Source organism: Gymnoscopelus microlampas, assembly GCF_963454915.1.
Source record: "Gymnoscopelus microlampas genome assembly, chromosome: 14".
Taxonomy (NCBI): Eukaryota; Metazoa; Chordata; class Actinopteri; order Myctophiformes; family Myctophidae; genus Gymnoscopelus; species Gymnoscopelus microlampas.
The window spans coordinates 7157993-7302171 of record NC_139951.1 but is presented as its reverse complement, the minus strand read 5'-3'; the positions used below and the strand labels follow the sequence as shown (position 1 = coordinate 7302171).

The window sequence follows — 144179 nt, the reverse complement described above, 5'->3', positions numbered from 1 at the left end:
CTCTCTCTCTCTCTCTCTCTCGATCTCGACTTTCCTCTGGTGTGATGAGAGGCACACCTTTGGTTCCAGAAGTGTCCCCTTTGCAGTAGATGAAGGCAATAATGACTGGAAAAGGTCAATGAATCTTGAAATTCCCAATACTCTAAAACAAGACAAGGGGAGGATTCGGCATTCAAACGTAGATAAGTCAAGGCCAGACTAGACAAGACTGAGTCATGGAAATGAGGAGATGGTCATTTATTGTCCATCCCAAATACCATGTGAAACTCAATCCTCTCTGTCATTGGCTGAAACACAAGAAGGTATGTTTAGAAAGAGGGGGGAAGAGAGACATCTGAGTCCACAACAAACTAACTTATTAACTCAATCTATAGTTAATTCCCTTATAAGGATTTATTCAATATATTTGGTATTCTCCCACTGTAGTGTCACACATTTGGTTTCTGTTTAGAAAGAATTGGAAATATAATGAATAGTCAAAATGATAATAAAAATGTACCTTCATGCATAAGTGAGTATGATAGACAAGTATACTTAATCACACTTGAATGTTACAAATATATCAGCAAGCTTACACAGTAGGACACGTAATAACCACTTGTTTATTATGGATAATAACTATGAACGTTTGAAATAAACTCTGCCTCCAATCTTTGAGGAGTGCTTGAGGATCGATGACCTCAAGGTCATAGGTCGCAGGCCATTTGGTTGGAAGCGGAGCTCTACCTGTCACAGCTAACTGTCACCACCTGCCAATCATGGCTAATTTACAGTTTAAATCTGTCCCAAGTGTTTCTATGTCAGCAACATTGTCACTCCTGGACAGTGGGTCTAGGAAACTCTCTCTGTATGTATGTGTGTGTGTGTGTGTGTGTGTGTGTGTGTGTGTGTGTGTGTGTGTGTGTGTGTGTGTGTGTGTGTGTGTGTGTGTGTGTGTGTGTGTGTGTGTGTGTGTGTCTGTGTGTGTGTGTGTCTGTGTCTCTGTGTGTGTGTGTGTGTGTGTGTGTGTGTGTGTGTGTGTGTGTGTGTGTGTGTGTGTGTGTGTGTGTGTGTGTGTCTGTGTCTCTCTGTGTGTGTGTGTGTGTGTGTGTGTGTGTGTGTGTGTGTGTGTGTGTGTGTGTGTGTGTGTGTGTGTGTGTGTGTGCACATCAGTATATCTGTGCGTGCACGCGTGTGTGTGTGTGTGTGGTTCACATGTGTGTAAAAGGAGCTGTTAGGGGCATTTGAGCTCTTGGGTCAACCTTCTCCTTGAAGTGCTCCTCCATATTATGCTTGTGGAGTTTTGTTCATATGCATCAGCAAAAATAGAGGCCCAGTTTGGATCAGAGAATGGTTTAATCATAGTGGAATATTCAATTGATAAACCCCACCAAAGTTATTACATAATTCATTATAGACATGGGCTTCGTAGGAAGTGTTACCAGATTTTCTGGAACATCTACAACATGAAGTAAATTCATTTAATTAACTAAATTAATTTTAAAATCTTTACACACAATCACACATACACAAAAGCTTTCGTCTTGATCACAAAAGCTTTTCGTCTTGATAAAAAAATCGACCTCCTGGTGGCATTATAATAGGGCAATGTTGAAAGGGTGGCATTTGTGGCCTCAAGTGCAAATGTGCGTGCAAAGTTTCACCATAATCAGACGCTGCGTTCATGATTTGCAACATTTTGTTCAAAACGGGCCACTCAAACACTAGCCATGCTTTGTATGGAGAATATAGGTTGCTGCCTTCAGGAAGGAGATACGGTGTTCCTACATACAATAAGGTCAAACTGAAGAGGTCCTTTGTCCATCAGACGACACTGAGGCTTAATCAGGATTTATAGGCCAAGGGTAGGCTGAGAGGTGGACATTGCTCTTGTCTTTGTATGTCTTTATGTATGTATTTTGTATTGTGTTTTGTTTTTCTTGTGTCATGTCAAATGTGTGAACTGTTTATTGTTGCATACATGGCTGCTGGGTCGCAAGACAAATGTCAGTGTGAACTGACAATAAAGTATTATCGTATCGTATCGTATCGTATCGTATCGTATCCTGCAAACTTTAGATGTCAATCTTAGCCAATCAGGATGGAATATGAAAAATCTAACAGAGCCGTCTTGATCACATGACTATGAAGTCATGTGACTTTATAGTCACATGACCATAATTGTCTCCGCCAGGCCGAAAGACAATTACACAATATAAAAAAATACATATAACCCACTTTACATCATATTATTCAAAGCATTACTTGTGTCTCATCTGAGTAAAAATGATGATACATTTGTGTCCAACAGTGAGTTTTCTATTGCCCACGGTGGTCTAAATGACTGTAAAAGACTCGTTGAGGTGAGTAAAATCTCAGATGAACTCAGGTTGTGTGCGGCCGACAGTTTTTTGCAGCCAGTATTGTATGGCATGTATCAGCAGGTGTATAGAGCACATAAACGCAAGATGTGTGCGACACACGGAAAGATGCGCAAGACCATGAATCCACACATTTGCGTTGACAAAGCATTGGAAGATTCCGCCCCATAGGTAAAATAAAAGTGCGGTGTGACCGGTGTGACCGTGCCCTTACAAGTAAAAGTTTGGTAATGGCACGGTCACACCGCACTTTTATTTTACGTATGGGGGTGGATTTTGCCAATGCTTTTCAATGGGAATGGAGTGGTTTCTTGACATTCGCAGATTTCTGAAAAAAAACCTCTCTGTTCCCATTGAAAAGCATTGGCAGAATCCACCCTCATAGGTAGAATTAAACTTCAATTTGACCGTGCCCTAACAGAGTGTAGGAATACCACAATGTATTCCTACATTGTGGTATTGATACCTTTACTTATGTAAAAGATGTGAATGCTTCACAAGTAAAATGACTTCCTCGAATGTATCTGGCAATACTGTGACCCAGCACCCCAGCACCCCAGCACCCTGCTTGTTATTCTATTTTTATACCATAGCTACTGACATGGACTGATCGATGGACAAACACCACATAACCAAGAAGCACTATCAAGTTTCCTGGGAATATATTGGCTACAAGGATGCTATTGGAATGGCCTCTAAAGTCCTTCAAGGGCCATTCCTACTTTTACTTTCTGCATAGCTTGCAATTAACAGTTATATACTGTAGCACCAGTTAATTAATACAGGTCAGTCTCATATACTCTGAAGGATTTTAAATTCTTGGCTGAGGCAGGGTCTTAGATCATCCAGCAATATACAAAAGACAAACAACTTTTATTTCTTATCAAGGAAGTTTATTAACTAAAATGCACACGCCATAGGCAATATGAATGATCCAATACAGCCATACAATGTTATTTCTGCTGTGGTCCCTGATTAGAACTTTATGTGTTAAATATGGTATAATAATTGTTGTGAGCTCTTAGACATAAAGAGATAGAGAGAGGGAAGGTAGGAGATGGCTAGGCAGCCTAAAACACTAGTTTAAAGAGCCCTGTCAATAAGTTGATGAAAACAGGCCTAATACACAATACAATCCTATTGCCGTTGCACATCAGATGATGGGAACAGACCTTTAGTTGACAGGGGTCACTTCTCAAGTAGCGTCTTTGTCACCTGCCGAGTAGAACAACTTTTCTTTGACACTCCTTAAGTGCCAAGCAAGTCTTCACTGTTAACAACAGTCGTCTCGTGTAGGTGCTAGTGTCCTCAGTGAGATATTGCTGATTTAGGGAAGTTCCTCTCACCCCAAATTAGCACCCAAATACAATGGTGATACTTTCTCTCTCTCTCTCTCTCTGTCTCTCTAGACTTTCCTCTGGTGTGATGAGAGGCACAACTTTGATTCCAGAAGTGTCCCCTTTGCAGTAGATGAATGTAACAATGAATGACTGGAAAAGGACAATGAATCTTGAAATTCCCAGTATTCACCCCACCAAAGTTATTACATATAGACATTGGCTTCATAGGAAATGTTACTAGATTGTTCTGGAACATCTACAGCATGAAGTAAATTAATGGACAATTAATTTAATTAACTAAGTTAATTTTAACGTAATTCATGGCAATTATTTACACATTGCACACACAATCACACATTTACACAAAAGCTTTCAAAGAGAAGCGGAAACTGTGCTAATGACTAGGACTGATATGGCCCTTTAAGAAGCCAAATGTTGCCTTCAACTGTGTGAAACATAGGACCACAACGGAAACAATTCCCCAGGACTTTTTTGTGTTATCCTTTTAGCCTTAATGTCTGAGTATATCTTGTGCTGTTTACATTTCTGACTAATAAAGTATTGAATCAATCAATCAATCAGTTGTTTTGTTTGAGACTCAGTGTAAATGGTCTTGCATCAACTGCTGACATTCCACCTTGGTTCTCATTCGTCACTGAACTGTCAATCAGGCTAAATTGATTAATTAATTTCGCTGTGGGAAGGATGGGCGTCTACAAGTGACCGCAGCCTCTGGTCTGAGAGGCACGAGGAGAGACACTTTCTTAGGTAAAATTTGACTATTTGGCCAATGTTTTTTTTTTTTTTTTAAGGTATAGTTTGATTTTTACTTTTGATGCAGTAATGGTCTTTAATTGTCTTTTTTGTTATTTCTTTTTGCATTTTAGAGGTATTAAAAAGGTCTTAAAAAACCTTAAATTGCAGATACCCTGTATACACTACTGTTAGGCTGTTTGTTTTTCTCACTCAACTGTTGAGTGAGAAAACAATGTTGCACATTAAGCTGGAGCTGTTAACAACTCTGACCCTGACTACAAACACATCAAAACCCCCCAAAAGTAACTAAAGCTTAAGTTTTCCTCATGAGTGCAGTGGAAGTATGAAGCATACAAGAGGCAAATATTGTACTTGTACTCCACTACAATTATTTGACAGAATTAGTTTGTTACTTTGTAGATTTAGATTATTTGTTACAAAACATATATTAACCACTTCATCCCTATATATATTCAGGCTATTTCAAAATAGCCGATCTACAAGCTTGTAGATTTGCTATTTTCAAAGATTTTTTAAACATTTGGAAACTTGTGAAATGGGACATTCTGTGTATGCGTAATTTTACTTTTGGTATTTTTGAAGCCAATACTTTTGTACTTTTACTCCAGTAAATTTTGATTAGGGCACGGTCAGAACAAAATATGGTTGCCCGCTGTTAAACTCAGGTTGTGCGCGGCCGACAGTTTCTTGCAGCCAGTATTGTATGGCATGTATCAGCAGGCGTATAGAGCGCATAAACGCAAGATGTGCGCGACACAGATGCCCAAGACCATGATTCCACGCATTTGCATTGACAAAGCATTGGCAGATTCCGCCCCATAGCTAAAATAAAAGTGCCTAGTGACCGTGCCATTACCAGACTTTTACTTGTAAGGGCACGGTCACACCGAACTTTAATTCTACCTATGGGGTGGATTCTGCCAATGCTTTTCAATGGGAATGGAGTGATTTCTTGACATTTGCGGATTTCTGCAAAAAAAACTCTCCGTTCCCATTGAAAAGCATTGGCAGAATCCACCCTCAGGGCACGGTCACACCGCACTTTTATTTTACCTCTGGGGCGGAATCTGCCATTGCTTTGTCAATGCAAATGTGTGGATTCTTGGTCTTGCGGATTTTTTCCAAGAATCCACGCATTTGCATTGACAAAGCATTGGCAGATTCCGCCCCAGAGGTAAAATAAAAGTGCAGTGGGGCCGTGCCCTCATACGTAGGTAGAGACCATAGGTGTGACCGTGCCCTAACAGAGTATTCCTACATTGTGGTATTGATACTTTTACTTAAGTAAAAGATGTGAATACTTCACAAGCAAAATTACAACTTTCTCAAATGTATCTGGCAAGACATGCTGTGATGACCCAGCACCCCAGCACCCTGCTTGTTATGCTATTTTTATACCATAGCCACTGACATGGACTGATGGACATACACCACATAGCCAAGACGCACTATCAAGTTTCCTGGGAATATTTTGGCTACAAGGATGCTATAGGAATGGCCTCTAAAGTCCTTTAAGGGACATTCCTACTTTTACCTTCTGCATAGCTTGCAATTAACAGCCAATATAAGCATGCGGAGACGGTTGACACGGAACCCATTGCAGAGGAGTTCAGAGTTCCATTAGGTGGTAAGTGAGACTTCATGGTCATATACATGTCTTAGAGATGTTAGTTATTCGTAGTCATAAATGTTTTAGAGGTGTTAGCTATTCCTAGTCATATAAATCTATTAGACATGTTTTTTTAACCCGTACATGGGACACATGGCTACACACATGACCCGAGGTTACACACAATGAGTGGGCAGCATAATTGATGTTATATTGTACAGATTTAAATGATTGATCGTGTGTTCTTTTATTTATAATGATATGGTTTGGGACAGATTGGAATGTCCTTATTCATTTCTATTTAGACATTTCAATTATGTTATGATTATATAAATACTAATTCGCAATGCTTTTACTTTTACATCTACTAGACTAGAGTTATTATTATCGTTATTATTATTATTACCCTTATTATTATTATTATTATTATTACCCTTATTATTATTATTATTATTATTATTATTATTATTATTATTATTATTAATTTATGTTTTACTTGAGTACAGTTTGGCTAGTCTACCCACCTCTGACTGTAACATTAATTCATACAATGGAATCAAAGTGTATTAGAAAGAAGAAGAAAATCTAGCAATGCTTTGGTACTTCATAAAAAAAACAAGAAACATGGCTGTAATGACAAAAAAGGACTTGGTGAAATTAGGAATAAGCTAATAACAAACACACAAACGAAAAGAAGTGAAGAGGCAAGCAGCATTTAATTTCATTGCATGTAATAATATTATTATTACAAATAATATATATATTGTTTTCAAATGTGGAACTAATAAGAACTTATGCAGTGATGTGTGGCAAGAATGAACATTAGGATTCATATAATCTAATTTAATTCATGAATATGAATTGTATTGAATCATTCAACTCGGGTTAATGTCCTAAAACATGTGTTTCTTTCACACTTAGGGGTTGCACAGAAGGTTCCACTGCTACTGGTAGAGGGGAAAAGTAAGTGTTTTTCTATTAAACCTACACTAAGCTATAACCATAAGAATAGTCCCGCAAGTATCTGCTCAGATCTCAAGTCAGCCAGAGGCATCAACACCATCTATTTGTCTGTCAACAGAAAGCCGCCACCATGAGTACGGACGCAGAGATGGAGCAGTATGGCCCGGCCGCCATTTACCTCCGTAAGCCAGAGAAGGAGAGAATGGCAGCTCAAAGTGCGCCATTTGATGCCAAATCTGCAGCATTTGTGACTGATGTTAAGGAGCTGTACGTCAAGTGTAAAATCCTAAAGAAGGACGGTGGCAAAGTCACCGTGGAAACACTCATTACGAAGGAGGTACGTAGGTAGAGGTGGATCTGAAATAAAATAGTGACACAGTACAACTGTAATTGCAAGACATTCTAAAGTTGTGTTTTTATTTTTAGGAAAAAACTGTGCCTGAGGCTGATGTCACCCCTATGAACCCTCCCAAGTATGACAAAATTGAGGATATGGCCATGATGACCCACCTCACTGAAGCCACTGTCCTGTATAACCTCAAAGAGCGTTATGCAGCATGGATGATCTATGTAAGGTTTTCTACATGCTGAGAACAGTACAGTGTTGCACCTGTCGATAGCATAGAAAGAAAAATACAGAGCATACGTTATATCATCAAGTGAAATCCATAGAATGACAGATTCTAACAAACTCATGGTTCTGAAGTTAACTTGCTCATTAGTTGATGCCACTTGCAACTCGTGACCGTAATCCCAGCTCTAGTGATCCATTGTCCCAGATATGTGGTATGGTCAGTGCTATGTTGTATGATGTTAATGTTCTCTCTCTTCTCCCCTTCAGACCTACTCTGGCTTGTTTTGTGCAACTGTGAACCCCTACAAGTGGCTCCCAGTGTACGACCAGGAGGTTGTAAATGCCTACAGAGGCAAGAAGCGTATTGAGGCTCCACCCCACATCTTCTCTGTCTCTGACAACGCTTATCAGTTCATGCTGATGGGTACGTACTAGTCAGGACAATGTAAAACAAAAAATATATATATCACTATAATGGTTTTGTGCTGTATCCATGACTAAAAGTTTGCTTTACATTCTACAGATAAAGAGAACCAGTCTGTCCTGATCACGTAAGTTTCCCATCTAATAGGCATTAAAAATGCAACATTGTACACAAATTCACTAACTGCGTTTCTCTGAATGTATGCATTTATAACCAGTGGAGAATCCGGTGCTGGAAAGACTGTGAACACCAAGCGTGTCATCCAGTACTTTGCAACAGCTAGTTCTGGTGGAGAAAAAGCGGCGGCCGGTAAAATCAAGGTATGTGTACAGGTTTTTAACAAAAAAATAATAATAATGAACATAAAGCATTTATATGCAATATAGCAATTCAATTTAAAAGAATGCTGAACAAATTTGTTATTGGGCCATGTCTAAAACATTCTAGGGGTCACTGGAGGATCAGATTATTGCAGCCAATCCCTTGCTGGAGTCCTATGGTAATGCCAAGACTGTGAGGAATGACAACTCCTCTCGCTTTGTAAGTATAAATAATGACATGTTATTAGAAAGCCTGCAATAATTCCACAGTGTAGATGCAACTAATTGTGCTATATCAAACAGGGTAAATTCATCAGAATCCATTTCGGCACAACGGGTAAACTGGCCAGTGCTGATATTGAGACATGTAAGTATGAAGTTCACAGATGATAAATGATATACTGTATGCGTTCATTTGAGGATTACATTTTGAGTTATGTACAACCCATATAGATTATTATTGTTATTATAATAATAATTATTATAATTGTAATTGTAATTATAATTATTATCATTATTATTATTATTACCCGTATTATTACTATGAGTTATGTACAACCCATATAGATCTGCTGGAGAAGTCTAGAGTGACCTATCAGCTTCCTGCAGAGAGAGGTTACCACATCTTTTTCCAGATGATGACCAACCACAAACCTGAGATTATTGGTAAGTGGAATTACTGATGATGCAGTGAGAACATAAATTAATGAATAAAAACACATGTTCACCCTTTTTTAATCCCTTTTAAGAAATGTGTCTCATCACCTCCAACCCCTACGACTTCCCGTTGATCAGCATGGGACAGATCACTGTGGCCAGCATTAACGACAAGGAGGAGCTGGACGCGACTGATGTCAGTGAAAATATTTGTTTCTTTCTAATACTCACTATAGTGTGAACTGCAGTCAGTTGCTCTGCAAAATGTATTTTATAAAGCAGTGGTTCTCAAAGTTTTCAGGCTGTGACCCCTCAAACTAATCCTATTTGAACTGGGTACCCCCTCCACCCTGACAAGCACTTGGAATTGTAGCAGTTGAGGCATTACATTTAGTTTGACTCAGTTCCACAGATAACTATTGGGAAAATAGCCGATCTACATGTTTTATTTTATTTTTTACCTCTTTCTTTGGTAATATTCGACAATTTGGCTAATGTTTGACAGTTTGAATAGTAAAGTTTGTTGATTACTTTTGACACAGTAATGATCTTATTTGTTTTATTTCAAATTACTTATTGTATAGGTCTTAAAATTCACTTTAGAAATGTGCAGATACCATGGATATACACTTATACTGTATGTTGGTTTGTTAACTGTTGAGTTGTACATAGTTCTAAATGATGTTTGTTAATCTAAGGCTTAATCTCAATCTTTTTAATACATCTCTGCTTATTGACATCAGGATGCTATTGACGTCCTGGGCTTCAACGGTGAGGAAAAACAGATGATCTACAAGTTCACCGGTGCAGTGATGCATCATGGTGTCATGAAGTTCAAACAGAAGCAGCGTGAAGAACAGGCAGAACCTGACGGCACGGAGGGTGAGCTGATCTTTATTACTATTATTGTTACACGTAGTAAACTAAGCTAAATATATTTTCAATATATTTGCATTATTTTTTTTAAACATATATTTTACCGTGGGGCGGTTGAGCAGTCGGTAGTGCTGTCGCCTCACAGCGAGAAGGTCCTGGTTTCGATTCCCACTGTGGGCGCTGGGGGCGTGTTCTCTCCTCCACGTCATCAGTGCCCATACCCTAGGTGGGGTTGGCGAAAGGGTCTTTCTGCGTGCAGTTTGCATGTTCTCCCTTTTTCTCCTATGGTAAATAAACGTGTTCCTTCCACGCACTACATCCTTCCGGGGAAACTCCACCCTCTCAGGTGATAAGAAGCGGCCTGCTCACTCCTCATGCATTGAAGGAAGCATGAGTTCAGTTCGGGGCTCTCCCCAAGCTGTCAGAGGGAGAGTAGCGCCCATGATTACAGTTTAGGCAATTGGCACTGGGTGAAAAAATGGGTCACAAAAATCGTGGGATAAAAAACAATATATATAATATATATATATATGTATGTATATAACTTGTGTTTACCTTGCTTAGTGTAAATCACTCTCTGGATTAAGAGCGTCTGCTAAATGCCTACATTGTAAATTGTATGAACATTTCAGAGGCTGACAAGATTGGCTACCTGTTGGGTATAAACTCAGCAGAAATGCTTAAGGCATATTGCTACCCCAGAGTGAAAGTCGGAAACGAGTATGTCACTAAGGGACAAACTGTGCCACAGGTGAGTAAATGACATTATTGTCTCCGCCAGGCCGAAAGGCATGGCGAGAGAGTATGTTTTGCCCCCTGTCCGTCCGTCCCTGTGTCATTCTGTCTTGTCTGTGTACAGACTGTACAAACTGTGCACACACAGTCCCTGATGCCAGAGCAGAACCTCTGCCCCAAATTTTTCACATGGGCCTTTTATAGCGTCACCAGGAGTATTTGTGCAAAATACATTTTTGGACAGTACTCCTACAGATTTTCGCCCAAAATCACGCAACTCGGTATACAGTATCTCTATAGTCATTAAAATAAACGGGTCTTATGGTCGTGATTCACCAGGACCCTGGATGGCTTGATTCTAGGCTTAAAATAATTGATATAAATATGCATTGACTATTTTGGAGTGGAACCAGAAAATGGCCACCACTGCTATGCCCTATTGTTATACCTGTAAAAAAAAAACACAGGTAATCTGTCCGTAAACACCCGGGACAGACTCTTCTACCTTCTGGCTTCCAAACTGTGGAACGAACTCCCCATTGCAGTTAGAACTACAGACTCACATCTGAAGACTTACCTCTTCAGACTTCACCTTAGCCCGTATCACTTGCCCTAGCCTTGACGACCTTGCAGGCTTATGCAAAGGCTAAAATGTAATTTATATAGAATGTAGACAGATGGCGGGTTCATTTGTAGACCTGGCATCCTATAGTGTGTATAGTTTCAATGTAGCCTACAGATTATTGTTTTTTTTTGTTTAGACTGATGATGGTTCTTGGTTTACCTTTGATCCTAGATTGCTATACATTTGATGTATTACCTCGTGTTTTCCTTGCTTGCTGTAAATCGCTCTGGATTAAGAGCATCTGCTAAATACCTGAATTCTTAATAGTAAATTGTGTAATTCACACCTATGTCCTTAGGTAATGAACTCAGTCGGTGCCTTGGCCAAGTCCCTCTATGAGAAGGAGTTCTTCTGGATGGTCATTAGGATCAATGAGATGCTGGACACCAAGCAGCAGAGAAACTTCTACATTGGTGTGCTGGACATCGCTGGTTTTGAAATCTTTGATGTAAGCATGGACTTTTTTTTAAAAGTGGGAGACTAATTATTTCTGTCACAATTACAAGATATTGGGCTAATGATATTTCCACACATAGTTCAACACCCTGGAGCAGCTGTGCATCAACTTCACCAATGAGAAACTGCAACAGTTTTTCAACCACACCATGTTTGTTCTGGAACAAGAAGAGTACAAAAAAGAAGGCATCCCCTGGGATCTCATTGACTTCGGCATGGACCTGGCTATCTGCATTGAGCTCATTGAGAAGGTATGTACATGGACTTGGCTGTCTGCATTGAGCTCATTGGTAAGGTATACTATTATTATTATATTATATTATTATATATTATCATGGACTTCGCTGTCTGCATTGAGCTCATTCAGAAGGTATACTATACTATTATATTATTATATTATATATTATCATGGACTTAGCTATCTGCATATAGCTAATTGAGAAGGTATACAATTATTTTGTGCTTTAATGGACATGACGTTAATATTGTTTTTGTCATTTTCTCTCTTTCTCTCCTTTATAAAGCCCTTGGGTATCTTCTCCATCCTTGAAGAGCAGTGCATGTTCCCAAAGTCTTCGGACAAATCTTTCGCTGAAAAGTTGCTTGACCAGCATCTTGGGAAGAACAAGGCCTTTGAGAAGCCCAAGCCTGCCAAAGGCAAGGGTGAGGCCCACTTTTCCCTGGTCCACTACGCTGGAACTGTGGACTACAGCATCACAGGCTGGCTTGAGAAGAACAAGGACCCCCTGAACGACTCTGTCATTGGGCTGTTCCAGAAGTCTTCAGTTAAACTGCTGGCTGTGTTCTATCCCCCACCTGAGCCTGAAGGTATGTTTACTAATCTCTGTGACACCAAACAATGACTCGACAAGGACTGACTGGGGAACAAGACTAAAATACTCATGAGGACTGATTACACATGAGATACAGCTTGGGGAGACATGGACATAGAACCATGAAAACCAGAACAAATACATAACACATAGAAATACAAGACCTACACAAGACAGGTAAAGTCTGTGACTGTGACAGAACCCCCCCCCAGCCCTTTCCCTGCCTGCCCACATGTACCTGCACTCTCAAGCTCTTGTCCCCTCTATACATTCCTCTCGTCTCCCTTTCATCATGGACATTGTAGGATGTTTTTTAATGTGTTCTTGTCCAGGACTTTAAGGTTGAAAATTGGCTGTATAAATAAACTTTGATTTGATTTAATGTTTCTAATAAATATAAACAGATAACACAAAGAAGGGAGGCAAGAAGAAGGGTGGTTCCATGCAGACTGTGTCTAGTGCTTTCAGGGTAAGAATATTTATTCATTATTATCAACATTATATTCCTGTAAGAATTAAGCATTATTATTAGCAACATTATATCCATGTAAGAAATAGGCACGTCTTTTCATGTTGGAATTAAACAATTTCTGTATCACAAGTTGTGATCTTGTCTTGTTGTGATCAGCCAGCTTTGAATAGCTGAAGTATAACATACTGTAGGGCTAAAGTAGTTAATGTATGTTTTATGTTGTTGTTTATGAATCTGTAAAGTAACTAGTATCTAAAGGAGAACTTTTTACTAATAATAAGCCTACTTGGCTCTTTTATTTCTCAATAGGCAAACTTGGGGATGCTGATGACCAACTTGAGGAGCACTCATCCTCACTTTGTGCGTTGCCTGATTCCCAACGAGTCCAAGACTCCAGGTAAACACAGCAAATACAAATGTAAACAATGATTGTGAGGTGGTCATTTAATGCAACTTTGGCCAGTGTGTAACTATCTTGTCCTAATAACATCTTTACAGGCTTGATGGAGAATTTCCTGGTCATCCATCAGCTAAGGTGTAACGGTGTGCTGGAGGGCATCAGAATCTGTAGAAAGGGCTTCCCAAGCAGAATCCCATATGCTGACTTCAAGCAGAGGTAATCATTTCTTTTTCCAGCAGCTTTTAGTTCCAAACCCATTCACGGGAGGCACTCAAAATGACCATGAACTTCTGCAAAACAGGTACAAAGTACTGAATGCCAGCGCATGTCCCGATGGCGCATTCATGGACAACAAGAAAGCCTCTGAGAAGCTGCTTGGGTCCATTGATGTTCCCACTGATGAGTACAAGTTTGGACACACCAAGGTAAAACACACTGTGATGTGACCTGGTTTAACATTATCAAGAGAGGACTAAAAGTTGAATTTACAGTTCTTTTAGTTACAGTGTTTGTAACATTGTGTTCAGGTGTTCTTCAAAGCTGGTCTGCTGGGTACGCTGGAGGAGATGCGAGATGAAAAGCTGTTTGCTCTGGTCACCATGACTCAGGCTCTTGCACGAGCTTACCTCATGAGGAAGAATTTTGTTAAGATGATGGCTGTCAGGTACTTTGAAAACATAATTTATTCAATATTTAGTATCATGTGTAATTACTGTTCAATACCATTTTGTTACAGTGTCAAATCACTACAATAAAAGCGTATACTTCTTCCATCACTGTCCACAATCATGACACACTTTTTCCACAGAGAGGCCGCTTTCACTATCCAGTTCAACCTCCGCTCGTTTGTCGCTGTGAAACACTGGCCATGGATGAAGGTCTACTACAAGATCAAGCCTCTTCTGCAGAGCGCTGAGACTGAGAAGGAACTGGCCAACATGAAGGAGAACTACGAGAAGATGACGACTGACCTGTCTACTGCCCTGGCCAAGAAGAAGGAACTAGAGGAGAAGCTGGTGGCTCTGATACAGGAGAGAAATAACCTTGTCCTGGCAGCATCATCAGTAAGTAGGCTACACTGGACATTTTACAATTCCCTCCCTCAGATCACAAACCTGTGCTTTCTCAAACTATGATCCCTAAGAGTCTGTACCCCCCAACAGGCAACTGACTTTAAAAAGTACATCTTGACCAGAACAAAATGCTGACATGCTTGTGTGTTTTTTCTTTTTCATTGACCAAAAGGGAGATGAAGCATTGAATGATGCTGAGGAGAGATGTGAGGGTCTTATTAAAAGTAAGATCCAGTTGGAGGCAAAGCTCAAAGAGACGACTGAGAGACTGGAGGACGAGGAGGAGATCAACGCAGAACTGACCGCCAAGAAGAGGAAGCTGGAGGATGAATGCTCTGAGCTCAAGAAGGACATTGATGACCTGGAGCTCACCTTGGCCAAAGTGGAGAAGGAGAAGCACGCCACTGAAAACAAGGTATAGATTTTACACTCTCTGAGGTTTTATTAAGTTAGTAGTCGTTGCTGTCGGGAAGAAACCTCCTACTTTCGTTAAATTTGGATGTGAATCCTGACAAGTAACTGTTTTGGACACGTGAGGTTTCCACCCGACAGAGAACAAGTGCAATAATGATCTATTCCATGACAACACATTCTGTTCTGCTTGTATCAGGTGAAGAACCTGACCGAGGAGATGGCCTCTCAGGATGAAGGACGTATTAACACTGTCCTTGTTGGGTTCATTTAGGTGAAGAACCTGACCGAGGAGATGGCCTCTCAGGATGAGGGACTTGCTAAGCTGACCAAGGAGAAAAAGGCCCTCCAAGAGGCACATCAGCAGACCCTGGATGACCTGCAGGCAGAGGAAGACAAAGTCAACACTCTGACCAAGGCCAAGACCAAGCTGGAGCAACAAGTTGACGATGTGAGTTTTACCAAAGCAATTAGATGTTTGGAATATATTATGTTTATTGTTTCACTGAATGATGATGTACAAATCATTTATCATTGTGCAGCTGGAGGGTTCTCTGGAGCAAGAAAAGAAGCTCCGTATGGACCTGGAGAGAACCAAGAGAAAGCTGGAGGGTGATCTGAAACTGGCCCAGGAATCCATAATGGACCTGGAAAATGACAAGCAGCAGTCTGACGAAAAGCTAAAGAAGTAATGGTGACCAACAATATGAAATGTCATGGAGAGAAACCACTTGCAGAATGACACTAAAATATGATATGCTGTGTTCCACAGGAAGGACTTTGAAGTAACCCAGCTTCTGAGTAAGATTGAGGATGAACAATCTATGGGGGCTCAGCTACAGAAGAAGATCAAAGAACTCCAGGTATTTTTATTTTCTGTAAAATCACTAGTAATAAGTAAGTGAATTATTAATTTAAGATGTTAATCTAACATCATTAATTTGAAAGGCTCGTATTGAAGAACTGGAAGAAGAGATCGAGGCGGAGCGTGCCGCTCGTGCCAAGGTGGAGAAGCAGAGAGCTGATCTCTCCAGGGAACTTGAGGAGATCAGTGAGAGGCTTGAGGAGGCTGGAGGAGCCACCGCTGCTCAGATTGAGATGAATAAGAAGCGTGAGGCTGAATTCCAGAAGCTGCGTCGTGACCTTGAAGAGTCCACCCTGCAGCATGAAGCCACTGCCTCTGCTCTCCGTAAGAAACAGGCTGACAGTGTGGCTGAACTGGGTGAACAGATCGACAACCTCCAGAGAGTCAAGCAGAAACTGGAGAAGGAGAAGAGTGAATACAAGATGGAGATCGATGACCTGTCCAGCAACATGGAGGCTGTTGCTAAGGCAAAGGTATGATGGAATGCCTTTGCATAATATAATTATTGAGATAAGACTTTTTAATTTTCATTTTGCCTTTATTTATTCAGAAAGGTCAATTGAGGGCAAGCTCTCTTTTCCAATTATGCCCTGATACAGTAAACATAGCAAAACATTAAACAAAATAAATAACAAGATAACAGACATCCTCATAGCTAATGATGGCCAACCCAGTGATGAGTAAGGACACCATCTCCAGTTATAAACAGGAGGGCTGAATGATGTATCGAGTGGCTTTACTGTTCAAATCAAAGCAATGAACCAATCAGAAAGAAGGATGATTGAATAAGTCCAATGTTCATTTACAGGGAAATCTTGAGAAGATGTGCCGCACCCTTGAGGACCAACTTAGTGAAATTAAGGCCAAGAGTGATGAGAACGTTCGCCAGATCAATGATGTTGGAGCTCAGAGAGCAAGACTGTTGACAGAGAACGGTAAATGTTCATCTTAAAGTCTACTTTATCGACATGGTTGGTCGATACTTTTGGCAAATTGACCATAATTAGAAATAATGCTTTGATCAACAGTTATCCTTGGACTTTGATGTTTTTTTCCCCCCTTATGTTTGAAACGAATATTACAATTTCTAATTAGGTGAGTTTGGTCGTCAACTGGAGGAGAAAGAAGCTCTGGTCTCACAGCTTACCAGAGGCAAGCAGGCCTTCACTCAGCAGATTGAGGAGTTGAAGAGACTCAATGAAGAGGAGGTTAAGGTGAGGAACAGATTTCCTCTCCTTTTTTAGGCCTAGTGTTATATTTTTTGTAAATTCATTCAGCTGACATTATTTTGTCCATTTTCTATTGACAGGCAAAGAATGCCCTTGCTCATGCTGTGCAATCAGCTCGCCATGACTGTGACCTTCTGAGGGAGCAGTTTGAGGAGGAACAGGAAGCCAAGGCAGAGCTTCAGCGTGGAATGTCCAAGGCCAACGCTGAGGTGTGTCAGTGGAGGAGCAAGTATGAGACTGATGCTGTCCAACGCACTGAGGAGCTGGAGGAAGCTAAGTAAGTCATTAGTGTTTTAAACCAGTGTTTCTCTTTTTTTTTGGTCTCAAGGACCCCCTAATTGATACATACGTATATTTGGCCGCGGACCACCCTCTGCAAAGTTTTTGTTCCAGGGTCCCAGGGACCCCCAGAAGAGAGGATTTTCCATGAAAAAAGCAGATGTACAAGTTCGCAATGTGGCACAAAGTGTCACGCTGTGAGCTTGTGGATCTGCTATTTTTAAATAACCAACATATAAATGGATAAAGTGGTTAAATGATTTTGGTGCTACATTAACTACTTTTGCTGGGGACCCCCTGGATTCCCCCCAAGGACTCCTGCTGGGGGTCCCCTGAACCCGCTTTGAAAACCAATGTTTTACACTCACAGGCACCACTCACTATGCAAAATATTGACCTCATTAATTTGATTCCATTCAACACTGATCAACAGGAAGAAGCTAGCCCAGCGTCTTCAGGAGGCTGAAGAGCAGATCGAGGCTGTGAATTCCAAGTGCGCCTCTCTGGAGAAAACCAAACAGAGACTCCAGGGTGAAGTGGAAGACCTCATGATTGATGTGGAGAGGGCCAATGGTCTGGCTGCCAACCTTGACAAGAAACAGAGGAACTTCGATAAGGTGCTGTTACACGCATTATTTTGAAACAAAATTAATTATTGCGAATGACACATTTCATTGCAAATGTTGTGAGGGTCCTTAAAGTGGGGTAAATGACACATTTCATTATAAATGCTGTGCAGGTCCTTCAAGTGGGCTAAATGACAAAGTTTCTTTTTAAATATGTTAATATTATTAAAAACAGTGACATCTGTGGTGTTAAGGGTCGAAATTGACCCGTATACCAAACTTTATCTTACTCCTAATAGCAAATGCTAATTGAGGACAAGTTTCTCTCACTCTCAAACATGTAAACATTGAATATTGACAATTTGGGGGGAAATGAGCCAGACTTCTCTGCCACTTTTTTTTTTTTTTTGAGACCATCAGAATTAAGTAAAATGGTGGTAATTAATTGTGTTGCGTTAAAATAGCTGTTTCTGAGGATATCATGAAGCCTTGTTCCAATAAAGAAATGTAAAGGGTACTTTTTACCTCTTTAAACTTGAAAACACAATGGAAGAGTTAAAGTGGGGTAAATGACACATTTCATTACAATGCTGTGCAGGTCTTGGCAGAATGGAAGCAGAAGCATGAAGAGGGTCAGGCAGAACTGGAAGGAGCTCAGAAAGAGGCTCGTTCTCTCAGCACTGAGTTGTTTAAGATGAAGAACTCCTACGAGGAGTCTCTGGACCAACTGGAGACCATGAAGCGTGAGAATAAGAACCTGCAACGTGAGTCTTTCTCTACATCATTCTTTTAATAACAGTGAGGGAAAAAAAAAACATTGTTAAATGTTCAAGATCAGTTGTGGATCAGACTACAACTTTATTCAAATGCAAATACAAAATAGATGTTTGCTTGGAAAGTTCCTCATTCATTATTTTCAATAAACTGCAGAGGAGATCTCAGACCTGACTGAACAGATTGGTGAAACTGGAAAGAGCATCCATGAGCTGGAGAAATCCAAGAAACAGACGGAGACAGAGAAGGCTGAGATCCAGACAGCTCTGGAGGAAGCTGAGGTAAAACATTTATCAATTGTTTATATCTTAGATTTATTTCAATAAGTTTTATATTCAAACAGTGTAGCTGTATATAATGTTACATTTTGATCCTTACATTTTAGGGTACTCTGGAGCACGAGGAGTCCAAGATTCTTCGTGTCCAGCTGGAGCTCAACCAGATCAAGGGTGAGGTTGACAGGAAGCTGGCAGAGAAGGATGAAGAGATGGAACAGATCAAGAGGAACAGCCAGAGGGTGATTGACTCCATGCAGGGCACTCTGGACTCTGAGGTCAGGAGCAGAAATGATGCCCTGAGAATCAAGAAGAAGATGGAGGGAGACCTGAACGAGATGGAGGTTCAGCTGAGCCATGCCAACCGCCAGGCTGCTGAGGCCCAGAAGCAGCTGAGGAATGTCCAGGGACAGTTTAAGGTGCATTAGTTAGACACATATTCAAACAATGGAACTGTAGTGAACAAGTCACATTCTGATGTTTCTCTTAACGTGATCACCTCAAATGTGATTTATTTTAGGATGCCCAACTGCACCTTGACGATGCTGTCAGAGGTGCAGAAGATGTGAAGGAGCAAGGTGCCATGGTGGAGCGTAGGAATGGCCTCATGGTTGCTGAGATCGAGGAGTTGAGAGTGGCTCTGGAACAGACAGAGAGAGGCCGCAAAGTGGCTGAGCAAGAACTAGTAGATGCTAGTGAGCGCGCTGGACTGTTGCACTCTCAGGTACACAAGTCAAAAAAAAACTTTCAATATTCAGAATGCAGAATTTCTTTTTTTACATAATGCTTACTTACATTGTTCAACTGAATCTTTATTTTAGAACACAAGCCTTTTGAACACCAAGAAGAAGCTTGAGGCTGACTTGATCCAGGTCCAAGGTGAAGTGGACGACAGTGTTCAAGAAGCAAGGAATGCTGAAGAGAAGGCCAAGAAAGCCATCACTGATGTAAGTTAGGATGACCTACCCTTATCTAATAGATATCCTCATGTCATGCTTCATATTTACATACAATACAATACAAACATGACTTTCCAGGCTGCCATGATGGCCGAGGAGCTGAAGAAGGAGCAGGACACTAGTTCTCACCTGGAGAGGATGAAGAAAAACCTGGAAGTCACAGTCAAGGACCTGCAGCACCGTCTAGATGAGGCTGAGAACCTGGCTATGAAGGGAGGCAAGAAGCAGCTCCAGAAACTGGAGGGCAGGGTAAGATGTAGTTTACTTCAACACAGCTTATAGTCATAGATGATGACATCAGAAGAAATAACCTCATAATGTACCATTCAATTGTGAAGGTGCGTGAACTGGAGGGAGAGGTTGAAGGCGCACAGAGAGGCGGAGCAGACGCTATTAAAGGTGTCCGCAAGTACGAGAGGAGAGTGAAGGAGCTGACATACCAGGTACTGTATACCATGTTCACTTTAATGACCATCATGCCTCTGACAAAATGAATAGATTGCATGAGCTTACAACTATGAATGTTCTCTGACTTTAGACTGAAGAGGATAAGAAGAATCTTGGCAGGCTTCAGGATCTGGTGGACAAGCTGCAGATGAAAGTGAAGGGCTACAAGAGACAAGCTGAGGAAGCGGTAAGACAAACATACATGGTGATGAATTTTCAGTTGTGGCTGCCATGGGCATATTACGTTTGCCATAGTGTAACTAAGACATAATAGGAATCAGTTATGTGAAAGATAATGCTGGTATTATGTGAAGATGACCTACCACAGATCATGTTTCAGTGTCCATCTCACTGCTTTCCACAAGCAGCACATGAAATCTCTACATAGCTGTGCTTCTGCAGTATGGTATGGCATCCGCACCGCAGGGAAGCTGTTACCGTAATACGGGTGCTGTAAAGAAAGGCAAGCTGTTCCACAACAATGCACACGCTGCAGACGCAGGCTGTGTTTCAGGCAAAATGGTAAAATGTCCAAAGTGGACTACAGAAAGCAATAGATTGTTTCCTCCAAGCTGCGATGTTTCGCTCGGGAGTGCTAAACAAGAACAAGAACACAGCCATGATCGCGCCGTTCCAATGAGAACCTGTCCATGCCCATCCATGTGGTGCGAGGCACTCATGAACAGCGAGTGTTGTATTAGCAACAACCACACTTTACAATTTCCTGAAATTGTCTTGTTTGGAGTATAGCCTAAGTGCAAGATGTTTTTTTTCTAATATTGAGGCTTTGAACCATCTCTATCATATTGTAGGAGGAAGCAGCCAACACTCACCTGTCCAAGTGTAGAAAGGTTCAGAATGAGCTGGAGGAGGCTGAAGAGCGTGCTGACATTGCTGAATCCCAGGTTAACAAGATGAGAGCTAAAGGTCGTGACGCCAAGGTAAATACATGTGCAATATGAAGGCTTTTGATTGATGATGATTATCTTTAACTAAGATTTAACTAAAGATTAGTGTTGCATATTTAATAGTATACTTCTATTCTTACAGGGAAAAGATGCTGCTGAATAAGTTCTCCAATTCAAGTCACAATGAAAAGTCATAAAATATGACCCATTGTATTCACGCTAGATGGGAGGCCCACACCATGAAAAGTCATAAAATATGACCCATTGGATTCAATAAAGGTGGCAACAAAATCATTTTGTTTCATTGTCTTGTCAATCACTTTTTATTGTCAGGTTTGTCAAATTATTCTGGTTCCAACTCACATGTCCGCTATATACTATTTTGTAAACCCATTCCAAAGATACATAAATGTGTATTAATTGTCTCCACCAGGCCGCAAGGCATGGCGAGAGAGTATGTTTTGCACCTTGTCCGTCCGTCCGCTATAACAGGCCGATTTGTGTTTTCACCTATAACTGCACCGATCTGTGTACAACTTTGTATGCGCACTCCCTAGAGGCCAGGGAAAAACCTTTGCCCTGCATTTTTCACATCAGCCTTTTGTAGCGCCACCAGGAGGCCAACTTATATAAAACACATTTTTGGATATTACTCCTTCAGATTTTATCCAAATGTCACGCAAATTGGTACACATCCTCTCTATAGTCATGTGATCAACACGGATCTGTTAGATTTTTCTTATTCCATCCTCATTGGCTAATATTGACATTGACAGTTTGCAGGAGTGGCCCGTTTAGAACAAAATGTTTCAAATCATGAACGCAGCGTCCGATTCCGGGGAAACTTTTTACGCACATTCGCACTACGTTGAGGAACAAATGCCACCTTTTTAACATTGGCCTGTTATAGCGCCACCAGCAGGTCTAATTTAGCAAAACATTTTTTTTAACAAAATGCCTCAAATCATGAATGCAGTGTCCGATTGCTGTGCAAGGCCTAAGAAGAAATGGCACCCTTTTCACATTGGCCTATTGTAGCGCAACCAGGAGGCCACAATAACCTACATGACCTGGCACTTTTTCTAGTTTTAGATGTTTTCAATGCAAATCACAGGATGTTTTTCAAGTGCCAAGACCTCGTCAGCAGGCTCATAAAATGCTGCTCAGGATCCATCATGTTGAGAACTGAACATTCCGAATTTAATTTAAAAGGGTTAGAGCGTCCAAGAGATGTAGATGGGGGGAAAGCATAAGAAACTAGCAAAGCTTTGTCAACTACAGTATAAGACCAAACTGACCGATTAATTGATTTGACTATGAAGGGCCAGCACTAGAACATGTTTACGCACACACACACACACACACACACACACACACACACACACACACACACACACACACACACACACACACACACTCCATGTGAAGTTGTGAACGAAAATGTCACACATCACACATATTTAACCAATACAAACTTATAAACACACAACCAGACATGCACACTGACAAATTGTTTAAGTCAGGCCTTCCAAAACTGTTACAGCTGGTAACTCCATATTGGGGTTTTTGATTGATTGATTGAATACGTTATTTAGAAAGACATGGTAAAAGTACATGGAAGTACAATTCACAATACATGGTCCTCTAAACTGGATCGCTCATAAAAGCACTTGGCTTATTTAAAATGAGATCCCTGTGCACTCAAATCATGATGACATTTAAGAAGACATACAAATATACTAGGGATGTCCGATATTATCGGCCTCCCGATATTATCGGCCGATATTAGCATAAAAATTGATATCGGGAAAATATCGGTATCGGTTTTTGAAAAAAAAAAAATATATATATATTTTTTTTGCTTTATAAATAAGTTACAGGAGTTCTTACTGTATATGGTGTGTGTGATATGAAATTTGAGCTTACCCTAATCACAATAATCCCCGCATATATCGGTATCGGTTGATATCGGTATCGGTAATTAAGAGTTGGACAATATCGGTATATCGGTTATCGGTAAAAAAGCCAATATTGGACAACCCTAAAATATACATTACTATGCAGAACATCATACAATCAGCTTACAGGTTACTGGTATGAAAAACAAGAAATAGGTACAATAGACAGTTTTAGGAGGAGGGGAGGTCAGAAAGTTCTTCTGACCACAGTGTTAAAAATGGAAGCAATGCATTTGTGTTCACGTTGTGTCGATAAAACATCAATTTACTGAGACAATGTTCCATTTCTCATTGATACAGATTTTCAGCTTTTCTGAGTACTTTCTATGGTTCCAAGCCGGAACACAATTGACTGATTGATCATTACAATAAACATGCTCTGAAAATGCTTTCAAGCTTTTCAAGTGGGCCCTGATCCAGAAAAGGTTGAGAATCACTGCTTGGATCCTCAATCAATGAATAGTTGTCATCTTAAAATAGCAGTCACATGAAACCTTTAACTTTTTTTACAGGGATGCATTTTCATAGCATGTGGTTAATAATCCAAGTTGGGATAGCTTTTATATCTGGGCTGAGAGACACAACAGTAGCCTATCGCAACAAACCATAGTGAAATCTATCGGTATGGAATAAAGCTTTTACAGCAACATGTAGTGCCAAGAGCCAAGGTTATTATCACAGTCATATATTTGCCATGTAGAATATAACTTATACAAGCTGAACATGTGAAGCTTGTTGCAGGTTGGTGATTAGTAATAATTAATAGATACCATGCTTAGTAATGCAATTCCTGTAGGAATATGCAACGTCTTTAACTCAATCCATTCAAAATCAGTTTCAGACAATTTACTAGACTTTATTTAAGCAGATATAGTAGCAGCATTAGTATTAGTAATATAGACAAACAATGACATAATAATGTACAATATCTGCATTATTTGTGTAAAGTGGCACACTCATTACCGACCAGCAGGTGGTAGCAAACTGTTTTAACAGCTTTTTTTTACCACCGTTGCGACCCAATTGGTAAGCAAACTTCCTCAGCATTCAGGTCTGTACGGCTCTGACCACATCCAAGCTCACTATGACAATCTAGGGGCAAAGAAAGACTCCTCATTCAAACCGGTAAATGTTGAAGAGGTGCAAAAAAAGCTCTTCGCCCTCCAGCCAAACAAGGCCACAGGCCTTGACAATATCCCCACCAGATTCCTCAGAGACGCAGCTGTCTCTATTGCCCCCATAGTAGCCCACAATACAAACCTATCCATCAGCCAGTGTCACGTCCATCAAGAATTCAAATTGGCAAGAGTAATCCCTCTGCATAAAAAAGGAAGCAAACTAGAACCTGGAAACTACAGACCTGTTTCCATCCTTTGCTCCATCTCAAAGGTTGTAGAGCGATTAATTGAAGAACAAATCAACAATTACCTTAGCGAGCGTAAATTGTTGTCGGCCTTGTCGGGCTTCAGAACCTCCCACTCCACTGACACATGCCTACTGTATCTGACCGACTACATCAAACGTGAGGTAGATTCGGGCAAGTAGGCCTACTGCGGCATGGTCATGATGGACCTCCAAAAGGCGTTCGACACTGTAAAACATTCTATTACACCACACTTCAGTCCCATTTACACACCTGTCTCCAACTGCCTCATCAGCCCAACAGTTCGCTTCTCATTACTCACATGTGGCAACTTCCCCAATCAAGCCCACTGCCTATAAGGCTGGACTCTTTCTACTCATTCATTGCCAGATTGTAACCAATGTTATATGTGTATTTTCCAGATCACCCTTGGTTATTGGTCAGTGCTTATACCTAGTGTTCCTTGGCTTTAATACTTAGATTGGATTTTGACCGACTTTGTTTATTCTACCTGCCTTTTTGGTTGGGTTTGCCTTATTTGGAGTACTTGTATGCTTTTGACCTCTGCCTGCCTCATGTCAATGTAAGCCTCAACCTTTTTGTTTGGTTGCAATTAAATACTTGGAACTAACTCTGCCTGTGTTACATGCATTTGGGTTCACCTGTTCTTTAAAACACACGTGACAAAATCAGTGCTATTGAACACCCTTTACATCAGTGTGTTGATTAAAACAATATTGAACCAATGGAAAGTATTAAAAAGCGCTTCTGACAACCAGCTAACTCCGTTAGATCCTCAAACATTCTGCTAAACCAGCTAACTCCACCAAAGGGGGTGGAGTTAGTTGTTTTTGCTGACTCCAGGCTCCACCCCCTTTTGATCTCCAACCTCATTGTGAGCTTGGAGGTCCATTCAGCTGTTCTTATCAATGATGAACAAAACCTCCTAACTCCACTTTTTGTTTTGTTATTGTCACTTCCTGAAAAATGAAAATGTTGGAGTAAGCCGGTTTCTGCCGGACAGCAGAGATATCATTCTTCTGCCTAACACATACGTCATGTCCTATGAGCGAATAGGGGAAGGGGATCAACTTCACGTGATTCCCTTGTTAGACCCGCCAAAAGCTCGGATGTGTGTCTCAAAGAATATGATTATTGGCAGAATCGCAGAAAGTTTAGAATATTTGGAATTTAGAATATCTTTTTCACAAGATTGGTGGTTGTTGCAATTACCTGCACTACAATACTTCAACATATGTTGCGCTATGATGAAATAAACCCATAAAATGTAACAATGTGTTCGTTTCACAATGCAATTCCAATGGTGAAAGCTGTATTTTTTCCCCCGGTGAAGGAATGGCGGATTTGGCCACATCCCGATATACCCATATGTGTCTCAAAGAATACAGTATACTGTATCTTTTTGATGGCGGATTTGGCCACATCCCGAAATATCCATATGTGTCTCAAAGAATACAGTATACTGTATCTTTTTGATTATGTGAACTGTTCTATCCTGTGTTTTTCTCTTTGCTCTTCCTCTATTTCTATCCTCACTCCTTAAAACTACAAAATTATGGCGCATAAACGAAAAATAAATAAATATATATCATTTTACCCACTTCTTTACACCTGTAAACCTGTGATGAGACAATACAATTGAGGTTATCAATATATTATCAACTCAGGTTATCAACCTGTAAGCTTGTAAAGTGACCTGAAGAGGCTGATCTTCTATCAGAGCGGGGTCGGAGGGGTGAGGCTGAGGCGAGGAGAAGGTCCCAGTGAGGAACATCTCTGTGGAGAAGGATTCCACAGATGGCACCGACATGGCAGCTAGCTGCACACTCTGTGCAACACAGAGAGACACCGGCATCTGGTTTTATTGGGTAGAATATTATATCAGTAGTGGACAAAGTAAATACTGATATACTGTGAAAGTTATGTGCTTGCAAAAAAAAATCCCCAAAAATCACTTAAGTATAGTACTCAAGTGCATTAAAATGTACTAATTACTTTCCACCACTGGACACAACCTAACCCAGACCTCTGAGGTCTGGGGTCGCCTGGGACAGGTCTGCTTACTGTCAGTGTCTCCAGAATGTTTGCCGCTGCCCTTTATTGAAAAATGTTCTCTCCTGCATTCTCATTAAGAGTGCCTGCCATGGCAATGACAAAACACTTATTGTATTCCGCCATACTTAATAATTGTCTCCGCCAGGCCGAAAGGCATGGCGAGAGAGTATGTTTTCCACCCCGTCCGTCCGTCCGTGTGTCCGTGTGTCCGTGTGTCCATCTGTCTGCGAGCGGCTAATCTCCGGCACCGTTGGCCCGGTCGCTCCGAAACTGTGCACACACACTCCCTGGGTGCCAATTCAGAACCTCTGCCCCAAATTCTTTGCATGGGCCTGTTATAGCGCCACCAGGAGGCCGATTTGTGCAAAACCCATTTTTGGATATTACTCTTACAGATTTTATCCAAACATCACGCAAATTGGTACACATTATCTCTATAGTCATGTGATCAAGACGGATCTGTCTGATATGTCATATTCCATCCTGATTGGCTAAGGTTGGCTTCCAAAGTTTGCAGGATTGGTCCGTTTTGAGCAAAATGTCTCAAATCATGAACGCAGCGTTCGCTTTCTGTGAAAATTTGCACGCACATTCCCAATAGGCCGAGGAAGAAATGCCACCCTTTTCACCTTACCCTGTTATAGCGCCACCAGCAGGTTTAATAAAACAATAAATAACAGAATGCCTCAAATCTTGAACGCACGCACATTCCCACTAGGCCGAGGAAGAAATGCCACCCTTTTCACATTGGCCTATTATACTGTAGCGCCACCAGGAGGCCACAATAACCTACCTGACCTGGCGGAGACCTGTGCTCCGAGGAGCACTTTTTCTAGTTATAATATGTGTTTGGCACCGGCACGGTTGACACAACCCCCACAATATATACATCAAAACATGCGGCTCGGCCGGGTCAAGTGTGCAATTGAATTTCTTGCCATTACACGTTACCACGCCGACATAATACGCAAGAAATTACGCCACAAAAAGCCATTGACTTTCAATTGTCCCAACAGAAAAGTGCGGTCTTTGAGGTCTTCCCAGGGGGCCCTATAGATGATTGCTGACTCTGAGAGTTGATGTTCTTGTGGGTGGGGGGCTTCATCTGTCCCAGTGGTTCTCAAAGTGCGGTCAGGGGACACCCACGGGTCCTTGATGGATTTCCAGGGGGTCCATCATTGGTTTTCAAAGTGGGGTTCACACACATGCACGCACGCACGCACGCACGCACACACACACACACACACACACACACACACACACACACACACACACACACACACACACACACACACACACACACACACACACACACACACACACACACACACACACACACACACACACACACACACACGGAAATTACCGATCTGCAAGCTCATGTCGAGTTCTCTGTGAAACCTTGTGAGCTTGGAGATCGGCTATTCCATCACTCCACTCATTGGCCAGACGTCCCACTGGTTATCAAAGAAGGGTCTTTGATAAGATAACAAAGGTTTGGCCTTTGCCCCCATAATGTCATCCAAGAAACAGGTGGCGCATTCCTCAGCTGTTGGAGGAGAGAGGACTATTTATATAGCACAGTATATTGTTTGAGTTCATATTAAATGTTTACTTCTCAGAAATCCTCGACACCCCGGGCCAGTGTAATAACTGGATGGGGGGTGCTCTACAAATACCGAACCTATGAACCTACATTATATGAGTAAAGCAGATGTGGGGAGGACTAATTCACTGGACCTTTTCAGGGGCCCAGCTAGTTCTGTGCTCAGCCCTTTTTGATTGATTGAACACTTTATTAACAACATGATTAAAAGTACAGGTTGGAGGTTATGCCTGACTATAGTCTATTCATTAAAGCCTCTAGATGTGTTTAGGAAATTTTAGTATCTGCTTGATTTGATAGGCAAGCTGTGACAATCTTGGACTGTATCAGCTGTGTGAGAGAGGCTGTGTGTAATACATTACATAGTCTGTTAATGAATCATTTCATGCTGAAATGAAATGTGATGAGTACAAGGAATGACAATAACATTGTGTGAGCCACTTGTTTATTGGATGACATTGGGGGGCAAAGGCCAAACCTTAATCCCAGCCAGACATGTCAGACATACCTACATACAAAGTAATAAGTATATATAAGTAGGCTATTAGCAGCAAATCATTTATTTGACAAGACATACTGTCACCAAGTTAATAAACGTGTCGCCAAGTGAAGAAACCTGTCACCCTCCCAGTTATACAGACTATATGTAATATATGTGCATCAACAGTGATAACATTTTATAGCCACTGACAAATTGATACAGTACCACAAAGCAAAAGTTCACCTCAAAAGGGCCTACCAAGTATGGGGTTAATGTTGGAAGGAATGTAGGATTGTTTTAAATAGTTGTCAAGTAATGGGGGGGGGGGTCTGTTTATTCAGTGACCCCAGCTAAGGCAGGGGAGACCTCCTTCTGTGTCCTTGCCCCTTGATGACCTTTTCCCTTCACTACATCAGTCATTACAGGCCCCTCTCCTGGATTGTTTCTCCAGCATAAATTGATTCTATAATTGTCAGGCTCCTCTCTGCATTGGTGTGCATTAGCATGATGCAACAAGAACTGATAAAGCCTCTGTGCATAACTTTAGTCACAGTTTCCTGAAGGTAGCATACCCATTTCCTGTTTGGTTCATTTTACTGAACCAGTGCTATACTGAATTAATCATTATAGCACAGATATAGTAGTTATAGAGGGTGTAGGTCAAGCCTCTAATGATACATTACATATTTGCAATATGGCCCAACTTGATACAAAAAAAAATCCTCATCACATTCAAATGATGGAAGTTACTGTGTTCATCGTGACACACAAATGTTTCATTGTAGGTTTAAAAGTAAAACATGTACATTTGGCCCGTATTCCTGTTTTTCTCACTTTTAATTTGAAGATAAAAAAACAATTATACGTTAGTACCCGGACCAGCTAGCTGCCACCCGGACCATTCCTCCTGAGTCCTGTGTCCTTCTCTCTCCCTTCTAGCAAACACCATTAGCGTGTATTGGAAAGGCTAAAAAGACTGTGAGATCCATGTGCTTTGAAGTGGGATAGTTTCAAAAGTATAAAAGTGATCAAAAAGTTAAGCAGAGCAATCAAACTTTATTTTTTATCAAATCAAACTTTATTTATAAAGCACATTTAAAACAACAGAAGCTGTAACTTTATATATTATATAATCAAGGAAGTTTATTAACTAAAATGCACTCGCCATAGGCAATATGAATGATCCAATACAGCCATACAAGATGTTAGTTTCTGCTGTGGTCCCTGATTAGAACTGTATGTGTTAAATATGGTATAATAATTGTTGTGAGCTCCTAGATAGAAAGAGATAGAGAGAGGGAAGGTAGGTGAGGGCTGAAAAGAAATAGAGACATCCTAAAACACTAGTTTAAAGAGCCCTGTCAATAAGTTGATGAAAACAGGCCTAAGATACAATACAATCCTATTGCCGTTGCACATCAGATGATGGAAACAGACCTTTAATTGACATGGGTCACTTCTCAAGTAGTGTCTTTGTCACCTGCCGAGAAGAACAACTTTTCTTCGACACTCCTTAAGTGCCAAGCAAGTCTTCAATGTTAACAACAGTCGTCTTTTTGCTGATATCATTTGAGTCTATATTCTTCACCAAAGAGAGACTGTAGGCGCTAGTGTCCTCAGTGAGATTTTGTTCATTTAGAGCAAGTTCCTCTCGCCCCAAATTAGCACCCAAATACAATGGTGATACTTTTTCTCTCTCGACTTTCCTCTGGTGTGATGAGAGGCACAACTTTGATTCTTTGCACTAGATGAACGCAGTATTGAATGACTGGAAAAGATCAATTACAACAAATACAACAAATATACACCTAGCTGACACTAAAACAAGACATGGGGAGGATTTGGCATACAAACATAGTTAAGACAAGACCAGACCAGACAAGACTGAGTCTTGGGCATGAGGAGATGGTCATTTATTGTCCATCCCAAATACCATGTGAAACTCAATCCTCTCCCTGTCTTTGGCTGAAACACAGAAAGGTAGGCTATGTTTAGAAAGACAGGGGGGGAAGAGAGAAATCTGAACCCACAACAAACTAACTTATTAACTCAATTTATAGTTAATTCATTACAAGGATTTTTATTCATTGTATTCAATATGCTCCCACTGCCTATGAGCACTCATCCTGGGCATACAACCTACCGGAAAAAGCAGATCTACAAACCCACCACATGTGGCCCTCAACTAATGATATAACAACGTTGGTTAAGTCGTAGTGACTTAACCATTAATTACAATGAATCCATGATTAACTTGTGATTAATTAATGTAGATAATCATTAATTAAGCGTAAATTATGTGTTTGAATGTGACAAAAACAAAACAATCTCCATCAATTCTATAGCTTCATGGGGTGAGTGTCAGAAGGCATTGTTTTGGGTGAACTACCCCTTGGCGGTAGGCCTCACACTTTTCACCTTTTTAGGGGCCCAGCTAGTTGTGTGCTCAGCTCTGACTACAGTCTATTCCAGTGGATCTCAAACTTTTCAGGCCGCGACACCCTCCCAAAATAATCATTTTGAACTGGGATCCCCCCACCCTGACAAACACTTTGGAATTGTGGCATTACATTTAGTTTGACTCGGTTCCACAGATATTGTGAAAATGGCCTATCTACACAATTTTTGCCTCTTTCTAACGTAACATTTGACTATTTGGCCAATGTTTTCTTTTGTTTGCATTTTAGAGGTATTAAAAAGGTCTTAAAAGACCTTAAATTGCATATAACCTGTATACACTTATATTAGATTGTAGGTTATGTTTTTCTCACTCAACTGTTGAGTGAGAAAACAATGTTGCACATTAAGCTGGAGCCGTTAACAACTCTATAAAATCTGAACTGTGACTCAAAAAAACATCAAAACCCAGAAAAAGTCCATAAAGCTTAAGTTTCCTCCTGAAATGGAGTGCAGTGGAAGTATGAAGCATACAATGGAAATACCAGTGGTGTAAAGTAACTAATTACATTTATAAGACTGTACTTAAGCACAATTGTGAGCTACTTTTACTTTACTTTTAGTGGAGTATTTCCAATTTTCAATACTTTATACTTCTACTGCACTACATCTCAGAGGCAAATATTGTACTTGTACTCCACTACAATTATTTGACAGATTTAGTTTGTTACTTTGTAGATTTAGATTATTCGTTACAAAACATACATCAATCACTTCATCCCTATATTTCGGCAATTTTTCAAAGGATTGCAAAGGAAACATTTGGAAACTGCTGAAATGGGACATTCTGCGTATGAGTAATTTTACTTTTGGTACTTTTGAAGCCAATACTTTTGTACTTTTACTCCAGTAAATTTTGATTACCGGACTTTTACTTGTAAGGGCACGGTCACAACAAAGTTTAATTCTACCTATGAGGGTGGATTCTGCCAATGCTTTTCAATGGGAATGGAGTGGTTTCTTGACATTCGCAAGAATGGCAAGAAACCTTCCAAAAACCTTGCCAAACATTTGCTGTGGGGTGACCTTGCCAATAGTGCTTCTTGGCTAGGTGGTGTCAGTGGTATAAAAATAGCATAACAATTACCCCACCAACAGTGGGGTAATTGTTATGCTATTTTTATACCACTGACACCACCTAGCCAAGAAGCACTATCAAGTTTCATTGGCTACAAGGAGGCTATAGGAATGGCCTCTGAAGTCCTTTAAAGGCCATTCCTTCTTTAACTTTCTGCTTAGCTTGCAATTAACAGCCAATATAAGCATGCTGAGACGGTTAACACAGAACCCATTGCAGAGGAGTTCAGAGTTCCATTAAGTGGTGAGTGAGACTTCATCTGTCCTTCATGGTCATATAAATGTATCGTTATGATGATGTTAGCTATTGGTAGTCATAAATGTTTTAGAGGTGTTAGCTAGTCATATAAATCTATTATGTTTTTTTTAACCTGACTCCGTACATAGTGACACACTCATGACCCGGGGTTACACACAATGAGTGGGCAGCATAACTGAAGTTATATTGTAAAGATTGAAATGATTTATTGTGTGTTCTTTTATTTATAATGATATGGTTTGGGCCAGATTGGAAGATCCTTTTGTTCATTCATTTCTATCAAGACATTTCAATTATGTTATGATTATATAAATTATAATTTGCATTTCATGTACTTTTACATCTGCTAGAGTTATTATTATTATTATTATTATTATTATTATTACCATTATTTGTATTATTATTATTACCCTTATTATTATTATTATTATTATTAATGTCCTAAAAATAATGTGTTTCTTTCATAGGGGTTGCACACAAGGTTTCACTGCTACTGGTAGAGGGGAAAAGTGAGTGTTCATATTTTTTCTATTAAACCTCGACTGAACTATAACCATAAGAATAGTCCTACAAGTATCTGCTTGGATCTCAAGTCACCAAAGGCATCAACACCATCTATTTGTCTGTCTACAGAAAGCCGCCACCATGAGTACGGACGCAGAGATGGAGCAGTATGGCAAGGCCGCCATTTACCTCCGTAAGCCAGAGAAGGAGAGAATGGCAGCTCAAAGTGCGCCATTTGATGCCAAATCTGCAGCATTTGTGACTGATGTTAAGGAGCTGTACGTCAAGTGTAAAATCCTAAAGAAGGAAGGTGGCAAAGTCACAGTGGAAACGCTCGAGACGAAGGAGGTACGTAGGTAGAGGTGGATCTGAAATAAAATAGTGACACAGTACAACTGTAATTGCAAGACATTCTAAAGTTGTTGTTTTTTTTAGGAAAGAGTTGCAAAGGAGGCTGATGTCACCCCTATGAACCCTCCCAAGTATGACAAAATTGAGGATATGGCCATGATGACCCACCTCACTGAAGCCACTGTCCTGTATAACCTCAAAGAGCGTTATGCAGCATGGATGATCTATGTAAGGTTTTCTACATGCTGAGAACAGTACAGTGTTGCACCTGTCGATAGCATAGAAAGAAAAATACAGAGCACACGTTATATCATCAAGTGAAATCCATAGAATGACAGATTCTAACAAACTCATGGTTCTGAAGTTAACTTGCTCATTAGTTGATGCCACTTGCAACTCGTGACTGTAATCCCAGCTCTAGTGATCCATTGTCCCAGATATGTGGTATGGTCAGTGCTATGTTGTATGATGTTAATGTTCTCTCTCTTCTCCCCTTCAGACCTACTCTGGCTTGTTTTGTGCAACTGTGAACCCCTACAAGTGGCTCCCAGTGTACGACCAGGAGGTTGTAAATGCCTACAGAGGCAAGAAGCGTATTGAGGCTCCACCCCACATCTTCTCTGTCTCTGACAACGCTTATCAGTTCATGCTGATGGGTACGTACTAGTCAGGACAATGTAAAAAAAAAATATATATATATATATATATATATATATATATATATATATATATATATATATATATATATAACTATAATGGTTTTGTCCTCTATCCATGACTAAAAGTTTGCTTTACATTTTACAGATAAAGAGAACCAGTCTGTCCTGATCACGTAAGTTTCCCATCTACTAGGCATTAAAAAAGCAACATTGTACACAATAACACAAATTCAGTAACTATATTTCTCTGAATGTATGCATTTATAACCAGTGGAGAATCCGGTGCTGGAAAGACTGTGAACACCAAGCGTGTCATCCAGTACTTTGCAACAGCTAGTTCTGGTGGAGAAAAAGCAGCAGCCGGTAAAATCAAGGTATGTGTACTGGTTTTTAAACAAAAAATGATTTTGAACATAAAGCATTTATATGCAATATAATGCAATCAAAAATAATTCTGACCAAATTTTAAATTGGGCGACATTCTAGGGGTCACTGGAGGATCAGATTATTGCAGCCAATCCCTTGCTGGAGTCTTATGGTAATGCCAAGACTGTGAGGAATGACAACTCCTCTCGCTTTGTAAGTATAAATAATGACATTTTATGAGAAAGCCTGCAATAATTCCACAGTGTAGATGAAACTAATTGTGCTATAACAAACAGGGTAAATTCATCAGAATCCATTTCGGCACAACGGGTAAACTGGCTAGTGCTGATATTGAGACATGTAAGTATGAAGTTCACAGATGATAAATTATATATGCGTTAATTTGAGGATTACATTTTGAGTTATGTACAACCCATATAGATTATTATTTTTGTCATAATTACAATTGTAATTATAATAATACTAATTATTATTAAAATTATTATAATCATTATTATTATTATTATTATTATTATTATTATTATTAATATGTGTTATGTACAACCCATATAGATCTGCTGGAGAAGTCTAGAGTGACCTATCAGCTTCCTGCAGAGAGAGGTTACCACATCTTTTTCCAGATGATGACCAACCACAAACCTGAGATTATTGGTAAGTGGAATTACTGATGATGCAGTGAGAACATAAATTAATGAATAAAAACACATGTTAACCCTTTTTTAATCCCCTTTAAGAAATGTGTCTGATCACCTCCAACCCCTACGACTTCCCGTTGATCAGCATGGGACAGATCACTGTGGCCAGCATTGATGACAAAGCGGAGCTGGACGCTACTGATGTCAGTGAACATATTTGTTTCTTTCTAATACTCACTATAGCGTGAACTGCAGTCAGTTGCTCTGCAAAATGTATTTTATAAAGCAGTGGTTCTCAAAGTTTTCAGGCTGTGACCCCCCAAACTAATCCTATTTGAACTGGGCAATTTGTATGGTATAGTTTGTTTATTACTTTTGACACAGTAATGGTCTTATTCTGTTTTATTTCAATGTATTTATTTTATAGGTCTTAAAAGTCCTTAAATTGTCACTTTAGAAATGTGCAGATACCATGTATACACTTACTGTCATTTAGTTTGTTAACTGTTGAGTTGTACACAGTTCTAAATGATGTTTGTTAAACTATGTTTAATCTCAATCTTTTGAATGCATCTCTGCTTATCAGGAGGCTATTGACATCCTGGGCTTCAACGGTGAAGAAAAACAGATGATCTACAAGTTCACCGGTGCAGTGATGCATCATGGTGTCATGAGGTTCAAACAGAAGCAGCGTGAAGAACAGGCAGAACCTGATGGCACAGAGGGTGAGCTGATCTTTATTATTAGTATTATTATTATTTTATTATCATGGAGGGTGAGCTGCATCTTCAACTAAGGAATTAAAGTAATGCATACTTTGTCACAAGTATTGTATTTACTTATATTCTAAATTAACTAAGCTAAATATATTTTCAATATATTTCCATTACTATTTTATTTTTATATTTTATAATTTTCTTTTTTTTTTATTTTAAATTTTTATCCCACGATTTTGTAACCCTTATTTTTCACCCGGTGCCAATTTTCTAAGTGATCCTGGGCACTACACTCCCCTCACCAGCCTAGGGAGGCCAGGGCCGAGCTCATGCCTCCTTCAATGCATGAGAGCCAACTGACCTTCTTGTCACCTGACAGGAGGGAGTTTCCCTGGTTGGACGTAGCGCGTGGAAGGAACACGTTATTCCAACCAGTTCCCTTCCCCTCCATCAGGCGCCCCGGCTGTCATGGGGGAGGAGTTTAGTGACCAGGATTACTACATGTTTTTGTGAGGGTATCAACTACCCTGAGAGACACGGGGAGAACATGCAAACTCCACACAGAGTGGGCCCATATTTTTATAATATTTTATAATTTTCTGTTAACGGTGGCACAGTGGCGCTGGCGCAGTTGGTAGCGCTGTTGCCTCACAGCTAGAAGGTCCTGGGTTTGATTCCCGCCGTGGGCGCTGGGGGCGTGTTCTCTCCTCAGCGTTATCAGTGCCCATACCCTAGGTGGGGTTGGCGAAAGGGCCTTTCTGTGTGGAGTTTGCATGTTCTCCCCGTGTCCCCTAGGGTAGGTACTGTATTTACCCTACCAAAAAAATGCAGTAATGCAAGCTGGCAGAGGGAGAGAAGAGCCCAGGATTACAGCTTACTGGGTTACAAAAATTGTGGAGAAAAATATATATATATTATACTGTTTAGACAAAATATTATTTGGTTTACCTATGATCCTAGATTACTATCTCTATGCATTTGACATATTAACTTGTGTTTACCTTGCTTACTGTAAGTCGCTCTCTGCATTAAGCTAAATGCCTAAATTGTAAATTGCAAATTGTATGAACATTTCAGAGGCTGACAAGATTGGCTACCTGTTGGGTATAAACTCAGCAGAGATGCTTAAGGCGTATTGCTACCCCAGAGTGAAAGTCGGAAATGAGTATGTCACTAAGGGACAAACTGTGCCACAGGTGAGTAAATTACATTATTTCCATGTTCTGATTTCATACACAGCTTATATTCTCAACACAGCATACCATAAGAACTCTAATATATTTTTGTTGTCTTAAATCAGCTTCTGTAGATAAAATGATCCTCCAACATTATTCAAATTAATTTCTATTTATTTATTTAATATATGAAGAGCATACAAATTATACCATTCTGCAGAAACATGTGCAGCTCCATGCACCTCTGACATTATTTTAACAGTATTGTTATACCTCAACAAAAAAAACACAGACAAACGCGCACATGCACGCACGCACGCACGCACGCACACACACGCACACACGCACACACACACACACACACACACAGATATTGTGTATCCAACCATACAACCCCACTCAGATCAGCTAACACAGGGAAGCTGTCAGATCAGAATCTTCCCTAAAACACCCAGGACAGACTATCTCCCTTCTGGTTTCCAAACTGTGGAAGGAACTCCCCATTGCAGTTAGAACTGCAGACTCACTCCCAATCTCCTGCCGTAATCTCACCTCTGAAGACTCACCTCTTCAGACTTCACCTTAGCCCGTATCACTTGACCTAGCCTTGACGACCTTGCAGGTTTATGCAATGGCTAAAATGTCATTTAGATAGCAGGTAGACAGAAGCCAGGTTCATTTGTAGACCTGGCATCCTATAGTGTGTATAGTTTCAATGTAGCCTACAGATTATTGCATTTTTTTTACATTATACTGTTTAGACTGATGATGGTTCTTGGTTTACCTATGATCCTAGATTGCTATGCATTTGATGTATTACCTTGTGTTTTCCTTGCTTACTGTAAATCGTTTTGGATTAAGAGCGTCTGCTAAATGCCTGAATTCTAAATAGTAAATTGTGTAATTCACACCTATGTCCTTAGGTAATGAACTCAGTCGGTGCCTTGGCCAAGTCCCTCTATGAGAAGGAGTTCTTCTGGATGGTCATTAGGATCAACGAGATGCTGGACACCAAGCAGCAGAGAAACTTCTACATTGGTGTGCTGGACATCGCTGGTTTTGAAATCTTTGATGTAAGCATGGACTTTTTTTTAAGTGCGAGACTAATTATTTTTGTCACAATTACACAATTACAAGAGATTGGGCTAATGATATTTCCACACACAGTTCAACACCCTGGAGCAGCTGTGCATCAACTTCACCAATGAGAAACTGCAACAGTTTTTCAACCACACCATGTTTGTTCTGGAACAAGAAGAGTACAAAAAAGAAGGCATCCCCTGGGATCTCATTGACTTCGGCATGGACCTGGCTATCTGCATTGAGCTCATTGAGAAGGTATGTACATGGACTTGGCTGTCTGCATTGACCTCATTGAGAAGGTACACTATTATTATTATATTATCATGGACCTGGCTGTCTGCATTGAACTCATTGAGTTAATATTGTTAATATTGTTTTTGTCATTTTCTCTTTTGTCTCCTTTACAAAGCCCTTGGGCATCTTCTCCATCCTTGAAGAGCAGTGCATGTTCCCAAAGTCTTCAGACAAAACGTTCGCCGAAAAGTTGCTTGACCAGCATCTTGGGAAGAACAAGGCCTTTGAGAAGCCCAAGCCTGCCAAAGGCAAGGGTGAGGCCCACTTCTCCCTGGTCCACTACGCTGGAACTGTGGACTACAGCATCACAGGCTGGCTTGAGAAGAACAAGGACCCCCTGAACGACTCTGTCATTCAGCTGTTCCAAAAGTCTTCAGTTAAACTGCTGGCTGTGTTCTATCCCCCACCTGAGCCTGAAGGTATGTTTATTGTCTCCGCCAGGCCGAAAGGAATGGCGAGAGAGTATGTTTTACCCCCTGTCCGTCCGTGTGTCCGTGTGTCCGTCCGTGTGTCCTGTCCGTGTGTTAGCAGCTAATCTCCAGCACCGTTGGCCTGGTCGCTGCGAAACCCATTTTTTCCCATTCCTCCTACAGCTTTTAACAAAACGTCATGCAAATTGGTACACAGTATCTCTATAGTCATGTGATCAACCCCGATCTGTCCGATTTCCCATATTCCATCCTGATTGGCTATGGTTGGCTTCCAAAATTTGCAGGATTGGTCCGTTTTGAACAAAATGTCTCAAATCATGAACGCAGCTTGCAATTTCCATAAAATTGCACAAACACATTCACACTAGGCAGAGGAAGATATGCCACCCTTTTCGACTTGCCCTGTTATAGCGCCACCAGCAGGTCTAATTTAGCAAAACACATTTTTTGCAGCAAAATGCCTCAAATCAAGAATGCACGCACATTCCCACGAGGCCGAGGAAGAAATGCCATCCTTTTCACATTGGCCTATTATAGCGCCACCAGGAAGCCATAATAATCTACCTGACTTGGCGGAGACCTGTGCTCCGAGGAGCACTTTTTCTAGTTAATCTCTGTGACACCAAACAATGACTCGACAAGGACTGACTGGGGAACAAGACTAATGTACACATGAGGACTGATTACACATGAGATACAGCCTGGGGAGACATGGGCATAGAACCATGAAAACTAGAACAAGAACATAACACATAGAAATACAATACCTAGACAAGACAGGGAAAGTCTGTGACTGTGACAGAACCCCCCCTCAGTCCCTTTCCCTGCCTGCCCACATGTACCTGCGCTCTCAAGCTCTTATCCCCTCTATACATTCCTCTCGTCTCCCTTTTATCATGGACATTGTGGGATATATTTTAATTTGTTCTTGTCCAGGACTTTGGTTCAACCTTGGTCGTTGAAAATTTGCTACATAAATAAACTTTTTTTTTTAATTATTTGATGTTTCTAACTAATATAAACAGATAACAATAAGAAGGGAGGCAAGAAGAAGGGTGGTTCCATGCAGACTGTGTCTAGTGCTTTCAGGGTAAGAATATTTATTAATTATTCTCAACATTATATTCATGTAAGAATGAAGTATTATTATTGTCAACATTATATCCATGTAAGAAATAGGCACGTTTTTGTGATCTTGTAGATCAGCTATCTTTGAATGGCTGAATTATAAAATAGGGCTTAAGTGGGGAATGTATGTTTTAAGACAATCTAAATCTGTAAAGCTATCTAAAGGAGAACATTTTACTAATAATAAGCCTATTTGTCTCTTTTATGTCTCAATAGGAGAACATTTTTACTAATAATAATCCTACTTGGCTCTTTTATGTCTCAATAGGCAAACTTGGGGATGCTGATGACCAACTTGAGGAGCACTCATCCTCACTTTGTACGTTGCCTGATTCCCAACGAGTCCAAGACTCCAGGTAAACACAGAAAATACAAACGTAAACAATGATTGTGAGGTGGTCATTTAATGACACTTGGCCAGTGTGTAGCTATGTTGTCCTAATAATAATGGCGCAACCTCTTTACAGGCCTGATGGAGAATTTCTTGGTCATCCATCAGCTAAGGTGTAACGGTGTGCTGGAGGGCATCAGAATCTGTAGAAAGGGCTTCCCAAGCAGAATCCCATATGCTGACTTCAAGCAGAGGTATTCATTCCTTTTTCCAGCAGCTTTCATTTCCAAAGCCATTAACGGGAGGCACTCAAAATGACCATGAACTTCTGCAAAACAGGTACAAAGTACTGAATGCCAGCGCATGTCCCGATGGCGCGTTCATGGACAACAAAAAAGCCTCTGAGAAGCTGCTTGGGTCCATTGATGTTCCGGTTGATGAGTATAAGTTTGGACACACCAAGGTAAACACACTGTGAACCTGGTTTAACATCATCAAGAGAGGACTAAAAGTTGATGTACAGTTCTTTTAGTTACAGTGTTTGTAACATTGTGTTCAGGTGTTCTTCAAAGCTGGTCTGCTGGGTACGCTGGAGGAGATGCGAGATGAAAAGCTGTTTGCTCTGGTCACCATGACTCAGGCTCTCGCACGAGCTTACCTCATGAGGAAGCAGTTTGTTAAGATGATGGCTACAAGGTACTTTGAAAACATAATTAATTCAATATTTAGTATCATTTGTAAGTACACTTACTGTTCAATACAATTTTAATAAAAGCGTATACTTCTTCTATCACTGTCCACAATCATGACACACTTCAACCGTTTTTCCACAGAGACGCCGTTTTCACCATCCAGTTCAACCTCCGCTCGTTCGTTGCTGTGAAACACTGGCCATGGATGAAGGTCTACTACAAGATCAAGCCTCTTCTGCAGAGCGCTGAGACTGAGAAGGAACTGGCCAACATGAAGGAGAACTACGAGAAGATGACGACTGACCTGTCTACTGCCCTGGCCAAGAAGAAGGACCTAGAGGAGAAGATGGTGGCTCTGATACAGGAGAAAAATAACCTTGCCCTGGCAGCATCATCAGTAAGCAGGCTAAACTGGACCTTTTACAAATCCCTCCCTCAGATCACAAAGCTGCGCTTTCTCACACTATGCTCCCTAAGAGTCTGTACTCCCCAACAGGCAACTGCAAAAGTACGTCTTGACCAGAACAAATGCTGACATGCTTGTGTTTTTTCTTTTTCTTTTTCATTGACCAAAAGGGAGATGAAGCATTGAATGATGCTGAGGAGAGATGTGAGGGTCTTATTAAAAGTAAAATCCAGTTGGAGGCAAAGCTCAAAGAGACGACTGAGAGACTGGAGGACGAGGAGGAGATGAATGCTGAACTGACCGCCAAGAAGAGGAAGCTGGAGGATGAATGCTCTGAGCTCAAGAAGGACATTGATGACCTGGAGCTCACCTTGGCCAAAGTGGAGAAGGAGAAGCACGCCACTGAAAACAAGGTATTATACACTCTCTGGGGTTTTATCAAGTTAGTAGTCGTTGCTGTCGGGCAGAAACCTCCTATCTACATATTTAAACCTTTTGTGTTTTTTGTAAAGTAATGCCCTACTTGATCATACTACAGCGTCACACACAGACACACACAGACACACACACACACACACTAACCTCGGTCCCAGCCTCACTCATCTGCGAAAAGAAGAGCCTGGTCACGACCTAAAGCAGCGAGTGTCTAGGAAGTCCTAGTGGACAGGATTTCCGTTTCCCCCGGAAATGATATTTTTTGACCAATCACAACACTCGTTTCATTCACGGAGAATGTTAAGAGATTTGTAAAGCATCAACGTCATTTCCTTGGGCGGTACTTCCGCCAAATTCAACCATTTCCGGTTGTTAACTTCCTAGACAACCAACATCCCAGGTCTTGCCCAGGGTGCACACACACACACACACACACACACACACACACACAAAATAGCATATCTGCAAGCTTGTCGATCTGCTACTTTTGCTATTTTTGTGTAGCGGTCCCCTCGATCGTCACGTGGTTGAGGGGAGGGCTTTTGAGTTATTTTAAATAAATTTAACTTAACTCTGATTAACTCAGTATTAATTATCTTGGATCTCTTTTATAATAATAAATGCAAAAGCAGTTTTTAAAGTCACACAGTTATCAATTTACCTTTTCATGCAATTTTTAACCCAAAGTATAATAAATTAGCCTCTCTTAGCTTCAATTTTAAATACTTCGTCTGTAACCAAATGGACCCTCTAACTAAAAGGTAACAATGAAATTAATTCACACAACCAAGTAGTTAGAAAAATATATATCTCAATTATTTAGTTGTTTGTGCAATGATTGGTGCAAAAATAGAAAATAGAATGGACACATAATAAATGTAAACAACACTTTTCCACACTGTGCAGGTTCAAAACCTTAAATACCCCTCTTCTTTCAGGAATACAAAATGTCACAATACTGTTATTGCAAAATACCAAAAATAATAAATAGCTTTTCAAAGATATTAATCCAAAGTGTAAAACCCTTCTTTCAAACACCAAGTCACTTAAGGACTACTATTATAATTTGTGGGCCCACACACACACACAGTCACACACAACCTTAAAGCCGGCAATAACTAACTAGTTAAACTAAAACCCTTTAGTTGCAGGCCTGGTCGTTGCTTGGGTGCGTTGTGGCCTCAAATCACATTGGCCCCTTCACTCCTTGGTGAGCAGAAATAAAAGAATGATACCTTAATGTTCCTTGTTACTCCAACAGTCACTCACTGGTGCAGGTTAGCAGCAGACTAGCATGTAGTGCAGTCCAGACACAATCTTCTCATCCCACGTTGCCAGAGAACTATTTGTGAAGCCCTGGTTACTGAAACTCTACTTGGATTGTCCTCTTTGTGTCCTCCAGTAGAGAACAACAGACTTTCACCTTAACAATTCAACTGTGGAAGTTAAACTGGGCCTAGAAACGACTGTTCACGTGCTATGAACTGACACTAGACTCACTGTGAGCTTGTTAGCATTGACGTTAGCCTTTAGCACAACAGAAAACAACAGTCTATGAATTTCGTGTAGAAAGTCTTCTTGTTGTTGTCAAACGTGCAGCTTGTCCTCTTATACTGACTGTTGTGCAAACACTCATGTAAGACACAAATTACACGCAGGTCTGTGCACTGCAAACATATAATATCATACAGAATGTCTCTGAATGAAACCACTCGGTTACGTTACGTTCCCTCTCTTTCTTCATGTGTCCCACTCTCTCCCGTCCGGGCAGCAACACACTCTACTCGCTACGTTCCCCACAGGAATGTTAACCCCATAAGTGCTGGTCAGAATAAACAGGAAAACATTACTTTTAAACAAAACAAAACAAAACAAAACTCCTAATGAATTAGTCATGACTTATACATTACGTTTTTAAACAAAAACACATACCTTTTTAAAGGCTTTTAACATTTTTTAAACAAACCATCCATTAAATGATTTTAATACTATTTAAAGTATAACTTATTTTATGGCTGGGTTACACCTGGATTTGAATCCTGACAAATAACTGTTTTGGACACGTGAGGTTTCCGCCCGACCAAGTGCAATAATGATCTATTCCATGACAACAAATTCTGTTCTGATAATATCAGGTGAAGAACCTGACCGAGGAGATGGCCTCTCAGGATGAAGGACTTATTAACACTGTCTATGTTGGGTTCATTTAGGTGAAGAACCTGACCGAGGAGATGGCCTCTCAGGATGAGGGACTTGCTAAGCTGACCAAGGAGAAAAAGGCCCTCCAAGAGGCACATCAGCAGACCCTGGATGACCTGCAGTCAGAGGAAGACAAAGTCAACACTCTGACCAAGGCCAAGACCAAACTGGAGCAACAAGTTGACGATGTGAGTTTTACCAAAGGGAATTGGATGTTTGGAACACATTATGTTTATTGTTTCACTGAATGCTGATGTACAACTCATGTATCATTGTGCAGCTGGAGGGTTCTCTGGAGCAAGAGAAGAAGCTCCGCATGGACCTGGAGAGAACCAAGAGAAAGCTGGAGGGTGATCTGAAACTGGCCCAGGAATCCATAATGGACCTGGAAAATGACAAGCAGCAGTCTGATGAGAAGATAAAGAAGTAATGTGGACCAACAATATGAAATGTCATGGAAAGAAACCACTTGCAGAATGACACTAAAATATGATGTTTTGTGTTCCACAGGAAGGACTTTGAAGTAAGCCAGCTTCTGAGTAAGATTGAGGATGAACAATCTATGGGGGCTCAGCTACAGAAGAAGATCAAAGAACTCCAGGTATTTTTATTTTCTTTAAAATCACTAATAATAAGTAAGAGTGAATTATTACTTTCAGATGTTAATCTAACATCATTAATTTGAAAGGCTCGTATTGAAGAACTGGAAGAAGAGATCGAGGCGGAGCGTGCCGCTCGTGCCAAGGTGGAGAAGCAGAGAGCTGATCTCTCCAGGGAACTTGAGGAGATCAGTGAGAGGCTTGAGGAGGCTGGAGGAGCCACCGCTGCTCAGATTGAGATGAATAAGAAGCGTGAGGCTGAGTTCCAGAAGTTGCGTCGTGACCTTGAAGAGTCCACCCTGCAGCATGAAGCCACTGCCTCTGCTCTCCGTAAGAAACAGGCTGACAGTGTGGCTGAACTGGGTGAACAGATCGACAACCTCCAGAGAGTCAAGCAGAAACTGGAGAAGGAGAAGAGTGAATACAAGATGGAGATCGATGACCTGTCCAGCAACATGGAGGCTGTTGCTAAGGCAAAGGTATGATGGAATACCTGTGCATAATATAATTATTGAGATTAATTATCATTTTGCCTTTATTTATTCAGAAAGGTCAATTAAGGGCAAGCTCTCTTTTCCAATGACACCCTGATTACAGTAAACATAGCATAACATTAAACAAAATCAATGACAAGATAACAGACATTTCAGATATTCAAATAATGTACAAACAGTACAAACAGATCACAGAGTATTTCTCACAAACTGTTTAAATTGAGCGAGTGAAACGAAATTCTCCAATTAAAAACAGTTCCACATGTGGGACATAGTAGTGAAAGGCAGTCTTACCCAGCTCAGATTTATCTGTGGGAACGTTTAACGCCCAGTAATCTTGTTGATTGGTGATTGCAAACTCAAAATGTTATTACACTGTTAAGATAATTAAGCAATTTCTTAACCACTTAAAGCCCATTATCCGTATTGTGGGAATGCGTCGCTTTGTGAGCTTGTCCTTTGGCTATTTTCAGCAAAAGCTTTCCCAACAATAACAGAAAACGGAAAAGACCTGAGGGACTCCGCTCAACCATATGGGGTTTAAGTGGTTAAGTAAGGCTTTGTAGATAAAAACAGTGCAGTGATGTTCTCTCCTCATAGCTAATGATGGCCAATCCAGTGATGAGTAAGGAAACCATCTCCAGTTATAAACAGGAGGGCTGAATGACAGACTGCATCAAGTGGCTTTACTGTTCAAATGAAAGCAATGATAAAAAAATCAGAAAAAAATAATGATTTAATATGTCCAATGTTCATTTACAGGGAAATCTTGAGAAGATGTGCCGCACCCTTGAGGACCAACTTAGTGAAATCAAGGCCAAGAGTGATGAGAACGTTCGCCAGATCAATGATGTTGGAGCTCAGAGAGCAAGACTGTTGACAGAGAACGGTAAATGTTCATCTTAAAGTCTACTTTGTCTACATGGTTTGTCGATGGTACTTGAGCAAATAATTAAAGATGATGCTTTGATCATCAGTTATCCTGGGATTTTAATGATTTGTTTGAAATGTTTGAAACGAATATTATAATAATTAGAATAAGAATAATATAAACAATTCTAATTAGGTGAGTTTGGTCGTCAACTGGAGGAGAAAGAAGCTCTGGTCTCACAGCTCACCAGAGGCAAGCAGGCCTTCACTCAGCAGATTGAGGAATTGAAGAGACTCAATGAAGAGGAGGTTAAGGTGAGGAAAAAATCCCCCCCTTTTTAATGCCTAGTTTTATATTTTTTTGTAATTTAAATCAGCTGACATTATGTTGTCCATTTTCTATTGACAGGCAAAGAATGCCCTTGCTCATGCTGTGCAATCAGCTCGCCATGACTGTGACCTTCTGAGGGAGCAGTTTGAGGAGGAACAGGAAGCCAAGGCGGAGCTGCAGCGTGGAATGTCCAAGGCCAACGCTGAGGTGTGTCAGTGGAGGAGCAAGTATGAGACTGATGCTGTCCAACGCACTGAGGAGCTGGAGGAAGCTAAGTAAGTCATTTGTGTTTTAAACCAGTGTTACTCAAATCTTTTGGTGTGAAAGACCCCCAAATCGATACATATATTTGGCTGCGTACCACACTCTGCAAAGGTTTTGTGCTAAGGACACCCAGAAGAGAAGATTTATATTCAAATATATTTGAGATTATTCCAAACTTCCAAATATTTTCCATGAAAATAGCAGATGTACAAGCTCGCAGCGTGGCACAAATTAAGTGACGCGCTGTGAGCTTGTGGATCTGCTATGTTTAAATAGCCAACATATAAATGGATAAAGTGTTTAAAACATTTTTTCTGCTACATTAACTACTCTTGCTGGGGACCGCCTGGATCCCAAGGACTCCTGGGGTCCCCGGACCCCACTTTGAGAACCAATGTTTTACACTGTCAGGCACCACTCACTATGCAAAATATTGCCCACATTAATTTGATTCCATTCAACACTGATTAACAGGAAGAAGCTAGCCCAGCGTCTTCAGGAGGCTGAAGAGCAAATCGAGGCTGTGAATTCCAAGTGCGCCTCTCTGGAGAAAACCAAACAGAGACTCCAGGGTGAAGTGGAAGACCTCATGATTGATGTGGAGAGGGCCAATGGTCTGGCTGCCAACCTAGACAAGAAACAGAGGAACTTTGATAAGGTGCTTTGACACTCATTATTTTGAAACAAAATATTTCTTGCCTCATTAAAGTGTGTTAAATGACACATCATTACAAATCATGTGCAGGTCCTTAAAGTGGGGTAAATGACACATTTCATTACACATGCTGTGCAGGTCTTGGCAGAATGGAAGCAGAAGCATGAAGAGGGTCAGGCAGAACTGGAAGGAGCTCAGAAAGAGGCTCGTTCTCTCAGCACTGAGTTGTTTAAGATGAAGAACTCCTACGAGGAGTCTCTGGACCAACTGGAGACCATGAAGCGTGAGAATAAGAACCTGCAACGTGAGTTTCTCTACATCATTCTTTTAATAACAGTGAGAGAAAAACATCATTAAATGTTCAAGATCAGTTGTGTATCAGGCTACAACTTTATTGAAATGCAAATACAAAATAGTTTCTGATTGGAAAGTTCCTCATTGATTATTTCAAAACAACTGCAGAGGAGATCTCAGACCTGACTGAACAGATTGGTGAGACTGGAAAGAACATCCATGAGCTGGAGAAATCCAAGAAACAGACGGAGACAGAGAAGTCAGAGATCCAGACAGCCCTGGAGGAAGCTGAGGTAAAGCTTTTATCAATTGTCTATATCTTAGATTTATTTTGAAAAGTTTTATATTCAAACAGTGTAGCTGTATATGATGTTAAATTTTGATCCTTACATTTTAGGGTACTCTGGAGCACGAGGAGTCCAAGATTCTTCGTGTCCAGCTGGAGCTCAACCAGATCAAGGGTGAGGTCGACAGGAAGCTGGCAGAGAAGGATGAAGAGATGGAACAGATCAAGAGGAACAGCCAGAGAGTGATTGACTCCATGCAGGGCACTCTGGACTCTGAGGTCAGGAGCAGAAACGATGCCCTGAGAATCAAGAAGAAGATGGAGGGAGACCTGAACGAGATGGAGGTTCAGCTGAGCCACGCCAACCGCCAGGCTGCTGAGGCCCAGAAGCAGCTGAGGAACGTCCAGGGACAGCTTAAGGTGCAAAACATATTAGTTAGACACATATTCAAACAACGGAACTGCACTGAACAAGTGACATTCTGATGTTTCTCTTAACATGACCACCTCAAATGTGATTTATTTTAGGATGCCCAACTGCACCTTGACGATGCTCTCAGAGGCCAGGAAGATGTGAAGGAGCAAGGTTCCATGGTGGAGCGTAGGAATGGCCTCATGATGGCTGAGATTGATGAGCTGAGAGTGGCTCTGGAACAGACAGAGAGAGGCCGCAAAGTGGCTGAGCAAGAACTGGTAGATGCTAGTGAGCGTGCTGGACTGTTGCACTCTCAGGTAAGCAAATAATTAAAAAAAAAAAAAAACATATTCAGAATTTAAAACATATTTACATCATGCTTACTTACATTGTTCAACTGAATCTTTATTTTAGAACACAAGCCTTTTGAACACCAAGAAGAAGATTGAGGCTGACCTGATCCAGGTCCAAGGTGAAGTGGACGACAGTGTTCAAGAAGCAAGGAATGCTGAGGAGAAGGCCAAGAAAGCCATCACTGATGTAAGTTAGGATGCCCTACCCTTATCTATGAGATAACCTCATGCCATGCTTCATATTAACATACAATACAATGTAAACATGACTTTCCAGGCTGCTATGATGGCCGAGGAGCTGAAAAAGGAGCAGGACACTAGTTCTCACCTGGAGAGGATGAAGAAGAACCTGGAGGTCACAGTCAAGGACCTGCAGCATCGTCTAGATGAGGCTGAGAACCTGGCTATGAAGGGAGGCAAGAAGCAGCTCCAGAAACTGGAGGGCAGGGTAAGATGTAATTTACTTCAACACAGCTTATAGTCTATAGATGATGAAATAAGAAGAAATAACCTCATAATATACAATTCAATTGTGAAGGTGCGTGAACTGGAGGGAGAGGTTGAAGGTGCACAGAGAGGCGGAGCAGACGCTATTAAAGGTGTTCGCAAGTACGAGAGGAGAGTGAAGGAGCTGACATACCAGGTACTGTATACCATGTTCACTTTAATGACCATCATGCCTCTGACAAAATGAATAGATTGCATGAGCTTACAACTATGAATGTTATGAATTCACTCTGACTTTAGACTGAAGAGGACAAGAAGAATCTTGGCAGGCTTCAGGATCTGGTAGACAAGCTGCAGATGAAGGTGAAGGGCTACAAGAGACAAGCTGAGGAAGCGGTAAGACAAACAAACATACATGGTGATGAATTTTCACTTGTAGCTTCCATGGGTATATTATGGTTGGCATAGTGTAACTAAGACATAATAGGAATCAGGTGAAAGATAGTCTCGCGTAGCCAGACAACTATTCCACAATCCCCTAACGCTATATAGAGTCTGGAACTACACCTCCCGAAATCCGAGAGAGGAAACTGGCAATTCCGTTCAATATATTTTAAAATATCCAAATTTCCATTTCTGCTAAGCAGCAAGCTAATATACTTATGTGATTTTGATTTATATTAGGTTATATTTGGGCGACTGTAAAGACGAAACGGAAGTGGGGAGGAGGCTACACATCCGGTTTATATTCTAATCATGATCAGAGCTTCCGAGTCCCAGACAGTTTGACACAGTCTGGCCACGCAAGACTATGTGAAAGATGATGCTGGTATTATGTGAAGATAACAGAAGGGCATGATTCAGTGTCCATCCCGCTGCTTTCCACGAGTGACACATAGAATCTCTATATTGCTGTGCTTCTGCGGTATGGTATGGCATCCGCACCGCGGGGAAGCTGTTACTGTTACACAGGTGCTGAAAAGAAAGGCAAGCTGTCCCACAACAATGCACACATAGGCTGTGTGTTTCAGGCAAAATGGTAAAATTTTCAAAGTGGACTATAGAAAGCAATAGAGTTTGTTTCCTCTAAGCTGCGATTATTCGCTCGGAGTGCCAAACCAAAACAAGAACACAGTCATGATCGCGCCATTCTAACGGCACTCATGAATTAGCCACAACCACACTTTACAATTTCCTGAAAGGCATGGCGAGAGAGTATGTTTTACCCCCTGTCCGTCCGTCTGTGTGTCCGTCCGTCCGTGTGTGTGTGTGTGTGTGTGTGTCCATCCTTCTGTCTGCGACCAGCTAATCTCTACCACCGAAGTTTGCAGTCCTTGGTTCATTTCGAACAAAATGCCTCAAATCATGAACGCAGCATGCGATTTTCATGAAATTTTCCACGTAGATTCCCACTTGGCCCAGGAAGAAATGCCACTTGAAAACGTTCAAATCAGCCTCATGGTGGTGCTATAACAGGCCTATTCACGTTTTTAGCTATGACTGCACCGATCTGCGTGAAACTTTGCACACACACTCCCTAGAGGCCAAGGAAAATTGCCCTGCATTTTTCACATAATGCTTTTTAGAGCACCACCAGGAGGCTGAGTTTTGTAAAACACATTTTTTGCTCTCACTCCTTCAGATTCTGTCCAAAATTCACGCAAATCGGTACACAGTATCTCTATAGTCATGTGATCAAGATGGATGTGTCCCATATTTCATATTCCATCCTACTTGGCTAACATTGGCTTCCAAAGTTTGCAGGATAGGTCCATTTTGAACAAAATTCCTCAAATCATGAACGCAGTGTGTGATTTCCGTGAAGTTTTGCAGCCCATTCCCACTAGGCCGAGGAAGAAATGCCACCCTTTTCACATTGGCCTGTTATAGCGCCACCAGCAGGTCTTATTTAGCAAACCACATTTTTGGAACAAAATGCCTCAAATCATGAATGCAGTGTCCGATTGCCGTGCAAGGCCTAAGAAGAAATGGCACCCTTTTCACATTGGTCTATTATAGCGCCACCAGGAGGCCACAATAATCTACCTGACCTGGCGGAGACTTGTGCTCCGAGGAGCACTTTTTCTAGTTGCAAGATGCTTTTTCAAATATTCAGGCTTTGAACCATCTCTATACCATATTGTAGGAGGAATCATCCAACACTCACCTGTCCAAGTGTAGAAAGATTCAGAATGAGCTGGAGGAGGCTGAAGAGCGTGCTGACATTGCTGAGTCCCAGGTTAACAAGATGAGAGCTAAAGGTCGTGACGCCAAGGTAAATACATGTGCAATATGAAGGTTTATTGAGATGATTATCTTTAACTAAGATTTAACTAAAGATTAGTGTTGAATATCTAATTGTATATTTCTATTTTTACAGGGAAAAGATGCTGCTGAATAAGTTCTCCAATTCAAGTCACCATAAAAAGTCATAAAATATGACCCATTGTATTTAATAAACGTGGCAACAAAATAATTTTGTTTCATTGTCTCATCAATCACTTTTATTGTCAGGTTTGTCAGATTATTCTGGTTCCAACTCACATGTCCGCTATATAGGCTATTATTTTGTAAACCCATTGCAAAGTAAAGAAATAAATACAAATAAGATAAATGTGTATTCATTTTAGATTTATTCAATGCAAATCAAAGGATAGTTTTCAAGTGCCAACACCTCGTCAGCATGCTCATAAAATGCTGCTCAGGATCAATCCTGTTGAGAACTGAACATTCCAAATTTCATTTCACAATTGCTACTAAGTGTCATTAGTAAGTAATTCCATTTGAAGTTGTGAACGAAATCACACATATTTAACCAATACAAACATATAAACACACAACCAGACAAGCACACTCACACATTGTTGAAGTCAGGCCTTCCAAAACTGTTACAGCAGGTAACTCCATATTGGCGTCAGAAAGTTCCTCTGACCACAGTGTTAAAAATGGAAGCAATGAATTTGTGTTCACATTGTGTCGATAAAACATACATTTACTGAGACAATGTTCCATTTCTCATTGATACAGATTTTCAGCTACAGTATTTCTGTGAGTTGGACATGGACAGTTGTGTCAAGCATACAGTTATACTTACTACAGTGGTCACCAGTCCAATCATGCGCGATCTTCAAACGGCCGCCTATTGGCCGCCATAGGACTCCATCAGCGCCTTTAGGTACCTTTTAAAGTTGACGCCCACAGATTCTTAGCGCCTCCCATTGAAATGATCAGAACGTGTAGTGTGGCCGTTAAGCCACGAGGTGGCGCTTGGTACTGAAATGTACTTAAAAAAATTAAGAGTAAAAGTACTCGTTATGCAGAAAGTCCCTTTTCACATGTTGTCAAAATCGTCATGTCATAATAGGCTACATTATAGAAGGTATATGTCTATTTATGAATAGATTAATTTAAGTAAATACATTGATTCATTAATGTAAAAATAATCTGGGCTAATAATAATTATTATTATTAGGGTTAGGTTATAATAATAATAATAACTAGGCTACAAAGTATTGGCATCAAACTGTGCTTAGTTAGTTAGTTAGTTAGTAGCAGTGGTTCTCAACCTGTGGGCTGGAGCCCACTGGTGGGCCGTGAGGATACTGCAAGTGGGCCCCCAAATCATTGGCAAAACTATGATAATAATGAAAATATGACATTATAATTTAAAATTAAAAAACAATAATTTAGATTTTATGTTTCAAAACACCATGAAATTATTTCAACAAAGAAAATATACAAAATATTAAAATAGTATTTAAAACATTTCATAATGTTGCTGATGTTTGAGGTGAACGAGTCCTTGGGTACCTTCAGGATGAACACTGACGTCATAGAAGGTAGGTTTGTTTCCCTGCCCCTATCCATTTAGTTAGTGATAGAGGGTAGAAACAAATCCCATACTCCCACAATGGTCAGCTGATGCCTAGACTGAACCTTCACTGGACAAGGCTCACATGTCCCAGGAATGGGTGGACCAAAGGAAAAGTTCCCAGCTCCATTCTTTCTTTTTAAAAATATATATATATCTTTTTTAACACATCAAGTGCCAGAGGTTTTTTAAAACAGGGTACATCCAGTGCCAGCGTTTTTTACCGTTTATGCTGATCTGTTTAGAGTTGTAGAAGCCTCCACAAGGACGCAGATGTAAACAAAGGGTGTGTGCGTGATGATCGAGAGTCCCGTCTAACGTCTTGAACAATAATATTTCTTTTTTTAACTCAATTTTTATTGGAGAACAATAATATTTCTAACGCAATCTGCCATTGCAGAGTGATCGCATGTCGAAAATGGCTTGTTTTCACCACGGTGAAAATGTATGGAGATATGGACCCTTTTCTCCGGGAACAGCCTTCCATTTCGACATCCCCCCACTCCGACATTGACTTTTAATTGTCGGAGTGGTGGCACTTTCCCATTTCCATAAACGACCTGCCATTCCGACAGTGTCGGACTGGCAGCATGGCCCTTTATTTTTTTTTCAAGAGTCCCGCCATTTCGACACGCATCTCTGTGTCTGTCTATCCGCGCATATAGTCAATAAGATGATTATTATTATTCATAATTATTCATATTATTATTATAATGACAAACAGTGAATGACTGACGGACAGAAAGCCTTCTCGAATGATGCCCCGTTGAAATAATATCAAAACGAAATCATATAATGCTTGTATAACGTCCCATGTGTATTGCATTATAATCATTATCATCATAATAATCATAATATTAATCAAATATGTGTGGCACGCATGTGTCATGCGCAATTACGCGTGACTGCAACCATCATATAACAAATAACATAGCAGGCACAGTGACAACTGGATCAAATGGATCAAGCTCGCGGCACAGTGCGCCTTGCGCACCCGTTATTTTTTACCTAATCAGATGATGAGAGAGAGGTGTGCGCTTCTTATGGTATAAGAACTATACAGCGACTGCCTGACATGACCTTTTAACACTGCCAACTTTCATACTCATTCCTGTGTGAGTCTTTGACCAACCAACCACACCCCATTTACAGAAGGAATATGCTATATGTCTGTTATTTAGCTGGCCAGTAAACTCCACTTGTCTTGGACGAATGCCATTGAAATAGCCTAAACACCTTATTTAATAGCCTACTGATGAAGCATTTACCTTCATCAGATAAATACTAATGTTACTGGCCTATTTGAAGAATGAACTGTCCGGACCTGGACCATGACCTGTATTTGGGCTGCTGTGCGTAAAATGGATTGTTTAGCTATTTTATGACAATAATAATAATAATACAAATAATAATAATAAGGGTAATAATAATAACAATAATAATAATGATCATCATCATCATCATCATAATAATCAAAATAATCATAATTTAATGGCCGCTTGTTCCCCGGCCGCACACAGCTCGCTACAAACAAGACAGTCACCGAAACCTACGATCACTGTCATCCATTCATGCCTTGTGCGTCTGTCTACAAACTAAGTGCCTTTGATCCTAATCACCTTTTATGTGTGCCCAAATGGGCCATCAAGTTTGTCTGATGTCCCAGTGGGGAGTTAACGACCGCTGTTGATTCATTGACTGAAGCAATCCACACCTACTAAATTGTTGTTGTTTTTTCCTCGAAAGCAAAGACTCATGGAGAAATCATGATGTCATCTCAATCAGCTCAATCAATCATGATTGAATGGCAGTAGTGTATGGCCACCGTAAGTCCTTCGATCCCAACTCCCTTTGATGTCAAGTGGGCCATCAGGACGTTTGCTCTCCCAGAGGGAGTTAATGAGCGCACATAAGTGTGTGTGCCACGTTATGATATGGACTGCACATTATGTTTGATTTGGATGCACCAATTGAGTGATTCACACCTATTTATTTGTTTATTCCTGAAATTATAAGCAGTGCATTTAAGTTGTTTATTACCTTTTAGTTTACTACTTATTGAAATGTAATGGATTGTTTCCCTGCTTAACTGTTTATTATCTATCTATATATATATTATATATATATTATTCGATGCTTTAATTCAGGGGTAGGCCTACTCAACAGGCGGACCGCGGTCCATTTTTTCCCCCAAAATATTATTTGTAGGTCAGGCCATTAATCTGCGAGTTACCGCGACCACGAGTCAGAATTTTCCTTCATGCAGCGCTATGCATGTGGACTGACTGACTGTGTGTGTGTGTGTGTGTGTGTGTGTGTGTGTGTGTGTGTGTGTGTGTGTGTGTGTGTGTGTGTGTGTGTGTGTGTGTGTGTGTATATATATATATATATATATATATATATATATATATATATATATGTATATATATATATATATATATATATATATATATGTATATATATATATATATATATATATATATATATATATATATATATATATATATATATATATATATATATATATATATATATATATATATTTCTCGCAAAAGTCTAGAAAGACATGTGTCCATGGCACGTCAGTGCGCCCCATGCAGCCATGATTTTTTATTGATATAGCATATAATAGAAAGGGAGTTACATATCATACAGGTAAAAACTAATGCGCACATCACTTAATTGAGGTGCTGGGTTGGAAGGAAATATGAAGAACTAGAAAAAGTGCTCCTCGGAGCACAGGTCTCCGCCAGGTCAGGTAGGCTATTGTGGCCTCCTGGTGGCGCTATAATAGGCCAACGTGAAAAGGGTGCCATTTCTTCTCAGGCCTTGCACGATAATCGGACACTGACTGCATTCATGATTTGAGGCATTTTGTTAAAAACATGTGTTTCGCTAAATTAGACCTGTTGGTGGCGCTATAACAGGCCAATGTTAAAAGGGTGGCATTTGTTCCTCAACATAGTGTGAATGTGCGTGCAAAGATTGAGCGCAATTGGACGGTGCGTTCATGATTTGCAGAATTTTGTTCAAAACAAGCCAATAATGCAAACTTTAGATGTCAATCTTAGCCAATCAGTATGGAATATGAAAAATCAAACACATCCGTCGTGATCACATGACTATAGAGATCATGTGTACCGATTTGCGTGAAATGTGGATAAAATTGGAAGGAGTAGTATAAAAAAATGTGTTTTACACAAGTCGGCCTCCTGGTGGCGCTATAAAAGGCAGATGTGAAAAATGCAGGGCAAAGGTTTTTCCTTGACCTATAGGGAGTGTGCATACAAAGTTTTACACAGATCGGTGCAAGTATAGGTAAAAACACGAATCGGCCTGTTATAGCGCCACCATGAGGCTGATTTGAAAAAATTCAAATGGTAGTTCTTCCTCGGCCTAATGGGAATGTGCGTGCAAAATGTCACGGAAATTGCATGCTGTGTTCATGATTTGAGGCATTTTGTTCAAAACGGTGCACTCCTGCAAACTTTGAAAGACATTTTTAGCCAATCAGGATGGAATATGAGAAATCTGAAAGACCCGTTTCGTTTAATGACTATAGAGATACTGTGTACCGATTTGTGGGATTTTTGGACAAAATCTGTAGGAGTACTGTCAAAAAATGTGTTTAGCACAAATCGGCCTCCTGGTGGCGCTATAACAGGCCCCTGTGAAAAATTTGGGGCAGAGGTTCTGCTCTGGTATCCAGGGACTCTGTGTGCACAGTTTGGCTGCGAGCAAGCCAACGGTGCCGGAGATTAGCTGTACACAGACAGATCGAATGACGGACGGACGGACGGACGGACACACGGACGGACGGACAGGGGGTAAAACATACTCTCTCGCCATGCCTTTCGGCCTGGCGGAGACAAAAAGAATAAACAGGCACACTCATCTGCTCCAATGTAAATTTATTGCCAACGTTTCGAGCCAAGGCTCTTCATCAGGTCAAACTCGAGAAGTGTGTACCTCACCCACTTAAATAGACACCCACATGTCACGTTATCAATCAGTGGGGGGGACAACACCACAGGGTAATCATATAGAGAAAAAGTATCTAATAGATACAGTGTTCAACATTTACAACAGTGAAAAAAACGGACACTTGGTTAATAACATCTATAGAAAACAGAATTTAAATAATCAGGTAGGCTACATTAAACATAGGAAACAACAGTTATAATTAAAGAAAGTGGCTGATTTGGAAGTCCTCATTCATTCCTTTAGGAGACATAGTGTAGGGTGTAGGCCTAAATCCAAAAAGATCCCCGCTGTAGCAGCAATCTAAGATCTCCTCCTCGTCTAGGGCATGTTCAATCCCCTGAAATCTGTGAGTGGCCACATTGTGCTTAGCGGACATGAAGTGCATTGCAACTGCATGGGCTCTTTGGATCTTGGGGATGCTTCTGTGTTCGGAAATGCGTGTCTTTAGCGCCCTGTTGGTCTTACCAACATATCCTCGACCGCATGGGCATTTTAGCAGGTATTTAACATTTTTGGTTGTGCATGTTATAGTGCCCTTGATATCAAAACGTTTGCCCCCGTTAGTGGGTGCGTAAACCTTTCGGTGAAATGACATTGTGCGCAACGGGCGCATCTGTAATTGCCTTCGGGGATTTGAGTCAAAAAAGACGATTCTGGCATTTTGGGGATGATATCCGACTTGACAACTGATTGTCTTATATTAGGAGGATGTTTATAGACAACTCTGGGCATGTCCTTGAAAGTAGTGGCCAATTTTGGGTCGCTACTGAGGATATACCAATGTTATTTTTGTGTGCGTTCAAACTCCTTACCAAGGAAGGGCTGAATATTGTACAATGCATAAGGGACCGTTACTTAGGGAGGCGTCCCGTTTGGACTGTAGGGTCATATCATACAGGACAATAAACTAGAGAGTTCACAGAATAAATACAAATTTGAATAACATATTATTTGACAGACATGGCTATAGCCAACATGTTACTGATTATTTGGAATGATATATTATTGCAGCTGCAATATTGATTGTAATGGATTCATAAAACTCTGGAGAGGTAAAGGGCGCGCACAGTGCACCATGCGTAATGGAGCGAGGGAGGGAGTGTTATGGGCTGTTTTTCCAACAATTTATAATACATCTGGCAGCATTTCATTCATAGTCTAATGTTAAAGTCCGTTATTACTCACGCCATGGCCCTCTCAGAAGCATTGCAGGTCAAATCCAAGACATATTGTAGTAGGCTACAGTCAATATAGTCTAATAGGCTGCTTTTAAATCTACAATAAAATGACAACGGAGTATCCCCTCTCCTGCTTGTCGTTCCGTGATGAGTTTTACTTTTTTCATAATATCAACCATTAAGTCAGCTTGAGCCTGGCTGGTGTCAATTATCTTTCTATACTCAATGACAGCTGACGGAGGAGACTCAGGAGAGTAGCCTAGACCTCAAAACAATAAAATAACCAAATAAATATATACCGGGCAATTATATCAATGAGAGAACGAGAGAGAGAGAGAGAGAAACGGAGCGAACGGAACCATTCAGCACCATAGGATAGGTTTAGCTCAGGAGGACAATTCATATTTTTTTCCTGCCCTTTGATAGGCTATAGCCTATATAGGCCTACATGAGAGAACATTAAACGACAACTAGTACGTGAGTGTGCCCAGTCCAACCACAACAGCACTGCAACTACAAGGGACATTCCAATATAAACTTAAGTTGCAGCGGGGATATCATTATGCGGTATGCTACAGTACATTAGAGGCAGTTGTGCATCATTGATCAAATAAGCAACACATTTAATATAAGCCCAGATGATTCCAGCCAGGAAGAAAGAACGGGAGAGTAGGAGAGAGGAGAGTGAGAGAAAATGGGAGAGCGAGAAGGTACCAAAAGCTTTTTCTTTTCTTTATTTTTTTTTGCGTGTTTGCGCAGCCCGCACCATCCCGCACTGCGATAATTGCCTCTGAAATCTTGACTCTCCCGCTCGCCCCGCAGTCCAACCCGCGGACTACGGGTCAGCCCGTTCATAACTAGTGCCTAGGAACACCTCGGTATTTGGCGCAGGGTGGATGGAGGCCCCAACGGAGGTCTCACCCTTGGCCAAAGTCAAGTCGGAATGGTGGGTCGTTTGAAAACTATGGAAAGTGCCTCCACTCCGACAGTTAGAATATGTCGAAATGGTGACATGTCGAAATGGCAACATGTCGAATTGCCGACATGTCGGGATGGCGACATGTCGAATTGCCGACATGTAACCCTTTTCTCCAGATCCTATTATTGTAGAGAACGGAAGAGATGTTTTTTGGGGCCCTTGTCACATCCGTCCATTCCATTTTACAGGGACCTACGATGATTCCTAAGTTGCGTTAGAGTGAGAGGCCTGCAGATTGCAGGAACTAGAAGCTCGGCCCTGCTATGCAGGGCCTCGCGTCTAGCCCGCCGCCACGCCTACGTAGCGCCCGCGGCCACTTGGCAGCGCATATAAGTGGCGTAGCGTCATGAGGGCCAGTGGGGCCGTGGCTCGGTCAGTGAAGGCCCTGTAGAGCGGATGATATGTGGCATAGAGGGATAGATTTTAAATCTCCAGAGGAAACATCCGTGGGCTACCATTGGTTCAGCGATGTGTGCGGTCGCCCTGCGGCCCCTCCTCCTCCACCAATGTGCAGTATTGAGAGCCCTGATGTTGGCCTCCTGGTGGCGCTATAAAAGGTAGATGTGAAAAATGCAGGGCAAAGGTTTTTCCTTGACCTGTAGAGAGTGCACATACAAAGTTTGACACAGATTGGTGCAGTTATAGGTAAAAAGACAAATCGGGCTGTTATAGCGCCACCATGAGGCAGATTAGAAAAATCTCAAGTGGAATTTCTTCCTCGGCATAGTGGGAATGTGGGTGCGAAGTTGCACGGAAAGTGCATGCTGTGTTCATAATTTGAGGCATTTTGGTCAAAACGGAGCAGTCCTGCAAACTTTGGAAGCCAATTTTAGCCAATCAGGATGGAATATGAAAAATCTGAAAGACCTGTTTTTTTTAATGTCTATAGAGATACTGTGTACCGATTTGCGTGATGTTTTGACAAAATATGTAGGAGTACTGTGAAAAAATGTGTTTTGCAAAAAGCGGCCTCCTGGTGGCACTATAACAGGGCCATGTGGAAAAAATGGGGCAGAGGTTCTGAATTGGCATCCAGGGAGTGTGTGTGCACAGTTTGGCTGCGATGAAGGCAACGATGTGGGAGATTAGCTATCCACAGACGGACGGACGGACGGACGGACAGGGGGTAAAACATACTCTCGCGCCATGCCTTTCGGCCTGGCGGAGACAATAAAAAAAGGAAAGTAAAGGAAAAGACCATTACTGCAACAAAAGTAGTCAACAAACGATACTATAAAAAAGGGGTCTTCAACGTGTTCAGGCCAAGGACCCCCTAGCTGAGAGAGAGATGAAGCAGGGACCCCCTCTATATTGTATGAAATTGTGTTTCAGATAAACGTTTGCTGCTCTTTTTTCCCTCTACACCTATAACTCTATGCCAAAAATAGCCGATCTACAAGCTCACAACGTCTCGCAGCGCGAGGCGTTGTGAGCGTGTAGATGTGTTATTTTTGGCTAAAGTTCTCCTCAGAGAAGGGATGCTTGGGTTGAAATGGTTAATGTAAAAAAAAAAAAATCATATCACAAAGATTTGGCGGACCCCCTGTAGTAACTCTGAGGACCCCCTGTTGAAGACCCCTGCTATAAAACATTGGCCAAATTGTCAAATAATATAAGAGAGAGGCAAACATGTTGAAAATAGCCGATCTACAAGCTTACAACGCCTCTCAACGTGAGGCGTTTTGAGCTTGTAGATCTGCTATGTTCACAATATTGACTTGTGGAACGGAGTCAAACAAAATGTGGGGGTCCCCAGTTCAAATATGATTATTTATTTATTTTTGGGGGGGGGGGGCCTGAAAAGGTTGATAACCACTGCCCTAATCGGGCCGAAATTATCTGAAATTACTATACCATAATGCAGCCTAAACATGCGTTGCACGGGGCGGTCCTGCCATTACGTTAGTTACTGGAGTTGCTGTGGAGCTACACAGTTCTCCAGAAGACACACAAGGCCACAATGTACACCATCTACAATGGACTAACTGAGCAGCAATAAGAACATTCACCACATGAACGTGCATTGTTGACAAAGTGATTGCACAGCCGCTGCAGGCATGACAACAACCACGTTAGCGTTAGCTACATGCCAACTATCACAGCGCCCTGTCCGTCGTCGCTGCGACTGACTGTAATGGCTCCAGCAAGCTCTCTGCGATGCCATTGTCTGGAAACTGCTCTTAGCGTGACACGACCAATGAGAGTGAACGCTTTCGTTGTTGCTAAGATACAGTGTATGGCACATGGCGTCTCTGCCCCATAGCTTGTAGATCTCTCACGCATGATTGGCGTAGGCTGCGTTGCCAGGTCTGACTGTTTGTATAAGCGATTTTGGGCTTATTTGGGTGCACTTTTGGGCTCGTTTCCATAGACCACAGCAGTGCTTATTTCTTTCCCGTGACCGATGTGGCAAAAAAAGGTGCAAAACGAACCATCCGGAAGTAAATTGCGAGATGAAATATATAGCACTTTTTGATTATTAGAGAAGGAGACAGATGTGAAGGTGGAAAATGGAATGTAGGAGATTATATATTTTTTCATGAGCGATTTTTGTAGCAAGTTGTGAGTGAATTGGGCCACTCCTGTGGGCGGGGGGCTGATTAGAACCATTGGGGTTTGGGAAGGAGACGCTCTCTGTTTGAGTGGTAGGATAACCAAGCCAAGAGCTAAGGCATCGGCTAATTTCTGTTCAGTGTATGTGATAATTGCCAGTCGCCACATATGGAGGAGACGATGCTTCCTGCACACTTGTTGAGTTTCCCAAGCTTGTGCATGTACTATTGTTTGTGCTCAAGAATTTCTTGCTAAATGTGAATGCAAATAAAGACGTTGACTAACTGAGTTCTTGCTGTCCTAGTCTAGTCTTCTTTGTCTTGTCCTATGTTTTTATTCCTCTTTCTCTTTCTTCGGACTGCGCCCCAGATGTCACAGGTCAAAATTAGTCTTACAAAGCATTCCTCAGCTGTTGCAGGAGTCAGCAGTTGGCGGAGAGGACTATTTATGTAGCACAGTATATTATTTAAGTTCATATTAAATGTTTACTTCTCAGAAATCCTCGACACCCCGGGCCAGTGTGAGTGACACACAACACACAATACATTACATAGTCTGTTAATGAATCATTTCATGCTTAAATTAAATGTGATGAGTACAAGGAATGGAAATAACGTTATGTGAGCGACTTCTTTATTGGATGACTTTAGGGGGACAAAGGCCAAACCCTTAATCCCAGCCAGACATGTCAGACATGCCTACATACAAAGTATGTATAAGTAGGCTATTAGCAGAAAATCATTTGACAAGACATACTGTCACCAAGTGAATAAACTTGTCGCCAAGTGAGGAAACCTGTCACCCTCCAAGTTAAACAGATTATTTGTAATGCATCAACAGTGATAAAATGTTATAGCCACTGGCAAATAGAAGCAAAAGTTCACCTCAAATAGGCCTACCAAGTATGGGGTTAATGTTGGAAGGAATGTTTTAAATAGTTGTATGGCTAAAGGGATACTATTGCAATGTCATGGGGGGGGGGGGGGGGGGGGGGGGGTTGTTTGTTATGTGGGGGATGAAGGGTGTAGCATCATGCAACAAGAACTGATAAAGGCTCTGTGCATAACTTTAGTCACAGTTTCCTGAAGGTAGCATAGACCCATTTCCTGTTTGGTTCATTTTACTGGACCAGTGCTATACTGAATTAATCAGTATAGCACAGATATAGTAGTTATAGAGGGTGTAGGTCCAGCCTATAATTATACATTACAACAGCAGATATTTGCAATATGGCCCAATTTTGTCCTTAAGACACTTGATTAAAACATTTCCTCATCACATTCAAATGATGGATGTTACTGTGTTCATTGTGTCACTCAATTACACTTGAATAAAACATTTCCTCATCTCATTCAAATGATGGATGTTACTGTGTTCATTGTGTCACTCAAATTTGATTCCATTGCTGTGTTTAACTTTTTGAAAGTAACTAAGTGCATTTACTCAAGTACTGGAGTATTTCCAATGTCCTGAATATTTCAAAAAATACAAAAAATGACATGAACACGTGCAATATTCCACAGTAAGCTTTTTTTTTTGTTTACAGTTTGAATGGAGTTTTTAGGTGGAAATAGGTGGACTAGTAGTGTGGCAAAGTTTTGGCAAGATACTATAAATAGTTTGTGTGTTTGCTGCTGCTGCAGCGAGCACAGAACAATACATTTTCTTGAATCACACCCCAGAATTTATCAGTTTCAGTGATTCCAATTATACAGATCAGTCTTATACTCTGAAGGATTTTAAATTCTTGGCTGAGTCTGAGGCAGGGATCATCCAACAATATACAAAAGACAAACAACTTTTATTTCTAATCAAGGAAGTTTATTAACTAAAATGCACACGCCATAGGCAATAAGAATGATCCAATACAGGCATACAAGATGTTATTTCTGCTGTGGTCACTGATTAGAACTTTATGTGTTAAATATGGTATAATAATTGTTGTGAGCTCCTAGACAGAAAGAAATAGAGAGAGGGGAGGTAGGAGATGGCTGAAAAGAAATAGAGGCAGCCTAAAACACTAGTTAGAGCCCTGTCAATAAGTTGATGAAAACAGGCCTAACATACAATACAATCCTATTGCCGTTGGACATCAGATGATGGGAACAGACCTTTAATTGGTCACATCTCAAGTAGCGACTTTGTCACCTGCTGAGAAGAACAACTTTTCTTTGACACTCCTTAAGTGCCAAGCAAGTCTTCACTGTTAACAACAATCGTCTTTTTGCTGATAGCAGTATATGCTTTACCAAAGAGAGTGTAGGTGCTAGAGTCCTCAGTGAGATATTGCTGATTTAGAGAAGTTCCTCTCACCCCAAATTAGCACCCAAATACAATGGTGATCCTTTCTCTCTCTCGACTTTCCTCTGGTGTGATGAGAGGCACAACAAGTGTCCCCTTTGCAGTAGATGAACGCAATAATGGAAAAGGTCCATTAATCTTGACATTCCCATTTAAATTGAACACAACAAATATACACTTAGCTGACACTAAAACAAGACAAGGGTTGGATTTGGCATACAAACGTAGATAAGACAAGACCAGACAAGACTGAATCTTGGGCATGAGGAGGTGGTCATTTATTGTCCATCCCAAATACCATGTGAAACTCAATCCTCTCCCTGTCATTGGCTGATTATTAACTTAATCTATAGTTAATTCCCTTACAAAGATTTATTCATTATATTTAATATTCTCCCACTGTAGTGTCACACATTTGGTTCCTGTTTAGAAAGAATTGGAAATATAATGAATAGTCAAAATGATAATAAAAATCACACCCAGTGTGAAGTGAGCGGTGCTATTTATGAGCGAAGTTTTAAGTCAATTTCATTATGTGTCTCGCTAGCCAATCATAGCACGTCTTGCAAAGATAAGTATTAAGACCCTTTGCTGTGACACTTGTACATTTGCAAGTGTAACTTCAAAAAAAAAAAATAATAATAAGTGAGTGGTGATATTTATGAGTTATTGATTTCATCATGCGTCTCGCTAGCCAATCACAGTACGTCACAGCCAATCAGCCAATCACAGTACAGCGAAAGACAAATTTTCGCGACGGAAAGAAAAACTTTCGCCGCGGATGGGTCCCAAACCCACTTATAGGAGCGGCTACACCGCTCAAAAATGTACCTTCATAAATAAGTGAGAGTATGATAGACAAGTATACTTAATCACACTTGAATGTTACAAATATAACAGCAAGCTTACACAGTAGGACATGTAATAACCACTTGTTTAATATGGATAATTACTATGAACGTATGAAACAAACTCTGCCTCCAATCTTTGAGGAGTGCTTGAGGATTGATGACCTCAAGGTCATAGGTCGCAGGCCATTTGGTTGGAAGCGGAGCTCTACCTGTGACAGCTAACTGTCACCGACTCCTAGACAGTGGGTCTAGGATACTCTGTGTGTATGTGTGTGCACATCAGTATATCTGTGCGTGCACGCGTGTGTGTGCTGTTCACATAGTCTGCAGGGTTGTGTTTAAAAGGAGCTGTTAGGGGCATTTGACCTCTGGGGTCAACCTTCTCCTTGGTAGTGCTCATCCATATTATGCTTGTGGAGTTTTGTTCATATGCATCAGCAAAAATAAAGGCCCAGTTTGCATCAGAGAATGGTTTGATCATAGTGGAATATCCAATTGATAAACCACAGCAAAGTTATTACATAATGCATTATAGACATGGGCTTCGTAGGAAGTGTTGCCCGATTTTCTGGAACATCTACAGCATGAAGTAAATTAATGGAAAATGTATTTAATTAACTAAATTCATTTTAAAGTAATTCGTGGCAATGAATTACGTTAAAATCTGTACACACCGCACATACAATCACACATTTACACAAAAGCTTTCGAAGAGAAGCAGAATCTGTGCTAATGACTAGGACTGATATGGCCCTTTAAGAAGCCAAATGTCTGTTGCCTTCAACTGTGTGTAAAATTACACATTAAAAACATATATAGGCCTACAGTATATATAAAATCCACTTTACATCAGATTATTCAAAACATTACTTGTGTCTCATCTAAGTAAAATTGATGATACATTTGTGTCCAACAGTGAGTTTTCTATTGCCCACGGTGGTCTAAATGACTGTAAAAGGCACGTTGAGGTGAGTAGAATCAAGTCATGTCAAGAGAAAACAATGTTGCACTTTAAGCTGGAGCTGTTAACTGACCCTGACTACAAAAACATCAAAACCAAGACCATGAATCCACGCATTTGCATTGACAAAGCATTGGCAAATTGGCATTGGCACATAGCTAAAATAAAAGTGCGGTGTGACCGTGCCATTACCAGACTTTTACTTGTAAGGGCACGGTCACACCGAAGTTTAATTCTACCTATGGGGTGGATTCTGCCAATGTTTCTTGACATTCGCGGATTTCTGCAAAAAGAAATCGCCGTTCCCATTGAAAAGTATTGGCAGAATCCACCCTCATAGGTAGAATTAAACTTCAGTGTGACAGTGCCCTAACAGAGTATTCCTACATTGTGGTATTGTTACATTTACTTAAGTAAAAGATGACCCAGCACCCTGCTTGTTATGCTATTTTTATACCATAGCCACTGACATGGACTGATGGACAAACACCACATAACCAAGACGCACTATCAAGTTTCCTGGGAATATATTGGCTACACGGATGCTATTGGAATGGCCTCTGAAGTCCTTTAAGGGACATTCCTACTTTTACTTTCTGCATAGCTTGCAATTAACAGCCAATATAAGCATGCTGAAACGGTTGACACGGAACCCATTGCAGAGGAGTTCACAGTTCCATTAGGTGGTAAGTGAGACTTCATGGTCATATACATGTCTTAGAGATGTTAGTTATTCGTAGTCATAAATGTTTTAGAGGTGTTATCTATTCCTAGTCATATAAATCTATTAGACATGTTTTTTTTAACCTGACTCCGTACATAGTGCCACATAGCTACACACATGACGAGATTACACACAATGAGTAGGCAGCATAATTGATGTTATATTATACAGATTGAAATTATTGATTGTGTGTTCTTTTATTTATAATGATATGGTTTGGGCCAGATTGGAATATCCTTTTGTTCATTCATTTCTTTTTAGACATTTCAATTATGTTGATGATTATATAAATAATAAACTGCAATGCTTGTACTTTTACATCTACTAGAGTAGAGTTAAAATTATTATTATTATTATTATTATTATTATTATTATTTTAAAGTAGCAATATGTTTTACTTAAGTACAGTTTGGCTAGTTTGCTGCACCTCTGACTGTAACATTAATTCATACAATGGAATCAAAGTGTATTAGAAAGAAGAAGAAAATCTAGCACTGCTTCGGTACTACATAAAAAAAAGACAAGACACATGGCTGTAATGACAAAAACGAACTTGCCGTGGTGAAATTAGGAATAAGGAATACGCTAATAAGAAACACACAAACGAAAAGAACTGAAGGGGCAAGCAGCATTTCGTTTCATTGCATGTAATAATATTGAAATGGATCACTGTTTTCAGATGTGGAACTAATAAGAACTTATGCAGTGGTGTGTGGCAAGAATGAAAATTAGGATTCATATAATCTAATTTAATTCATGAATATAAATTGTATTGAATCATTCAACTCATATTAATGTCCTAAAAATGATGTGTGTCTTTCACAGGGGTTTCACACAAGGTTTCACTGCTACTGGTAGAGGGGAAAAGTGAGTGTTCATAATTTTCTTTAAACCTATAAGCTATAACCATAAAAATAGTCCTACAAGTATCTGCTCAGTCCTCAAGTTAGCAAAGGCATCAACACCATCTATTTGTCTGTCTACAGAAAGCCGCCACCATGAGTACGGACGCAGAGATGGAGCAGTATGGCCCGGCCGCCATTTACCTCCGTAAGCCAGAGAAGGAGAGAATGGCAGCTCAAAGTGCGCCATTTGATGCCAAATCTGCAGCATTTGTGACTGATGTTAAGGAGCTGTACCTCAAGTGTAAAATCCTAAAGAAGGACGGTGGCAAAGTCACCGTGGAAACACTCATTTCGAAGGAGGTACGTAGAAGTGGACCTGAAATAAAATAGTACCACAGTACAACTGTAATTGCAAGACATTCTAAAGTCGTGGTTTTATTTTTAGGAAAAAACTGTGCCTGAGGCTGATGTCACCCCTATGAACCCTCCCAAGTATGACAAAATTGAGGATATGGCCATGATGACCCACCTCACTGAAGCCACTGTCCTGTATAACCTCAAAGAGCGTTATGCAGCATGGATGATCTATGTAAGGTTTTCTACTTGCTGAGAACATTACAGTATTGCACCTGTCGATAGCAAAGAAAGAAAAATGCAGAGCACACGTTATATCATCAAGTGAAATCCATAGAATGACAGATTCAAACAAACTCATGGTTCTGAAGTGAACTTGCTCATTAGTTGATGCCACTTGCAACTTGTGACTGTAATCCCAGCTCTATTAGTGATCCGTTGTCCCAGATGGTATGGTCAGTGCTATGTTGTATGATGTTAATGTTCTCTCTCTTCTCCCCTTTAGACCTACTCTGGCTTGTTTTGTGCAACTGTGAACCCCTACAAGTGGCTCCCAGTGTACGACCAGGAGGTTGTAAATGCCTACAGAGGCAAGAAGCGTATTGAGGCTCCACCCCACATCTTCTCTGTCTCTGACAACGCTTATCAGTTCATGCTGATGGGTACGTACTAGTCAGGACAATGTAAAAAACAAATATATATAACTATAATGGTTTTGTGCTTTATCCATTGAACTAAAAGTTTGCTTTACATTTTACAGATAAAGAGAACCAGTCTGTCCTGATCACGTAAGTTCCCCATCTAATAGGCATTAAAAAAGCAAAGTTGTACACAAATTCACTAACTGCATTTCTCTGAATGTATGCATTTCTAACCAGTGGAGAATCCGGTGCTGGAAAGACTGTGAACACCAAGCGTGTCATCCAGTACTTTGCAACAGCTAGTTCTGGTGGAGAAAAAGCAGCGGCTGGTAAAATCAAGGTATGTGTACAGGTTTTTAACAAAAAAATGTTTTGAACATAAAGCATTTATATGCAATATAGCGATTCAATTCAAAATAATTCTGAACAAATGTTATATTGGGCGATGTCTAAAACATTCTAGGGGTCACTGGAGGATCAGATTATTGCAGCCAATCCCTTGCTGGAGTCCTATGGTAATGCCAAGACTGTGAGGAATGACAACTCCTCTCGCTTTGTAAGTATAAATAATGACTTTTTATGAGAAAACCTGCAATAATTCCACAGTGTAGATGCAACTAATTGTTGTATATCATCAAACAGGGTAAATTCATCAGAATCCATTTCGGCACAACGGGTAAACTGGCCAGTGCTGATATTGAGACATGTAAGTATGAAGTTCAGGGATGATAAATTATATATGCGTTAATTTGAGGATTACATTTTGAGTTATGTACAACCCATATAGATTATTATTGTCATTATAATAATTGTAATTGTAATTGTAATTGTAATTATAGACCAATTATTTGTTTACCAACATTGAGACTGGATGCACAGGTGATTGTTTCATGCAATCAATTCTCAGCCTGTATTTTCGGGGTGCGCTGGTTTCAGCACACCCCAACCCCCTCTTGTGTGTTGGCTAGCGAGACCTGGCAGAATGGGTTTGACGCTTGTGCAGTATGACGCTTGCAACCAGTGTGACGTCGTCTGTTAAGGGGTCTATTATCATTATTATTATTATTATTTTTTAATTATTATTATCATTATAATGAGTTATGTAAAACCCATATAGATCTGCTGGAGAAGTCTAGAGTGACCTATCAGCTTCCTGCAGAGAGAGGTTACCACATCTTTTTCCAGATGATGACCAACCACAAACCTGAGATTATTGGTAAGTGGAATTACTGATGATGCAGTGAGAACATAAATTAATGAATACAAACACATCTTCACCCTTTTTTAATCCCTTTTTAAGAAATGTGTCTGATCACCTCCAACCCCTACGACTTCCCGTTGATCAGCATGGGTCAGATCACTGTGGCCAGCATTAACGACAAGGAGGAGCTGGACGCTACTGATGTCAGTGAACGTATTTGTTTCTTTCTAATACTCACTAGTGTGCACTGCAGTCAGTTGCTCTGCAAAATGTATTTTATAAAGCAGTGGTTCTCAAAGTTTTCAGGCCGTGACCCCCCAAAATAATCCTATTTGAACTGGGGACCCCCCCACATCCGACAAGCACTTGGAATTGTTGCAGTTGAGGCATTGCATTTAGTTTGACTCGGTTCCACAGATAAATATTGTGAAAATAGCCGATCTACATGTTTTCAAAATCTTTGACTCTTTCTTAGGTAATATTCGACAATTTGGCCAATGTTTGACAATTTGTATAGTATAGTTTGTTGATTACTTATTGTCTCCGCCAGGCCGAAAGGCATGGCGAGAGAGTATGTTTTACCCCCTGTCCGTCCGTCCGTCCGTCCGTCCGTCCGTGTGTGTGTGTGTGTGTGTGTGTGTGTGTGTGTGTGTGTGTGTGTGTGTGTGTGTCTGTGAACAGCTAATCTCTGGCACCGTTGGCTTGATTGCAGCGAAACTGTGCACACACACTCCCTGGATGCCAGAGCAGAACCTCTGCCCCAAATTTTTCACATGAGCCTTTTATAGCGCCACCAGGAGGCCGATTTGTGCAAAACACATTTTTGGACAGTACTCCTACATATTTTGTCCAAAAATCCTGCAAATCGATACACAGTATCTCTATAGTCATTAAACAAAACAGGTCTTTCAGATTTTTCATATTCTATCCTGATTGGCTAAGATTGGCTTCCAAAGTTTGCAGGAGTACTCAGTTTTGAACAAAATGCCTCAAATCATGAACACAGCATGCAGTTTCCGTGAAATTTTGCACGCCAATTCCCACTAGGCCGAGGAAGAAATGCCACTTGAAAATTTTAAAATCAGCCTCATGGTGGCGCTAAAACAGCCCAATTCATGTTTTTACCTATAACTGCACCGATCTGTGTACATTTTTGTATGTGCACTCCCTAAAAGCCAAGAAAAAACCTTTGCCCTGCATTTTTCACATCTGCCCTTTATAGCGCCACCAGGAGGCCGACTTATGTAAAACACATTTTTGGATATGAAGCCTTCAGATTTTATCAATATTTCACGCAAATCGGTACACATGATCTCTATAGTCATGTGATCAAGACAGATCTGTTAGATGTTTCATATTCCATCCTGATTGGCTAAGATTGACATCTAAAGTTTGCAGGAGTGGCCTGTTTTGAACAAAATCCCACAAATCATGAACGCAGCGTCCGATTGCGGTGAAACTTTGCACGCATATTCGCACTACGTTGAGGAACAAATGTCACCCTTTTAACATTGCCCTATTATAGCGCCACCAGGAGGTCGATTTTTGTAACACTTTTCTTTTTTATATTACTCCTACAACTTTTGTCCAAACATCATGCAAATCGGTACACATTATCTCTGTAATAATAATAATAATAATAAACTTTATTTGTATAGCACCTTTCATGACATGAAATGCAGCGCAAAGTGCTTTACAGAGCAAGAATACAAATACAGTTACAACCAATTTAACAATAAAGCAAAAAAAATAGAATAAAAAATAATAGTAGTCAAGTAATCAAGATGGTTCCGTCCTATTTTTCCTATTCCATCCTGATTGGCCAATACCGAACATTGCTGGCCTACAACAACCTACCTGACCTGGCGGAGACCTGTGCTCCGAGGAGCACTTTTTCTAGTTTGTTTTATTTCAACTTATTTATTGTATAGGTCTTAAAAGTCCTTAAATTGACACTTTAGAAATGTGCAGATACCATACACTTACAGTATACTGTATGTTGGTTTGTTAACTGTTGAGTTGTACACAGTTCTAAATGATGTTTGTTAATCAATGCTTAATCTTAATATTTTGAATACATCTCTGCTTATCGACATCAGGATGCTATTGACGTCCTGGGCTTCAACGGTGAGGAAAAACAGATGATCTACAAGTTCACCGGTGCAGTGATGCATCATGGTGTCATGAAGTTCAAACAGAAGCAGCGTGAAGAACAGGCAGAACCTGACGGCACGGAGGGTGAGCTGATCTTTATTATTATTATTACGGGGCCAGAGCTCAGCTCTGGACCTGTTTTGTTATTGGCAGTATTCTGTCACTTCTTTTTCTTCTGCCACTTTTCGCAGTTCTGGCTGAACCGCGCTGTCGCTTTCTACGAAACTCGGCCATATGGTAGATGGTCATGAAAAACGATCAAAAAATAATTCTCACAATCTTTCGTCCAAAGGTGGCGCTATAGCACTCAATTGAAAATGCCAACTTTGACCAGGTACAACTCATGCCCTGTTTGACCTACAGCCATGAAACTTGGATACACATATGCGTCTCCTCTTGCTGAACAACTTTCACCCTCTAACTTTTGACCTCTGACCTTTAGATCTCCCACCATTTTGAATTATATGAAAAACAGTCATTGGCTCCTAACTTCTGCATTTTTTCACTTATGGAAAATCCGTTGGAAATTTTTGTAGGCAGAGGTCCAAAGTTCAAGTGTTAAACGTTTCGTGCAGATTGCTCAAAAATCCCAGGAGGAGATAGATTTTAACTATTACAGTTTTATGAAAATTATTCATCTGTGCCTAAAACATACATGCAGACTCACATTTCTTTGAAACTTTGCAGAAATGTACAGGGTCATTCCAAATATCACTGAAACCAATCTTACTCCAATTGGCCAAAAGGGGGCGCTATAGCAATTTTTTGAAAAGGCAGACTTTAAACAGGCATAAGTCATGACTCGTTTGGCCGAAAGTCGTGAAACTTGCTTACACATGTGCCTTGACTCATGAGGAACACATCTTTGACCAGTAAGCTCCGCCCTTAGATTGTCCGCAATTTTGAGCAGTTTGAAAAACACTTAAACCCAGGATTTTTCAGCTATTTGCGTGAAACTGTATCATCTGTGTGATCTCCTTTTTCACAGTTACTTGTCTGTTGGGCCAATGGCGTCTCCCTTAAATGAATGCCTCACAATCTCAAGGTCGCCAGTTCAAGCCTCACTTGTTGCAGACTTAATTTAAGTTGAATTGCAAACAACATGACTGTATCAATGAATACATGTGCAAATGGTAAAGATAACCTGAAATGCTTATTTGAGAGTACGTTTTTTCAACGTATGACATACTTCATTCTGAAAATAGCTGATCTACAATCTCACAACTTTTCATGGTTTGTGAGCTTGTAGATCGGCTACTTTCACTAGTTTTGGTTCTGAGGAGATGTACAATTTCTTCATTGGTAAATGGTTTGTGAACGAGTGATCTTAGTGTTAGTGAAACAGGGGCTTGGTTCATGAAAGAAGGCAAGAGTTTATGATCTTCAACAGACAATATCAGCCTGGACAAAGCTATAGCACTATAGGTAGTGTTGCAGCCTATTAGTCTGAAGGTTGAGAGTTCGAATCCTGTTAATGGCAGTAGGTTGAGATGTCCAATCAAACCATGTTTCCATCTCTCTCTCTCATCAATCTATTGTTTCCATGTCACTCTCTCTCTCTTCAATCTATTCCGTTTCCATGTCTCTCTCTCTCTCTATTCACTGGTCCCGTATTATCGCTGCTTGCAGCTATATTTATTATTATTATTATTATTATTATTATTATTATTATTATTATAATGTATCATTAACATCGAGGGTTAGCTGCATCTTCAACTAAGGAATGAAAGTAATGTATACTTTGTCACAAGTATTCTATTTATTTATTATTCTAAATGGACCAAGCTAAATATATTGTCAAAATATTTCCATTATTTTATTTTTTTATTGACCGTTTACGGTGGCACGGTGGCGCAGTCGGTAGCGCTGTGAGGAGACAGCGGGAAGGTCCTGGGTTCGATTCCCACTGTAGGCGCTGGGGGCGTGTTCTCTCCCCCACGTCATCAGTGCCACCCTAGGTGGGGTTGGCGAAAGGGCCTTTCTGTGTGGAGTTTGCATGTTCTCCCTGTGTCCCCAATGGTAAATAAAAAATGAAACTCCACCCTGTCAGGTGATAAGAAGCGTTCTGCTCACTCCTCATGCATTGAAGGAAGCATGAGCTCAGTTTGGAGCTCTCCCCAAGCTGGTAGAGGGAGAGTAGCACCCAGGATTAAAGTTTAGGCCATTGGCACGGGGTAAATAAAATGGGTTACAAAAATCATGTGATAAAAAAATATTATATATATATATATATATATATATATATATATATATATATATATATATATATATATATATATATATATATATATATATATATATATATATAATACTGTTTAGACTGATATTTGGTTTACCTATGATCCTAGATCATTATCTCTATGCATTTGACGTATTAACTCGTGTTTACCTTGCTTACTAAGTAAGTCGCTCTCTGGATTAAGAGCGTCTGCTAAATGCCTAAATTGTAAATTGCAAATTGTATGAACATTTCAGAGGCTGACAAGATTGGCTACCTGTTGGGTATCAACTCAGCAGAGATGCTTAAGGCATATTGCTACCCCAGAGTGAAAGTCGGAAACGAGTATGTCACTAAGGGACAAACTGTGCCACAGGTGAGTAAATTACATTATTTCCATGTTCTGATTACATACACACCTTATATTCTCAACACAGCATACCATAAGAACTCTAATATATTTTTGAGGTGTGTCTTAAATCAGCTTCTGTAGATAAAATGATCCTCCAACATTATTCAAATGAATTTCTATTCATTCATTAAATATATGAAGAGCATACAAAATATACAACTCTGCAGAAACATAATGCAGTTCAATGCACCTCTGATGTATTATTTTAACAGTATCGCTATACCTTATATATCATTATTAAAAAGCGCATTTCACTGTTTTAACCCAGCAACCCTATGTAAATCACGCCACAGCTGAGAAGCAGCCCAATCTTTAACGTAACTAATAATTGGGCCGCGCGGCCCGGAAATGACCGTAATAATCCTTAAACGGGAGGAAAAATATTTTTTGGGTGGCCCACCGGCCCACTGACCCAGCGGCTCCGGTATGCAAAATGTCCAGTCCGCCCCTGACTCCCATTGCAGTTAGAACTGCAGACTCACTCCCAATCTTCTGCAGTAATCTCACATCTCAAGACTCACCTCTTAGACTTCACCTTAGCCCGTATCAGTTGCTTTAGCCTTGACGACCTTGCAGTCTTATATGCAAAGGCTAAAATGTCATTTAGATAGCACTAGTCCATACACGTAGGATGATATGCGCCATCATGATTTGATGTATTACCCCGTGTTTTTCTTGCTTACTGTAAATCGCTCTGGATTAAGAGTGTCTGCTAAATGCCTGAATTCTTAATTGTAAATTGTGTAATTCACACCCCTACCTATGTCCTTAGGTAATGAACTCAGTCGGTGCCTTGGCCAAGTCCCTCTATGAGAAGGAGTTCTTCTGGATGGTCATTAGGATCAACGAGATGCTGGACACCAAGCAGCAGAGAAACTTCTACATTGGTGTGCTGGACATCGCTGGTTTTGAAATCTTTGATGTAAGCATGGACTTTTTTTTAAGTGTGAGACAATTATTTTTGTCACAATTACACAATTACAAGAGATTGGGCTAATGATATTTCCACACACAGTTCAACACCCTGGAGCAGCTGTGCATCAACTTCACCAATGAGAAACTGCAACAGTTTTTCAACCACACCATGTTTGTTCTGGAACAAGAAGAGTACAAAAAAGAAGGCATCCCCTGGGATCTCATTGACTTTGGCATGGACCTGGCTATCTGCATTGAGCTCATTGAGAAGGTATGTACATGGACTTGGCTGTCTGCATTGAGCTCATTGAGAGGTTATACTATTATTATTATATTATATTATTATATATTATCATGGACCTGGCTATCTGCATTGAGTTAATTGAGAAGGTATGTACATGGACTTCGCTGTCTGCATTGAGCTTGTTGAGAAGGTATACTTTTATTATTATATCATATTATTATATTTTAACATGGACCTGGCTGTCTGCATTGAGCTCATTGAGAAAGTATACTAATATTATTATTATTATTATTATTATTATATTATTGTATATTATCATGGACTTGGCTGTCTGCATTGAGCTAATTGAGAAGGTATACAATTATTTTGCCCGTTAATGGACATGATGTTAATATTGTTATTGTCATTTTCTCTTTTGTCTCCTTTACAAAGCCCTTGGGCATCTTCTCCATCCTTGAAGAGCAGTGCATGTTCCCAAAGTCTTCGGACAAATCTTTCGCTGAAAAGTTGATTGACCAGCATCTTGGGAAGAACAAGGCCTTTGAGAAGCCCAAGCCTGCCAAAGGCAAGGGTGAGGCCCACTTCTCCCTGGTCCACTACGCTGGAACTGTGGACTACAGCATCACAGGCTGGCTTGAGAAGAACAAGGACCCCCTGAACGACTCTGTCATTGGGCTGTTCCAGAAGTCTTCAGTTAAACTGCTGGCTGTGTTCTATCCCCCACCTGAGCCTGAAGGTATGTTTATTAATCTCTGTGACACCAAATAATGACTCGACAAGGACTGACTGGGGAACAAGACTAAAATACTCATGAGGACTGATTACACATGAGATACAGCTTGGGGAGACATGGACATAGAACCATGAAAACCAGAACAAATACATAACACATAGAAATACAAGACCTACACAAGACAGGTAAAGTCTGTGACTGTGACAGAACCCCCCCTCAGCCCCTTTCTCTGCCTGCCCACATGTACCTGCGCTCTCAAGCTCTTGTCCCCTCTATATATTCCTCTCGTTTCCCTTTTATCATGGACATTGTGTGACGTTTTTTAGCGGCGCTATACCATTAGGTATAGAGCGGATCCTGCTCTATACCTGACTTTGTCCGTGTTCACCGTCAACGCTCTGATTGGTCAGACACGTCAACGCTCTGATTGGTCAGACACGTCAACGCTCTGATTGGTCAGACACGTCAACAAAGTGATTGGTCAAGCTTCACGTGACACGTGGCTATAAACACATTATAAACACATATCGATGACAAAATGTATCAAAGGCGCCGCTGCCTTCACACAGGGTGTGATTTTTTGTATTTGTTCTTGTCCAGGGCTTTAGTTCGACCTTGGTCGTTGAAAATTGGCTGTACAAATAAACTTTGATTTGATTAAATGTTTCTAACAAATATAAACAGATAACACAAAGAAGGGAGGCAAGAAGAAGGGTGGTTCCATGCAGACTGTGTCTAGTGCTTTCAGGGTAAGAATATTTATTCATTATCAACATTATAGTCCTGTAAGAATTAGGCATTATTATTAACAACATAATATTCAAATAAGAAATAGGCACGTCTTTTCATGTTGGAATTAAACAATTTCTCTATCAGTTGTGATCTTGTAGATCAGCTATCTTTGAATGGCTGAAGTATAACATAGGGCTTAAGTGGTTAATGTATGTTTTAGGACAATCTAAATCTGTAAAGTAACTAGTAGGCCATCTAAAGGAGAACGTTTTACTATGAGCCTTCTTGGCTCTTTTATGTCTCAATAGGCGAACTTGGGGATGCTGATGACCAACTTGAGGAGCACTCATCCTCACTTTGTGCGTTGCCTGATTCCCAACGAGTCCAAGACTCCAGGTAAACACAGAAAATACAAATGTAAACAATGATTGTGAGGTGGTCATTTATTGCAACTTTGGCCAGTGTGTAACTATGTTGTCCTAATAACATCTGTACAGGCTTGATGGAGAATTTCCTGGTCATCCATCAGCTAAGGTGTAACGGTGTACTGGAGGGCATCAGAATCTGTAGAAAGGGCTTCCCAAGCAGAATCCCATATGCTGACTTCAAGCAGAGGTATTCATTCCTTTTTCCAGCAGCTTTTAGTTCCAAACCCATTAACGGGAGGCACGCAACATAACCATGAACTTCTGCAAAACAGGTACAAAGTACTGAATGCCAGCGCATGTCCCGATGGCGCGTTCATGGACAACAAGAAAGCCTCTGAGAAGCTGCTTGGGTCCATTGACGTTCCCGTTGATGAGTACAAGTTTGGACACACCAAGGTAAACACACTGTGAACCTGGTTTAACATTATAAAGAGAGGACTAAAAGTTGACTTTACAGTTTAGTTACAGTGTTTGTAATATTGTGTTCAGGTGTTCTTCAAAGCTGGTCTGCTGGGTACGCTGGAGGAGATGCGAGATGAAAAGCTGTTTGCTCTGGTCACCATGACTCAGGCTCTCGCACGAGCTTACCTCATGAGGAAGGAGTTTGTTAAGATGACGGCTCTCAGGTACTTTGAAAACATATTTTTTTCATTTGTAAATACACTTACTTTCCAATACAATTGTTATAGTGTCAAATCACTATAATAAAAGCATATACTTCTTCCATCACTGTCCACAATCATGACACACTTTTCCACAGAGAGGCCGCTTACACCATCCAATTCAACCTCCGCTCGTTCGTCGCTGTGAAACACTGGCCATGGATGAAGGTCTACTACAAGATCAAGCCTCTTCTGCAGAGTGCTGAGACTGAGAAGGAACTGGCTGCCATGAAGGAGAACTACGAGAAGATGACGACTGACCTGTCTACTGCCCTGGCCAAGAAGAAGGAACTAGAGGAGAAGCTGGTGGCTCTGATACAAGAGAAAAATAACCTTGTGCTGGCAGCATCATCAGTAAGTAGGCTACACTGGACATTTTACAATTCCCTCCCTCAGATCACAAACCTGTGCTTTCTCAAACTATGATCCCTAAGAGTCTGTACCCCCCAACAGGCAACTGACTGCAAAAGTACATCTTGAACAGAACAAAATGCTGACATGCTTGTGTGTTTTTCTTTTTCATTGACCAAAAGGGAGATGAAGCATTGAATGATGCTGAGGAGAGATGTGAGGGTCTTATTAAAAGTAAGATCCAGTTGGAGGCAAAGCTCAAAGAGACGACTGAGAGACTGGAGGACGAGGAGGAGATCAATGCAGAACTGACCGCCAAGAAGAGGAAGCTGGAGGATGAATGTTCTGAGCTCAAGAAGGACATTGATGACCTGGAGCTCACCTTGGCCAAAGTGGAGAAGGAGAAGCACGCCACTGAAAACAAGGTATAGATTATACACTCTCTGGGGTTTTATCAAGTTAGTAGTCGTTGCTGTCTGGAACGAATCTCCTACTTTCGTTCATTTTGGATGTGAATCCTGACAAGTAAGTGTTTTGGACACGTGAGGTTTCCACCCGACAGAGACCAAGTGCAATAATGATCTATTCCATGACAACAAATTCTGTTCTGCTTATATCAGGTGAAGAACCTGACCGAGGAGATGGCCTCTCAGGATGAGGGACTTGCTAAGCTGACCAAGGAGAAAAAAGCCCTCCAAGAGGCACATCAGCAGACCCTGGATGACCTGCAGGCAGAGGAAGACAAAGTCAACACTCTGACCAAGGCTAAGACCAAGCTGGAGCAGCAAGTTGACGATGTGAGATTTACCAAAGCAAATTGTATGTTTGGAACACATTATGTTTATTGTTTCACTGAATGATGATGTACAACTCATGTATCATTGTGCAGCTGGAGGGTTCTCTGGAGCAAGAGAAGAAGCTCCGCATGGACCTGGAGAGAACCAAGAGAAAGCTGGAGGGTGATCTAAAACTCGCCCAGGAATCCATAATGGACCTGGAAAATGACAAGCAGCAGTCTGACGAGAAGATAAAGAAGTAATGTGGACCAACAATATGAAATGTCATGGGGAGAAACCACTTGCAGAATGACACTAAAATATGATGTGCTGTGTTCCACAGGAAGGACTTTGAAGTAAGCCAGCTTCTGAGTAAGATTGAGGATGAACAATCTTTGGGGGCTCAGCTACAGAAGAAGATCAAAGAACTCCAGGTATTTTCGGGTTGAATAACTAGAGAAAGTGCTCCTCGGAGCACAGGTCTCTGCCAGGTCAGGTAGATTATTGTGGCCTCCTGGTGGCGCTATATTAGGCCACTATGAAAAGGGTGCCATTTCTTCTTAGGCCTTACACAGCAATCGTACATTGCATTAATGATTTGAGGGATTTTGTTCCAAAATGTGTTTTGCTAAATTAGAACTGCTGGTGGCGCTATAACAGGCCAATGTCATGAGGCTGATTTGAAAAATTTCAAGCTGCATTTCTTCCTCGGCATAGTGGGAATATGCGTCCAAAATTTCACGGCGATTGCATGCTGTGTTCATGATTTTAGGCTTTTTGTTCAAATCGGAGCACTCCTGCAAACTTTGGAAGCCATTTTTAGCCAATTAGGATGGAACATGAAAAATGTGAAAGACCCATGTCGTTTAATGACTATACTGTGTACCGATTTGCGTGATGTTCGGACAAAATCTGTAGGAGTACTGTCAACAAATGTGTTTTGCAAAAAGCGACCTCCTGGTGGCGCTATAACAAGCCAATCTGAAAAATTCGGGCCAGAGTTTCGGCTTTGGCATCCAGGGAGTGTGTGTGCAAAGTTTCGGGGAAACCGTGTGGGAGATTAGCTGTTCACAAACAGACACACGGACGGACAGGGTGCAAAACATACTCTCGACATGCCTTTCGGCCTGAAGGAGACAATAAGTAAGAGTGAATTATTACTTTCAGACGTTAATCTAACATCATTAATTTCAAAGGCTCGTATTGAAGAACTGGAAGAAGAGATCGAGGCGGAGCGTGCCGCTCGTGCCAAGGTGGAGAAGCAGAGAGCTGATCTCTCCAGGGAACTTGAGGAGATCAGTGAGAGGCTTGAGGAGGCTGGAGGAGCCACCGCTGCTCAGATTGAGATGAATAAGAAGCGTGAGGCTGAGTTCCAGAAGCTGCGTCGTGACCTTGAAGAGTCCACCCTGCAGCATGAAGCCACTGCCTCTGCTCTCCGTAAGAAACAGGCTGACAGTGTGGCTGAACTGGGTGAACAGATCGACAACCTCCAGAGAGTCAAGCAGAAACTGGAGAAGGAGAAGAGTGAATACAAGATGGAGATCGATGACCTGTCCAGCAACATGGAGGCTGTTGCTAAGGCAAAGGTATGATGGAATGCCTGTGTATAATACAATTATTGAGATGACGCTTTTTTTCACTTTAATTTTACCTTTATTTATTCAGAAAGGTCAATTGAGGGAAAGCTCTCTTTTCCCATGATGCCCTGACACAGTAAACATAGCTTAACATTAAACAAAATAAATGACAAGATAACAGACATCCTCATAGCTTATGATGGCCAACCCAGTGATGAGTAAGGAAACCATCTCCAGTTATAAACAGGAGGACTGAAGGATAGACTGCATCGAGTGGCTTTACTGTTTAATAAAAGCAATGAATCAATCAGAAAAAAAGGATGATTGAATATGTCCATTTAATTTACAGGGAAATCTTGAGAAGATGTGCCGCACCCTTGAGGATCAACTTAGTGAAATTAAGGCCAAGAGTGATGAGAACGTTCGCCAGATCAATGATGTTGGAGCTCAGAGAGCAAGACTGTTGACAGAGAACGGTATATGTTCATCTTAAAGTCTACTTTATCGAACATGGCAAATTGACCATAATTAGAGATTATGCTTTGATCAACAGTTATCCTTGGACTTTTTTCTGACTGATCCCCCCCCCCCCCCCCTTATGTCTGAAACGAATATTACAATTTCTAATTAGGTGAGTTTGGTCGTCAATTGGAGGAGAAAGAAGCTATGGTCTCACAGCTCACCAGAGGCAAGCAGGCCTTCACTCAGCAGATTGAGGAGTTGAAGAGACTCAATGAAGAGGAGGTTAAGGTGAGGAACAGATTTCCCCCCCATTTGTTTAGGCCTAGTGTTATATTTTTTGTAATTCATGATATTATGTTGTCCATTTTCTATTGACAGGCAAAGAATGCCCTTGCTCATGCTGTGCAATCAGCTCGCCATGACTGTGACCTTCTGAGGGAGCAGTTTGAGGAGGAACAGGAAGCCAAGGCGGAGCTGCAGCGTGGAATGTCCAAGGCCAACGCTGAGGTGTGTCAGTGGAGGAGCAAGTATGAGACTGATGCTGTCCAACGCACTGAGGAGCTGGAGGAAGCTAAGTAAGTCATCAGTGTTTTAAACCTGCAGTGTTTCTCAAATGTTTTGGTCTCAAGGACCCCCTAATTGATACATATATTTGGCCACGGACCACCATCTGCAAAGGTTTTGTGCCAGGGACCCCCAGAATAGAAACAACATTAAAACAAATTCCAAATTATTCCAAATTTTCCAAATATTTTCCATGAGAATAGCAGATGTACAAGCTCGCAATGTGGCATGCTGTGAGCTTGTGGATCTACTGTTTTTAAATAGCCAACATATGAATGGATAACGTGGTGAAATGATTTTGGTGCTACATTAACTACTTTTGCTGGGGACCCCTCAAGGACTCCTGCTTGGGGTCCCCGGAACCCGCTTTGAAAACCAATGTTTTACACTGTCAGGCACCACTGACTATGCAAAATATTGCCCACATTAATTTGATTCCATTCAACACTGATCAACAGGAAAAAGCTAGCCCAGCGTCTTCAGGAGGCTGAAGAGCAGATCGAGGCTGTGAATTCCAAGTGCGCCTCTCTGGAGAAAACCAAACAGAGACTCCAGGGTGAAGTGGAAGACCTCATGATTGATGTGGAGAGGGCCAATGGTCTGGCTGCCAACCTTGACAAGAAACAGAGGAACTTCGATAAGGTGCCTTGACACTCATTATTTTGAAACAAAATCATTATTATTATTTTTTTCTTTTTTTCACTCAGAACCAGAGATAACGCGATCTGAAAATGTACTGCTCCATTCATTTTTATTACTTAAAATGCTGTATCTCGGCTCCTGAGCACTTCTTTTTGTACTTTGTATTTTTGGTCCAGACATGCTATTTTCAAAGGCAGACAATTAATGTCAACGAGGTCACGATGACCTCGTTGACATTTGTGAAACCACACAGTGCAACCCTCAGTGATTAGCAACCATCAGGGGATAGATAATACTGGAGATAAATATTCTGTGACTACTTGAAAAATTAAGAAAATCTCAAAATCTCTGGCAGGGGTTGAGTGGCAGTTAAAGTAGGGTAAATGACACATTTCATTATAAATGCTGTGCAGGTCCTTAAATTGGGGTAAATTACACATTTCATTACAAATGCTGTGCAGGTCCTTAACCCCTGCATACACTTTTGGTGTTAGCGGTTCAAATTTGACACATGATTGAACTCAGCCCAAAACAAAAAATAATTATTTTCATTTCCATTTTTTCTCCCACCTCAGATCTGACTTGTTTTGCATTCATATCCATGCAAACACTTTTTAAAATATTATTTTGGGTTAGGGTTAGGGTTTCATCTTTCAATATATCTCGCTTTCAATTATAAAAATGTTAAAATTCACTCATTACATTTCCTATATTGAAGACAATGGATAATAATGTTATCTAGCTATAATAGACTAATATAGAACACACTTCCCAAAAATTATTTAACTTTAAAAATTGTTCATATTATTAAAAATAGTGACAAATGTGGTTTTAAGGGTCAAAATGTACCTGTATACCATAGAAGGTAAAAAGTCATTTATTTTTCATAAACCCAAACTTTATTTTACTCTTAATAGCAAATGCTAATTGAGGACAAGTTTATCTCACTCTCAAACATGTAAACATTGAATATTGACAATTTGGGGGGAATTGAGCCACACTTCTCTACGGGGTCAAATTTGACCATCAGAATTAACTAAAATGGTGGTAATTAATTTTGTTGCGTTAAAATAGCTGTTTCTGAGGATATCATGAAGCCTTGTTCCAATAAAGAAATGTAAAGGGTACGTTTTACCTCTTTAAACTTGAAAACGCGTAAATAATGACCCTAACACAATAGAAGGGTTAAAGTGGGGTAAATGACACTTTTCATTAAAAATGCTGTGCAGGTCCTTAAAGTGGGGTAAATGACACATTTCATTACAAATGCTGTGCAGGTCTTGGCAGAATGGAAGCAGAAGCATGAAGAGGGTCAGGCAGAACTGGAAGGAGCTCAGAAAGAGGCTCGTTCTCTCAGCACTGAGTTGTTTAAGATGAAGAACTCCTACGAGGAGTCTCTGGACCAACTGGAGACCATGAAGCGTGAGAATAAGAACCTGCAACGTGAGTCTTTCTCTACATCACTTTTAATAACAGTGAGGAAAAAAACATCATTAAATGTTCAAGATCAGTTGTGGATCAGGCTACAACTTTATTCAAATGCAAATACAAAATAGTTGCTGATTGGAAAGTTCCTCATTCATTATTTTCAATAAACTGCAGAGGAGATCTCAGACCTGACTGAACAGATTGGTGAAACTGGAAAGAGCATCCATGAGCTGGAGAAATCCAAGAAACAGGTGGAGACAGAGAAGACCGAGATCCAGACAGCTCTGGAGGAAGCTGAGGTAAAACCTTTTGTTTCTAGAACTATGTCTTGTCTATATCCTAGATTTCTTTCAATTTGTTTTATATTCAAACAGTGTAGCTGTATATGATGTTACATTTGGATCCTTACATTTTAGGGTACTCTGGAGCACGAGGAGTCCAAGATTCTTCGTGTGCAGCTGGAGCTCAACCAGATCAAGGGTGAGGTCGACAGGAAGCTGGCAGAGAAGGATGAAGAGATGGAACAGATCAAGAGGAACAGCCAGAGGGTGATTGACTCCATGCAGGGCACTCTGGACTCTGAGGTCAGGAGCAGAAACGATGCCCTGAGAATCAAGAAGAAGATGGAGGGAGACCTGAACGAGATGGAGGTTCAACTGAGCCACGCCAACCGCCAGGCTGCTGAGGCCCAGAAGCAGCTGAGGAACGTCCAGGGACAGTTTAAGGTGCATTAGTTAGACACATATTCAAACAATGGAACTGCACTTAACAAGTCTCATTCTGATGTTTCTCCTAACGTGATCACCTCAAATGTCATTTATTTTAGGATGCCCAACTGCACCTTGACGATGCTGTCAGAGGTGCAGAAGATGTGAAGGAGCAAGGTGCCATGGTGGAGCGTAGGAATGGCCTCATGGTTGCTGAGATCGAGGAGCTGAGAGTGGCTCTGGAACAGACAGAGAGAGGCCGCAAAGTGGCTGAGCAAGAACTAGTAGATGCTAGTGAGCGCGCTGGACTGTTGCACTCTCAGGTACGCAAGTCAATAAAAAACTTTAAATATTCAGAATGTATTTTTAGTTTTTTTTACATCATGCTTACTTACATTGTTCAACTGAATCTTTATGTTAGAACACAAGCCTTTTGAACACCAAGAAGAAGCTTGAGGCTGACCTGATCCAGGTCCAAGGTGAAGTGGACGACAGTGTTCAAGAAGCAAGGAATGCTGAGGAAAAGGCCAAGAAAGCCATCACTGATGTAAGTTAGGATGCCTATTGCCCTACCCTTATCTACAGTATTAGATATCCTCATATCATGCTTCATATTAACATACAATACAATGCAAACATGACTTTCCAGGCTGCCATGATGGCCGAGGAGCTGAAGAAGGAGCAGGACACTAGTTCTCACCTGGAGAGGATGAAGAAGAACCTGGAGGTCACAGTCAAGGACCTGCAGCACCGTCTAGATGAGGCTGAGAACCTGGCTATGAAGGGAGGCAAGAAGCAGCTCCAGAAACTGGAGGGCAGGGTAAGATGTAGTTTACTTCAACACAGCTTAGTCTATAGATGATGATATAAGAAGAATTAATCTCATAATGTACCATTCAATTGCGAAGGTGCGTGAACTGGAGGGAGAGGTTGAAGGTGCACAGAGAGGCGGAGCGGATGCTATTAAAGGTGTTCGCAAGTACGAGAGGAGAGTGAAGGAGCTGACATACCAGGTACTGTATACCATGTTCACTTTAATGACCATCATGCCTCTGACAAAATGAATTGATTGCATGAGCATACAACTATGAATTTTATGAATTCACTCGGACTTTAGACTGAAGAGGACAAGAAGAATCTTGGCAGGCTTCAGGATCTGGTAGACAAGCTGCAGATGAAGGTGAAGGGCTACAAGAGACAAGCTGAGGAAGCGGTAAGACAAACATACATGGTGATGAATTTTCACTTTGGCTGCCATGGGGATAGTACGGTTGGCATAGTGTAACTAAGACATAATAGGAATCAGTTATGTAAAAAATAATGCTGGTATTATGTGAAGATGACCAACAGCAGAGCATGTTTCAGTGTCCATCTCGCTGCTTTCCACGAGAAGCACATGAAATGTCTAGATTGCTGTGCTTCTGCGGCATGGTATGGCATCCGCACCACGGGGAAGCTTTTACTGTAACACGGATGCTGTAAAGAAAGGCAAGCTGTTCCACAACAATGCACACACTGCAGACGCAGGCTGTGTGTTTCAAGCAAAATGGTAAAATGTACAAAGTGGACTACAGAAATCAATAGATTTTGTTTCCTCCAAGCTGCGATAACCCTAACCCGAGTGCCAAACAAGAACAAGAACACAGCCATGATCGTGCCGTTCCAATAAGAACATGTCCATGCTCATTCATGTGGTCCCAAGGCACTCCCCTCATTAACATGCTATATGGGCCATTGTATTAGCAACAACCACACTTTACAATTTCCTGAAATTGTCTTGTTTGGACTATAAGTGCAAGATGCTCTTTTCAAATATTGACGCTTTGAACCATCTCTATCATATTGTAGGAGGAAGCAGCCAACACTCACCTGTCCAAGTGTAGAAAGGTTCAGAATGAGCTGGAGGAGGCTGAAGAGCGTGCTGACATTGCTGAATCCCAGGTTAACAAGATGAGAGCTAAAGGTCGTGACGCCAAGGTAAATACATGTGCAATATGAAGGTTTATTAAGATGATTATCTTTAACTAAGATTTAACTAAAGATTAGTGTTGAATATCTAATAGTATATTTTTATGTTTACAGGGAAAAGATGCTGCTGAATAAGTTCTCCAATTCAAGTCACAATGAAAAGTCATAAAATATGACCCCATTGTATTCACGCTAGATGGGAGGCCCGCACCATACAAAGTCATACAATATGACCCATTGGATTCAATAAAGGTGGCAACAAAATAATTTTGTTTCATTGTCTTGTCAATCACTTTTTTATTATCAGGTGTGTCAGATTATTCTGGTTCCAACTCACCGCTATATAATATTGTGTAAACCCATTGCAAAGATAAACTAGAAAAAGTGCTCCTCGGAGCACAGGTCTCCGCCAGGTCAGGTACGTTATTGTGGCCTCCTGGTGGCGCTATTATAGGCCAATGTGAAAGGGGTGCCATTTATTCTTAGACTTTTCATGGCAATCAGACACTGCATTCATGATTTGAGGCTTTTGTTCCAAAAACACCGGCTTCGAATGCTATCAATGCATTGAATGGGAGATTATCACGTTTTATCAGACCATTGAATGGGGCGAGTAGGTGAGGAGTAGGCGATACACGGACCTACCGCGATTTGTCAGACCATTCATTGGGCGTAATCAGGAGCTACTGACCTACTTTGGAGGCGGAGCAGTCCCCACAACAATATTTACGATTCTGTGCCTATCGGTACATAACTCCAACGGCGCTGAGTAGGCTCAGGCGAGCGTCGCACCGCTCAGGACGGCAACTCGGTCGCTTTAGCTCCCTCGGTGGTCCTTCCGCGGGGCTCCAGCTCGCCTGAGACTGCGCGCCTCCGTCATGGTCCGAAACCAAAACAACCAAAACCAAAACTGAACTATTTAAGTCATCTCCGTCGGTAGGTCAGTATGTCTTGATAACACCCAATGAATGGTCTGATAAATCGCGGTTAGGTAAGTAGGTCGCCTACTTCGCCCATTCAATGGTCTGATAAAACGTGATAATCTCCCATTCAATGCATTGATAGCATCCGAATCAGGTGCCAAAAATGTGTTTTGCTAAATTAGACCTGCTAGTGGCGCTATAACAGGACAATGTAAAAAGGGTGCCATTTCTTCCTCGGCCTAGTGGGAATGTGCGTGTGAAATTTCACGGAAATCGCAAGCTGCGTTCATGATTTGAGGCATTTTGTTCAAAACGGACCAATCCTGCAAACTTTGGAAGCCAACCTTAGCCAATGAGGATAGAATATGGAAAATCGGACAGATCCGTGTTGATCACATGACTATAGAGATAATGTGTACCGATTTGCATGACGTTTGGATAAAATCTGTAGGAGTAAATGGGTTTTGCACAAATCGGCCTCCTGGTGGCGCTATAACAAGGCTATGTGAAAAATTTGGGGCAGAAGTTCTGAATTGGCATCCAGGGAGTGTGTGTGCACAGTTTCGGAGCGAGCGGGCAAACGGTGTCGGAGATTAGCTGTTCACAGACGGACACACGGACACACACACACACACGGACGGACGGAGGGTAAAACATACTCTCTCGCCATGCCTTCGGCCTGGCGGAGACAATAAATGTGTATTCATTTTAAATGTTTTCAATGCAAATCACAGGATGGTTTTCAAGTGCCAAGTGTAACCCCTAGTTACGGAACTAGTAATAGAGAAAACAGGTAAGTAGTAGTCAATAGTGTTTATGTCAATATCTGGGCTAATATCAGAAAACTCTAGTGTTTTTAAGAGCCAGTGTTGCATATCAATAATGAAAAATGAATTGAATTGTGGTGGCCACTTATTATTACAACCAAAGCACAAGGAAATTTACAACAGCTGCAGCATATGAAAAATAATAAACAAAAAGAAAAGCCGGCAAAATATAGAAAACCCTTAGTTCCCAAAGTTGTAGGTTTTTGTTCTCGTTGGGGCCCTTTATCTGAATCGTGACAGTGTTCTGGTTTTGCATGGGATTCGGGCGCAGCTCTTGCAGCGACCAGCAGCAGGTGGTGGGGGCTCCGTGTTGTTTTAATGTTTATTGTGGGTTTTAGGGGGTCTATGTTTTATGTTGTCACATGATCACGTTATACCAAGTTAAAGTTTAGCAACCTGGTAAAGTGGCCTCCTCAGCTATACGGTGCCAACGGCAACGTTTATTTGTTTGATAAACATGGATCTAGCCACTCTGCTGTTGTTGTGGCTGTCATGTCACCTGACCTGGAGTATCAAGGACTTCCATCCCTCTGGTCTTCCTGCACGGATCCAATACAGCAGAGAGTTTCTTCTCCATCTGGAGAGGACCTACGATCCCCCGGTGGAATTTAATCCACCCGACTTGGACGATTTTCGGACTTTGTGTCTGCCGCCGCGGGACTTTGTCAACCCGTCCCGCCGCAATTCGGGGACCAGGAAGCGGGGGAGGAGAGGAGGTGTACGGTTGAAGGTAAAAACCCAGCCCCTGACACGCAGACCTCTTCCCTCTATCATACTCTCCAATGTCCAATCTCTCCGTAATAAAACGGACACCCTGCAGGCACAGGTTAATTTGTGCCATGAATTCAGAGATCAGAGAGCGTGTATCCTCGCGATCACGAAAACATTCCTGGTAGGCAGTGATATGGACGGAGGATATCGAATTGACGGATTCGGTGTCCCTATCCGGCTGGATAGAGACGCTATTGTCACGGACGGGGGGTGTGTGTCTTTACATAAATGAGCGTTGGTGTAAAAATGTCATCATCAGAGAGAGGATCTGTACAGCGGATCTGGAGCTGCTCTGTTTCACTACGGCCTCTGTATCTGCCACGCGAATTCCCCCAGCTGTTTGTTACGCTCGTGTACATTCATCCGAAAGCAAATAAGAGCAATGCATGTGAACTGATTCAACAAGTAACTCAGAGGCTCCAAGCTATATCCCCCGATGCCCCGAATATAGTTCTAGGTGATATGAATCACTGCACACTGTCAGACACCCTGCGAGACTTTTTCCAGTATGTCACGTGTCCCACAAGGGGGAAAAATATACTGGATCTGTGTTATGGTAACATTAAGGACGCATACAAGTCCATCTCGCTCCACCCCTTGGGTTCGTCTGACCATAACTGTGTGCACCTTATCCCTACATATCACTCTGTGTTGAAAAGGGAAAAAGTACAGACTATCCGGGTTAAGGACTGGAATGATGACGCCTGTCTGTCTCTACAGGGCTGTCTGGATTGTACCAACTGGGATATGTTTAAAGACTCATGTAATAATATTGATGAACTTACTGATGTCACTTGCAGCTGGATATCCTATTGTGAAGAAATAGTGATCCCTGTCAAAACTGTTAAAATATATCCCAACAGCAAGCCATGGGTATCAAAATCTCTTAAAGGGCTACTGCACAAAAAGGCAACAGCATTTAGAGCAGGAAACCTTATAGAGATGCATAACACAGAGAAAGAGATTAAACGTGAAATCAGGGCTGGAAAAATGAAATACAAAGGCAAAATAGAAAATCAGCTCAGAATGAATAATCTGGGCTCTGCATGGAGCAGTATGAAAACTATTGTTGGCCTTAAGGAAGAGGGTAGAACTAATATTCAGCTTAGTGGCTATAATTCCGATCTGCTTTTAGCAGAGGATTTTTATCAGTTATATACCCGATTTGATGTGCACGACTTCAAACAGGAGCACTCTGAGCTCAGGAAGGGTCTAGCTTCATCCAAGGTTCATGATCTCTCCTTTAATGAGCAGAGTGTGATTCGGTGCTTTAAAGGGTGTAAACCTAAAAAAAAGTCCAGGCCCTGACAATATAGGTGGCCGTCTGCTCACTGTCTGTGCAGAACAGATAGGCCCTATTTTTAATTTTATTTTTCAGCTCTCTCTTACCCAGCAGAGGGTACCATCCCTATGGAAGCGATCTATTGTGGTGCCAGTTGCCAAGGGGCCCCGACCCAAAGTGCTCAATGATTTCAGGCCTGTGGCCCTAACCTCCGTTATTATGAAGTCATTTGAGAAACTGGTCAAGGAAGAGCTCCTGACAAAAACAGAGTGTCTTCTAGACCCTATGCAATTTCCATACAGGGCTAAGAGAGGAGTGTCTGATGCTACCATCACATTATTAAACCTTCTCTTTGAACATCTGAATGTGAGCAAGAAACACGCTAGGCTGCTTTTTGTTGACTTTTCATCAGCCTTTAATACCATTCAGCCACACATACTAGTTGAAAAATTATTTAACAACTTTGGCTTAGACTCATGTATTATAGGTTGGGTTCTTGACTTCCTTACAAACAGAACCCAGAGGGTAAGAGTGAATGGTAATCTGTCTGGAGAACTAACATCATCCACAGGTTCACCCCAAGGTTGTGTTCTCTCCCCACTCCTGTACATCCTGTATACAAATGATTGTAGAAGTCAACATGCCAACAGACACATTCTCAAATTTGCTGATGATTCCGTTATCATTAGTCTTTTGGACGATAATGAGGCCAGCCATGGTCCAGTTGTTGATGACTTTGTTTCCTGGTGTGATGAGGCATTTTTACAACTTAATGTCACAAAGACTGAAGATATGTGCATTGATTTTAGACTCTCAGCACTAGCTACTGAGAGTAGTGTGATAAATGGCCAGGCAGTGGAATTGGTAACCACTTACAAATATCTCGGTACCATTATCGACAATCGTTTGAAATTTGACTCAAACACTGAAATGCTGTGTAAGAAAGGCCAACAGCGCCTCTTCTGTCTACGGAAGCTAGCCAAATTGCAGGTGGATAAAACTTTGATGATTTTGTTCTACAGGGCTTTTGTAGAGTCTGTTATTTCTTTTTCTATCATTTGTTGGTATGGGAATCTTGGAATTAAACAGAAAAATGCCCTAAATGGGATTGTAAGGGGGGCTAGCAAGATTGTGGGTGAGAAATTCAGCTGTCTAAGTCTCATATATGATAGGCAGGTGCTTATGAAGGCATCATCTATCAGAGCGGATAGCTCTCATCCACTCCATTCTGTGTATGAACTCTTGCCCTCCGGCCAATGGCTAAAGGCCCCTGTAGCAAAACAAAATAGGTACAAATTCTCATTTGTGCCTACTTCCATCCGTGCCATCAACGGGGGAAGCAGAAGGAGGTAGCTCATGTATGTAACTGCACTTTACTGGTATTATCTGGATCTTGTGACGATGTCTTTGTCTATGTCTTTGTTATTGTTCATATGTTTGTTTTTTAGAGTTTTTTTACCTACTGCTGTAAAATGAATTGCCCAATTTGGGACATAATAAACTTGACCTTGACCTTGTCCTACCACACAATCCGTGAGGGAGGGGAATCACCATCAGTGTCCAGACTCGTAGGTTGGTTAGCTCGCCACCCAGTATGAACTGGGAATCTAGATCTGGGGATCGTTGACGTTGGGTATGGAGACGGTGGAGTACCTGGGCTCCTCAGTGAATGGAAGGGAAGCGCTGTCCTCTTCTCCACATGAAGCACTCCAGGGGATGATGATGGTTGGAATCAGAATCACCCAATGATAAAAAACCTGACCTGTAATAGGTCAGACAAGACCCAATAGCTTAATATTCACACACACACTCTGTGTAGATCATGTTTTTAAATTCCCATGAAATAGCAACAATCAACACTTTTTAACTATTAATTAGCTTAATCATGTTCTCTTTAGTAATCATGTACTTCAATATACATTGAAAACCTTTTAAAGCGCTTATTTTCTTTCACAATCTTTCAAGTATTGAACATTCAATGAACTGTTCTTCTTTTTACAAAAATAAAAATACTATAAAATTCTCCTTTAACTTTTACAATGAAATGAGGTAAATTGTATAAAGTACACTTCAAATATCCAAAAAGGTTGTTTTGAGAAGTAACTTTGGAGGTATTTATGGCTCAAACGTGCTTAATATCTCTCCCCTGGCTAGCAACAGGTGAAAGATGCACTAAACATGACCTCTTCAATCACATAACCCAAAATACTACATGTGTATTTTAAACAGCATGTTCCTTCAGTAACAAACAATACAATAATCACAGTTTCAGCATGTAACATCAACACAAAATAAATACTGCCAACTTTTGTGGCTATAACACTCATTAACATAACCATCAGTTGAGTTAAATCAACCAAACAGTTATACATTGTCTCACTCACCGCTGATCAATGAATGAATGGGCACACACTGCAAAATCACCTGGCTGGTCAGTGATTTGCACACATTGGTCTCACACTGCTCTACAAAGTTTAAATGACACAATATACAAATCAGAAGTTGTCCAACAACATTAGGAATGTGGATGATTTGATTTGGAAGATCATTTTTAAGTCTTACCAAGTGGAGTGCAAAAGATTGTGTCTGTGTAAACAACAGCACATGAAGAACCACCATGTTTTTTTGAACAGGAAAAGGAAGTTCTCTGCTTATATAGTAACAGGAAGTGATCATTAGTGGGCTGGTCATAAATGGCTCACAGGCTCACTGATTGGCCACTTGGGGAGGAAATCAACAGGTAGAGCCAGGTAGTTTTTTAACCTTTTGCAGAAACCTGTAAGGCACCTTGTTGTTTGTTTGGCAACGTTTTTTCCCTTTCATGTATATAGCTTGTTTTGCATTTTAAACAGACTTGTAGAGCAACATTTTAGGTATGCTTGTATAACTTAAATGTATGTATTTCAAAAGCACTTTTAATCGTTTTTAGCACCTTATAAGTCAACTAAAATGAACTTATTTAATCCCATGAATTGTTTTAAATTCAAGCAGGGTCATTTCAAGCCTGGGTTACACAAGACCTTGCCAGCATGCTCATAAAATGCTGCTCAGGATCCATCCTGTTGAGAACTGAACATTCCAAATGTAATTTCACAATGGCTACTACTGCTATTGAAAGTTTTGGAAATGCAAAATGAAAGGGTTATGTAGAGTTTACAAGAGATCTGCATGATGGGAAAAAGCATACAAAACTAGCAAAGCCTTTGTCAACAAAGACCAAACTGACCGATGAATTGATTTGACTATGAGGGGCCAGCCCTAGAACATGTTTGCAGTACATACACACACACACACACACACACACACACACACACACACACACACACACACACACACACACACACACACACACACACACACGTGTTATCCATTTGAAGTTTTGAACGAAAATGTCACACATCACACATATTTAACCAATACAAGCATTTAAACACACAACCAGACACACACTGACTAATCTCTCAAGAACAGATTCTGCTCTACGTTTGAATCTGTCGGTAGCCGTGTTGACAACTCGTGCGCATTGGTTTCAAGTGGGCGTGCTATCAGATCAGGAAGCAGGCCACGCTTTACCCAATCAAATGTAGTGGGCGGGATTCACGTGTCCGTCGACCCTTACCCCCTCGAAACTAACCGAAACTAATTTAACAATAGCGTCCGCGGAGCAGACAAAACCACGGACAGATATTCACATTTTAACTTGCTCTTTCATCATAGAAACAAGTGGGCTTATAACCAAAACGATCCATGTTCTCTGGGAGAAGTGGTGTTAGTGTTCCGTGTAGAAATATTGTTAGTGGGAATGAAAACATAGTCGCACCACCCGGAAGTGGAGCGGTGAAGGCAGACCAAAACCCGGTTTCCTTGCGCACGTGTGCTGCGTTTTCTTACGCCCAGAGCTAACTGAGATTTTCAGTCAGATCTGGGTTCCCAGATTGCACACTGACAAACACTGACAAGTCAGGCCTTCCAAAACTGTTACAGCAGGTAACTCCCTATTGGCGTCAGAAAGTTCCTCTGACCACAGTGTCAAAAATGTACAGAGACAATGTTTCATTTCTCATTGATACAGATTTTTAGCTACAGTATTTCTGTGAGTTGGACATGGAAGCATACAGTTATACTTACTATAGCAGTGGTTCTCAACCTGTGGGCTGGGGCCCAAATCATTGGCAAAACTATGATAGTAATGAAAATATGACATTACAATTCAAAATGAATGGTGTGGTGTTATACACCATGAAATTATTTCAACAAAGAAAATATACAAAATATTAAAATAGTATTAAAAACCTTTCATAATGATGCTGATGTCTGAGGTGGGCGGGTCCTTGGGTACCTTCAGGATGCTCACTGACATAGAAGGTAGGTTTGTTTCCCTGCCCCTATCCCTGTTTTTTTCTACAGGCAGGTCTTTGGGTGAATTTCACCCAACGTTAGTGATAGAGGGTAGAAACAAATCCCATACTCCTACAATGGTCAGCTGATGCAATTAGACTGTGCCTTCACTGGACATGGTTCACATGTCCCAGAAATGGGTGGACCAAAGGGAAAGTTCCCAGCTCCATTCTTTTTTTTTTTTTTTTTAGTTAGTTCCATGGGCCTAAGCCGGAACACATTGATTGATTGATCATTACAATAAACATGCTCTGAAAATGCTTTCGAGCTTTTCAAGTGGACCCTGATCCAGAAAATGTTGAGAACCACTGCTTTATACAGTAGGTATTAAAGGATCCTCAATCAATGAATAGTTGTCATCTTAAAGGACAACTTTGTTTTTTTACAACCAATGTTTATGTTTTAGATTGTAATTAAAGTAAATAAAAGATGAGTGTTAAAAATTTTAAATTTACTGCTTTCTATAGTTTTAGCAATTTTCACAATATTTTTTACAGTGTTTTTACAGTGGGCGGGGGCATTCTGTCCGGTGGCTAAATATGTATTTTTTTAACACATTAACCCGGCGTTTTCTTTATTATTATTTACAGTAGCTCTTCTAGCCCCCAATAACTCACATATGGCCATCTCAGACAGCCGGACCTTTTTTATTGTGTAAAAAAGGCATATTTAGCCACCGGACAGAATGCCCCCGCCCACTGTAAAAAATATCGCAAAAAATGCTAAAACTATAGAAAGCAGTAAATGAAAAAAAAATTACACTCATCATTTATTTACTTTAATTACAAGCTAAAATATAAACCTTGGTTGTAAAAAACCAAAGTTGTCCTTTAAAATAGCAGTCACATAAAACCTTTAACTTGATTAACATTTTATCCGTACCATAGTCCATCCATTGTCCATCTTTAAATAATATGAGGAAAAAAATCCACTTTATCATGAATGAATCAACTTCATATTTACCAGAATTCCGTCATTTCATTGATTTCAATGTGTTTGATCAATCAAGTGCCTTGATTGATTACCAGCCATGCAGTTGGTGATATGTTACAGTAATCAGTGTGTGTGTGTGTGTGTGTGTGTGTGTGTGTGTGTGTGTGTGTGTGTGTGTGTGTGTGTGTGTGTGTGTGTGTGTGTGTGTGTGTGTGTGTGTGTGTGTGTGTGTGTGTGTGTGTGTCCTTGAGCAAGGCACCGAACATCCAACTGCTCCCGATGAGCAGGTTGATTGGGGCTGATTATTTTCTTGGCTATTATTCTGTTGATAACGTGTTTGATTTATCGAATAATCGAGAAGTGCCTTAAAAATATGTGTTTACATACAGATATATTTTTAAATAATATCTATTAAGTGTTAACTTTATACTTCGTTGTCATGGAAGAATAGTGAAAATAGCCGATCTACAAGCTCACAATCACCACGCGTTGATCGTCTATTTTCACTATTTTTCAACGCTTTTTAAACTTAGAATGACAAGCCCAACATAGTGATTGATTATTAATCAATTATTTTATTAAATGATCGATTGTCGATCATTTAAACAGATATTGTAGCAGCATTAGTAATAGTAATACAGACAAACAATGACATAATAATGTACAAACAATAAAATAATCAATTGTGCGCAGTAGCAGCAGTACTCCAATCATGCCAGTAGAGGGCAGTGTGATTCCACGCATAACTGTTAGCTCACTCTCTACACAAAGTGAGCAATGTGACTAAACAAATTGTTTACTTTCAACACACGTTCCGTAATGCAATTCCAATGGTGAAAGCTGTGTTGTTTCACCCGCTGAAGGAATGGCAGATTCGCCCACGCCCCGAAATACCCATATGTGTCTCAAAGAATACACCCAGCCAACATGTCCACCTGGGCCCCATGTGGGGCACATGTGGGCTACATGGGTACCAAGCGGGCATGGGCTTGAACTGGGCAATTGTAGTGGGTTCCATATAGGTTCTATATGGGCTAAGCGGGCATGGGCTTGAACTGGGCAATTGTAGTGGGTTCCATATAGGTTCTATATGGGCTAAGTGGGCATGGGTTAGAACTGGTCACCCACGTCTGGGTCCCATAAGGGTTATATGTCGGCAAAGTGGGCATGGGTTAGAACTGGTCACCCATGTCTGGGTCCCATATGGGTTATGTGTGGGCTAAGAGGGCATGGGTTAGAACTAGTAACCCATGTCTGGGTCCCATATGGGTTATGTGTTGGCTAAATGGGCATGGGTTAGAACTGGTCACCCACGTCTGGGTCCCATATGGGTTATGTGTGTGCTAAGTGGGCATGGGTTCGAACTGGTCACCCATGTCTGGGTCCCATATGGGTTATGTGTGGGCTAAGAGAGCATGGGTTAGAACTAGTAACCCATGTCTGGGTCCCATATGGGTTATGTGTGGGCTAAGAGGGCATGGGTTAGAACTAGTAACCCATGTCTGGGTCCCATATGGGTTATGTGTGGGCTAAGAGGGCATGGGTTCGAACTGGTCACCCATGTCTGGGTCCCATATGGGTTATGTGTGGGCTAAGAGAGCATGGGTTAGAACTAGTAACCCATGTCTGGGTCCCATATGGGTTATGTGTGGGCTAAGAGAGCATGGGTTCGAACTGGTCACCCATGTCTGGGTCCCATATGGGTTATGTGTGGGCTAAGAGGGCATGGGTTAGAACTAGTAACCCATGTCTGGGTCCCATATGGGTTATGTGTGGGCTAAGAGGGCATGGGTTAGAACTAGTAACCCATGTCTGGGCCACATATGGGTTATATGTGGGCTAAAAGGGCATGGGTTAGAACTAGTAACCCATGTCTGGGTCCCATATGGGTTATGTGTGGGCAATGAGGGCATGGGTTAGAACTAGTAACCCATGTCTGGGTCCCATATGGGTTATGTGTTGGCTAAGTGGGCATGGGTTAGAACTGGTCACCCACGTCTGGGTCCCATATGGGTTATGTGTGAGCTAAGAGGGCATGGGTTAGAACTAGTAACCCATGTCTGGGTCCCATATGGGTTATGTGTGGGCTAAGAGGGCATGGGTTAGAACTAGTAACCCATGTCTGGGTCTCATATGGGCTATATATGGGCTAAAAAATTTAAACAGCGTAAACAAGTTCTGACACCAGATTATATATCGGCGCGTCTCTCCGGATGCGCCTATACAACTTTTCTCGCACACGGCTTCATGGTTCTCCTTATTTTGGCTAGGGTCAAATGTCGACTTAGAACGCGCAATAAAGGCTAATATCTCGATAACGATACGTTTTTAGAATCCGCCTTTCGGGTATGTTGTAAAGCTCGCAGAGGCGCACGCGTTGATGTCTTCGCCTTTCTTGTACGACACTCCCGCGCAGAGTCCTCTACTTTCAGGGACCTACATAGAGTGTTAGACCTTTAGACCATAGTGAATGCAAACTTTAAAAAACACATTTCTTGTAGGAATGTCGGATCGGGACACCGAGGGCATCCACGCGTGCGCCTTAATGAGCTGTACGACATATCCAAAAGGCGGATTCCAAAAACGCATCGTTATCGAGATATAACGCGCAGAAGATAGCCCCTTGACCCCAGCCAGTTGAGGAGAACCGTAAGGCTGTGTATGGCGAAAGTTATATGGGCACGTTCTGGGCAACGCACTGACCCGGAATCTGGTGTTTAATTTTGAAAAATGACTTTTCCAAGCCTTTGAGACAGTTATTTATGATTATCTTGGACCCTAGGGGTCGTGCAGCTTTGAGACTGGCACCGTTGGATTCAGCGTCAAAAAGCAAGTTGGAATATATATATTTTGATTATTTTCTAAAGCGATTAGAGGGTTAGAACTGGTATCACAAAAGTGGGTTCCACATGGGCTTGCCCACTTCCATCCCACTCCCAGTTAGCCCATATGCAGACCATGTGGGAACCACATGGGCTAGCCCACTTCCATCCCACCCCCAGTTAGCCCATATGCAGACCATGTGGGAACCACATGGGCTTGCCCACTTCCATCCCACTCCCAGTTAGCCCATATGCAGACCATGTGGGAACCACATGGGCTAGCCCACTTCCATCCCACTCCCAGTTAGCCCATATGCAGACCATGTGGGACCCTCATAATTTGCCCAGTTCAAGCCCATGGCCAGTACCGAAGTAGCCCGCATTGAAACCATATGGGTCCCACGTGGGCGTGCTGGCTGGGAGATATCTACGCGCTGCACACACACACAAGCGCATGCATACACGCAGGCACACACACACACACACACACACACACACACACACACACACACACACACACACACACACACACACACACACACACACACACACACACACACACACACACACACACTGGTCCTATAATGAAACACTTTATGCTTTTGAAACATTGCCTGCCGCTGCAGTTTAAGTTTCTCTGTCTAATAGCATATTAGTTTTTTCTTGTAATGATGCTGCTGTGCAACACAAGGAGCAGGACATGTTATTAAGCTGAAGTTTTTCTTTGCAAGGGCAATGTTGTCTGCGCTGTGCAGTTTCAGTCTGTATCTGTAATATATATGCGCATTGAATCATAATTAACCTGATTGTAAAGCAGGGTTGAGCTGTAGGGGGTACGGGGGGGTACGGCGTACCCTTAGTTCTGACACTGTGGGAGCTGGGGGCGCGCGTGCACGCACCGTCAGCGGCGGTCTTTAACGCCTTAACGTTTAAAAACAATAGCCTCTCAAGGTTCGCGCCGTCAGTGGCGAGCCGTTCTCAATATAGCGTCTACCTGGCTGCTTTGCATAACATTAGGCTACTCGAGAAAAGACACAAACTTGAATTGAATGTGTTACATTCCTCTCACAATGACAGACAACATCTCTGCACTGCAAGGTGTGAAGGGGATCGCTTAGCAGAGGACCCAGTTCTCTGAGACAAGACAAAGACAAGTTGTCTGATTATTTTAAGTAGGCCTACTTATGTGTGGGTGAGTCTATGTAAAGCAGTGGTTCTCAAACTTTTTCATGTCAAGGACCCCCAAATTGACACTATTAGCTCGCGGACCCCCATTTGAAAAGATGTGCCAGGGACCCCCATAAGAGAAGATTTTTTACGACTCTAGCAGTGATTCTCAACCATTTTAATTTCAAGGACCCCCACTTTGACATGCATTAGGCCTACAGAGCCCCATTTAATGGCATTTCTATCACTTGGACCGCAATTTATATTGTAAAATCAATGTCAATTTAACTCTGAGACTGTACAAATGGAACCAAATGGACCCTAACGGGTCCATTTGGTTCCATTTGTACACTCTCAGAGTTACAGACCCATAAGGGTCCATTTGGTGCCTAATCTATCATTTAGCTGGGGACCCCCTGGAACTCCCTCAAGGACCCCTGGGGGTCCCCAGACCCCACTTTGAGAACCAATGATGTAAAGGGCTTTTATATAAAATTAAAAGGAAAATAAAATAATTAATTTGAAACAAAAATAAAAACAACAAATTAACAATACAACAAAATAATAATACATATGATTACATGTTGAAAGTTAAGTAGTAGTTTTAGAGTTTCTAGTAAATGTGTTTGATTATATTGTAGGTGTTCATGAATTCGAACTTTTTAAATTATGACTATAGTTTATAACTGATCATTCAATGAATTGTAATACGATTTGCGTATGGTTACCTCTCGTCTTTTATTAGTGTTTTCTGCTTTAATATAGTTAAATAAATAAAGTATCCTGTTAATGTCCTTTGGAAGTTCTGCCTCAGTTATTAATGCTTACAGTAGAAATATTCTGTGGCCGGGCTCTTTACATTTCTTTCTCATACCTGAGACAAGGTTTATTACATATAATATAAACCTTAAAAAAACTTTAATAATGTTCCTGCCTATAATAAGTATAACTGCCTCTGTGTCAGTTTGGTACTGTATCAGATAAATGAATAAATTCAATTACAAGTGACACACAGTTGGGATGAAGAACAATGAACACTTTCAAAGTCAACTTCAAGTCCCAGAATGCATAGCAGCCGTGCATTGTAAGCCCTGCAGTGTTGCCATGTATGCTTATTATAAGCGGCTTGTTTGAAGACGCGTTGTGAGCTTGTAGATCGGCTATTTTAAATATACACTGCTAAAAAAAAAATAGGGAAAGCTTTGATCCCTTAATCTATATGTATATATAGGCCATGTGGCCTTTAGTCACCACATGACCATATGCCAATACACAGTTTTCGGCTTGTTTTCATAGACCTGTCTGCTTATTTCTTTCGCAAAATATGGAAACACTGGCAACTACAGGAACTGACGTCATTCCTGTTTGAATTCTCAAACCGCTCGGTGAATTTAACGTATGCCAGCCTTCGTTAGAAGGAGATTTTTTAGCTGAAACAAACCAAAATAAAATCAATAAAAGGTTGTTGGACATTAAAAGAAGTAGTTCCAGAATCTCCGGATCTATTTCTCGGATTGGATACACTCCAAGGAGACGGAGTGTTGGAGCAGTGATGAGATATGTTTTTATGTAAGTAACAACAAGCTGTTTCCCTCCATTTTTTGGGGCCAGTAATATAGTTTGTACCCGTTCAGATACCACCATCGTTTGATTAAACTTATTATGATATTATATTGCCGTGGCAAGTCCGGAGAGCAATGCATAATATTAGCTAGCATGCTAGTTCACGTTAGCTCGCCGTTTCGTGATTAAAATGCATTCTCATTAGTTTATCTCTGTGTATACAATTATAGATTTTTAGCGTTTTTAATAATTGCATAAGCATAGTTGTAACCAGCACCACTGTGAAGCAGTTTGTTAATTTATAATGGTGAACTAAAAGAAAAAAGAATGAACGGAGCTAACTGGACGGGTCTGTTATCAATTCACTTGACTTAGTAGGCAACAGTTCCGGTCTAGAGCGGATACGGAAACGACATCATGTTTGCATGTATGTGTATGTGAAAATTTACCGGATATACCAGGTTGGCTTTAGATTGCATCTGAGCAGCACCAATCCAGCCTATCCAGTAAAAGTATCAATACTGCAATGTAGAAATACTCTATTACGTTGGTTCTCAAAGTGGGGTCCGGGGACCCCCAGGGTACTTGAGGGGGTTCCAGGGGGTCCCCAGCTAAATGATGGACAGGAACCAAATGGACCCTTATGGGTCTGTAACTCTGAGAGTGTACAAATGGAACCAAATGGACCCTAACGGGTCCATTTGGTTCCATTTGTACACTCTCAGAGTTAGATTAACATTGATTGTACAATATGAATTGGGGTCCCAGAGATATAAATGCCATTAAATGGGGGTCCATAGCCTAATGCATGTCAAACTGTGGGTCCTTGAAATTAAAATGGTTGAGAATCACTGCTATAGAGCCGTAAAAATCTTCTCTTTATGGGGGGTCCCTGGCATATCTTTTCAAATGGGGGTCCGCGGGCTAATAAGTGTCAATTTGGGGGTCCTTGACATGAAAAAGTTTGAGAACCACTGCTCTATTACAAGTAAAAGTCCGGAATTAAAAATGTACTTTTTATTTTGGCTTGTATATCTGCTATTTTGGGAGAATTGGGCGGATGTTTCCCTCATAATAGGAATGCTATTGTTTATGGGGGGAAAAAAACAATGCATAATGTTAGCTAGAATGCTAGTTTTTGTTATAAAAATGTACTTAAAGTATCAAAAGTAAAAGTACTCATTATGCAGAATGTCTCATTTCAAGTTTTGAAATGCAGAAAAACGTTTGAAAATAGCAGATCTACAAGCTCACAATGTTTTGCGATGCGACACATTGTGAGCTTGTAGATCTGCTTATTTCAAATGGCTGAAGTGGCTAATGTATGTTTTGTAATACTAATCAAAATCTACAAAGTAACTAAAGTTTTCAAATAATTGTAGTGGGGTAAAAGTAGAATATTTGACTCTGAGATGTAGTGGAGTAGAAGTAAAAGTACTTAAAATTGGAAGTATTTCTGTGAAGTGAAAGTACCTCAAAATTGTACTTAAGTACAGCACTTGAGTAAATGTACTTAGTTACTTTACACTGCCAAGGTTAGTTAATGGAAACTGATATTTTGCAGTGACTAATTAGGGTTATTTGAATCCATTTCAGGAGGGAACCTCACTGGACAAAGGAATGGTATGTCCGTTGTCTCTCTGTCAACAAGACCCTTTTCATACATTTGTGATTATTTTATTAGCCATCTCTTAAGAGTTGGCTATTGTGCCATGACATACTGTAACGTATTAAAGACTGAAATATATTTAAACTTCTAGCTCCTGCTACTCTAAACATTGAAACACATACACAGTCTTGATGAATTCCATACAAGCTTTAAAAAAAAAAAAATGTTTTGTGTGTGTGTGTGTGTGTGTGTGTCTCTTTTTCTTTTGGGTAATTCTTCTCTCTTTGTCTAAGTAAATTGGAGATGAAGATGTCCAGTCCACAATTGACAAGCTGTATTCGTGTCTGGAGTTGTAAGTTCAAATCTCATATTCACTTTAAGATGTGCTTGTATTTTCTAACCATGTTAGGATCAGAGCATTGATATCTTTGCCGTTCTCTTAATATGGCATTTCCTTCCTGTGACTTTTACCATATACTCAGGTTGCCATGGTTGAGACATAGGAGGCATTTCATTAGATGATTGTACCAGAAGAATGATGCAGTCCAACCTTTTGTATCCGTCATAATAAGAAGTTCCAAAACCTGCGTCTTTTTTATGTTGCATAATATGGTAAATTTGAGTTTTTAATTGTTCCGTGTGCATTTCTACATTAAATGTTGAAGTTTTGCAAAACATTTGATGTACAATAGTAGAAGCATGCCACAGCATACAGCTGCTCTAACTGGTGGAAAGGGAGCGCAACATCATGCACCCACTTGTTACTTTTGACAAGGCTCATGAACTTTGTTATTCCACATTGAAAACAAGTTTGCCACCAGTAGCTTAGCTTTTACAAGGAGTGTTACAATCAGGGGTGCACATAACTGGTGCGCAGGTGCGCATGCGCACCCAAAATAAAAAATGCGCACCACATCAGACAACGCGAGGCGCTTTTGCGTACCAACAGCTGGGACAGGAAGCTTTTATTTTTTAGCAAAACTAAAAAATAAAAGCTTGGCGATCGAGGCTTGGAATTTACTTCCTGAAGCCATACTCACACAATCACTCTAAAGCACCCGTCGGCCCCATGTACAGCCATTACGCGCAGGGGTAGAGGACGCATGCTGCACGTGATTGTATGAGTGTTGACTCGCGTTGCCTCGCGTTGCCTCGCCGCACTCGTCACCGATGATGAACGCACCGTAATGGTGCAAAATATGCCGTGAACGTCCCAATCTGGCGGATAAAATCAGCGCAGCAGCACAGGGCACCAACCTGGAGGGCTTTACCTAACAGCGTGAGGAAAAAAAACGGCGAAGATCGGCGTAATTTAAAAGCAGAGCGTCCTTTTTTCCTCCCCCCCCCCCCCCCCCCCCCCCGTTGACAAAACAGTCTGGTGGGCACCGTGCTGAACCCCCCCCCCCCCCCCCGCTGACAAAACCGGACGGGACCATGCGCACCAAGTCACATCTCCAGGTGCTCTTCTGAGTACCACACCTAAAAAGTTATGTGCACCCCTGGTTACAATGTATGTGCAAGTAGGCAATGATAGGCTTACGATAGCCTGTGCCATTCAAAGGTTTAACTTTGGCATCATATTGTTTTAACTTTGAAAAATTGCTTTAATGTCCCCTTCCCCTGTTTTTGTGTTCTTCCTGAAGAGACATACGCAGTGGCTCGTGAGAAGCTCCAGCTGGGAGAGACGTCATCGGACATAGCGACTGATGGTGATGATGCATCCCGAAGGCGACACAGGATGTAACTAAAAATAGCTGTTGTTAGGCAATGGTTCTAAAATGTTTTCTTGTCAAGGTGTGTATTTGACCACGGAACCCCATCTGAAAAGATTTTGTGCCAAGGACCCCATACAAGATTTGTGGTGTTATGTCAAGGTTTTTCTTTTTTTAAATAGCTGATGAATATAGGGCCCTCCCGGACCCCACTTTGAGAACCCCTGCATTAGACCACGGACCACCATACACCCTGAGAGTTACAGCTACATAAGGGTCCATTTGGTTCCTAACTAGCCTTCATTTATCTGGGGATTTATCTGAGGACCCCCTCAAGCAGGGGTCTTCAACGTTTTCAGACCAAGGACCCCCTGGCTGAGAGAGAGATGAAGCAGGGACCCCTTCTATATTGTATAGAATTGTGTTTCAGATAAACTTTTGCTGCTCTTTTTTCCCTCTACACACCTACTGTATATGTCTTTCCCAAAAATAGCCGATCTACAATCTCAAAACGCCTCGCGCTGCAAGGCGTTTTGAGCTTGTAGACCGGCTATTTTTGGCTAAAGTTCTCCTCAGAAAAGGGATACTAGGGTTCAAGTGGTTAAACATGTAGAACAACATGTAAAACAAAAACATTATCATATCACACAAAGATTTGGGGGACCCCCTGTAGTGACTCTGAGAACCCCCAAAGGGTCCCAGACCCCCTGTTGAAGACCCCTGCCCTCAAGGACCCCTGAAACCTGGAATTTCCCCCTGTATCTAACCCATTATAATTATTTGACGCATTAGTCCCACCTCTGAGCCAGGAGGTGAAGATTAGATGCGAGTCCGGAGAAAGCAAGCAGGTTAGACTGACGACCACATTCCCATTCCTCACACTCCTGCTCGCTCGCTCCTCCATGTCATTTCATGCTATATTTCTCATATATGAGCTGTTTGACATGCAAGCCCTCACCATGCACAACAAACAGCATGATTGTATAAATTAAATATCAACTCATTATTTAATGTTCTGTTTCTGTAGCTTTGATCACTGGTATTCATGATATTGTTGTGAAACCTTGTATCTCTTTGTAACTTTTAGTTTTTTCGTAAATGAATGCCCTATTTCATTGTTACAAAAAAAATGAAAATAACCGATCTACAAGCTCACCACGTCTTGCATTGCGACATGTTGTGAGCATGTAGATCAGCAATTTTCAAATGGTTGACGTATGCATGGTTAAACTGATTTGTCCCTCTTGCCTGTACTTTTTTTAATACATTTTGCAAGGAATGCTCTGGAACCCCCTCAAGGACCCATGGGGTCCCCGGACTCGATTTTGAGAACTACTGCTTAAAGTTACTTTTTTATGTTTGCTAAAATGTATGTTTTTAACTGAATGTAGGCCACCGCAAAAACAGAGGGAGGCGCTCACGAGTGAGGAGGAATCGGAAGCTTTCGATGATGACCTCCTACCACCTACACCTCCCCGTGCACTGTCCAAGAAAGTGAGCCCCCCCCCCCAAAAGACACAGGAGCCACAGTCCAAGTCCGATCAGCAGTCCAAGCAGCAGCCCCGGTGTATCTCCCTCTTCTCAGACAAGTATGTAAAGTATGGAATTAGATTTTATTCTTTTTTATAAAATATACAGAGAATTTAACATCTTGAAATGTTACATTATGTTTAGAAACCCCGAGTCCCAGAAGAACCCCCAGTCCCGTTGGAATCCCGAGTGTGGACACCCCCAGTTGGAAGACCAAGAGCAAGCCGCCCAACTGCAAACCTGATCAGCCGCCCCACTGAACCCACAAACGTGAGCACCCCAATAAACTCCCATTACACCTAAGGCAGGCAGCCTCTGTGAATAGCTTTAAAACACAGCTGAAGACCTATTTCTTCACTCTGGCTTTTGGTTGATTTTTAAATGCTGTTTTATGCTTTTGCTTTCTTTTTTTGCTTTATCGTTAAATTAGTTTTACTTTACTGTAATTGTAAGCACCTTGAGCTGCATGTCATGTCATGAAAGGTGCTTTACAAATAAAGTTTATTATTATCAACTGTGACAGAGCCGCCCCACTGGGACCCAGATGAGCCACCGCACTGGAACCCCTAGTCAACCCACAGCCGGACCCCCAATAAGACGACCCACAGCTGGAACCCCAATGAGCAGCCCAAGTCCAGCACCACGAGCACCAGGCATGGGAGAACAAATGTTCACCCAGCTCGTGAGACTCCTAGAGGAAGTAAAGAGCACTCAGAAGGTCCATGGCAGATGCTGAACATGCTGCCTGAAGGAGCTGTGTTCCCGCTGGACACGTAGGCAGATCTCGAGTCCATGAACTTAAAGCTGGGTGACCCTGACTTTAAGTCTGCAGTTGTAAGTTCAAATCTCTTATTCACTTCAAAATGTACTTGTATTTTCTAAATCTCTTATTCACTTCAAAATGTGCTTGTATTTTCTAATCACATTGGTAGTCTGTTAACCTGCCCTTTGAGTGCATGCACACAACGGGCATTGACATCTTAGCTGTTCACTTAATACAGAATTTCCTTCCTGTGACTTTTATCGTACTCAGATTGCCATGGTTGCAGACATTGGGGGGACTTCCGTGGACCGTTGTGTCAGGAGGATGATGGGGTTCCTCCTTACCAATAAGCTGGCACTCGAGTATAACCTTTTCGGACGCAGTGGCAAGAAGGCGTTCCGAGGACTGGCACTTTTTGACGTTCTATATGGTAAATTAGATTTTGTGTTATTGCCATAACATATGGTGCCACCTGAACTTAGTTGTTCTACATGAAAACTAAATTGCCACCATAGCTCAAGACATTTAAAATTATTGTTCCATTTTCTTTTTCTGTTCAGCAAAGAATGCTCAATAATGCATCAGAACATCTTAGCCACCAGGTTCTATACATAATCCTGCATTTTTCCTGTAGCACTTGGCCGTGTGAATAGCTTGGAGTACAACTCTAATGAACTGTTCTCAGATTTGACTCGGTTGTTTTTAAAAAGCATACACATTTCTCAGCGATATAAAACTTTTGAAAAGATGTCTGTCTTATATGGTTTCATAATGTAAAAATCAAGCCAGCATTACTAAGTTGGCTTCTTGTCATTTATCTTTAAGGGCAATAAAGAAGAACGCCGTCACGCAGGAAATAAACCAGAAGGAGGCAGAGTTGGCCGTGTCCAAATGGTTCACCGGAGCTCGAGACCGTGGTGGAAACCGGACCCTACGAGCTAGAAGATCCCTCGAAAACACAGGGAACACAGGAAAATCAGGAACAGGTCCAATAGGCCACACACACACACACACACACACACACACACACACAGTTTGTGGTGTGTTTATCATTCAGGATTTGTTGGCTGAAATGGCCCTCTGCTGGAATAATTAACTACCTCATGAGAAGAACCCTCCTTTTGTTGTAGTTGAGTTAAGAGATATGGGTTCCTTATTAGTTTGTGTCCAGAACATTTAAGTTGTTACTTTAGAGTTGCACTGTTATGTGTCATGTATACATCATTACAAATGATTGTTTACAAGAGTTCTATCTTAATGATAATTTACGAGAGTTAAATGGATTGTTTACGAGACTTGAAGATGCATATTGGCCCAATACTGTCTACACTTTATTTCCATGTATACATTTTATATTTTAAAAATACCAAAGCATTTTGTATTTTGTATTTTACAACCAGAAGGCCGAAAGTTCCCAGAAATAAACATTGTCAAAAGATATATTGTCTGATATTGTTTTTTCACCCTGGTAAAACTTAGCAGTAGTTAAACATGGTTCTTGTCAATATACTGTTTAATTCTCCTATTTAAATCCCTTCAGGACCAACTTGAAACCCATGTTGGCAAAGGGCCCGGATGTTACCCACTTGGGCTGCTAGAAGTGGAATCTACATGGGTCTCAAACGTGCCCAGTTGGACTCCACCTAAGGCCCATTCAGATCCCACTTCAAGCCCACATGGGCAAACACAGGTGAGGCCTAGATGGGTGTGACATACAATTGGCCATTTGGACCCCACCTAAGACCCAGTCAGGACCCACTTAAGCCCATATGGGCTAACACAGGTGAGGCCCACATGGGTCCGACATCAAATTGCCCATTTGGACCCCACTTAAGACCCAGTCAGAAACCCACTTAAGCCCATATGGGCTAACACAAGTGGGTGCTTGGTGGAACCCATGTGCAAAACCAGTTGGAGCCCTAAATGGGCCAACACAAGTGTGGCCTACGTGGGTCACATGTAATTTGCCCAGCTGGAACCCATTTCTGGCCCATTCAGGTCCCAGTTCAAGCCCATATTGGCAAACACAGGTGGCGCCCACATGGTTCCGACATCAAATTGCCCATTTGGACCCCACCTAAGACCCAGTCAGAAACCAACTTAAGCCCATATGGGCTAACACAAGTGGGTGCTTGGTAGAACCCATGTGCAAAACCAGTTGGAGCCCTAAATGGGCCAACACAAGTGTGGCCTACATGGGTCACATGTGATTTGCCCAGCTGGAACCCATTTCAGGCCCATTCAGGTCCCAGTTCAAACCCATATAGGCAAACACAGGTGGCGCCCACATGGTTCCGACATATATTTGCCCATTTGGAGCCCACCTAAGACCCAGTTAGAAACCCACTTAAGCCCATGTGGGCTAACACAAGTGGGTGCTTGGTGGAACCCATGTGCAAAACCAGATGTAACCCATGCCCATCTGCCCAGTTAAAAACCCACATGGGGCCCAGTTGGACATGTTGGCTGGGCAGTATACTGTATCTTTTTGATTTTGTGAACTGTTCTACTCTGTGTTTTTCTCCATGCTCTTCCTCTGTCCTCACTCCTTAAAACTACAAAATGATGGAGAATAGGACTAAAAATCTATATATATATATATATATATATATATATATATATATGTGTGTGTAATTTTACCCGCTTCTTTACATCTGTAAACCTGTGACAATACAATTGAGGTTATCAACATATTATCAACAGGTTATCAACCTGTAGTGACCCTAGCCCAGTGACCTGAAGAGCCTGATCTTCTATCAGGGCGAGGTCGGAGGGGCGAGGCTCTGGCGAGGAGAAGGTCCCAGTGAGGAACATGTCCGTGGAGAAGGATTCCACAGATGGCACCGACATGGCAGCTAGCTCAAAAATAGTGAAGTATTTTTTAAATAGGGCTGAAGTGGTTAATTCATGATTTATTTGAGTAGGTTTAGGTCCCAAGAGTCCCTTCCTTTGAAACGTAGCGGAAATGTCACTTTACAGTACTCAAGTAAATGTACTTAGTTATGTAACCCACAGTGTACTGGTCTCTCTACACACCCTTGGACTCTGCGTTGTGTTTTAAAGGACAACTTTGGTTTTTTACAACCAAGGTTTATATTTTAGCTTGTAATTAAAGTAAATAAATGATGAGTGTAATTTTTTTTTCATTTACTGCTTTCTATAGTTTTAGCATTTTTTGCGATATTTTTTACAGTGTTTTCACAGTGGGCGGGGGCATTCTGTCCGGTGGCTAAATATGTATTTTTTTAACACATTAACCCGGCGTTTTCTTTATTATTATTTATAGTAGCTCTTCTAGCCCCCAATAACTCACATCTGGCCATCTCAGACAGCCGGACCTTTTTTATTGTGTAAAAAAGGCATATTTAGCCACTGGACAGAATGCCCCCGCCCACTGTAAAAAATATCGCAAAAAATGCTAAAACTATAGAAAGCAGTAAATGAAAAAAAAATTACACTCATCATTTATTTACTTTAATTACAAGCTAAAATATAAACCTTGGTTGTAAAAAAACAAAGTTGTCCTTTAAGTGTTTAGTAGATGGGATGTTGTGCGGAGAGAATGGACACTGGACACAGACTGGTTCTGGATTGTGGTTGAGACCTTGGATTTATTTGCTCAAATGGGCTGTCTCTGCTGCTGGCTCTGGTCATTCCACTTTCCAATTGAAACAAAACATTCACAGTAAATATATGTCCTACTGCTAAATAGCATAGCATTGGTAAAACAAAACAAAACAAAACAAAACAAATGTAGAAATATTTCCCTTGCACAATTCCCACTCAATAAGTGCTCTTCTATGCACATGTAACTGGCCAACTTAAATTCAGTATTTAAGTACAAAAACGTCATTGCATATTTTTCATAGTCACATCAAAATGTAGTTAAGCTTCTTAGCTAACACTGTATGGCAACAAAATCACTGGATGGGCGTTTGTAACTCAAATATCTCAAAGATTGTTCAGACAGTCATAAAACAGTGCTCACCTTTCCAATTGAAACAAAACATTAACAAACATGGCGTCCTCAGCTGCCTAGTCAGCTATGGCCCAATTCCAAACTCCACCCTAAGCCCTCAAGCCCTGCACCATCATTAGCTTAAGGTAAGTCAGCTGGAAAGTGCCTGAGTGTGGGAGGGTTTAAGGGCTCCAAAAGGGTACAAAAGCAATGGAACAGCCCTTTGTGACGTCCCACGTTACCTTGACGACAGATGACAACGTTGCCGTGACAACCAAAGATGCGACTGACACTTGCCTACCCCCGGTCTCAGTAGCGGGGGGCGGAGGCGGGGGTGGGGAGACGTCCCCTTGTAACTCTATGGGAGACGTGCATTAAACTTTAAAGGAAACATGCAGTCTAACTATAATAAATATCCAGTTGCCACTACTTTTGCGTTTGAAACGTAGAATTTCTCTAAATATTAAACTTTCACGACAGCCTAAGAAGGCTACAAACTTAGAATTTCTCTAAATATTATAAACTTTTACATTATAAAATATTATAAAAAAGAGACATTGTATCATGAGTTAAACAGCTATGATACAGTCAATATAATGCCATGACATGAATTCCCCTCCGTCCTAGCCAACCCCCGCCCTCCGCCCCCCCCCCCCGCTACTGAGACCGCCCGCCCCAGGGTCTCTTAATTCTGCATTTATTTCTCGGCCAGCGACGTCGCGTCCTCTGGTATCTCCCACTACGCAATGTATTGTGAGCAATTTCTTTGCCAAAGTCTCCAAAGGTACTGACTTACGGAAAGGGTTCAGAAAGGGGCGTTCCCGAGCCCTCGCTAACTTCATGCTGACTTTCCGATTTCATTTGGAACAACCCTCAAGCCCTTACGGAGCTCACATGAACGCGCACCCAAGTCAATGAGTCAGTGAGGGGGTGGTTTGGAATTGGGCCATCGATGCTTGCTGACACCACAGGTGAGGGAGCTTGGCAACAGCGACACCTGCTGACATAAAAAAGGCTACTGCCTTACAGTTACTTTCCACCACTGCACACAACCTAACCATCCAGACCTCTGAGGTCGTCTGGGACAGGTCTGCTTACTGTCCCCAGAATGTTTTGCCCTTTATTGAAAAATGTTTTCTTCTGTACTGTAATTAAGTTTGCCTGCCATGCCAATGACAAAACACTTATTGTAATCCACCATACTTAATAATAATAATATAATATATAATAATATAATAATGATTTTGTTATAAATTAAAAGTATACTTCAATGACTACTACATTTGATCATTTCATCGACACATCTGATGAAGGTGCATTAATTGTCTCCACCAGGCCGAAAAGCATGGCGAGAGAGTATGTTTTGCACCCCGTCCGTCCGTCCGCGTGTCCGTCCGTCTGTGAACAGCTAAACACCCGCATTGTTGGCTTGATCGCAGCGAAAATGTGCGCACACACTCCCTGGATGCCAATTCAGAACCTCTGCCCCATATTTTTCACATGGGCCTGTTATAGCGCCACCAGGAGGCCGCTTTTTACAAAACACATTTTTGGACAGTACTCCTACAGATTTTGTCCAAACATCACGCACATCGGTACACAGTATCTCTGTAGTCATTAAACAAAATGGGTCTTTCAGATTTTTCATATTCCATTCCTGGAATATCCAATTCCTGATTGGCTAAGAATGGCTTCCAAAGTTTGCAGGAGTGCTCCATTTTGAACAAAATGCCTCAAATCTTAAACACAGCATGCAATTTCCGTTATTTTTTTTATGTACATTCCCACTAAGTCGAGGAAGAAATGCTACTTGAATTTTTCTAAACAGCCTCGTGGTGAGGCTATAACAGGCCGATTCACTTTTTTATCTATAACTGCACCGATCTGCGTGAAACTTTGCATGCACACTCCCTGGAGGCCAAGGGAAAACCTTTGCCCTGCATTTTTCACATCTGCCTTTTAGAGCGCCACCAGGAGGCTGACTTTTGTAAAACAATTATTTTGCTATTACTCCTTCAGATTCTGTCTGACAATCACGCAAATCGGTACACTGCTGAAAACCATGTCCCACATCCTAAATGGGTTTCATGTATACAGGGGACTCTACATAAGTAGGCATGACAGAATAGTGGATCTGATATCAACAGATATCTCTTCTATTTTTAGGTCCTCCATCATGCTGTATAAGCATTCTACTGTGAAGCCGAGCATGTTTAGCCTGTGTAGTGATGATTCTGTGTTCTCTAACATTTCAGCTAACACCCCTGATGTCATTGTTGTTAATGAAAACCATTCTCGAGGTTGGCTGTACTTTTGATTACAGCTTAGAGGAAGCAGACCATCTCTCAGCTAGGCTACAGATGTAAACTTTTGTTTTTTATCTTTGGCAGCCTGGGGCACGTACACAAGTTGGTTGAGAGGGGCCTTCAAATGGTCGGCCTCTCCTAAAGGAGGGCTAAACAATTAGCAAGGTTTTGGTGTGTAACAATGCTCTGCCTTACATGCACTTTGTAACTGGCTGTTTTCCCTTTATCTGACTGCACTGGCAGTGTTTATGTCCTTTGTACATCCTGTACTTCTGTTTATGTGGACATAAATCAATATTTCAAATAAAGACAAAAAAAAACAAGAGATGATGACTGACAGTCATATTATACCAGCTGCATGCTGTATTTGTTCTCTCTCTCTCTCTCTCTCTCTCTCTCTCTCTCTCTCTCTCTCTCTCTCTCTCTCTCTCTCTCTCTCTCTCTCTCTCTCTGTGTGTGTGTGTGTGTGTGTGTGTGTGTGTGTGTGTGTGTGTGTGTGTGTGTGTGTGTGTGTGTGTGTGTGTGTGTGTGTGTGTGTGTGTGTGTGTGTGTGTGTGTGTGTGTGTGTGTGTGTGTGTGTGTGTGTGTGTGTGTGTGTGTGTGTGTGTGTGTGCGCGCGCGCGTGAGAGAAACAGACAGACAGAGAGACAGAGAGACAGAGAGAGAGAGAGAGAGAGAGAGAGAGAGAGAGTGTTAACAGTGTTAACAAGTGTTCTACAAGGTGTGCTGCGAAGGTAATGTATATTTCAGTGACTTTCAGTGAAACCAGAAGTAAAAGAATAGAAAACACAAAAGCTTCACCTCAACAGGATTTTCTTGTAAATAGGGAGGCCTTACAGTAAAGTCATTGACGTGAGGTGTGTACGATATACAATGCTAAAGATATGATTTTAGACAGAGACTAAAATCTCAGACTTCCATGCTTATGTGAATAGTGTCAATGAAAACCTAAAGTTGACCTTGGAATATGACCACCAAGTTATTAACTTCTTGGACTTGCGGATTTCAAAGGATGATCAAGGAGACCTACACACCTCCATTTTCAGAAAACCAACTGACCGAAACACTATCCTACATGCAGACAGTTTTCACCCCCGTTGGCTCATTAAAAACATCCCTTATGGTCAGATACAAAGACTGAGGCGCATATGTGATTCGTATCAGGATTTCCGGACTCAGTCTATGGGCATGCAGCAGTGGTTCAGACAGAGAGGGTATCAGCAGCAGACTCTCAATCAGGCTCATGACCGAGCCATGTCACTTGACAGAAGAAATCTGCTCACTCCTAAACCAAAACAAGAGCTCTCACAGAAACCTTACTTTGTCACTCGCTACAGTAAAGAAGCTCTCCAGATCAAACACATCATTAACAAAAACTGGGACATTGTTGAAAGTGACAGCTCTCTACGGGAGGTATTCAGAGAACCTCCAGGTATCAGTTTTAGGAGGGCCCCAACCATCAAGGACAAGTTGGTCAGGAGTCACCTTCCTGCTTCCAAACCTAACACATGGCTTCGCCGACAAAAGGGCAATTTTTGTTGTGGTCACTGCAACTATTGTACAAATATGGTTAAAACTGATATTTTTAAAGATGTGTTCAGCAACAAGACCTATACTATCACAAGCATTTTAAACTGCAACACTACCCATGTTGTATATCGACTTGAATGTACTTGTGGTTGTTTCTATATCGGTCTTACGAAAAGGAGACTGCTTGACAGGGTAGCTGAACATAGGTATGCTATTCGCTCTGCTAATATGAAGTACCCCATGGCCAAACATTTTATTGAAGCTCAACATGGGAGTGATGCAACCCTAAGAGTGTCTGGTATTGAAGCCATAAGCTCTGATACAAGGGGTGGGGATAAAATCAAGCGCCTCAAACAAAGAGAGGCATATTGGATTTATACTCTCAAGGCCACTTATTACCCGGGTCTAAATGAGGACTTTGACCTCTCATCATTCTTATAATCACCCTTTTCTTTTCTGAACCATTACATTACACAAGTTTTTTTCCTTGTTTTTTCCTCTAAAGTAACTACTCAACTGGGTTCATATATGGTGTACAGTACCTGTGACCTATGACTTAAGTTGTTCTTAGATCTGTTGTATTGCACATCGGTCGTAATGTTGTTCTCTAAACCTTTACAACCATTGTTGAATTTCAAACTTTTTAATCTTCTTTCATTCATGTGTAGATAACATGTGCATGATGCCACCAGGGGGCCTGCAGGCTGGTAGGCCTATAATTAAACCTACTTCCTGTCTTTGTTCAGCAACACCCTGAAGAAGGCGTTTGCCAAAACGCGTTGGTGTTTTTTAATGTTCTGTAAGCCCATTGCCCAATAAAGGCTTTTTAATTTCAAATCCACCTGAGTGCCTGGACCTGGATTTTTGTGCCCTTTTGGCACATTCTGTCCTTTTTTGCTCATTCATTGTATTCCCTTTCATGAGCACCGGTGGTTTGAGGGATACCAGTAGCGCTCCTGCCATCTCTCTCTCTCTCTCTCTACTTTTGAAAAATGTTGGACTTGTTTTTAATTGATGAAAAGTCGTGATTTTCTTTGGTTTAAACTTTTAAACTTAAAATCTTAAATATAATGTTTATACATTTTTATGAAGAAAAAAAAAGAAAAAGTTGGATATTTACTCACGAACCATAAAAATTGGTACACGACCCAAACATGCAGTCCCTGCTCACTGTTTGGGAAACTGTGATGTAGATGATGCGAGCAGTGCTTGGAAAGCTCTTTCTAATTGCAGCTTGGTTACAATATAAACAGCTTGTGTTTATATTTGCAAGCCTCGGTCATGTCCATAAGTGCAGATTGCAGGAATGACCAAGCCAAGAGCTAAGGCATTGGCTAATTTCTGTTTCGTGTTTGTGATAATTGCAAGTCGCCACATATGGAGGAGACGATGCTTCCTGTATCCTTCATCTGTATCCTGAAACACTTGTTGTTGAGTTTCCCAAGCGTGTGCATGTATACTATAGTTTGTGTTCAAGAATGTCTTGATAAATGTGTAAAAAGATGTTGACTGACTGACAGTGTGACTGAGTTCTTGTTGTCCTAGTCTAGTCTTTTTTGGCTTGTCCTCCCCCCCCTCCCCCTCCCCCTCTTTTTCTCTTTCTTTGGACTGCGCCCCTTCAGGTGTCAAAATGAGTCTCACAAAGCATTCCTCAGCTGTTGCAGGAGTCAGCAGTTGGAGGAGAGGACTATGGGGGATGCTCTACCCCCCATAGTCCTCTAAAGCAGATTTAGAGCAGGCTCATTAAATGGACCTTTTAAGGGACCCAGCTAGTTTTGTGCTCAGCCCTTTTTGATTTATTGAATACTTTATTAACACAATTATTAACAGTACAGGTAGTACAGTCAGATGTTATGCCTGACTATAGTCTATTTATTAAAGCCTCTAGATTTGTGTTTAGGCAATTTTTGTATCTGCTTGATTTGATAGGCAAGCTGCGACAATATTGGACTGTATCAGCTGTGTGAGAGAGAGACTGTGTGTGTAATACATTACAATAGTCTGTTAATGAATCATTACATGCTGACATGAAATGTAATGAGTATTAGGAATGAAAATAACATTATGTGAGCCACTTGTTTATTGGATGACATTAGGGCGGCAAGGGCCAAACCTTAATCCCAGCCAGACATGTCAGACATGCCTACTGTACATACAAAGTATGTATAAGTAGGCTATTAGCAGCAAATCATTTTTGAGAAGACATACTGTCATACTGTTTGAGAAGACATACCCAACACCCAGACATCTGATCTACAATCTACATTTTTCAGATTTTCGAATAGCCAAAGTATTAAGTGGTCAATCTATGTTTGCATTGCAATCTGCAAAGTAACAAGTAACTAAAGCTGTCAAATGCTGTAATTGTAGTGAAGTAGAAGTAACAAAAATGGAAAGTAAAGTAAAAGTACCTCAAACTTGTATAGGCTACTATGCATTGTAAGCACTGCACATTATTGTCTCCGTCAGACCGAAAGGCATGGCGAGAGAGTATGTTTTACAGCCTGTCCGTCCGTCCGTCCGTCCGTCCGTCCGTCCGTCCGTCTGTGGACAGCTAATCTCCTGCACTGTTGGCTTGATCGCAGCGAAACTCTGCACACACACTCCCTGGATGCCAATTCAGAACCTCTGCCACAATGTTTTCATATGGCCCTGTTATAGCGCCACCAGGAGGTTGCTTTTTGCAAAACACATTGTTTCACAGTACTCCTACATATTTTGTCCAAACATCATGCAAATCAGTACACAGTATCTCTATAGTCATTAAACGAAAAGTGTCACACATTCACACTATGTTGAGGAACAACTGCTACCTTTTAACATTGGCCTGTTGTAGCGCCACCAGCAGGTCTAATTTAGCAAAACATTTTTTTGGAACAAAATGCCTCAAATCATGAATACAGTGTCCGATTGCCGTGCAAGACCTAAGAACAAATGGCACCCTTTTGACATTGGCCTATAGCGCCACCAGGAGGCCACAATATATGACCTGGCGGAGACCTGTGCTCGGAGGAGCACTTTTTCTAGTGTAGTACTTGAGTAAATGTACTTAGTTACTTTGCACCACTTTGACAGGCTAAGCCAGGGGGGTCTGTTGATTCAGTGACCCCAGATTCTACCCACTTACACTAATGCAGACCAATGTAAAGCAAAGGTTGTGGGGTTTGCCTGGCTAGGTTAGTAGTAATGCATGTGTAACAGGGGAGACCTCTCCCCTTCAGGTCCTTTCCCCTTGATGACCTTTTCCCTTCACTACATGGTACTCAGTCATTACAGGCCCCTCTCCTGGATTGTTTCTCCAGCATAAATTGATTCTATAATTGTCAGGCTCCTCTCTGCATTGGTGTGCATTAGTATCATGCAACAAGAACTGATAAAGGCTCTGTGCATAACTTTAGTCAGTTTCCTGAAGGTAGCATACCCATTTCCTGTTTGGTTCATTTTACTTAACCAGTGCTATACTGAATTAATCAGTATAGCACAGATATAGAGAGTGTAGGTCAAGCCTCTAATGATACATTACAACAGCATATATTTGCAATATGGCCCAATTTCGTCTGTAAGACACTTGATTAAAAAAAATCCTCATCACATTCAAATGATGGAAGTTACTGTGTTCATTGTGTCACACAAATGTTTCATTTTAGGTTTAAAAGTAAAACACGGAAATTTGGCCCGTATTCCTATTTTTCTCACTTTTACTTTGAAGAGAAAAACAAATTATACATTAGTACCGGGACCATTCCTCCTGTGTCCTTCTCTCTCCCTTGTAGCAAACACCATTTGTGTGTATTGGAAAAGCTGAAAAGACTGTGAGATCCACATGGGCTTTGAAGTGGGATAGCTTCAAAAGTATAAAAGTGATCAAACAGTTAAACACAACAATCACACTTTATTTTTATTAAATCAAACTTTATTTATAAAGCACAATTAAAACAAAAGAAGCTGACCAATAAGTGCTGCACAAGGTTGAGACAAACAAAGCATCAACTAGAAAAAGTGCTCCTCGGAGCACAAGTCTCCGCCAGGTCAGCTAGGTTATTATGACCTCCTGGTGGCGCTATAATAGGCCAATGTGAAAAGGGTGCCATTTCTTCTTAGGCCTTGCACGGCAATCGGGCACTGCATTCATGATTTGAGGCATTTTGTTCCAAAAATGTGGTTTGCTAAATTAGACCAGCTGGTGGCGCTATAACAGGCCAATGTGAAAAGGGTGGCATTTCTTCCTCGGCCTAGTGGGAATGTGCGTGCAAAATTTCACAGAAATCGCACACTGTGTTCATGATTTGAGGAATTTAGTAAAAAACGGACCTATCCTGCAAACTTTAGAAGCCAATGTTAGCCAGGTAGGATAGAATATGAAGTATCGGACACATCCATCTTGATCACATGACTATAGAGAGACTGTGTACCGATTTGCGTGATTTTTGAACAGAATCTGAAGGAGTAAGAGCAAAAAATGTGTTTTTCAAATCTCAGCCTCCTGGTGGCGCTCTAAAAGGCATATGTGAAAAATACACAGCAAAGGCTTTTCCTTGGCCTCTAAGGAGTGTGCATGCAAAGTTGCACGCAGATCGGTGCAGTTATAGCTAAAAACATGAATCGGCCTGTTATAGCGCCACCATGAGGCTGATTTGAAAGTTTTCAAGTGACAATTCTTCCTGGGCCAAGTGGGAATGTACGTGGAAAATTGCACGGAAAGTGCATGTTGCGTTCATGATTTGAGGCATTTTGTTCAAAATGAACCAATCCTGCTAACTTTGGAAGCCAATCTTAGCCAATCAGGATGGAATATGGAAAATCGGACAGATCCGTGTTGATCACATGGCTATAGAGATACTGTGTACCGATTTGTGTGTTATTTGGAGAAAATCTGTAGGAGTAACATTAAAAAATGTGTTTTGCAAAAGTCGGCCTCATGGTGGCGCTATGACAGGCTGATCTGAAAAATGTGGGGCAGAGGTTCTGCTGTGGCATCCAGGGAGTGTGTGTGTGCAGTTTCACAGCGATCGGGCCAACGGTGACGGAGATTAGCTGGTCACAGACAGAAGGACGGACGGACGGACACACGGACGGACGGACGGACGGAGGGTAAAACATACTCTCTCGCCATGCCTATCGGCCTGGCGGAGACAATAAGCGCACATTGGCGCACAGACAAATACAGTACATTGTTAAGACACAGTAGCGGATCAAGTGCAATTAAAACAACATTTCAAAATGACATGAACAAGTGCAAGATTCCACAGTAAGCTGATTTTGTTTACAGTTTGAATGGAGTTTTTAGGTGGAAGTAGCCTATGTAGAAATAGTAGTGTGGCAAAGTTTTGGTTAGATACTATAAATAGTTTGTGTGCTCGCTGCTGCTGCAGCGAGCACACAACAATACATTTTCTTCAATCACACCCCAGAATTAATCAGTTTCAGTGATTCCAATTATATACAGTATGTGAGATCAAATAGCTGACTAGACAGAAATAAACAATGCACGGCCATGTTTTATAAATGTTTGTAATTCACTCTCACATGTATTCATTCCGTTTTTTTCTTTACTATGTACCAGACGTGTCATAATTAAGGAGTGACACGAATAAACGATACGAAAAAGGGACACAATTATTTCACATGCAACTTTTATTTTGGTAATGCCTCCAGTCATATAGTCTAGATGGAAAGGGGGGTCCACGCGCATAGGGTGGATTTTTTGACGCCACCTGTTTTTTCTTAATCCTTGAAGGGTGTATTTTACGATTCTGCCAGGTAACAGGCTGAGAAAATGTCCCATGGGGTTCATTTTTAACCCTTTGTTACACATATCCTACCCAAATCCGAAAATGAAAAAAAAAGGAAAACAGAATAACTTTTTTATTGAAATAAACAACCTACAGGGACAAATTAACACGTTTCAATACAATTAGGACTCAGATAATTAATTAAAATTGTTATATTTAGATTGAAGCACATCTTGACTATTTCGGGGGGAAAAATGCACAAAAATGTCTCTTTTTACAAAATTCTTAGGTGGCTCATTCACTTTTCACCTTTTTAGGGGCCCCAGCTAGTTGTGTGCTCAGCCCTGACTACAGTCTATTCCAGTGGATCTCCAACTTTTCAGGCCGCAACCCCCTCCCGAAATAATCATTTTGAACTGGGGACCCCCCACCCTGACAAAAACTTTGGAATTGTGGCATTACATTTAGTTTGACTCGGTTCCACAGATATATTGTGAAACTAGCCTATATCTACATAATTTTTGCCTCTTTCTAGGTAATATTTGACTATTTGGCCAATGTTCTTTTTAAGTATAGTTTGTCTTTTACTTTTGATGCAGTAATGGTATTTTTTCTTTCTTTTTTTGCATTTTAGAGGTATTAAAAAGGTCTTAAAAGATCAGATAACCTGTATACCCTTACAGTATGGCTATGTTTGTTTTTCTCACTTAACTTCTGAGTGAGAAAACAATGGAGCTGTTAACAACTCACAGACATCTGAACTGTGACCCTGACTACAGAAACATCAAAACCCCCAAAAAGTAAAGCTTACATTTCCTCCTGAAATGGAGTGCAGTGGAAGTATGAAGCATACAATGGAAATACCAGTGGTGTAAAGTAACTAATTACATTTACTCAAATAGTGCACAATTTTGAGGTACTTTAGTGGAGTATTTCCAATTTTCAATACTTTATACTCTTACTCCTCTACATCTCAGAGGCAAATATTGTACTTTTACTCCACCACAATTATTTGACAGATTTAGTTTGCTACTTTGTAGATTTTGATTATTCGTTACAAAACATACATCACTTCATCCCTATATATATTTCGGCTATTTGAAAATAGCCGATCTACAAGCGTGTAGATTTGCTATTTTTAAAGGATTTCTAAACATTTGGAAACACATTCTGTGTATGAGTAATTTTACTTTTGGCACTTTTGAAGCCAATACTTTTGTACTTTTACTCCAGTAAATTTTGATTACCGGACTTTTACTTGTAAGGGCACGGTCACACCAAAGTTTAATTCTACCTATGAGGGTAGATTCTGCCAATGCTTTTCAATGGGAATGGAGTGGTGTGACCGTGCCCTAACAGAGTATTCCTGTGATATTGATACATTTACTTAAGTAAAATATGTGAATACTCAAGTAAAAAGACATGCTGTGATGACTATACCAAACCCAGCACCCCACCTGTTGGTGGGGTGATTCTTATGCTATTTTTATACCATAGCCACTGACATGGTCATAAACCACCTCTAAACCACCCAAAAAGTAACAAAGTGTGAAGCATACAATGGAAATACCAGTGGTGTAAAGAAACAAATTTCAATTACTCAAATACTGTAGGTACTTTTACTTTAGTAGAGTATTTCCAATGAACCACTTCATCCCTATATATATTTCGGCTATTTGAAAATAGCCGATCTACAGGTTTGTAGATTTGCTATTTTCAAAGGATTTTTAAACATTTGGAAACTTGTGAAATGGGACATTCTGCGTATGAGTAATTTTACTTTTGGTACTTTTGAAGGGAATACTTTTGTACTTTTACTCCAGCAAATTTTGATTGCCGGACTTTTACTTGTAAGGGCACGGTCACAACAAAGTTTAATTCTACCTATGAGGGTGGATTCTGCCAATGCTTTTCAATGGGAATGGAGTGGTTTCTTGCAAATGGCGAGAAAAACATTTGCTGTGGGGTGACCTTACCACCTTGTTGGTGGGGTGATTGTTATGCTATTTTTATACCACTGACACCACCTAGCCAAGAAGCACTATCAAGTTTCATTGGCTACAAGGATGCTATAGGAATGGCCTCTTATGTCCTTTAAAGGCCATTCCTTCTTTTACTTTCTGCTTAGCTTGCAATTAACAGCCAATATAAGCATGAGACGGTTAACACAGAACCCATTGCAGAGGAGTTCAGAGTTCCATTAGGTGGTAAGTGAGACTTCATCTGTCCTTAATGGTCATATAAATGTGTTGTTATGATGATGTTAGCTATTCGTAATCATGAATGTTTTAGAGGTGTTAGCTACCTATTCCTAGTCATATACATCTATTATGTCTTTTTAACCTGACTCCGACTGTAACATTAATTTAAGCACTGCTTCAGTAAAAAAAAAAAAAAAAAAACATGGCTGTAATGACAAAAAATAACTTGGTGAAAGCTAATAACAAACACACAAACAAAAAGAACTGAATTGGCAGACCTCATTTAATTTCATTGCATGCAATGTAAAACTAATAATATTGAAAAGGATCACTCTTTTTAGATGTGGAACTAATGAGGACTTTTGCAGTGGTGTGTGGCAAGAATGAACATTAGGATTCATACAATCTAATTTAATTCATGAATATAAATTGTATTGAATCATTCAACTCATGTTAATGTCCTAAAAATGTGTTTCTTTCACACTTAGGTTGCACACAAGGTTTCACTGCTACTCGTAGAGGGGAAAAGTGAGTGTTAAGCTATAACCATAAGAATAGTCCTACAATTATCTGCTTGGAATTCAAGTCAGCAAAGGCATCAACACCATCTATTTGTCTGTCTACAGAAAGCCGCCACCATGAGTACGGACGCAGAGATGGAGCAGTATGGCAAGGCCGCCATTTACCTCCGTAAGCCAGAGAAGGAGAGAATGGCGGCTCAAAGTGCGCCCTTTGATGCCAAATCTGCAGCATTTGTAACGGATGTTAAGGAGCTGTACGTCAAGTGTAAAATCCTAAAGAAGGAAGGTGGCAAAGTCACCGTGGAAACGCTCGAGACGAAGGAGGTACGTAGGTAGAGGTAGATCTCAAATAAAATAGTGACACAGTACAACTGTAATTGCAAGACATTCTAAAGTTGTTGTTTTTTTTAGGAAAGAGTTGCAAAGGAGGCTGATGTCACCCCTATGAACCCTCCCAAGTATGACAAAATTGAGGATATGGCCATGATGACCCACCTCACTGAAGCCACTGTCCTGTATAACCTCAAAGAGCGTTATGCAGCATGGATGATCTATGTAAGGTTTTCTACATGCTGAGAACAGTACAGTATTGCACCTGTCGATAGCAAAGAAAGAAAAATACATCATCAAGTGAAATCCATAGAATGACAGATTCAAACAAACTCATGGTTCTGAAGTTAACTTGCTCATTAGTTGATGCCACTTGCAACTCGTGACTGTAATCCCAGCTCTATTGATCCATTGTCCCAGATATGTGGTATGGTCAGTGCTATGTTGTAAGATGTTAATGTTCTCTCTCTTCTCCCCTTCAGACCTACTCTGGCTTGTTTTGTGCAACTGTGAACCCCTACAAGTGGCTCCCAGTGTACGACCAGGAGGTTGTAAATGCCTACAGAGGCAAGAAGCGTATTGAGGCTCCACCCCACATCTTCTCTGTCTCTGACAACGCTTATCAGTTCATGCTGATGGGTACGTACTAGTCAGGACAATGTAAAAAAAAAAATATATATATATATATATATATATATATATATATATATATATATATATATATATATATATATATATATATATATATATATATATATATATATATATATATATACGTATATACATATATATATATATATGTATATACGTATATATATATATATATATATATATATATATATATATATATATATATATATATATATATATATATATATATATATATATATATATGTATATACGTATATATATATATATATATATATATATATATATATATATATATATATATATATATATATATATATATATATATATATATAACTATAATGGTTTTGTCCTGTATCCATGACTAAACGTTTGCTTTACATTTTACAGATAAAGAGAACCAGTCTGTCCTGATCACGTAAGTTTCCCATCTAATAGGCAAGGCATTAAAAAAGTAACATTGTACATACATTCACTAACTGCATTTCTCTGAATGTATTCATTTATAACCAGTGGAGAATCCGGTGCTGGAAAGACTGTGAACACCAAGCGTGTCATCCAGTACTTTGCAACAGCTAGTTCTGGTGGAGAAAAAGCAGCAGCCGGTAAAATCAAGGTAAATGTAAAGGTTTTTTAATCAAAAAATGATTTTGAACATAAAGCATTTATATGCAATGTAGCAATCAAAAGTAATTCTGACCAAAGTGTATATTGGGCGATGTCTAAAACATTCTAGGGGTCACTGGAGGATCAGATTATTGCAGCCAATCCCTTGCTGGAGTCCTATGGTAATGCCAAGACTGTGAGGAATGACAACTCCTCTCGCTTTGTAAGTATAAATAATGACATTTTATGAGAAAGCCTGCAATAATTCCACAATGTAGATGAAACTAATTCTGCTATAACAAACAGGGTAAATTCATCAGAATCCATTTCGGCACAACGGGTAAACTGGCCAGTGCTGATATTGAGACATGTAAGTATGAAGTTCACAGATGATAAATGATATGCGTTAATTTGAGGATTACATTTTGAGTTATGTACAACCCAGATTATTATTATTATTATTGTCATCATTACAATTGTAATAATACTCATTATTATTATTACCCTTATTATTATTATTATATCAGTATTATTATTATTATTATTATTATTATTATTAATATGAGTTATGTACAACCCATATAGATCTGCTGGAGAAGTCTAGAGTGACCTATCAGCTTCCTGCAGAGAGAGGTTACCACATCTTTTTCCAGATGATGACCAACCACAAACCTGAGATTATTGGTAAGTGGAATTACTGATGATGCAGTGAGAACATAAATTAATGAATAAAAACACATGTTAACCCTTTTTTAATCCCTTTTAAGAAATGTGTCTGATCACCTCCAACCCCTACGACTTCCCGTTGATCAGCATGGGACAGATCACTGTGGCCAGCATTGATGACAAAGCGGAGCTGGACGCTACTGATGTCAGTGAACATATTTGTTTCTTTCAAATACTCACTATAGTGTGCACTGCAGTCAGTTTCTCTGCAAAATGTATTTTATTAAGCAGTGGTTGTCAAAGTTTTCATGCTGTGACCCCCCAAACTAATCCTATTTGAACTGGGGACCCCCCACATCCGACAAGCACTTGGAATTGTAGCAGTTGAGGCATTACATTTAGTTTGACTCAGTTCCACAGATAAATATTGTGAAAATAGCCGATCTACATGTTTCACATTCTTTACCTCTTTCTTACAGTAGGTATTAGTCAACAATTTGGCCAATGTTTGACAATTTGTATGGTATAGTTTGTTGATTACTTTGTTTTATTTCAATGTATTTATTTTATAGGTCTTAAAAGTCCTTAAATTGTCACTTTAGAAATGTGCAGATACCATGTATACACTTACTGTCATTTAGTTTGTTAACTGTTGAGTTGTACACAGTTCTAAATGATGTGTATTAAACTAATGTTTAATCTCAATCTTTTGAATACATCTCTGCTTATCAGGAGGCCATTGACATCCTGGGCTTCAACGGTGAGGAAAAACAGATGATCTACAAGTTCACCGGTGCAGTGATGCATCATGGTGTCATGAGGTTCAAACAGAAGCAGCGTGAAGAACAGGCAGAACCTGACGGCACAGAGGGTGAGCTGATCTTTATTATTATTTTATTTTTTTATTATCAAGGAGGGTGAGCTGCATCTTCAACTAAGGAATGAAAGTAATGCATTCTTTGTCACAAGTATTGTATTTACTTATATTCTAAATTAACTAAGCTAAATATATTTTCAATATATTTCCATTACTATTTTATTCTTTTATATTTTTCTGTTTACGGTGGCACAGTGCCGCTGGCGCAGTTGCCTCACAGCTAGAAGGTCCTGGGTTTGATTCCCGCCATGGGCGCTGGGGGCATGTTCTCTCCTCCGCGTCATCAGTGCCCATACTCTAGGTTGGGTTGGCGAAAGGGCCTTTCTGTGTGGAGTTTGCATGTTCTCCCCGTGTCCCCTTGGGTAGGTACTGTAGGTACCTTACCAAAAAAATGCAGTAATTGTGGTCTTTATACTGCATCCCCCTTGTCAGCCGGGGCGCCTGATGGAGGGGAAAAGAACTGGTTGGAATAACGTGTTCCACACGCTACGTCCTACTGGGGAAACTCCTCCCTGTCAGGTGATAAGAAGCGGCATGCTCACTCCTCAAGCATTGAAGGAAGCATGAGCTCAGTTCAGGGCTCTCCCCAAGCTGGCAGAGGGAGAGAAGCGCCCAGGATTACAGCTTACTGGGTTACAAAAATTGTGGAGAAAAAAGAAAAAAAATTATACTGTTTAGACAAAATATTATTTGGTTTACCTATGATAGTAGATTACTATCTCTATACATTTGACTTATTAACTTGTGTTTGAAAATTGTATGAACATTTCAGAGGCTGACAAGATTGGCTACCTGTTGGGTATAAACTCAGCAGAGATGCTTAAGGCATATTGCTACCCCAGAGTGAAAGTCGGAAATGAGTATGTCACTAAGGGACAAACTGTGCCACAGGTGAGTAAATTACATTATTTCATTGTTCTGATTTCATACACACCTTATATTCTCAACACAGCATACCATAATAACTCTAATATATTTTTGAGTTGTGTCGTAAATCAGCTTCTGTAGATAAAATGATCCTCCAACATTATTCAAATGAATTTCTATTTATTTATTTAATATATGAAGAGCATACAAATATACCACTCTGCAGACACATGTGCAGCTCCATGCACCTCTGACATTATTTTAACAGTATCGTTATACCTTTTAAAAGAACACACACACACACACACACACACACACACACACACACACACACACACACACACACACACACACACACACACACACACACACACACACACACACACACACACACACACACACACATTGTGTATCCAACCATACAACCCCACTCAGACCAGCCAACACAGGGAAGCTGTCAGATCAGAACCTTCCCTAAAACACCCGGGACAGACTCTCCCTCACAAAATCTCCCTTCTGGTTTCCAAACTGTGGAAGGAACTCCCCATTGCAGTTAGAACTGCAGACTCACTCCCAATCTCCTGCCGTAATCTCACCTCTGAAGACTCACCTCTTCAGATTTCACCTTAGCCCGTATCACTTGCCCTAGCCTTGACAACCTTGCAGGTTTATGCAATGGCTAAAATGTCATTTAGATAGCAGGTAGACAGAAGGCATGTTCATTTGTAGACCTGGCATCCTATAGTGTGTATAGTTTCAATGTAGATTATTGCATTTTTTACATTATACTGTTTAGACTGAGTATAGGTTCTTGGTTTACATATGATCCTAGATTGCTATGCATTTGATGTATTACCTTGTGTTTTCCTTGCTTACTGTAAATTGTTTTGGATTAAGAGCGTCTGCTAAATGCCTGAATTCTAAATAGTAAATTGTGTAATTCACACCTATGTCCTAAAGGTAATGAACTCAGTCGGTGCCTTGGCCAAGTCCCTCTATGAGAAGGAGTTCTTCTGGATGGTCATTAGGATCAACGAGATGCTGGACACCAAGCAGCAGAGAAACTTCTACATTGGTGTGCTGGACATCGCTGGTTTTGAAATCTTTGATGTAAGCATGGACTTTTTTTTAAGTGGGAGACAAATTATTTTTTCACAATTACATTATTTTTGTCACAATTAAACAATTACAAGAGGTTGGGCTAATGATATTTCCACTCGCAGTTCAACACCCTGGAGCAGCTGTGCATCAACTTCACCAATGAGAAACTGCAACAGTTTTTCAACCACACCATGTTTGTTCTGGAACAAGAAGAGTACAAAAAAGAAGGCATCCCCTGGGATCTCATTGACTTCGGCATGGACCTGGCTATCTGCATTGAGCTCATTGAGAAGGTATGTACATGGACTTTGCTGTCTGCATTGACCTCATTGAGAAAGTATACTATTATTATTATATTATCATGTACTTGGCTGTCTGCATTGAACTCAATGAGACGGTATACTATTACTTTGTGCTTTAATGGACATGATGTTAATATTGTTTTTGTCATTTTCTCTTTTGTCTCCTTTACAAAGCCCTTGGGCATCTTCTCCATCCTTGAAGAGCAGTGCATGTTCCCAAAGTCTTCAGACAAAACTTTCGCCGAAAAGTTGCTTGACCAGCATCTTGGGAAGAACAAGGCCTTTGAGAAACCCAAGCCTGCCAAAGGCAAGGGTGAGGCCCACTTCTCCCTGGTCCACTACGCTGGAACTGTGGACTACAGCATCACAGGCTGGCTTGAGAAGAACAAGGACCCCCTGAACGACTCTGTCATTCAGCTGTTCCAGAAGTCTTCAGTTAAACTGCTGGCTGTGTTCTATCCCCCACCTGAGCCTGAAGGTATGTTTATTGTCTCCGCCAGGCCGAAAGGAATGGCGAGAGAGTATGTTTTACCCCCTGTCCGTCCGTGTGTCCTGTCCGTGTGTTAGCAGCTAATCTCCAGCACCGTTGGCCCGGTCGCTGCAAAACTGTGCACACCCACTCCCTGGATGCCAATTCAGAACCTCTGCCCCACATTTTTCACATGGGCCACCAGAGGCCACCAGAGGCCGATTTGTGCAAAACCCATTTTTTCCCATTCCTGCTAGCCTATAGCTTTTAACCAAACGTCATGCAAATCGGTACACAGTATCTCTATAGTCATGTGATCAACCCCGATCTGTCCGATTTCCCATATTCCGTCCTGATTGGCTATGGTTGGCTTCCAAAGTTTGCAAGATTGGTCCGTTTTGAACAAAATGTCTGAAATCATGAACGCAGCTTGCAATTTCCATAAAATTGCACATGCACATTCCCACTAGGCCGAGGAAAATATGCCACCCCTTTCACCTTGCCCTGTTATAGCGCCACCAGCAGGTCTAATTTAGCAAAACAAATTTTTGCAACAAAATGCCTCAAATCATGAATGCACGCACATTCCCACAAGGCCGAGGAAGAAATGCCACCCTTTTCACATTGGCCTATTATAGCGCCACCAGGAGGCCACAATAACCTACCTGACCTGGCGGAGACCTGTGCTCCGAGGAGCACTTTTTCTAGTTAATCTCTGTGACACCAAACAATGACTCGACAAGGACTGACTAGGGAACAAGACTAATGTACACATGAGGACTGATTACACATGAGATACAGCTTGGGGAGACATGGGCATAGAACCATGAAAACTAGAACAAGAACATAACACATAGAAATACAAGACCTAGACAAGACAGGGAAAGTCTGTGACTGTGACAGAACCCCCCCTCAGTCCCTTTCCCTGCCTGCCCACATGTACCTGCGCTCTCAAGTTCTTGTCCCCTCTGTACATTCCTCTCGTCTCCCTTTTATCATGGACATTGTGGGATATTTTTTAATTTGTTCTTGTCCAGGACTTTGGTTCAACCTTGGTCGTTGAAAATTTGCTATATAAATAAACTTTTTTTTTTAATTATTTGATGTTTCTAACTAATATAAACAGATAACAATAAGAAAGGAGGCAAGAAGAAGGGTGGTTCCATGCAGACTGTGTCTAGTGCTTTCAGGGTAAGAATATTTATTAATTATTCTCAACATTATATTCATGTAAGAATGAAGTATTATTATTGTCAACATTATATCCATGTAAGAAATAGGCACGTTTTTGTGAGCTTGTGAGCTTGTAGATCAGCTATCTTTGAATGGCTGAATTATAAAATAGGGCTTAAGTGGGTAATGTATGTTTTAGGACAATCTAAATCTGTAAAGCAACTAGTATCTAAAGGGGAACGTTTTACTAATAATATGCCTACTTGGCTCTTTCATGTCTCATTAGGCGAACTTGGGGATGCTGATGACCAACTTGAGGAGCACTCATCCTCACTTTGTGCGTTGCCTGATTCCCAACGAGTCCAAGACTCCAGGTAAACACAGAAAATACAAATGTAAACAATGATTGTGAGGTGGTCATTTAATGACACTTGGCCAGTGTGTAGCTATGTTGTCCTAATAATAATGGCGCAACGTCTTTACAGGCCTGATGGAGAATTTCCTGGTCATCCATCAGCTAAGGTGTAACGGTGTGCTGGAGGGCATCAGAATCTGTAGAAAGGGCTTCCCAAGCAGAATCCCATATGCTGACTTCAAGCAGAGGTATTCATTCCCTTTTCCAGCAGCTTTTATTTCCAAACCCATTAACGGGAGGCACGCAAAATGACCATGAACTTCTGCAAAACAGGTACAAAGTACTGAATGCCAGCGCATGTCCCGATGGCGCGTTCATGGACAACAAGAAAGCCTCTGAGAAGCTGCTTGGGTCCATTGATGTTCCGGTTGATGAGTACAAGTTTGGACACACCAAGGTAAACACACTGTGAACCTGGTTTAACATTATCAAGAGAGGACTAAAAGTTGATGTACAGTTCTATTAGTTACAGTGTTTGTAACATTGTGTTCAGGTGTTCTTCAAAGCTGGTCTGTTGGGTACACTGGAGGAGATGCGAGATGAAAAGCTGTTTGCTCTGGTCACCATGACTCAGGCTCTCGCACGAGGTTACCTCATGAGGAAGCAGTTCGTTAAGATGATGGCTATCAGGTACTTTGAAAAAAATAATGGATTCAATATTTAGTATCATTTGTAACACGTACTGTTCAATAACATTTTAATAAAAGCGTATACTTCTTCTATCACTGTCCACAATCATGACACACTTCAACCGTTTTTCCACAGAGACGCCGTTTTCACCATCCAGTTCAACCTCCGCTCGTTCGTCGCTGTGAAACATTGGCCATGGATGAAGGTCTACTACAAGATCAAGCCTCTTCTGCAGAGCGCTGAGACTGAGAAGGAACTGGCCAACATGAAGGAGAACTACGAGAAGATGACGACTGACCTGTCTACTGCCCTGGCCAAGAAGAAGGACCTAGAGGAGAAGATGGTGGCTCTGATACAGGAGAAAAATAACCTTGCCCTGGCAGCATCATCAGTAAGCAAGCTAAACTGGACATTTTACAAATCCCTTCTTCAGATCACAAAGCTGCGCTTTCTCACACTATGCTCCCTAAGAGTCTGTACTCCACAACAGGCAACTGCAAAAGTATGTCTTGACCAGAACAAATGCTGACATGCTTGTGTGTTTTCTTTTTCTTTTTCATTGACCAAAAGGGAGATGAAGCATTGAATGATGCCGAGGAGAGATGTGAGGGTCTTATTAAAAGTAAGATCCAGTTGGAAGCAAAGCTCAAAGAGACGACTGAGAGACTGGAGGACGAGGAGGAGATGAATGCTGAACTGACCGCCAAGAAGAGGAAGCTGGAGGATGAATGCTCTGAGCTCAAGAAGGACATTGATGACCTGGAGCTCACCTTGGCTAAAGTGGAGAAGGAGAAGCACGCCACTGAAAACAAGGTATTATACACTCTCTGGGGTTTTATCAAGTTAGTAGTCGTTGCTGTCGGGCAGAAACCTCCTATCTACATATTTGAACCTTTTGTGTTTTTTGTAAATGAATGCCCTACTTGTTCATACTACAGCGTCACACACACACACACACAAACAAAATAGCAGATCTGCAAGCTTGTCGATCTGCTACTTTTGCTATTTGTGGATTTGAATCCTGTAACTGTTTTGGACACGCAAGGTTTCCGCCCGACCAAGTGCAATAATGATCTATTCCAAGACAACAATTTCTGTTCTGATAATATCAGGTGAAGAACCTGACCGAGGAGATGGCCTCTCAGGATGAAGGACTTATTAACACTGTCTAGGTTGGGTTAATTTAGGAGAATAAACCTGACTGAGGAGATGGCCTCTCAGGATGAGCGAATTATTAACACTGTCCTTGTTGGGTTCATCTAGGTGAAGAACCTGACCGAGGAGATGGCCTCTCAGGATGAGGGCCTTGCTAAGCTGACCAAGGAGAAAAAGGCCCTCCAAGAGGCACATCAGCAGACCCTGGATGACCTGCAGTCAGAGGAAGACAAAGTCAACACTCTGACCAAGGCCAAGACCAAGCTGGAGCAACAAGTTGACGATGTGAGTTTTACCAAAGGGAATTAGATGTTTGGAACACATTGTTTATTGTTTCACTGAATGATGATGTACAACTCATGTATCATTGTGCAGCTGGAGGGTTCGCTTGAGCAAGAGAAGAAGCTCCGCATGGACCTGGAGAGAACCAAGAGAAAGCTGGAGGGTGATCTGAAACTGGCCCAGGAATCCATAATGGACCTGGAAAATGACAAGCAGCAGTCTGACGAAAAGATAAAGAAGTAATGTGGACCAACAATATGAAATGTCATGGAAAGAAACCACCTGCAGAATGACACTAAAATATGATGTGCTGTGTTCCACAGGAAGGACTTTGAAGTAAGCCAGCTTCTGAGTAAGATTGAGGATGAACAATCTATGGGGGCTCAGCTACAGAAGAAGATCAAAGAACTCCAGGTATTTTTATTTTCTGTAAAATCACTAATAATAAGTAAGAGTGAATTATTACTTTCAGACGTTAATCTAACATCATTAATTTGAAAGGCTCGTATTGAAGAACTGGAAGAAGAGATCGAGGCGGAGCGTGCCGCTCGTGCCAAGGTGGAGAAGCAGAGAGCTGATCTCTCCAGGGAACTTGAGGAGATCAGTGAGAGGCTTGAGGAGGCTGGAGGAGCCACCGCTGCTCAGATTGAGATGAATAAGAAGCGTGAGGCTGAGTTCCAGAAGCTGCGTCGTGACCTTGAAGAGTCCACCCTGCAGCATGAAGCCACTGCCTCTGCTCTCCGTAAGAAACAGGCTGACAGTGTGGCTGAACTCGGTGAACAGATCGACAACCTCCAGAGAGTCAAGCAGAAACTGGAGAAGGAGAAGAGTGAATACAAGATGGAGATCGATGACCTGTCCAGCAACATGGAGGCTGTTGCAAAGGCAAAGGTATGATGGAATACCTTTGCATAATATCATTATTGAGATACATTTTGCCTTTATTTATTCAGAAACGTCAATTAAGGGCAAGCTCTCTTTTCCAATGACGCCCTGATTACAGTAAACATAGCATAACAATAAACAAAATAAATGACGAGATAACATACATTTCAGATATTCAAAGAATGCAAGTACAAACAGATCTATTTATTGTATTTCTCACAAACTGTTTAAATCGAGCGAGTGAAACGAAATTCTCCAATTTAAAAACAGTTCAACATGTGGGGTATAGTACTAGTGAAAGGCAGTCTTAACCAGCTCAGATTTAACTGTGGGAACGTTTAAAACTGAGTAATGATTTTAATTGCAAACTCTAAATGTTAACACATTGTTAAGATAATTAGGCAATTTCTTAACCACTTAAAGCCCATTATCCGTATTGTGGGAATGCGTCGCTTTGTGAGCTTGTCTTTCGGCTATTTTCAGCAAAAGCTTTCCGAACAATAACAGAAAACGGAAAAGACCTGAGGGACTCCGCTCAACCATATGGGGTTTAAGTGGTTAAGTAAGGCTTTGTAGATAAAAACAGTGCAGTGATGTTCTCTCTTCATAGCTAATGATGGCCAATCCAGTGATGAGTAAGGAAACCATCTCCAGTTATAAACAGGAGGGCTGAATGATAGACTGCATCACGTGGCTTTACTGTTCAAATCAAAGCAATGAACCAATCAGAAAAAAGGATGATTGAATATGTCCAATGTTCATTTACAGGGAAATCTTGAGAAGATGTGCCGCACCCTTGAGGACCAACTTAGTGAAATTAAGGCCAAGAGTGATGAGAACGTCCGCCAGATCAATGATGTTGGAGCTCAGAGAGCAAGACTGTTGACAGAGAACGGTAAATGTTCATCTTAAAGTCTACTTTGTCTACATGGTTTGTCGATGGTACTTGAGCAAATCATTAGAGATGATGCTTTAATCAACAGTTATCCTGGGATTTTGATGATTTGTTTGAAATGTTTGAAACAAATATTTAAATTTCCAATTAGGTGAGTTTGGTCGTCAACTGGAGGAGAAAGAAGCTCTGGTCTCACAGCTCACCAGAGGCAAGCAGGCCTTCACTCAGCAGATTGAGGAGTTGAAGAGACTCAATGAAGAGGAGGTTAAGGTGAGGAACAGATTTGTCCCCTTTTTTTTAACCTGACTCTGCCAGATGGAAGAAGCTTGCGTCACATTTGTTTCACAGGCTACTTCCATCTGGGACCTCGGTAGCACAATCGATGAAGGGGCGGTCCCTTTTTTTTAGCTACTTGGCAGGTTATTGGATGATCCCGCCCCTAGCAGCCGCTGATTTGTTCGCACACGCAGCGGTGCGGGCAGCTCTACTCTCTGAACGAGTCCAAATGGAGGCTGTATTGTGAAGTCAATACCGCCCCCATCTGGCGGAGTCAGGTTACTTTTTTTAGGCCTAATTTTATATTTTGTGTAAATATTTTAATTCAGCTGACATTAATTTATCCATTTTCTATTGACAGGCAAAGAATGCCCTTGCTCATGCTGTGCAATCAGCTCGCCATGACTGTGACCTTCTGAGGGAGCAGTTTGAGGAGGAACAGGAAGCCAAGGCAGAGCTGCAGCGTGGAATGTCCAAGGCCAACGCTGAGGTGTGTCAGTGGAGGAGCAAGTATGAGACTGATGCTGTCCAACGCACTGAGGAGCTGGAGGAAGCAAAGTAAGTCATCAGTGTTGTAAACCAGTGTTTCTCAAACCTTTTGGTGTGAAAGACCCCCAAATTGATACATATATTTGGCTGCGTACCACCCTCTGCAAAAGTTTTGTGCCAGGGACCCACAGAAGAGAAGATTTATATTAAAATAAATTCCAAATTATTCCAAATTTCCAAACATTTTCCATGAAAATAGCAGATGTATAAGCTCGCAACGTGGCACAAAGTGACGCACTGTGAGCTTGTAGATCTGCTATTTTTGAATAGCCAACATATAAATGGATAAAGTGGTTAAAATGATTTTGATGCTACATTAACTACTTTTGCTGGGGACCCACTGGATCCCAAGGACTCCTGGGGTCCCCGGACCCTACTTTGAGAACCAATGTTTTACACTGTCAGAAACCACTCACTATGCAAAATATTGCCCATATTAATTTGATTCCATTCAACACTGATTAACAGGAAGAAGCTAGCCCAGCGTCTTCAGGAGGCTGAAGAGCAAATCGAGGCTGTGAATTCCAAGTGCGCCTCTCTGGAGAAAACCAAACAGAGACTCCAGGGTGAAGTAGAAGACCTCATGATTGATGTGGAGAGGGCCAATGGTCTGGCTGCCAACCTTGACAAGAAACAGAGGAACTTCGATAAGGTGCTTTGACACTCATTATTTTGAAACAAAATTATTCTTGCCTCATTCAAGTTGGGTAAATGACGCATTTCATTACAAATCATGTGCAAGTCTTTAAAGTGGGGTAAATGACACATTTCATTAAAATGCTGTGCAGGTCTTGGCAGAATGGAAGCAGAAGCATGAAGAGGGTCAGGCAGAACTGGAAGGAGCTCAGAAAGAGGCTCGTTCTCTCAGCACTGAGTTGTTTAAGATGAAGAACTCCTACGAGGAGTCTCTGGACCAACTGGAGACCATGAAGCGTGAGAATAAGAACCTGCAACGTGAGTCTTTCTCAACATCACTTTTATTAACAGTGAGGGGAAAAAAACATCATTAAATGTTCAAGATCAGTTGTGGATCAGGCTACAACTGTATTCAAATGCAAATACAAAATAGTTGCTGAATGGAAAGTTCCTCATTGATTATTTCCAATCAACTGCAGAGGAGATCTCAGACCTGACTGAACAGATTGGTGAGACTGGAAAGAACATCCATGAGCTGGAGAAATCCAAGAAACAGACGGAGACAGAGAAGTCAGAGATCCAGACAGCCCTGGAGGAAGCTGAGGTAAAACTTTTATCAATTGTCTATATCTTAGATGTATTTAAAAAAGTTTTATATTCAAACAGTGTAGCTGTATATGATGTTACATTTTGATCTTGACATTTTAGGGTACTCTGGAGCATGAGGAGTCCAAGATTCTTCGTGTGCAGCTGGAGCTCAACCAGATCAAGGGTGAGGTTGACAGGAAGCTGGCAGAGAAGGATGAAGAGATGGAGCAGATCAAGAGGAACAGCCAGAGGGTGATTGACTCCATGCAGGGCACTCTGGACTCTGAGGTCAGGAGCAGAAACGATGCCCTGAGAATCAAGAAGAAGATGGAGGGAGACCTGAACGAGATGGAGGTTCAGCTGAGCCACGCCAACCGCCAGGCTGCTGAGGCCCAGAAGCAGCTAAGGAACGTCCAGGGACAGCTTAAGGTGCAAAACATATTAGTTAGACACATATTCAAACAATGGAACTGTAGTGAACAAGTCACGTTCTCATGTTTCTCTTAACGTGACCACCTCAAATGTGATTTATTTTAGGATGCCCAACTGCACCTTGACGATGCTGTCAGAGGTGCAGAAGATGTGAAGGAGCAAGGTGCCATGGTGGATCGTAGGAATGGCCTCATGATGGCTGAGATTGATGAGCTGAGAGTGGCTCTGGAACAGACAGAGAGAGGCCGCAAAGTGGCTGAGCAGGAACTGGTAGATGCTAGTGAGCGCGCTGGACTGTTGCACTCTCAGGTACGCACATCAGAAAAAAATCTATATTCAGAATTTCAAAAAGATTTACATCATGCTTACTTACATTGTTCAACTGAATCTTTATTTTAGAACACAAGCCTTTTGAACACCAAGAAGAAGATTGAAGCTGACCTGATCCAGGTCCAAAGTGAAGTGGACGACACTGTTCAAGAAGCAAGGAATGCTGAGGAGAAGGCCAAGAAAGCCATCACTGATGTATGTTAGGATGACCTATCCTTATCTATTAGATATCCTCATGTCATGCTTCATATTAACATACAATACAATGCAAACATGACTTTCCAGGCTGCCATGATGGCCGAGGAGCTGAAGAAGGAGCAGGACACTAGTTCTCACCTGGAGAGGATGAAGAAGAATCTGGAGGTCACAGTCAAGGACCTGCAGCACCGTCTAGATGAGGCTGAGAACCTGGCTATGAAGGGAGGCAAGAAGCAGCTCCAGAAACTGGAGGGCAGGGTAAGATGTAGTTTACTTCAACACAGCTTATAGTCTATAGATGATGACATACGAAGAAATAATCTCATAATGTACAATTCAATTGTGAAGGTGCGTGAGCTGGAGGGAGAGGTTGAAGGTGCACAGAGAGGCGGAGCAGACGCTATTAAAGGTGTCCGCAAGTACGAGAGGAGAGTGAAGGAGCTGACATACCAGGTACTGTATAACATGTTCACTTTAATGACCATCATGCCTCTGACAAAAGGAATTGATTGCATGAGCTTACAACTATGAATGTTATGAATTTACTCTGACTTTAGACTGAAGAGGACAAGAAGAATCTTGGCAGGCTTCAGGATCTGGTAGACAAGCTGCAGATGAAGGTGAAGGGCTACAAGAGACAAGCTGAGGAAGCGGTAAGACAAATAGCATGGTGATGAATTTTCACTTGTGGCTGCCATAGGTATAGTACGGTTGGCATAGTGTAACTAAGACATAATAGGAATCAGTTATGTGAAAGATAATGCTGGTATTATGTGAAGATAACCAACAGCAGGGCATGTTTCAGTGTCCATCTCACTGCTTTCCACGAGCGGCACATGGTATCTCTAGATTACTGTGCTTCTGCGGTATGGTATGGCATCCGCACCGCGGGGAAGTTGTTACTGTAACACGGGTGCTGAAAAGAAAGGCAAGCTGTTCCACAACAATGCACACACTGCAGACGCAGGCTGTGTGTTTCAGGCAAAATGTTAAAATGTCCAAAGTGGACTACAGAAAGCAATAGAGTTTGTTTCCTCTAAGCTGTGATTTTTTGCTCTGAGTGCCAAAGAACACAGCCATGATCATGCCGTTCCAATGAGAACCTGTCCAAGCTCATTCATGTGGTCCCGAGACACTCATGAACATGCTGCATGGGCCATTGTATTAGCAACAACCACACTTTTTTTCTTTCCTGAAATTGTCTTGTTTGGATTATAATTGCAAGATGCTCATTTCAAATATTGAGGCTTTGAACCATCTCTATCATATTGTAGGAGGAATCATCCAACACTCACCTGTCCAAGTGTAGAAAGATTCAGCATGAGCTGGAAGAGGCTGAAGAGCGTGCTGACATTGCTGAAACCCAGGTTAACAAGATGAGAGCTAAAGGTCGTGACGCCAAGGTAAATACATGTACAATATGAAGGTTTATTAAGATTATTATCTTTAACTAAGATTTAACTAAAGATTAGTGTTGAATATCTAATAGTATATTTCTATGTTTACAGGGAAAAGATGCCGCTGAATAAGTTCTACAATTCAAGTCACCATAAAAAGTCATAAAATATGACCCAATGTATTTAATAAAGGTGGCAACAAAATAATTTTGTTTCTTTGTCTCGTCAATCACTTTTTATTGTCAGGTTTGTCAGATTATTCTGGTTCCAATTCACCGCTATATACTATTTAATTGCAGATCTACAAGCTGTGAGCAGATCTACAAGCTGTGAGCTTATAGATCTGCTATCTTCAACAAAACAAATCACTAAATTAGATTTTTGGATTTTATTCATGAAACACGTTTGAAAAATGTTGGACTTGTTTTTAATTGATGAAAAGTCAAGATTGTTTTTGGTTTAAACTTTGAAACTTAAAATCTTAAAATAATGTTTATTAAAAAAAATTATGAAGAGAAAAAAAGGGGGGATATTTACTGACGACCCATATAAATTGTTACACGACCCAAGGACTCACTGATTAGGAAACTGTGATGTAGATCAGATCAGATCAGATCAAATCAAATCAAATCAAATCAAATCAAATCAAATCAAATCAAATCAAATCAAACTTTTTTATAAAGCACATTTAAAACAACAGAAGCTGACCAAAGTTCTGTACAAGGTTGAGACAAACAAAGCATCAACGCATCAATAAGCGCCCATTGGCACACAGACAAATACAGTGCATTGTTAAGACACAATAGTGGATCAAGGGCAATTAAAAGCCAAGGAGAATAGGTGGGTTTTAAGGAGGGATCTGAACCAATGGACTGGGCAGATCGGATGGGGAGAGGGAGGTCGTTCCAAAGCGTGGGGGCGGCAGCAGCAAAATCGCGGCCACCCCTGGTCCTTTTATTGGTTGTTTGGACAACCAGTAGCGACTGTTCAGCAGACCTTAGGCGGCCCTGGCTGGAGTGTATGGTTCTATGAGCTCAGCGAGGTATAGCTAGCCCATTTTGAGATTTAAAAGCAAATAAAAGGACCTTAAAAATAATTGTAAAATTGACAGGGAGCCAGTGAAGATGTAGATGATGCAAGCAGTGCTTGGAAAGCTCTTTCTAATTATAGCTTGGTTACAATGTAAACAGCTTGAGTTTATATTTGGAAGCCTCGGTCATGTCCAGAAGTGAGAGGCCTGCAGATTGCAGGAATGACCAAGTCAAGAACTAAGGCATATTGGCTAATTTCTGTTCAGTGTATGTGATAATTGCCAGTCGCCACATATGGAGGAGACGATGCTTCCTGTATCCTTGTTGAGTTTCCCAAGCTTGTGCATGTACTATTGTTTGTGTTCAAGAATTTCTTTATAAATGTGAACGCAAATAAAGATGTTAAATAACTGAGTTCTTGCTGTCCTAGTCTAGTCTTCTTTGTCTTTGCCCTATGTTTTTCTTTGGATTGCACCCCATCAGGTGCCACAAGTCAAAATGAGTCTTACAAAGCATTCCTCAGCTGTTGCAGGAGTCAGCAGTTGGAGGAGAGAGGACTATTTATAGAGCACAGTATATTTGAGTTCATATTAAATGTTTACTTCTCAGAAATCCTCGACACCCCGGGCCAGTGTGGGTGCACAACAAATACTGAACCTATGAACCTACATTATATGAGTAAAGCAGATGTGGGTAGAGCTCATTCACTGGACCTTCTCAGGGACCCAGCTAGTTCTGTGCTCAGCCCTTTTTGATTGATTGAATACTTTATTAACACAAGTATAAACAGTATGGTAGTACAGTCAGAGGTTATGCCTGACTATAGTCTATTCATTAAAGCCCCTAGATTTGTGTTTATCTGCTTGATTTGATAGGCAAGCTGTGACAATCTTGGACTGTTTCAGCTGTGTGTGAAGGGCTGTGTTTGTAATACACCTATTACAATGTAATAGGTGGATCAATCCACATCCCAGTACCAGTGAGTTAACATAGTCTGTTAATGAATCATTTCATGCTGAAATGAAATGTGATGAGTACAAGGAATGAAAATGACATTATGTGAGCCACTTGTTTATTGGATGACATTATGGGGGGCAAAGGCCAAACCTTAATCCCAGCCAGACATGTCAGACATACCTACATACAACGTATGTATAAGTAGGCTATTAGCAGCAATGCATTTATTTGACAAGACATACTGTCACCAAGTAAATAAACCTTTCACCAAGTGAAGAAACCTGACACCCTCCAGTTATTTCTATGCAGTCAACAGTGATCAAATTTTATAGCCACTAAAAAAAAGTTCACCTCAACTAGGCCTACCAAGTATGGGGTGAATGTTGGAATGTTTTAAATAGTTGTACGGCTAAAGTGATACTATTGCAATGTCATGTGATGGGGGGGGGGGGGGGGGGGGTTGAGGGGTGGTATATATTATGTGGGGGGGAGGGTGTTATTGTCATCAAAATATACTTAGAGTAGCGCAGTAAAAGTACTCAGGTTTTCCAAATATTGCCAAGCTTTTTCAAAGACAGCAGATCTACAATCTCACAACACGTCACATTGTATATCAGCTTTTTTCGATAGCCAAAGTATTAAGTGGTTAAGTTTTGTATAATAATACAATCTGCAAGTAACTAAAGCTGTCAAATGCTGTAATTGTAGTGAAGTAGAAGTAACAAAAATGGAAAGTAAAGTAAAAGTACCTAAAAATTGTAGGCTACTATGCATTGTAAGCACTGCACATTATTGTATAGTACTTTAGTAAATGTACTTAGTTACTTTGCACCACTTTGACAGGCTAAGCCAGGGGGGGGTCTGTTGATTCAGTGACCCCAGCTACTTACGCTAATGCAGACCAATGTAAAGCCATAGGTTGTGGGGTTTCCCTGGTTAGATTAGTAGTATTGCATGTGTAACAGGGGAGACCTCTCCCCTTCAGGGTTCTGTGTCCTTCCCCTTGATGACTTTTCCCCTTCACTACATGGTACTCAGTCATTACAGGCCCCTCTGAAGTAGGATAGCTTCAAAAGTATAAAAGTGATCAAAAAGTTAAACACAGCAATGTAAGTCATAATCAGTACACCACTGATTATGACTTCCATTGATATGTTTAACTTTTTGAAAGTAACTAAGTACAAGTACTGGAGTATTTACAATGTTCTGTATAACCTAAATATTTCAAAAACTACAAAACGTTTCAAAATGACGTGAACAAGTGCAAGATTCCACAGTAAGCTGATTTTTTTTACAGTTTGAATGGAGTTTCTAGGTGGAAGTAGGACTAGTAGTGTGGCAAAGTTTTGGTAAGCTACTATAACTCAGTGATTTCAAATCGTCAAATCTGGCCCGCGATGTGATTTTAGAAAACGCCGTTTAATACTACCTTTTGGCAGTATAAAATATGGCACTGTAGTGAAAACGTGGCTTAAAACATGGTAATCATTACCTAACCACCCACACACATTACCAGGTATTGTTTAATTTCAAAATGAATAATTCTACTTAAAATGGTTTAGTGGGGCTCCTTACAAATTGCATTGTTTGTTTTTAATGTCAATAATTAAAGTAGCTATTCTTCTTAATACATAAAAAAGTGATCTATGTAGTTAGTGGCAGTGTCTGAGACAACAGATGCTGACTGAATGCGTGTGATCCCACATGCACGTCCGCAACTGGTTTCGGCCCACATCAAGTCACCATTTGACCAATTCGGCCCGACCCCAAAATGAGTTCGACACCCCTGCTATAACAAGTTTGGAGGACATGAGTGTGTTCGCTGCTGCAGCGAGCCCACAACAATACATTTTCTTTAATCACACCCCAGAATTTTCAGTGATTCCAATTATAAATGTGAGATTAAAGAGCTGACTGGACAGAAATAAACAATGCCCAACCATGTTTTATAAATGTTTCTAATTGACTCTCACATGTATTCATTCATTTTTTCCCCCTTTACAATGTACCAGACGTATCATAATTAAGGAGTGACAGGAATAAACAATACAAAAAAGGGACACAATTATTTCACATTTCATACAGGTCATACAGGTTGATGATTTTAATGGCGCTGACGCCGATTCAACCTTGTTTCGAAAAATGAATATGTCTATTCATTGCCTTGTTATAATCATGTACTCATATCACAAACAGTGAACTATATACATTGTTATTAGCAGATTATAATTGTAGTGCAAATAGGGATCATATAGTGATTAGTTATCATGAAATGAATATTAATGGAATTATACATCACCAGGTAATTAATGCAGATCAGTCTCATAGTAGATCATCCAGCAATATACAAAAGACAAATAACCTTTATTTCTAATCAAGGAAGTTTATTAACTAAAATGCACACACCATAGGCAAAATGAATGATCCAATACAGGCATACAATATGTTATTTCTGCTGTGGTCCCTGATTAGAACTTTATGTGTTAAATATGGTATAATAATTGTTGTGAGCTCCTAGACAGAAAGATATAGAGAGAGGGGAAGGTAGGAGATGGCTGAAAATAAATAGAGACAGCCTAAAACACTAGTTTAAAGAGCCCTGTCAATAAGTTGATGAAAACAGGCCTAATACACAATACGATTCTATTGCCGTTGCACATCAGATGATGGGAACAGACCTTTAATTGACATGGGTCACTTCTCAAGTAGCGACTTTGTCACCTGCTGAGTAGAACAACTTTTCTTCGACACTCCTTAAGTGCCAAGCAAGTCTTCACTGTTAACAACAGTTGTCTTTATGCTGATAGCATTTGGGTCTATATTCTTCACCATAGAGAGACTGTAGGTGCTAGTGTCCTCAGTGAGATATTGTTGATTTAGAGCAAGTTCCTCTCACCCCAAATTAGCACCCAAATACAATGGTGATACTTTCTCTCTCTCTCTCGACTTTCCTCTGGTGTGATGAGAGGCACAACTTTTCCAGAAGTGTGTCCTTTGCAGTAGATGAACGCAATAGTGAACTAGAAAAAGTGCTCCTCGGAGCACAGGTCTCCGCCAGGTCAGGTAGGCTATTGTGGCCTCCTGGTGGCGCTATAATAGGCCAACGTGAAAAGGTTGCCATTTCTTCTTAGGCCTTGCACGACGATCGGACACTGACTGCATTCATGATTTGAGGCATTTTGTTAAAAACATGTTTCGCTAAATTAGACCTGTTGGTGGCGCTATAACAGGCCAATGTTAAAAGGGTGGCATTTGTTCCTCAACATAGTGTGAATGTGCGTGCAAAGTTTGAGCGCAATTGGACGATGCGTTCATGATTTGCGGAATTTTGTTCAAAACAAGCCAATAATGCAAACTTTAGATGTTAATCTTAGCCAATCAGTATGGCATATGAAAAATCAAACACATCCGTCGTGATCACATGACTATAGAGATCATGTGTACCGATTTGCGTGAAATTTGGATAACATTGGAAGGAGTAGTATAAAATAATGTGTTTTACATAAGTTGGCCTGCTGGTGGCGCTATAAAAGGAAGATGTGAAAAATGCAGGGCAAAGGTTTTTCCTTGACCTCTAGGGAGTGTGCATACAAAGTTTTACA

At 41.0% G+C, this 144179-nt stretch overlaps 1 protein-coding gene and 3 pseudogenes across 4 annotated transcripts; all 4 read left to right on the top strand.

The window, feature by feature from the left end:
- Positions 1–7168: 7168 nt before the first annotated feature.
- LOC311060788 (myosin heavy chain, fast skeletal muscle-like) lies at positions 7169–19196 on the top strand (annotated as a pseudogene). The gene is made up of 32 exons: positions 7169–7386; positions 7476–7619; positions 7891–8047; positions 8147–8174; positions 8265–8367; positions 8495–8587; positions 8671–8734; positions 8935–9033; positions 9117–9220; positions 9768–9906; positions 10533–10651; positions 11559–11708; positions 11797–11967; positions 12241–12544; positions 12954–13018; positions 13331–13418; positions 13520–13637; positions 13723–13846; positions 13949–14085; positions 14230–14489; positions 14671–14909; positions 15180–15356; positions 15448–15593; positions 15678–15768; positions 15854–16243; positions 16579–16705; positions 16866–16984; positions 17080–17276; positions 17712–17895; positions 18443–18608; positions 18775–18899; positions 19004–19196. The product of its transcript is annotated as a myosin heavy chain, fast skeletal muscle-like (transcript).
- Positions 19197–32938: 13742 nt separating this feature from the next.
- Positions 32939–48007, top strand: LOC311060784 (myosin heavy chain, fast skeletal muscle-like; annotated as a pseudogene). The gene is made up of 33 exons: positions 32939–32993; positions 33118–33336; positions 33424–33567; positions 33839–33995; positions 34144–34171; positions 34270–34372; positions 34485–34577; positions 34661–34724; positions 34938–35036; positions 35120–35223; positions 35607–35745; positions 36814–36932; positions 37835–37984; positions 38079–38249; positions 38404–38707; positions 39745–39809; positions 40116–40203; positions 40315–40432; positions 40518–40641; positions 40738–40874; positions 41012–41267; positions 41447–41689; positions 43922–44098; positions 44191–44336; positions 44421–44511; positions 44599–44988; positions 45766–45892; positions 46070–46188; positions 46283–46479; positions 46943–47126; positions 47262–47427; positions 47586–47710; positions 47815–48007. The product of its transcript is annotated as a myosin heavy chain, fast skeletal muscle-like (transcript).
- Positions 48008–48021: 14 nt separating this feature from the next.
- Positions 48022–86469, top strand: LOC311060010 (myosin heavy chain, fast skeletal muscle-like; the record flags this gene model as incomplete). The annotated part of the gene is made up of 46 exons (XM_084078135.1): positions 48022–48123; positions 48232–48435; positions 48533–48658; positions 48749–48919; positions 49010–49114; positions 49219–49314; positions 51065–51193; positions 67307–67525; positions 67611–67754; positions 68025–68181; positions 68280–68307; positions 68398–68491; positions 68624–68716; positions 68803–68866; positions 69278–69376; positions 69461–69564; positions 71461–71599; positions 73991–74109; positions 74918–75067; positions 75161–75331; positions 75737–76040; positions 76722–76786; positions 77078–77165; positions 77267–77384; positions 77470–77593; positions 77687–77823; positions 77958–78217; positions 78397–78635; positions 78831–79007; positions 79100–79245; positions 79330–79420; positions 80183–80572; positions 80913–81039; positions 81195–81313; positions 81404–81600; positions 82048–82231; positions 83509–83674; positions 83834–83958; positions 84076–84384; positions 84486–84689; positions 84788–84913; positions 85016–85186; positions 85275–85379; positions 85484–85579; positions 86215–86343; positions 86449–86469. 46 exons carry the CDS (start codon positions 48022–48024, stop codon positions 86467–86469), a joined length of 6732 nt encoding a protein of 2243 aa, XP_083934261.1.
- Positions 67145–136650, top strand: LOC311060782 (myosin heavy chain, fast skeletal muscle-like; annotated as a pseudogene). The gene is made up of 33 exons: positions 67145–67187; positions 122988–123206; positions 123294–123437; positions 123695–123851; positions 124251–124278; positions 124374–124476; positions 124597–124689; positions 124773–124836; positions 125052–125150; positions 125234–125337; positions 125865–126003; positions 126782–126900; positions 127837–127986; positions 128100–128270; positions 128454–128757; positions 129875–129939; positions 130208–130295; positions 130407–130524; positions 130610–130733; positions 130830–130966; positions 131102–131357; positions 131537–131779; positions 132230–132406; positions 132497–132642; positions 132727–132817; positions 132905–133294; positions 134057–134183; positions 134335–134453; positions 134821–135017; positions 135477–135660; positions 135797–135962; positions 136124–136248; positions 136353–136650. The product of its transcript is annotated as a myosin heavy chain, fast skeletal muscle-like (transcript).
- Positions 136651–144179: the final 7529 nt, after the last annotated feature.